General features: G+C 56.0%; 1 protein-coding gene across 1 annotated transcript; it reads right to left on the bottom strand.

Moving 5' to 3' along the window:
* Window positions 1–29085: 29085 nt before the first annotated feature.
* Window positions 29086–124661, bottom strand: FOXO6 (forkhead box O6). The gene is made up of 2 exons (XM_005286247.5): window positions 120887–124661; window positions 29086–36082 (listed from the first exon to the last, which is right to left on the bottom strand). Exons 1-2 carry the CDS (start codon window positions 121739–121741, stop codon window positions 34670–34672), a joined length of 2268 nt encoding a protein of 755 aa, XP_005286304.2. The 5' UTR covers window positions 121742–124661; the 3' UTR covers window positions 29086–34669.
* Between the last annotated feature and the right edge of the window lie 17555 nt (window positions 124662–142216).

The raw sequence follows: 142216 nt of genomic DNA, 5'->3' as shown, positions 1-142216 counted from the left end.
GCGGCCAAGGTACAGCCTCCATGGGAAGGCATGATACCCTCCATCACGCGTGGGTGTCTTCAATCCCTCCCGCAGCCTGGCGCGGCAGCCATGCTCCGGCTCTGCCTGTGCAAGTGAATGGGGCGCTGGCCACACCCCTCCCCCTCTTTCCCCGGCATGGGGGGAGGCAGTGGGGTGGCCAAGATTGGGAAGGGGCTGGGATGCTCCCAGCACAGTCAGCAGCCACCCTGCCACTGCTCGTGGCTCACCCTGCTCCGGCCTCACACGCTGGGTGACCACTAGCCGGAGCCAGGAGCCCACTTTTAACGTTTAGTGCTCCTAGAAGGCCGCTGCCTCTAGGCACATGCCTACTGAGCCTCATGGGAAATCCAGCCCTGGGGCTAACTGAGGCCGTCCTGAGGCTCGCCATGACTCAAGTGACAGGCTTTACATACACGGGTTTGGAATCAAATAGCTTCCAGATTACATATTTCTTCAACTATTTCCTATGTGAACATCGTTTAAGAATTCTGACAACTAGTAGGCTGCTGGCTCTTGGCAGAGACCTCACGTCACCATTTGGTGCACTGTGATGCATATATCTGACCCAGGGCATGCTTTTAAACCTCTGGGCACCCCCTGGCCGTCTGCCACGTGGCATCAAGAGATCCTTGGGCCGCAGCCTGACATTCGGGTTTCAGGCAAGGCCTGTTGCTTTACCCAGAGCTTTGCTTGGGAAAGAATTTGGACAGGTGGTTCCTCATATCCCTGGGACAGTTGGGGATGGCGTACCTGAGCTGCCCCAAATCACGGTGATTGTGGTGGTTAGCCTGAAGATTGCTGGTTGCCAGCTAACAGTGGCTGCATGTGTGTTCATCTAAAAGTCAATGCACCAAATGGTGAATGCACAGCTTATCCGTAGCAGTAACAATACATGACTGGATGGAAAGAGCCTATGTGCTAACAAATCTGCTTCCTTGAACACGTACCAATTGCCGGTTGCTTAGGCGAGAGCCATCTAACTGGATTGCTGGCTGTCCACCAACCAAAGGGCTCAGGATTCATGCTTGTGCATCTAAGTCATCCCATTTTCCACATGCTTAGGCAGCTCAAAAGGTGTCTGTACTTTGGCCATCTCTGGAATCGCCTTCATGCAGGATCGTGTCATGGCTTCCAGCCTCGGGTCTGTCTGGAAATCACTCCGGTCTTGGGAGCTGCACTCAGGGTTACAGTGGTGTTACTTATCTGGGGCAGGAGGGGGGCTCTTTGGTGCTTTCCCAGATGCAGAGAACTCAGCCAGCCCAGGCACACTTGCAAGGAGTGGGGGAGGGGGTCGCAAGGAGTGGGAGAAGCAGTTTATTTCATTGCTTTTCCTGGAAGGGAATCTGTGCTCACCCCCCTCAAGGGTGATTGCTCTGAAATGGTATTTCTGCTCTCTCAGTCTCATTATTACCTAGCAGAGGAGACGGAAGATTCTTGCTGTTGCCTCAGAGCAACTGTACTCTTAAATTTGTTCCAAGCCTCGCACCAGGGCCACTTCTCTGCGTGTGTGGTCTCTTGGACTACACGGTGCTCATAAATAAATAAAGGAAAAAGTTCTTCATCTTCATTCAGAAGCTCCTGGTATCACAATGCTGCTGCACAAAAGCCATCTTATTAGCCCCAAGTGCAAAATGCTGCCTTTTCTTGCAGAAGCTCATTAATTGCAGGTCACCATTCAACAAGAAAGATGAGGCACTTGAGTTCTTCAGGCTCTCATTAGCCACCGAGCTGAACAGTATGTGTGAAATTAACAGTCACCTGAGTACCTCTATAATTTCATAATTATTAGGCCTAATGGGTTAGTCTCTGCCAAATGGCTTTAACTCCTTCCTGGCTGCTTTAGGAAATGACACAAGGCTTCAAAGTTGGTGTATTTCAGGAGGGGCTTTTTTAATCCATTTAATGGATTTGTGCAAAAATAATAATGAGGAAAAAACTCTCCAGTTTCATGTACTGTTTGCATTTTTTAACATATGTTTAGCTTTTAATTATTCATATACAGAGCGCCAAGGAAGCAGATAGCCTCATATCCCAGAGAGTGGGTGAAAGAGCTCTCTCTGGAAAGAGAATTTAATTGGTTTTAAAATGTGTTCTGTGTGTGTGTGTGTTTATATTTGTGTGTGTGTGTGAGTTGTGCCTTTGCTTTCTCTTCTCCTGGATGATTATATTACATTGTTTCCCTGTCTTACATTTTTATTTATCTTAGGTTTAAAAAACAGAAGAGTCACTGAGATACTCTGACTTTGCTTTGAACTCAAGGATCTTGGACATAGCACTGGCTTTAAATGGGGATTTTGGGCTTGGAACAGAAGCCAGAGCGCGAGAGGCAAGGAGGGGGCCTCTCACCTGCTAACTCTTTGTTATAAAGTCCCAGACCCGATCCCAGAGCACGGGTGCTTGTGCCCCAGGGAAATGCACCGGGCACTGAGCTAGCCTGACACCAGCCCATGGCGTCACCTTGTGCAAAAGCTACGGGAGCGGCAAGTAACTCCGCCTAAAACAGGTACAATGGAAGATTCCTCTTTCATAGCAACCTCAGCAAGACATTGCAGGTAGTACAGCCCAGTGCAGACTCTCCTGGTCCGTGTCAGGGGAAGGCAGTAAGGAGACTTGGGTTCCAGGCCTCTCTCTGCCACACACTTCCCAGGTGACCTGGGACAAGTCACTGCCTCGCTCTGTGCCTCAGCTTCCCCATCTGTATATCAAATGCCGACACACCACAGAGAGGGGCTAAGAGACTTCACTCACTAGCGTTTTGCAATGAGTCTTGTACAGAAGGCACCAGAGAAACGCCAAGTGTGAGGGTTACTACTGAAGCCGGGTCTGTTTTCCAACCTTTTTCTGTTCACAAATTGTCTGCATGCTCGTCATGTGCTGATTATTTGTATCTCTGCAACAAATGCTTTCTAGCAGACATACCTGGAGAAGTGAGCTTTCTACGCCTCTTTGCAGTGTGAACTCCTTGGACTATTCGATATTCAGTGTCATCTCCGGCACACGGGAGCGTTTCCGTTCCCTCACTGAATGACCTTCCCCTATAACCGGGAGTGCCCTAGATGTGTTGCATCTTTCTGGGAGAGAAGTGAGGACGGAGCCCTGTATGAGACAAGCAGGCCTGGGAAGTATGAATATTCAACACCATCTCCTCTTAGCCTCTTTTGCACAAGAAAGAGCATTACATCTGGCTGTGGCCATGGATCTCAGATTTAAACAGAGCTGGGATCCTTCCTGCCTGAAGCAAAGACAGAAAGTTAGAGGCTGGTTTTATTAGCTGGAAAGCTAATTGGAGATAGACGGCCTCCAGAACACTGCTGGGCTGAATGTGCTTGTGCACTTGTGACGGTACAGGTATAAAATCTTGTCCCAAAACATTCATGGAGAGAAAATTGGTGGCATAAATGTTTGCAGACATGTCAATAAAACTGGGTGCAACCCTTAATGGAACCACTAGTGAGCTAGATTTAGTGGCATGGTCACAGACGCGTCCTATCTACCTGTCGCAGAGTGTTTCTAGGGTGCTCATCACTAGAGTATCTAAATGCAAAACCCACTGAAACCAATGGGGGTCTTTCCACTGAGGACAATGGGGATTTACTGTATTAGGCCCTCCCCCTGCTCTGTACCCCAGAAATGGACCCGGGGGTTACAGTGGACGAAAAGCTGGATATGAGTCAACAGTGTGCCCTTGTTGCCAAGAAGGCTAATGGCATGTTGGGCTGTATTAGTAGGAGAATTGCCAGCAGATCGAGGGAAGTGATTATTCCCCTCTATTCGGCACTGGTGAGGCCACACCTGGAGTATTGCGTCCAGTTTTGGTCCCCCCACTACGGAAGGGATGTGGACAAATTGGAGAGAGTCCAGCGGAGGGCAATGAAAATGATTAGGGGGCTGGGGCACATGATTTAGGAGGAGAGGCTGAGGGAACTGGGATTATTTAGTCTGCAGAAGAGAAGAGTGGGGGGGGGGGGATTTGATAGCAGCCTTCAACTACCTGAAGGGGGGTTCCAAAGAGGATGGAGCTCGGCTGTTCTCAGTGGTACCAGATGACAGAACAAGGAGCAATGGTCTCAAGTTGCAGTGGGGGAGGTTTAGGTTGGATATTAGGAAAAACCTTTTTCACTAGGAGGGTGGTGAAGCACTGGAATGGGTTACCTAGGGAGGTGGTGGAATCTCCTTCCTTAGAGGTTTTTAAGGCCCGGCTTGACAAAGCCCTGGCTGGGATGATTTAGTTGGTGTTGGTCCTACTTTGAGCAGGGGGTTGGACTAGATGACCTCCTGAGGTCCCTTCCAACCCTAATATTCTATGATTCTATGACTCTGTGGCAGCACTCTGGTCTGTGAATTGCACAAGCTCTAGGTACTGTTGCGTGCCATGCCGTTCTGTTGTATTTTGTTCACTTTTGGATCCATAGAATCATAGAATCATAGATGAGGCCTATCCCATCTCACAGAGTGTTTTCCTCACATGAGCTATAACTAGAGCAGTTTGTAAACAGGAAAAAGGAGCCAGTGTAGGGTGACCAGATGTCCCGATTTTATAGGGACAGTCCCGACTTTTGGGTCTTTTTCTTATATAGGCTCCTATTACCCCCCACCACCACCACCACCTCCTGTTCCGATTTTTCACACTTGCTGTCTGGTCACCCTAAGCCAGCGAGCGGCAGAGTCACAGCCGAAGTCCAGATGAGCACCAACCCCTTCCAGGCTCCTAACAACGATAACTTTCTTCCAGGCTCCAGAGCTGTGGGTCTCCCGGGCCCCTGAGCAAGCACTGGCCGAATGGGCCTGGTAGGTGGGGAGTTAGCAGCAGCGAGAGCCCCAGGAGTCTGGAATACAGACACTCGTTCCCTCACAACAGCCGGCAGGATGGATTTTTTAGACCCCTCCTAAGTGAGGAAAGCAGCTGGGAGATGTGCAGGGGGCTGAGAAACGAGTACGACAGGGCTTTGTGTGAAACTATGCAGAGGGTTTGGATGGATACCTGCATCCAATCATGCGGCACCACCGCCCCCCCCTTGCTGCGTTCATCTTCCTGGGCTGCCTGCGCTGGGAGATCAAGGCTGGGAGAAGGGGAGGGGCTTTCTTCACGTCGGTGCCTGAAAAACGTCTCCTTCAGTGATATTTCACCTTACCTCTCCTTGCCACATCTGTCAACTTCTGCTAATTAACCGAGTTTGCTATCACCCTCTGCACTGATATGAAGGGTAGAAAAAACAGAAAAAAAGAACTTAAGGGAGTCTACAATTATAAATGATGTCTGGCAGGCTAAGGTAACATATAATGCATTATAAGCACTTAAAAAGCTAACCCATTCTGTCTTCCTTCTTTGGCATAAATAATGGCTTTTTTATGAATAAATCATGGAGCCAAGGTCTCTGAAAATAGCTGGAACCTGGAGTATAATGTCTCCATCCTCATTTTTGCTAGGCCAGCAGAGAACTCAGCAATCCACTTCATCACTGCTGATAAACCCGAATGAGTGCAACTTGCAGTAATGAAATAGGGAGATAAAGTTTGGGGCGGGGGGGCGTTTCCTTTGCCAAAGCATTGATTGCACGGACGCTCCAAATGAAACATAATGGGCTCTTAGGAGATAAGCATTTTTTCTGCCCCATGAATAAAGCACGACCTCCTAACTCACTGAGAGGCAAAGCTGCCAGCAACTTAAAAGTGCTTCCTTCTGCTTCTGGTTTGTGTTGCCTTTTAATGAAGGTTCTCGGAGCCGAAGCGGGGCTTGGGAGTTGGGATTGGAAACCAGCTCTGCCTTTTCCTGGGGAGAATTGTACCACTGGGGGAGATCGAAGGAGTTGGGGTTTCTCAGCCCCAGCAATCAGCGTGCCTGAAACAGCTGGTGGTGTGTGGGGGGAGAGACCCATGAGTTTTGGAGAGCAAGCCCTCTCCGGCAGGAAGGGAGGTCTTGGTGGTGTTTGAGTCAGTGGCGAGTGCTGGGGAGAAGTTTGCCCTGCATCTGCCTGCACTCTGCCTGACATGGAAGACCTGCAGAAGCTGTTGCCCTGGAGCTGATGAGCACATAGTAGCGAATTCCCCCATGGCTCCCTCCAAACTCCACTCCCTTCCAGCGAACTGCGCGGCCTTTCTCTCCCCTCTCTTAGGCCTTTCTCAGGAGACAGGGAGCTGAGGGCAGAAACCCATTTACAAAGCCAAACTCCCCTGCAAAGCACCGTGGGCAAAGCAAAGACCATTGCAGCTGGAGCTCCCAGCTTGTTTCTCCCGCAGTTTGGCAGCTTCTGAGACCAGCCAAGCTGGAGCCGTGGCCAAGTGGAATGTGACCCATCTTCTGTCCTTGGTGGGCTGACGGGGACATCCCTGCAGCATGCTGCAATCCACCTGCCTTTCCTGCCCAAGGGCCCCATTCTCCAAAGCCGTGCCAAGCTCTTCTGAGCACCCTGGCCCCGGTCCTAGAAGCTGATCCCTTCCACCCCCAATGACGTCCATGCTCAATGCATGCACTGCAGCCCCCTCTGTTCACACGTTCCTCTCCCAGCAGCGTGTGGGTGGAGACAGTCATGCTGGGAAACTTCATGGCCCAGGTCCAGCCTCAGACCCCTTCCCCTCTGGAGGCACTGCCCCCTACACTGTGCGCTCGGGGATGGCAGCTGGAGAGGGGCTGGAGGGGAAAGGGAGGTTGGTTGGGTTTCATGTCCAGGCCTCTGCCCTGCATCTCCAAATGCAGCACTCTCCCCACAGGGCCATCCCAGGCCATGCGAAGGTCCTGGGAGTTTAACCTGAGTCTGCCATCCAGGCAGGGCTCTGGGGGAGGGCCCAGCTCAGGCCTGGTCCCACCGCCAGGTTCTGTCCAAACATAGGAGTTGAAGGACCAGAGGAACTTGCTCCCCCCAACCTCTTTGTGAACCTCCGGACCTCTGGCGTCTTTAGACCCAGAGCCAGAGCCTCTGGCCGCCCCTCACGGAGCTGGTAGCCAGGTGGTTGATACTGGTCCAACTTTGCGGCTGTGGGTCAGTCCTGCAGGATGCACTTGGCCCCAAGGACCACTGGCTTCCATGGGAGGTTCCATGGCCACCCACAGCCTCTGCCTGGATTGTGTTTCTTTGGCTTTAAAATAGGGTTACCATACGTCTGGATTTTCCCGGACATGTCCGGCTTTTGGGGGCTCAAATCCCCGTCCGGGGGGAAATCCCCAAAAGCCGAACATGTCCGGGAAAATCGGGAGGTCAGCCGGGCCCGCGGGGAGCCAGTCAGCCGGGCCAGCGGGGAGCCGGGGGAGCCGGGCCGGCGGGGAGCCGGGGGAGCCGGGCCGGCGGGGAGCCGGGGGAGCCGGGCCAGCGGGGAGCCGGGGGAGCCGGGGGAGCCGGGCCCGCGGGGAGCCAGGCCGGCGGGGAGCCGGGGGAGCCGGGAGCCGGGCCCGCGGGGAGCCGGGCCGGCGGGGAGCCGGTCAGCTGGGCCCGCGGGGAGACGGGTCAGCCGGGCCCGCGGGGAGCCGGGCCGGCGGGGAGCCGGGAGCCGGGTCCGCGGGGAGCCGGGCCCGCGGGGAGCCGGGTCAGCCGGGCCCGCGGGGAGCCGGGTCAGCCGGGCCCGCGGGGAGCCGGGCCCGCGGGGAGCCGGTCAGCTGGGCCGGCGGGGAGCCGGGCCGGGAGCCGGGGGGTGCGCCGGGCCGCCGGGGGCCGGCAGTGCTGGGCGGGCCGGGGGTGGTCGGCGGGGGCCGGCACCCCAGGGCCCGAGCCGACCCAGGCTGGAAACGCCGGGGGGCCAGCCTGGGCCGCGCCTCCTCCCCCCACACCCCCCTTACCTGCTTCAGGCTTCCCGCGAATCAAATATTCGCGGGAAGCAGGGGAGGGGGCGGAGACTTGGGGGAGGGGGAGGGGTTGGGCGGGGCTGGGGGCGGGGCCGGGGGGCGTGGAGTGTCCTCCATTTGGAGGCACAAAATATGGTAACCCTATTTAAAATCATGCTCCCCCCTCTCTGTAGGGCCAGGGGACCAGGCTGGGGACTGACTGCTGTACCAGAGGGTCTCCCTGTGCCTAGGCGATGGCCTCGGAGACTTTGCTGGGCGTGCTAGAGACAGGGACAAGGCAGCCCTCGGGGGCTTGAGGGAGTGTCAGCCCTTGGCAAGCTTTGCAGTGCTCTGTGTGTGTGTGCGCAAGTGTGAGCTCTTGTGTGGCTGATGGGAGAGGTGGGGGAGTACGGTAAGCGTGAGTGGGGGCTGGGCTGGGGCGGGGGGTTGGAACGGGGGTGTCAGTAATGTTTGGGAGGTGGCTGGTCTGTTCCAGAGCCCCCAGATGCCCGTTATCCAGGTTGGAGGCCAAGGGGGTAAGTGCGCCCTTACGTCGGCTGGGACGTGCTGTGGTCTGAGCCCGCAGGCCGTGTCCTCACTGGCGTCACCGGCCCGAGTATTCAAGCTGTGGCTTCCTTACCAGTATGTGCATGTAACCGCTGCCCCTGCACGAAGCTGAGCGCAGCCTGCTAAGTGCCCAGCACTGTCAGGTCTGCGGGACAGGCTGGGGAGGGGAGTGCCCGGCCAAGAGCCAGCGTCAGTGGGCGGAGGGCTGACTGTGACCATGCTGGGGCTGTGTTGAGGGTGGCTTCTGGGGCACGGCACCCATGGAGGCCCAGCTCCCCTTGCGCTGTTGCCAGTGCCAGTTGCCCCGGGGCTCACATTAGATCACGTGTCATTTTTGCCCTCACGCCCCTGTTTGCCTTCCTGTTATGGGGCAGGTATACCCCGTCACCCTTTGGGGAGAAGGGAGGGGCATTATAGCCCCACAGCTAAGTCCAAATGACCACCCTTTGCCTCGGGGCAGTATGGCCTAATGGTCAGAGTCAGTAAGAATACCTTCCTGCGCAGGACTGCGCGGCCTAGAAGCCAGAGTCAATAAGGCCGCCCTCCTATGCAGAGCTGCGTGAACGGTGGCCACAGGAGAGCGGGCTGGGACCTGGGCCCTCCCTACTCCACCAGGTCCCAGCCTAGGGCCCTATCAGTGGTGAATGTATTCGCCACTGGGTCAGCAGGGATGCATCCAAAACTCGCTGCCTTGGTTCCTGGTGCTACAACCAGAGCAATGTCTAGTTCCCCGGAGCTACTTCTTACCCTGTTTTCCAGCGCTGTCATCCACAGCTCCTCTGCGTCTCTGGGGTCATCACAGCCAACAACTCTGTCCCCTCTTGGACTTCTGCAGGCAGCCAGGTCTCGGCACGCCTGGCCTCTGAGGTCTCGGGTTCCAGCGGCTACCAGGAGAGAGCCTGCACTACACGTCCTCTCTCCTCCGTCAGCCCGGACTGAACTGCTCCCTTTTATACTGTGGCTCCCATTGGAGCATGCCCAACAGAGGCAAGGGGGCGTGGCTTCCTCAGCCCAAGTAAGGGGTTAACCCCTTCCTGTCTGGTGCAGGACAGGTATACCCCGTCACACTTCCCAAGAGGTTGTACCCCTTTCCTGCTCCCACAGGCCACCTCACTCCCTGAGCAGTGGCCTGCGGGACTGGGCACCGAACAGGGACATCTCACACACTCCTGGTTTGCGCTGGGGGGGCACTGAACCCACATGGTTCAGAGAGCAGCACCAGGCTTTGGGGCCCAAATGAAGGGAGAGAGGTTGTCTGAAGGAGACGTGGATCCTAGCTGGTCACTGTGTGCAGAGGGTAGGGCAGGTCAACCTAGTTAGTTGGAAGAGCCCAGAAACACCCAGAGTAGGGTGTGGCAGATACTAGACATGCTCCTTAAGTACATCCAAAGCTGTGTAGGAAGAGAACGGCCACATTGGATCAGACCAATAGTACATCTAGTGCAGTATCTTGTCTTCCGGCAGCGGTTGGTGCCAGATGTTTCAGACGAAGTGAACAGAACAGGGCATGTTTTAGAGTGGTAGCCGTGTTAGTCTGTATCAGCAAAAACAACGAGGAGTCCTTGTGGCACTTTAGAAACTAACAAATTTATTTGGACATAAGCTTTCGTGGGCTAGAACCCACTTCATTGGATGCATGGAGTGGAACATACAGTAGGAAGATATATATAGCAGTACATGAAGAGATGGGAGTCGCCTTACCAAGTGGGGGGTCAGTGCTAACGAGCCAATTCAATTGAAGTTGGAAGTGGGCGATTCTCAACAGTTGACAAGAAGGGGTGGAAATCACTTTTGTGGTGTTAATGAGGCCAATGTAAACAAGGTGGTCCATTTCAAACGGTTGACAAGAAGGTGTGAGTATATAGCAAGGGGAAATTAGTTTTTGTAAAAGCAACGAGGAGTACTTGTGGCAACTTAGAGCCTAACAAATTTATTTGGTTTTTGTAGTGATCCATCCACTCCCAGGCTTTATTCAGGCCTAATTTGACGGTGTTCAGTTTGCAAATTAATTCCAGTTCTGCAGTTTCTCATTGGAGTCTGGTTTTGGTTTTTTTGTTGAAGAATTGCCACTTTTAAGTCTGTTATTGAGTGACCAGCGAGATTGAAGTGTTCTCCTACTGGTTTTTGAATGTTACGATTCCCGATGTCAGATTTGTGTCCATTTATTCTTTTGCGTAGAGACTGTCCGGTTTGGCCAATGTACATGGCAGAGGGGCATTGCTGGCACATGATGGCATATATCACATTGGTAGATGTGCAGGTGAATGAACCCCTGATGGTGTGGCTGATGTGATTAGGTCCTATGATGGTGTCCCTTGAATAGATATGCGGACAGAGTTGGCACCGGGGTTTGTTGTAGGGTTTGGTTCCTGGGTTAGTGTTTTTGTTGTGTGGTGTGTAGTTGCTGGTGAGTATTTGCTTCAGGTTGGGAGGCTGTCTGTAAGCGAGGACTGGCCTGTCTCCCAAGGTCTGTGAGACTGAGGGATCATCTTTCAGGATAGGTTGTAGATCCTCGATGATGTGCTGGAGAGGTTTTAGTTGGGGGCTGTAGGTGATAGCTATGGCATTTGATCAAGTGATCCATCCCCTGTTGCCCAGTCCCAGCTTCTGGTAGTCAGAGGCTTAGGGACACCCTGACCATCTTGGCTAATATCCTCCATGAATCTGTCAAATTCTTTTTTGACCCAGTTATACTTTTGGCCTTCACAACATCCCCTGGCAACAAGTTCCACAGGTCAACTGTGTGTTGGGTGAAGAAATGCTTCCTTATATTTGTTTGAAACCTGCTGCCTATTAAGTTCATTGAGTGATTCCTGGTTCTTGTGTTATGCAAAGGGGGTAAATAACACTTCCCTGTTCACTTTCTCCACAGCGTTCATATCCCTCCTTAGTCGTCTCTTTTCTAAACTGAACAGTCCCAGTCTTTTTAATCTCTGCTCATATGGAAGCTGTTCCATACCCCTAATAAATTTTGTTGCCCTTCTCTGGACTTTTTCCAATTCTAATATATCTTTCTAGAGATGGGGCGACCAGAACTGCACGCAGTATTCAATTTGCAGGCATACCATGGATTTATAGATTGGCATTATGGTATTTTCTGTCTTATTATCTATCCCTTTCCTAATAGTTCCTAACATTATGTTCGCTTTTTTCACTGCTGAGCAGATGTTTTCAGAGAACTATCCACAATGACTCCAAGATCTCTTTCGTGGGTGGTAACAGCTAATTTAGATCCCATCATTTTATATGTATAGTTGGGATTATGTTTTCCAATGTGCATTACTGTGCACTTATCAACATTGAATTTCATCTGCCATTTTGTTGCCCAGTCACCCAGTTTCGTGAGATCTCTCTGTAACTCTTCACATTTTGTTTGGGATTTAACTATCTGGACTAATTTAGTATTATCTGCAAATGTTGCCACCTCACTGTTTATCCCACTTTCCATTTAGGGCAAGCTGTCTACACATTAACCAGCGGAGTGCTGAACCAATCAGGCCGTGGGGTGGGAAGGGAGAAAGGCAGCAGCGTGGGAGGACCAAGAGATGTGTCTGTTGTCAGGGCTGAGTCCTAACACCGTCCTCTACCACTTTATACAGGTGACAGATTTCCTGTCTCACCCGCTAATACAGAGCCCAGCCAGCTCCTAACCAGGGCTGGATGCTGCTAGCCGCAAGGAGCCCGGGCTTCTGTTTGCTGACAAGGCACTGAGGACTCTGGAGAAGGGGTGCTATGCCGCCATTGGTCTCCGGTGCTGAGAGTCCAGGGGATGCACACTGTAGGAGGGCGCGGAGTGGAGACTCAGACATGAGTTCTGCATGAGGGTCACACGGGCTGAGGCTGCGTGTGTGTGCTAAGGACACCAGTGTACATATTATATTGGACATGTCGATCGATGTAACAGCCACAAAGTGGGCAAGTCTGTGTAAGGAGCAGTAGAGTTCCTAGCTTGTAGCTTTTGTTAAGGAGTTATTCAGAGCACTCCAACTATCCCTTACAGCGCTGTGTGTGTCACACGTTACATTGCACAGTGCTGTCCCTGTGACACCACCTGGGAACTGTGCTGAACAGCTCCGGGCCGGGTTTTCCATACAACAGCCCTGAGGTTTGACTGTGAAATGCTGGCCTGTGGCTCAGCTGGGGTGCTGGGCAGAGGGGAGTGCAGCAAGGCAGCAGATAGTGTTCCCGCTGGCACCTACCCTCACCAGCCAGCAGGCCCAAATGGAGGAGGCAGAGCAGCTTCTAGGGCCAGTGGGATTCCCAGACACATCCCGGATGCACCTGTGGTGCCAGGATGCCCAGAAGCCCCACCCAGCTCCTGTGAGTGAGAGCTCCCTCTGGGCAAGGCATTCTCTGGTCTCCCCGCTCCCTGCCCTGCTACCTGGGCGCAGCTCCCAGTGCCCTGGGAATCCTTGGGGGGGGCTGCAGTGTGGGGTGAGGGCACTTTGCGGGTGCACAGCCAAGCAGCAACAAGCTGCCTGTTTGCGTGGCACAGCTGGTCTCACGCCTCGCAGCAGGGCAGGTGGGAAAGTACCCAGTGAAATTTGTGCCCTGGACTTTTGGGGACTTCAGGAGACAGTTGTGCTCAGAGGCAGCCCCTGGGGGGATTCCTGGGCAGGGGCCTTTGCCAGCCCAACCCTGTCTAGCAGCTGCAGCTGGCTTGCACGCTCCTCAGGTTCGCCACAGAACAAGCAGATGGTCCAAGGTCTGAGCAAGCCTCTGGTTTAGAAGCACAAACTCTTTGCAAATAGAGCCCTTAAGTGGTGCCAGGCGCCTCCAAATAGCAGCAATAGATCCATGCCATTGGACATTGGGGGCTCGCTCCCAGCAGAGGCACATGCTGGGGGCAATCAAACTCAATCTGCCTCTGCCTAGCCTGTGTTTGAGACACAGACCAGCTGCGGAGCGTGGGACAGCAAGGGAAAGGAAGACTTACTAGCCTAGAAACACACCCTGCAGCAGCCAGGTCTCCCCACAAATGCTGCCTGTGTTCCCACCCTGGGCACGTCATCTGTAGTGGGGACTGACCCCGGGAGCACACATACCACTCAGGTGGTTGCAGACCCCTAAATCTCTGGTGGGGTCCAGCTGCTAGAGAACCACGCTGTTAGCATGGTTACTCAATAGCTAGCTAGCAGCCGAACTCCAGGAAAGGGGATGAGGCAGCTCAGAAGGCAGCATGGCTGGGACGTTGTGCAGACAAAACCCTCCGATAAGCCGCCATGTGCGGTTACTGGCTCCTCTCTGGGCTGTTTGAATGAGGAGCGTCAGGGGAGGTAGCTACAAACTCGCCCCTCACCTGCCAGCGGGAAATATGCCCCATCTCCTGTAGAGTGGTAGGTGCCCGGCTCCAGTGCCCTCCGTAGCACGGCCTGGGCTGCTGGAGACACCACAGACAGCTATGTCAATGGCCTGAATCCCACCTCCACAACGGAGGGGACAAACCGGCAGGCCCAAAATCTGAGGGTGGTGGGCGAAGGTCGCCGTGGGAACAGGGGCGGCTCTATGTATTTTGCCACCCCAAGCACGGCAGTCAGGCAGCCTTCGGCGGCGTTTCTGCGGGTGATCTGCCGGTCCCGCGCCTTCGGCGTACCCGCCGCCGAATTGCCACTGAAACCGCGGGACCGGCGGACTTGCCACCCCAGGCACGCGCTTGCTGGGCTGGTGCCTGGAGCCGCCCCTGCGTGGGAATGTGAGACGGGGACGGAGGATGCAGACTCCTCAGCCTGACCAGCCGCTGGGGCTCAGGGAGTCTTCCTGCCTGGGAACTGCACCCTGGGTCCAGCTGTCTGACTCGGGGAAGGGCTGGACTGCAGGGAGGGTTTGGAGCTGGGACTTTTCCTTCTCTAGTGAGAGAGGAGGTGGGAATGTGGCCCCGTTTGCCATCCTGTTAGCCACCAGGCATGCTTGGGCCAGATGGTTCGTTCCCTGTAACTCGGAGGGTGGGGGGAATGTAGACACTCCCCAGAGCTGGGGTAAATGGGAAGTGGCCTTAGCAGGTGTCTCCACGGAGTCACCACCCCACCCCACCCCGCTAGTGTAAAGGAACAAAGCAGCTGAGTGCAGAGGAGAGGAGCCCAGTCAGTGCCAGCCTGTCTGGGCCTCACAGCCACCCTCGTGCAGCTGGCCTGCTGTGAACAGCCTGCCGAGGCCCAGGGGAAAGGCAGAGTCAGGAGGTGCCTGGCTCTGAGTGGGTGGGTCAGGGTGTGAAGCGCCCGCAAGGTTGTGCCCCTTGCAACACTGACCTCCCTAGAGTTGCGGGGGTAGAGGCCAGGCCTGGCCGCACTATGCACTAAGCGTGATGTAGTTGGCACACTTCTCTGCCAGGCACTCCACTGGAAATGGGGCATTTCCCCTGTGCGCCTCGCAGAGACAGGCTGCACCAATGTCCAGAGGCCAGGCATTCAGGTGTCCGTGAGCCCGCTAGGAAGGCGTAGCGATGTGGTCAGACCTGGGCAATGGAAGCAGGCTGAGGAGAAGATTGCCCAGTAGGGGCATTGCCAGCAGATCGAGGAACGTGATCGTTCCCCTTTATTCAACATTGGTGAGGCCTCATCTGGAATACTGTGTCCAGTTTTGGGCCCCACACTACAAGAAGGATGTGGAAAAATTGGAAAGAGTCCAGTGGAGGGCAACAAAAATGATTAGGGGTCTGGAGCACATGACTTATGAGGAGAGGCTGAGGGAACTGGGATTGCTTAGTCTCCAGAAGAGAAGAATGAGGGGGGATTTGATAGCAGCCTTCAACTACCTGAAGGGGGGTTCCAAAGAGGATGGAGCTCGGCTGTTCTCAGTGGTGGCAGATGACAGAACAAGGAGCAATGGTCTCAAGTTGCAGTGGGGGAGGTCCAGGTTGGATATCAGGAAAAACTATTTCACTAGGAGGGTGGTGAAACACTGGAATGCGTTACCTAGGGAGGTGGTGGAGTCTCCTTCCTTGGAGGATTTTAAGGCCCGGCTTGACAAAGCCCTGGCTGGGATGATTTAGCTGGGAATTAGTCCTGCTTTGAGCAGGGGGTTGGACTAGATGACCTCTTGAGGTCCCTTCCAACTCTGATATTCCATGATTCTATGATTCTAAGATGGATTCTGGGCTCCCCAGACACCTGCTGGTTCAGTGACTCACCACTGGGGCTGGAGCTCCTCCACCCAAAACACTGAGCCCTGGTGGGGCATCACCCTCGGCACGACATGCACGCCCCATCTCCCAATCCATACACATGCACCCCCCCCACAATCACCTCCCCAGCCATACACATGCACCCCCCCCACAATCACCTCCCCATCCATACACATGCACCCCCCACCACAATCGCCTCCCCATCCATACACATGCACCCCCCCACAATCGCCTCCCCATCCATACACATGCACACCCCCACAATCGCCTCCCCATCCATACACATGCACCCCCCCACAACCACCTCCTCATCCATACACATGCCCGCCCCCACACAACCACCTCCTCATCCATACACATGCACACCCCCACACAACCGTCTCCCCATCCATGCACATGCACACCCCCACACAACCGTCTCCCCATCCATGCACATGCACACCCCCACAACCACTGCCCCATCCAGACACATGCACACCCCCCACACAACCACCTCCCCATCCATACACATGCACACCCCCACACAATCACCTCCCCATCCATACACATGCATACCCCCACAACCCACCTCCCCATCCATACACATGCACCCCCCCAACAATCACCTCCCCATCCATACACATGCACACCCCCACAACCCAGCTCCCCATCCATACACATGCACACCCCCACAACCACCTCCTCATCCATACACATGCACACCCCCACACAATCGCCTCCCCATCCATACACATGCGCACCCCCACACAACCGTCTCCCCATCCATACACATGCACACCCCCACAACCACCTCCTCAGCTATACACATGCACACCCCCACAACCACCGCCCCATCCAGACACATGCACACCCCCCACAACCACCTCCTCATCCATACACATGCACACTCCCACACAATCGCCTCCCCATCCATACACATGCACACCCCCCACACAACCACCTCCCCATCCATACCCATGCACACCCCCACACAACCACCGCCCCATCCATACACATGCACCCCCCCACAATCACCTCCCCATCCATACACATGCACACCCCCACACAATCGCCTCCCCACCCATACACATGCACACCTCCACACAACCGCCTCCCCATCCATACACATGCACACAGAAAATCCCACCCCCATCCACACACACACACACACTGCATAAACACACCCCATCCACACACCACCCCCATCCACACACAATGCATACAAACACAGCCTCATGTGAGAGTGCACATGCACAGAGTGCAAATGCACACATACACACACAATCAGCATAGAGACACACACACAAGGTGCAAACGCACATACACACAGTGTGCTCAACCGCTCCAGTGGAATGCACGCACACACACGCACACACACACACACAGCAGCCCACATGTGGTATTTAGGATTTTCCCAAGGTCGCTGCCTTGGTGCCTCTCCCATACAGAGCTTTTCCTCTTCTTCTTGCCTTTGCTGTGGGTAAACGAAGGTTTCCTGGGGACAACACAACAAGGAAGCTCCTTGTTTCTCCCCCTCCTCCTTCAAGCCTCTCCAGGGATCTCTCTGGTGTGCACAGCACACGGATTATTAGCTGCTGACTCTCCTATGCAGAGGCAGCACCTTTGGCCACACTGTGCCGGGAAGAGCCCGTGCTGCCCTTGTGCCTGGCTTACCTGTCCTGTACTGCACACAGGTCCCCGGGGCAGCCGTTTGGCTCGGCGCCCAGGTTCATTTCAGAGCAAAGCTGCTGGTGATGCGTTCCCTGCTCCCCTGGGGCAGGCTGCTCATTTCTGCCCCATAAGACAATGCCCTCTTTGAAAAACAAAGACATTATAAAGTACATATGAACATATGGTAACATATATTCTAAGCTGCCTATGTGGCCAATTTTCTGTATGTTACCATATGGTGTGGCGTATTTAGCAAAAATATAACTTGACTGTTTCTCTTTCCATATGGGGATTCTTTTGCCTTAATTAATAACATTGAGCAAAAACTCTTTCTAAGGTTTCCAAGATTTCTGCAAGGGAATGGTTTATGACAGAAATATGCTCCTTACGGTCCTCAACTTTCTGTGTCTGTAACATTCTGTCCTTCTTGGCCACAGCCTTGTTGCTATATGGTCCCAGGGCATCTTCCACAAGGGCTGATAGCTGGAGCCAGAAAGCCCCTTTGCCACCCGGAAGGGGGCCTTGGTCTGGCTCCCGCCCACCGTACAGCTGCTGGGAACTGGGAGGCTGCTGACCCTCGGCCAAGACAATACAGCACAGTCCAACCTCCTGCCTGCATCTCTCTGCATCCCTCAGCTGGAGGGTCTAAGGAAGCCAATGAAGGACACATAGGAGTGATGGGGAGGCCGAGTGCACAATCAAGAGTACGCATAGCCACACAGGGACCTGTTTCTTCAAAGGAATACAAAGCAGCCACACCGGCACAGCTCGCCAATTAAGCCTTGCAAGTGCCAGTTAAGGTGTCAGCACATCCTGCAAGCAAAGTGAGTGAGCTGAAGGCAGCCCCAGCCCTGTCCCTGAGCCCCAGCGCAAGGCAGAGGGAAGGGAGGGGGCTGCAGATGGGTCAGGCACTGGCCCAGCTGGGCTCATGCACTGGATGTCCTCAGTTTGCCAAGCCAAGCCCCATAAACAAAGCCAGATCTCCAAGGAGCTACAGTGGTGGCCTGTCACGCAGAGGAGCTGGCTACTGCCTCTCCCACCTCTTTGCCAGCCCAGCAGGCCACGTGGTTGAGTCAGTGTGGTCCTGGGAAGAATCATAGAAGATTAGGGTTGGATGGGACCTCAGAAGGTATCTAGTCCAACCCCCTGCTCAAAGCAGGACCAATCCCCAACTAAATCATCCCAGCCAGGGCTTTGTCAAGCCGGGTCTTAAAAACCTCTAAGGAAGGAGATTCCACCATCTCCCTAGGGAACCCATTCCAGTGCTTCACCACCCTCCTAGTGAAATAGTGTTTCCTAATATCCAACCTAGACCTCCCGCACTGCAACTTGAGACCATTGCTCCTTGTTCTGTCATCTGCCACCACTGAGAACAGTCTAGCTCCATCCTCTTTGGAACCCCCCTTCAGGTAGTTGAAAGCAGCCTATCAAATCCCCCCTCATTCTTCTCTTCTGCAGACTAAACAAGCCCAGTTCCCTCAGCCTCTCCTCATAAGTCATGTGCCCCAGCCCCCTAATCATTTTCATTGCCCTCCGCTGGACTCTCTCCAATTTGTCCACATCCTTTCTGTAGTGGGGGGCCCAAAACTGAACACAACACTCCAGATGTGGCCTCAACAATGCCAAATAGAGGGGAATAATCACTTCCCTCGATCTGCTGGCAATGCTCCTACTAATGCAGCCCAATATGCCGTTAGCCTTCTTGGCAACAAGGGCACACTATTGACTCATATCCAGCTTCTCGTCCACTGTAATCCCCAGGGCCTTTTCTGCAGAACTGCTGCCTAGCCACTCGGTGCCTAGTCTGTAGCAGTGCATGGGATTCTTCCGTCCTAAGTGCAGGACTCTGCACTTGTCCTTGTTGAACCTCATCAGATTTCTTTTGTCCCAAGCCTCCAATTTGTCTAGGTCATGCTGGACCCTATCCCTACCCTCCACCATATCTACCTCTCCCCCCAGCTTAGTGTCATCCGCGAATTTGCTGAGGGTTCAATTCATCCCAACATCCAGATCATTAATGAAGATGTTGAACAAAACTGGCCCCACTGAGATGGGAGTGTGGGCTTGACCCTGGAAAGAGCCCCTGGGCAACCAAATCCTGCAGAAAGTCACTGTCCAGCTGGAGAAATAACCACCCTGAGAGTCAGGCAAATAATGAGTAAGGTCTGTCTGCACTGCCGTTAGACGCCTGTGGCATCCCGGGCCAGCTGACTTGGGCATGGGGAGGTTCGGGGTAAGGAGCTGTTCATCTGTGGTGTAGTGGGAGGGTCCAGGAGCCCAGGCTTCAGCCTGAGCCCAAATGTCTACACTGCAATTAAACAGCCCCTTGGCCCGAGCTGTCTGCCTCGCTGGCTCATGCAGTGTAGTTGTAGCCATGTCGCTCCCAGGATATTGGAGAGACGAGGTGGGGAGGTCATATCTTGTATTGGATCAACTTCTGAAGTCCAATAAAAGATATTACCACAGCCACCTTATCTGTCTGTCTGTCTATATTTTAAGCCATTCCTGCCCACACAGTGCCAGGGAGCATGCCCGCACTGTATAAAACACCCTGACAAGCTGATGTAAAATGCTGTTCCCTGCAATGGAATGGGGCAGAGCAGAAAGCCCGGGCAGAGGATGCCTCTACCACTTGTACTCATCCGCCAGCGGGCCAGGTCCCAGAAGGAAGGTGACCCTGCCTGCCTGACGGCTGAGTCTGATGCCGTGTGGACCCTGCAGTGAGCACATGGGCCAGGAGCAAACTGCACTGACCCCTTTACTGCTTCACTCCAGCGCATTTCTATGTTTCAAATCTTATAACTCAATGAGGCAATCAGCCAGGCCAGGCGCTGCATCCCGGTGCTCCAGGGAAGGGGAGAGGAGGTGGCATCTGGAGACCTCCCAGGGTGTTTCCAGCTTTACTCCTACGACTGTACAGGCCACACCCAGGGCTGGTGACATTTTGCTTTAATGATCAAGGCTTTGACGCTCTCCAAGCCAGCCTTGCTCAGCTCTTCATCTGGGACGGGTCAGTGGCTTGGGCTCAAATGGCCCCACCCACACCCTTAAGCGCAATCCAAACCTCAGGTCCCTCTGCAGTTGGAAAACAGCTGGGTAAGGCCACTCTTTAACAGCACGTGCTGCTGAGCGGAGCGCCCTGCTCTCAGGCAGAAGGGGCACATTGAGCTTCCACACGGGAAGCTGGCCTTGTGCTGGTTCCAGCCTGGCCAAGTCAGACAGCTCAGGGGATTGAACGTGGAACCCTCCCCTTATGAGCTCACCTGCCGGAGTCCCAGGCCAGAGCAGTCGGGGGGCTGCTGGACAGGGGGGTACGTGTCAGAACAGTGCTCCCGAGAGCCGGGGGCTGCAAGGCCCAGCCCACGCCCCTCTCCTGAGTGTGGAAAGTGAGCAGCTCCGGGGGGCTGCTCAGGCCCCAGTCACAGTGCTGGACAGGTACAGCTAAGGCCCCTCCGGCAGCTGCACCTCAGGGCTTGCTGGTGGCTCGGTCTGAGATGGGAGCATGGCAGCTCCTAACCTCAGGGTCCCCTCGGCTTACCCCTGCTCCCCTTCTGCCCACAGCCAGGTGTTTTCCAAGCCTTTGACTCCTTCCACTGTGAGAGCTCTAAGGTCCCTCCCTGCCGCTCCCTCTCTGCTGCTAAAGGGCTTAAACACAGGCCCAGAGCCTCAAAGGTATTTAGGCACCGACTGATTCTAATGGGTGCTAGGATCCTAAATGCCTTTGAGCACTTGGGCCTTCCGGCTTTGATTGTCGTGACCTCTTGCCCCTGCTTTGCCTCGCCACACGCCAGGCTCTCCTCAGCTAAAATTACCTTCCTCGGCTCATGCCCCAGCCACATCCCCCTCTCTCTGCAGATCCGGCCTCCGACGTCCCACATTATTCCACAGGCGGCTGAGTCTCGCCCAGCCTCTCACGCTCTCCTGTGCCTCTTCTCACGCCCCGCACTCCAAATCCCGTCTGTCCCCGCCTCCTGCCCCTACTCCGTGCCCTCCCTGCTCTCAGTGGGCGACCCTGTGGCCTGTCCCCTGTGCGCCTTCACCCCGCTTCCCAAGCCGCTGCACTGTGTGGGGCTTGGCTGAACAAGATGGCGAGCTCTTTGGGCCAGCAACCTCATTGGCTACCTGTCTACAAAGAGCCGCACCCACTGACACGGAACCAGGGGTATGTGGCTCTGGCCCCTCTTCACGCAGCCCTAGGAAATGCTCGCCAATAAACGGCTTCGGCTTGGACTGGCGGGAAGGTGCACCTGATGCTCGTTCCAGCCAAGAGCAATGATTTTCCAATGCTTTCCCCTCCTCCCTGGCATGCTGCCCAGGCCGCGGAGCCGTAGGCTGTGGGCCATGCATGGCGCCTTCACAGCCCAGCCCATGGCTCTTGCCGATGGTGCCGCTGAGTGGTGCATCACAGCTCACGGAGAGGCTGGGAGGATGGCACAGCAGTCTGGTGCCTTCCTCTCTGCCAGCCATGGGGAGCGCTTCGGCATCGGCCAGAACAGCTCGTGGGCAGTGGAGGGAACTCGTGTGCCAGCTGCTGCATGCACGGATATGGGTTCTGCCTGCAAAGTAAAGGGCCTTGACCTGCAGGGCCTGCTCCTCCCCCTCGGCTCTCCGTCCCCAGAGCCAGTCAGCTCTAGGGAGCTGCTCCGAGTCCAGCTCAGCTCTCTCAGCCCAGTCTCTGAGCTCCGCGAAAGGAGTTGTTCAGTCTCAGCCTAGTCCAGAGCAGATCAGCATCCCCCATCCCAAAAGCACCCCAGGGCTGGCTCTGATCCATCAGCTGAGACTGCTGGACAGGTGGTGGAAACTGAACGGGCCCAGAGGCTCAGGGGGCTGTGGCAGCTCATGGTGATTTCAATACCTGCAGCACCTCTCCCCACCACCATTGCGTCCAGTGCCGCGGTTCCCATGTGAGAGCAGCACAGCCATTGACTATTGATCCCGAGAAGCAGCTGCGGAATAGGAACCATGCAGCAAGTGCCCAGCAGTCAACGTTCTACTGTCAGAAGCAAATTTTCGGCCATTGAAATGAGACCCCTTATTCCCAGTGCAGACGCTTGTTTTTAACTGCAGAAAAAATGGCAGTTTATTCACAGGACAGCAGTGAGCGCAGGGGGTGGTAAATACACCTACCTGTGCCGAAAGGCAGAGCCCGGGGCAGTGTGCGGTGCTGGTTGTTTCCTGAGCTAGAGAGCAGGACACACACATCTGGACCAGTGAGTGGTTTGCTACCTGATGCCGTGGGTTAGCGTTACTACAGCCCAGGCAGGGAGGGGGCTGCAGCGCCTCTATAGACAGAAGCGTCTGATCTCAGAGCCACTGAGCATGTCCCTGCAGTGGGGGACAAAGACACAGGACTGGAGGGCGGGGGCCACCCCACAGCTGGCTGGGCAAAACAGTACCCAGTGGTGCTTCCGAGGTGCCTTTGCAGACCTGAGAAGCACAATGAGAGTTTGGGGTCAAGGCGAACAACTGGGCCATGGGGAAGGGCTGAGGAGGCAGCCAAAGATGGAGATGTGGGGGCTGCGAGGGGAGGTGGGGTGCACGTGTGGGAGTAGGCTGCTGAAGGTGGTGATGGGGGTAGGGGCAGATGGGAGGTGAAATAGGGTGTGTTTTCATAGATTTCAAGGCCAGAGGGAACTATTAGATCATGTAGCCTGACTTCCTGCATATCGCAGCTGATAGAATTTCACCCAGTCAACCTGCACTGAGCCCCACGACTTGTGTGTGAATCTGAAGGAGTTTTTAACGTTCAACAGAAACAAAAGGAACCCGCGTCATGGCATTGGTCCAGCCCTAGGTGGAAATGGCAGAACTGTGCATAATAATGCAGAAAAGGCAGACGTGGTCAAGAAACATTTCTGTTCTGTACTTGGGCCAAAGCCAGATGATGTGTTCCTACCATATGACGATGATGAAATACTTTCCATTCCCGCAGTAACTAAGGAGGATGCTAAACAGCAGCTACTGAAGTTAGACATTTTTAAAGCAGCAGTTCTAGCATCCAAGAGTTTTTAAAGGGCTGGCCAAGGAGCTCACTGGACCGTTCATGCTGATTTTCAGTAGGTCTTGGCACACTGGGGAAGTTCCAGAGGACTGGCAGAAAGCAAATGTTGTTTGAATATTTTAAAAGGGTAAACGAGGTGATTATAGCCTGACACTGATTCCAGGCAAAATATGGAACGGGTGATACGGGACCCAATTAACACAGAATGAATGGAGGGTAATGTAATGAATATCAAGCAATGTGGGCTTATGGAAAATAGATCCTGTCAAACTCATTTGCTATCTTGTTTTGAAGAGTTTGCGATTTGGTTGATAAGGGGAATAGTGTTGATGTAATATACCTGACTTCTGCCGGGCATTTGAATTTGTACCCCCGGACATTTTGATTAAGAAACTAGAATGATATCAAATCAACAGGGCCCACATTAAATGGATTAAAAACTGACTAACTGACAGGTCTCCAAATGTAACTGTACATGGGGAATCATCATCGAGTGGGTGTGTTTCTAGTGGGGTCCTGCTGGGATCAGTTCTTGGCCCTACGCTAGTTAACATTTTGATCAATGATCTGGAAGAAAACATAAAATCATCACTGATAAAGTTTCTAGATTACACAAATATTGGGGGAGTGGCAAATAATGGTGACAGGTCATGGAAACAGAGGGATCTGGGTTGCTTGGTCAACTGGGCACAAGCAAACTCTGTGTGGTTTAATATGGTTAAATGTACATGTCTACATCTATGTCAGCCATACTTACAGGATGGGGGACTCTATCCTGGGAAGCAGCGACTCTGAAAAAGATGTGGGGGTCATGGTGAATAATCAGCTGATCAGGAGCTTCTAGTGTGATGCTGTGGCCAAAAGGTGGAACAAAATCCATGGATGTATAAAGAGGGAAAGTTCAAGGCCTTGGCTACACTTACCCGCTAGTTCGGCGGCTGGCAATCGAACTTCTGGGTTCGACTTATCGCGTCTAGTCTGGACGCGATAAGTCGAACCCGGAAGTGCTCGCCGTCGACTGCGGTACTCCAGCTCGGCGAGAGGAGTACCGCGGAGTCGACGGGGGAGCCTGCCTGCCGAGTGTGGACCAAGGTAAGTTCGAACTAAGGTACTTCGACTTCAGCTACGTTATTCACGTAGCTGAAGTTGCGTACCTTAGTTCGAATTAGGGGGGTAGTGTAGACCAAGCCCAAGTAGCAGTAGAGAGGGTATTTGACCTCCATATTTGGCAGTGGTGTGACCATTGCTGGAATACTGTGTCCAGTTCTGATGTCCACAGTTCAAGAAGGCTGTTGATAAATTGGAGAGGGTTCATTGAAGAGCCACAAGAATGATCGGGGGATTGGAAAACAGGACTCATAGCTATAGACTCAAGGAGTTCAATCTATTTAGTTTACCAAAGAGAATCACAGAATCATAGACTCCTAAGGTTAGAATGAACCGCAATGGTAATCTAATCTAACCCTTGTTAAGGGTGATTTGATCACAGTCTATACGTTTCTACATGGGGAACAGAAATTTGATAATAGAGTATCAGAGGGGGAGCCGTGTTAGTCTGGATCTGTAAAAAGCAACAAAGAGTCCTGTGGCACCTTAAAGACTAACAGATGTATTGGAGCATAATGTAATGTCACATGCGTCTGACGAAGTGGGGATTCACCCACGAAAGCTCATGCTCCAATACATCTGTTAGTCTTTAAGGTGCCACAGGACTCTTTGCTGCTTGATAATAGAGGGCTCTTCAGTCTAGCAGACAAAGATATAACATGATCCAATGGTTGGAAGTTGAAGCTAGACAAATTTAGAATAGAAATAAAGTGCAATTTTTAGCTGAGAGGGCGATTTAATCTTTGGAACAACTTATCCAGGTTGTGATGGAGTCTCCATCACTAGAAACATTTGAGATTGGATGATTTGTGAGACCTGCTCTAGTTCCAACCGGAATTAATGTAGGGACGTTCTCTGGCCTGTGCAGGGCGGGAGGTCAAACTAGCTGATCACAATCGTTCCCTTCTGGCCTTGGAATCTAGGAATCTCTCAGAAAGTCATCCAGTCTTGACTTGCAGCTGTAGAGAAATGGAGGCTTCATCAATTCCCTCAGGAGTTAGTTGTGGTGGTTAATCACCCTCAATGGTAAGAACGTGTCTTATTGCTAATTTGAATTTGTCTGCCTTCATCTTCAAGCCATTGGTTCTTGTTCTGCCTTTCCCTGGTAGAGTAAAGAGCCCTCTAGTAGCACCTGGCATTATTTTCCCCAGAAAGGTTCTTACACACTAATCAAATCACCTCTCAGTCTCCTTCCTGATAAACCAAAGTGATTGAGTTATTTGCGTCTGTCACTGAGAGGCATTTTCTCCAGCCCTTGAATCAGTTTGGTGTCTCTTTTCTGTGCCTTTTTCAACGTCCTTTTTAAAATGTGGACACCAGAACTGGACGTAGTATTCCAGTATTCTCCAATGCTGTAGACCAAGGGAAACCACCTCCCTGTCTCTACGTCTGTTCATACACCTTTTTGGCCACAGCATTGCACTGGGAGTTCACGCTGAGTTGTTGAATAGCATTAAGCCAGGTACCCACACCTGTGGAGCCCCACTAGAACACCCCTATTCAATGATGACTCCCACTGACCACTACTTTCTGAGATCTGTCAGTCAGTCAGTCAGTTCTTAAACCACTTACGTGGGCTCTATTGCTATTCTGCAGTGGTGGGTTTTAATCAGAATGTCGTGCAGCACGAAGTCAAATGCCTTACAAACACCACATCAATGCAGTTACCTTTATCGTTCAAATGTGTAATCTCGTCAACAAATACCAGACATATTCCATATAAACCATCTTGATCTACATTCCGATCCTTTCATTCTTTATCAGCCACACCACGTCTCAGCTTTGCCATTGTTTTGCCCAGGATTGCTGTCAGACTAACTGGCCTGTAGTCACCTGAGTCATGCCATGTGCCCTTTTTGAATATCGGCCCAACATTACCAATAGCCCAGTCTTTGGAATCTCCCTGCTATTCCAAGACGTATTAAAACTGAACATCAGTGGGCCAGAGCTCTCCTCAGCCAACTCCCATAGGACTCTGGGCTGCGAGTTATCCAGGCCTGATTTAAAACATTTTATCCCTGGGAATTGTTGGTGTTTGGGGGGTTTGCCCCCTCAGTCTTTCCCCGCAAATTTTCTTTCAGAGAAGCGAGTAACAGTAACCTTCTAAGGGCCTTGGGAGCCTAATTCCCATTTCCAAGAGTGACTCAGGGCCAGCCTTACAAAGGTAGGGAAGCACTGAGTAGGGTTTTCTATTGACTTCAATGGGAGTTAGGCTCAGGCACTTTTGAACCTGTCTGGAGCTTAAATACCTTTGAAATCTGTCTGTCTGGGGCCGAACTCACAGAGAGTCAGTGGGAGTTAGTTGCCTAACTCACTTAGGCACTTTTGAAACTCCCACTACTGCCTCTCTGCATCTCTAGGAGCCTAAATCCCTTGGTAAATCTGCCCCTGAGTTCCTCGTTCACCTATGAGCTTTTGAAAATTTCATCTCAAGACTTGGGCGGGGGGAAATCAGTCCAGAAGGAGGTACATTTCAAAAGCTGAAAGTCACCGTAAGAGCTGGTCAAATGGAAACGTGTAGGTAACTAACCCCCGCTGCCGAGCTGCCCAGCTGCACTACTGGCCAGGGCAGCAGGTGTAGAGACGCAGGAGTTTCTCGCAGTGGGTGGCTGAGCTCAGCGAAGACCCCAGTGGGCAGTGAGAGGCTGGTGACTGCTGTGATAGAGGCCGTCAATCATCGCAGTCATCAGTAAAAGCTAAAGTCCATAAAAAATTATGTCAATAAAAATGTCAAGATAATGTGGGACAATATTTTTGTTTCACTCACTGGCAGATGGTTCCAGCCTCCGTGGAAGGTTAAGACAGACTCCAGTTTTACAGGCTGTTTTTATGACTAGGATGGTGGAGACTTTATAGGAATGGACCTACATGAACAGAAACATCTCTAACTCACCCACAAGTGCTTGGGCCCCAGGCAGCATTCACTCGGTGCCGTTCTACGGGGGATCCGAGTGGCTGATCACAGAGCTCCTTCTGGGCCTTAAAATCGACGTGTTGCACACATCACTCAGTGGATTCATGCTGCCTTTTGCTTTGTGGCCGGTTTTTTGGTGATTAAAAAAATTGGGAGCCCAGCTTGCAAATTGGGCACTGAAGTCAGAGAGCTCAGTCCACGAGTGAGCCTTCAGCTGGCAGGCAGAGGGTCCCTGCCGCCATGCTCAGCGGGGTCGGCTAAGTGCTGAACTGAAGCTTAAAGCATCAAAGGGTGGTGTTTGCTGCAGGGCGGAAGGCCTACCCAAGGCTAGGCACCACTTCAGGCCCACTTCCAGCTATGAGGCGATTGGAGATGGCATAACTAGCTGCAGCTGCACATGAGTGAGTGAGGGCCATGGAAACGACAGTTGGCTGTGAATAGAGAGGTGATGTGTGGGGGTTGCGTTGGCAGGGGAACGTGGCTGTCAATGAGGAGGTGGTGAGGGGGATGGCAAGGGGGATGTGGCTGTGAATGGGGAGGTGGCATGAGGGGGGTGTTGGCCGAGGGGACGTGGCTGTGAATGGGGAGGTGGCATGAGGGGGGTGTTGGCAGAGGGGCCGTGGCTGTGAATGGGGAGGTGGCATGAGGGGGTGTTGGCTGAGGGGCCATGGGTGTGAATGGGGAGGTGGCGTGAGGGGTGGCAGGGGGACCTGTCTGTCAATGGGGATCTGGCGTGAGGGGATGGTAGGGGGACCCATCTGTCAATGGGGAGGTGGCGTGAGGGGCATTGACCTGGCAGAAGGGGCTATGGGAATGGCTGGCTTCCATCTTTTCACAGATGGCAGCAGAATCTCACTGGTGCTCAGAGCCGGCCGAAGTGGAGGGGAAGGATTTATGGCCACATAGTGGGAAAGGGGCCAGAGGTGACACAGGCCAGTGGTGCAGTGATCACTTCTCTGGGCCGACTGGGCCTGCCGCTCACATCCCCTGCCCAGCCCACGGCCCACACACGCAGCCTCTGTCTCACCACGGGGAGCAGGTCCCCACTACACAAATGCTGCAATTTACTGATTTTCGTCTATTGCCCAGTCTTATGATTGGCACACCGACACTCATGAGTCCAGCCCAGCCTCTGGGGTGCTAGAGACCCCATTTTCCTGCCCCACTGCCCTGGCCCAGCAGACAAGTGGCAGATCTGGATCCATTCTGTACTTGTCCTGTGTCCAGTGATTGCACAGCTTCATGCACCTGAACCTCTTGGCAGTAGTGATGGTCACTTGGAGAAGCCATCCCATTGCCCCAGGAGGGTCCAGCAGGGCCACGGACACTTTGGAAGTCCTGCCTTCCTTTAACTTTCAGTTTGGTCTTTAGTTCCAAGTGCCCAAGGGTCAGATGGGCTCCTTGATAGCTGAGGTGTGTTGTAAAATGTGTTAACTTGTAAGCTATCCCTTTACGTTCTAAGGGGGTTCCTGGGTCTGCTTGTAGGCAAGGGAGACCTGGAGAGAAGCAGGGGATCTGGGTCTATCAGAGTCAGTCTGCAGCCAGCCAGCTTAGGGCTAGCAGGGGTGAATTGGGCCTCTCTGTTTTAAAGAGCAGCCTGCTTTCTCTTTCTCTGATTTTGAGTTCCTGTGCTTTATTGTTCTGAATTCTAAGAAATAAAGTTGTGTGATGTTGTAGCCTTCCAGCAAGAGTGTCAATGTTTTTATCCAACATCTCGGTGTGTTTGCCAGGAACAAAACAATATGGCTCACAAGTATTGATTATTATACTTGTCCCCCCCTTTAACCTTCCAACTCCCTCTCTGGTACACTCCCTCTCTGGTCACCACACTGACCCCTCCATCTCTTGCACACACACAAACAGGGGTACGCACATGCGCGCACACACATGTGCGCCTGCAAACACACACACGCACTCATGCACCCACAAGCACGGAAGTCAGCTGGCCATACTTGTAATATTTAAAACAATTTTATTCATGAAAATATGCTGTACAATGCACTATACACAGTTCTTTACATTGCCACATACACAAACTCTAATAGCACAATCAAGAAGGTTACATTGCCTACAATATATGTGCGGTGAGAGATAACAGCCTGTTCGAAACCCTCCCCCCAAGTTTGTACAGTTATAAATACGAGGGAAAGAATGAACTGAAACATCTGTATAAAGCAAACTGCTGGAGCCAGTCCCTCTGAGGAGCCAGCTCCGCTATCGGATTGCTCCTGGCTTGTGTGCCTGTCACTGAGTCACTGAAGCCAGGCCCCACCAGGCCAGATGTGGGAGCCAGGCTGGGAGCATGGGGCAGAGGGGGACAGTGTGCTAGGGAACCGGGTGGGAAGTCCAGAAGAGGAGTCTCCCAGGGGGCTGGGTATGGGCTGTGCTTGGGGACCCATGTCCTGAGGGAGATTTAAAATAACCCCCCTGATTCCTTCAAATCAAAGAACCAGCCTTCTCCTTCCCTGTGCTCCCAGCCATGCTAGGAGCCAAGCGGCTGGTGGCTTGGCACGTGGCCACTGACCTGGAGTCCCAGCGTGGCTGGGCAGGACAGGGCAGCCCGGCCGTCTCTCCAACTCCCTGGACGCGACACCGAAGCTGTGTTTAAACGTGGACTCATGGCCAAGCCACATGACAACAGTCTGTGTAGTGCAGACACCACAGCTGTGTGCTCACAGGCCAGAGAGCCTCGGCCTACCCAGCCTCATGTGCGGCTCCTTGCCGTGGGCCTGCGCAGACTGCACCAGAGCACGGAGTCAGCTCGCAGCGCGCTGGGCCGTCGGGGGCCCCATGCTCCTCAGCTGCAGTGGGGGGTGCTGGCAGCAATTCCACCAGGGAGAGCAGCTCTCCGGCCCCGGTCTCTAGACAGGTGGGGGGCAGGGGACTGTGCCCAGGGCCCAGACCAGACCTGGGCACGTATCATCTGAACCTTGCATACAGGAGACCAGGGCCCAGGGCTGGGATGGAAATGGAGCTGCAAGGGAATGACTGACACCCCCCACCACCACCTAATCCCTCCCCATGTGCTTCACCCCCATCTCCGTCCCGATCTCTGAGCAGCCCTGGCCCACGCGCATGGCCCTCCCCTCCTCTCCCCCCGGCACTGGGGGTGCTGCCCATGCTTCTCCCGCCCTGCACCTAAACTCCCCCGCGTAGGCCCGAGGCTGACCGTGTCCTTGCCTGAGGGCGTGGGTGTCGCTGGGCACCCAGGGTGATGGTTCGCCCTGCCCCGCTCCCTGCCCGCCACCACATCCCTCGCACTGCACAACGACGGCACACACAATGCTTACCAACACAACTCCACCGTACACACGACAACCCCACGGTCACGAACCACAGACAGCTTCGCAAGACGACGTACCCGGGGCTGGCCTCCCAGGTCAAACACACGGCGGGGCGGGGGGAGCAGGCACGGGGGATGCCGGGGGGGGGCTCTTCTCTGACTGAGGCTTCCTGCTGCTTCCTCTAAGTACCAATGGATGCTCAGGGCTGGGCAAGGCCAAGGGGCTCCCTGGGCATCTCTGTCCCTCTTCCCATCTCCTTGTGGGGAGGGATGTAAGCGCAAAGGCCCAGCTAGCACTGAGCTCCGGGGGCAAGGGCAGGTCGAGGCGTCCAGCCTGCGGAGAGCAGGGAGAGTCCCTGAGACTGGCAGAGAGCAGGAGTGGTGACTGGGCCTGATGCCAAGCACTAGGCACCCCAGTGAGCCTGTTCCATCCCCAGGACAGAACCTGGCCTCCCCTGGGCTGGGTTCCCTGTCAGCTGATGGTGTGACTCCCCTCTCCATCCCCTCTCTCCCAAAGCACCCGAGAGGAGCAGAGACTTTGCAGCAGAGCCAAGCCTGGCAAGGACTGTGCCAATGGGGGTGATGCTGGATCCAAAGCCCCAAGCGTGTGGCTGGTGCTGGGAGGGGCGGGCGGGGTGCCCGCCTGATGCCACATGCCAATGGCACATGCCATCCAGTGCCTAACGGCATCATCTTCTATTGTGCTGCTGGAGATGTGCCTGGAAGATCAGGGGTTTGGAAGGAGGTAACTCCCTCCTTTCTCCCACACAGGGCAGCATTGCTCCCCGAACACCCCTGGTGCTAATAGGTGGTCCCAGCCCTGCAGCCCCCAGCCCCACGGTAAGCAAAGCACCCTGCCACACCCCTCCTCTCTACCCCTCCTTAGCGCTCCCAGGCTAGGGCAGGGCGAGGGGCTGGGTATTTCATAGCCACCTGTCATTGGCAATTTATTTCTGCAATGAATTAAATACATCTGAAAACAGAATGGGAGTGTCGAAACTGAATGAATGAATGAACGAATGCTATCAACCAAATAATAATAATTTTTAAAAAAGCCTCTGAGAAAGAATATCTAGAATAGAATATATTAAATTCTGTACATGATTCAACAATGTAAACATAATTAATTAATTGGTAATAATGTCTTTATAAATAGACTACGACCTCTATGTACCTGGAGCAAACATCATCAATGGTACATCAATGGGCTCCTTTGTTATTCCCCACCATAGACACACGCCGGGTACCTGATGGACCCTGCTCGGGTGAGGCGAGAGGACATGGCGTATGCCCACCGCAGGCAAGGAGCAGCTGCTAGGTCTCCTATGGCCTTCATCAGGACATGTTGCCTGGCCCTTGGAAGATGCATTGGCTGTGATGCTGGGGGCTGGGAGAATTGCTGGAGGGGTGAGAGAGAGAGAGAGATGGGGACTTTAACAAACCGACCCCTTTCTCTGAGCCTGACAGTGCTTGGTGCTCCTGGGCCATTCACAGAGAAAGGAGGGGGGCTGCAGGGCAGGGGCATGGACAGCCCGACTGAGGAGAGCAGGGCCCTTCAGGGCTCCACCTTGCGTAGGGATGAGGACCCATCTCCTCCCATTCAGCACCTGGGATCTCCTCTGCCCTTCACATGTGCCTATGCTGGCTGCTCCCGTGAGAAACAAGCCTGAACCCAGACCACAGAGTCAGATGCTCCATGGGCCAACGCGGGGGGCTCCAGGCGCTTTCTAGACCACCTGGCCAGAGAACCCTGGAGCCCCATGGAGCCAGGGAGTCCCCAGTTCCCGACTACGTGGGATTATGCCAGGGGCAGTTCTAGGGTCCCTTTCTTGGTGTGTATGTTGAGGTCCCTAGAGGTTGCTGTTTAAAACACAACCAGCCTTCCAGGAGCCCAGGCCTGGTTAGACCTGGGGAATCTTGGAATTTAAGAATGTAAAATTTGGCTCTGGCATCAGTAGTTTGTCACTGTCACTTCCACTGCTCAGTGCTGGGTCACTCACTACGTAGTTCAGCCTCTCTGACTATACTTTGGGGCCCTGGAAGATCATTTGGGGGGCAAATATCCCTCTCCCTGCTGGGAAGCGCCAGGCCTGTGTCCTGCAGTCAGAGTTCACAGAAACCTCAGTTCCCACCCAGGGGGTTGCGCCCTGGTTGCTCGAGGCTCAGAGTCCAACGGATCGGGGATCCCAGAGCAAAGCGCAGCGGAAGCAATGTGTGTCTTCATTTCAGAGCCGGGAGCCGGGCCCTGGTTAAGGAGGAGCTGGACCCCCAAGGAAAGGCTCCAGCCCCAGAGCTCAGATGGTGTTTGGGCTCGACTTGTTAGAGAGCCAGGGACTGTCTACAAGATCCTGGGCAGTTTGGAGATGCTCTGGGGCTCTGGGTCTGCCTCAGGCCGGTGGTTGCGGAACACAAGTCCGATGTGTGGGGATTCCTGCCCCGATGGGGGCCAGCACAGCCCACTGCCCAGCTGTGCCCGCATTGCAGCTCCCAGCCACTCCTGACTCTTCTGGGCACTACCGCAGAGGCAAGGGGATTGGCTCCCTTCTCACTTACTGGGAAGGATCCTCCGTCCGATTGGCTCGTCCCCAAATGCTGAGCACCTGCTGTGCCCGTTCGTGCTGTCTGCATGGCTGGCACAGCCAGCTCAGAAAGCAGGCTGCCTCCCCGGAAGTCCCTGCTGCTAGACCCGGACAGTTAGCCCCAGTGACTCCCTGCTGTGGGCAGCAATAGCACCTCTCTCTTGCCTGACAGACTGGCAGCCCCCGGGCACCTGCCCAGAGCCTGCATACCAACCCCTGGGGCAGGGGAGGGAAGGGTTTGCTGGTAGTGAAAACGCAGGGGCACAGTGAGCTCTGCAGAGGGAAGCAGGTGTTTGAACCCCAAGTCCCATTGGGAGGTCCAGTGCCCTGGCACTGAGCACCCCAAACTCTGGGGATGTTCCGCATCGCAAGCCAGATTCAGGTTTTGCAATCATCTCCCAGCCCTCCGCATATCCCTGACATTAACTGCCGTCTCCCACGAGCACGCACTGCCTGCAGACTGCCTCCCCAGCTCCCAGCACGGCTCTCCCATTGGCTCTTCTAACAAGGTGATTATTCAATGGCAAGAGAGTGCATAAAATCAAATAAATAACTCCCCCCCACACCCTCTAACCTCCCCCAGCCTACCTCTCCAGCAGGGATCCAGGCTAGCAGCATGCCCCTCCCAACAGGCAGCCCAGAGCCTCACGCAGGCCCCTGGGCCTGCTGCAAAGCCAGCATTTGCACGTGCAGGGCATGCACGCCTGTGCCCCCGCCCACGCACGCACCGACTGTGCATGGCACCATGCATGTTGTATACAGACAGCTGCCAGTCATCGGTGGGTTGGGATTTTTGCAGGCACTGATGATTGAAAACATGGCCATCCCCAAAGTTGGCTGAGATCAAACTGGCTCAGAATCCAGAAGCAAACTCTGGAGAGAGCCCCGTGCGCGTGGGTGCTGCCAGCAGGCGGCCCCAGCTGCTAGCTCCAGAGTTCAGAGGCTTTCCCTGGCTCTCCAGCTACCCCGGGGTTATATCAGGTTCTAGAACAGGCTTAAACAATACACGGAAATCCACTGGTTTGCTGTCGGGTGAGTGGGTGGAAGGGGCTGCAGGCTGACGCTAACGCTGACTGCGGGGGGGAGCCTCCTCTGAGCCAGCCAACTGCTCCTGATGGCTGCAGCTGCCCTGGAAAACAAGGGCCTTTGCAGTCACTGTGCCTCTGCTCCAGGGCTGCCACCCACTGTAGGTAGCGGGGAGAACCAAACCAAACAAGAGCACAAAAGGTGGGGCCAGTCAGAGGGGGGCAATTTGGAAAGCTTATTCTGACAAATGCGAATGCCTTGGGTTCAGACTCTGCACTGCCTCGCCTGGGAACCCCCCTAAGGGCAGAGGAGGGACAGGGCATGGCTGGCTCCAGACTGCCTTTATGCCCACACCTGATGTGCTTTCTCTTTTGTTTTACAGTGCTAGGGAGAGAACTGGAGTGGGCCTGGGGCTCCCCAGCACAGCCTGAGCTAGCTAGTCTGGCGCACACATCAATGCACTGGCTGGTGGGGCTGTGTCCTGCGCCCGGACGGATCTGTCACCCTGCAGCTCGTGGTCTGGGTGGCTCTCAGGTTTAACAGATGCCTCTAGCCCATCAGAACAAATAAAGGCAGAAGAGAAAGGAAAAAAAAGTCTGTTTCACTGTTCCCCATGTGACTCCTTGGTGGGAAGCGTCCGGCTTCGTCTCAGCCAGGCACCCAGCTCTGGTTGGGGGGCTGGGGGGCGCTGGGCAGTGTGGCCATGTTGAGGCCGTTCTGTGGGGGCAGAGCCGAGTCAAAGTTGAAGTCCATCTCGTCGCTGTCCATAAAGTCATTGAGGATAATGGACTCCACGTCGCACTCCAAGCTGCCGTTGAACATGTCCAGGTCAAGGTCTGCTGGGAACCTGTCCTGGCCCAAAACAGGGGGGTGGATCGCCCCTTGGTAAGGGCCCTGGAGGGAATCCAGCAAGCTCATGTGTGCCCCTTGGGTATTGACATAGGGATGGAGATGCCCGTGGTGGGGCATGGCTGCCAGGCTGCAGGAGTCACTAGGCAAGCTCATAAGGCTGATAGGAGTGGGTAAGGCACTGTTGCTGACAGCAGGGTGGTGGCTGGCTGGTGACGGGTGGTACAAAGTGTTGCTCTTCATGAGGGAGGCCGAGTGGGCGGGGTAAGAGGACAAGCCCAGCTCCCCACCTCCGCACATGAGGGTGCTCTGTCTGTGGCTGCGGGACGGTGCCAGGATGCTGGCCTGGGCCATGGGCGGCTCGCCCTGAGCCATGCTCTCCTTGTGCGCATAGGAGATGGAGGAGAGCAGGTCCTGCAGAGAGGCGTTCCGGTAGGAGCCGGCGGCGGTGAAGGTAGCTTGCTTGTTCTCCTGGATGGTCTGCATGGGCAGGCGCCGCAGCAGGTTCATGGCGGGCTGGCTGTAGATGGTCCCACAGTACGTGCTGGTGGCTGCCCCGAGCGTTGAGCACTTGGAGTTGAAGGTGAAGCTGGAGCTCCTCTGCCTGAGGCCGCCTGAGGGCAGCGGCTGGGAAGGGCTCATGTTGTAGTTGTCCTGCAGATCGTCCAGCAGGCTCTCGCCAAGCCCTTCATTCAGGCTGATGGTGCCGGTCAGGTCGGTCAGCCGGGGCAGCTCCACGGAGCACCTGCTGGTTAGGGAGGGAGACATGGTGCTGGAGGGGCTGGGGTACATCAGCGGGGAGGATGGGGTGCCGTCGTCCTCTTCCAGCTCGTCCGGCTCGTGGCTGGACATGATTGGGGAGAGGCGCCCGCCCAGCGTGCTGGCCGAGGAGTTGGCTCGTGTCCGGAAGTCAGCCCAGGCGTCATACTCATCGCTGGCGTGGGAGGCAGGGCTCTCAGACCACTTGGCCTGCTGAGAGGACGGGCTCTCCTCCCCACGCTCCTGAGTCGCCTGCAGCTGCTTCTTCTTGCTGGCTTTCCCTTTGATGCGCAGGAACTTGCTGTTGTTGTCCATGGACACTGAGCGCCGGCGCGGCGGCTTGCCGGTCTTGCCGCCCTCGGGGTTCAGCATCCACCAGGAGCTCTTGCCGGTGCCCTCGTTCTGCACGCGAATGAAGCGGGTGTGCAGAGACAGGTTGTGCCGAATCGAATTCTGCGGAGACAACAAAACAAAGAGCCTCTGTCAGTGAGAGTCCCCAGCACCTCTGCCCCGGGACTAGTGGCTAGCAGGGGGGGCTTCCCTATGGTGTGTGTGGAGTAAGCACTGCACTAGGACCCTTGAGAGCTGGGCTCCATTCCCTGCTCTGCCACTGGCCTGCCGGGTGACCTTGGGCAAGTCACTGCCCCACTATGTGCCTCGGTTTCCCCATTGGTACAATGGGGATAATGATACTGACTCCTTGGTACAAGTGCTTTGAGATCTATGGCTGGGAAGAGTTGGGGGGCTCTCTCCGTCTCCCTTTGATGCACTGCAGGAGCAGCGCACATGTGCTCTGACATGCACTAGCTTGGGCAGCCGGGGATTTATCAAGGCCTCTGACAGCCGGGGTAAAGGAGCCTCCCCCACACAATAGCAGCGGTGCTGCAAGAATCATAGAATATCAGGGTTGGAAGGGACCTCAGGAGGTCATCTAGTCCCACCCCCTGCTCAAAGCAGGACCAATCCCCAACTAAATCATCCCAGCCAGGGCTTTGTCAAGCCTGACCTTAAAAACCTCTAAGGAAGGAGATTCCACCACCTCCCTAGGTAACCCATTCCAGTGCTTCACCACCTTCCTAATGAAAGAGTTTTTCCTAATATCCAACCTAAACCTCCCCCACTGCAACTTGAGACCATTGCTCCTTGTTCTGTCATCTGCCACCACTGAGAACAGCCGAGCTCCATCCTCTTTGGAACCCCCCTTCAGGTAGTTGAAGGCTGCTATCAAATCCCCCCTCATTCTTCTCTTCTGCAGACTAAACAATCCCAGTTCCCTCAGCCTCTCCTCATAAGTCATGTGCTCCAGCCCCCTAATCATTTGTGTTGCCCTCCGCTGGACTCTTTCCAATTTTTCCACATCCTTCTTGTAGTGTGGGGCCCAAAACTGGACACAGTATTCCAGATGAGGCCTCACCAATGTCGAATTGAGGGGAATGATCACATCCCTCGATCTGCTGGCAATGCCCCTACTTATACAGCCCAAAATGCCGTTAGCTTTCTTGGCAACAAGAGCACACTGTCGACTCATATCCAGCTTCTCGTCCACTGTAACCCCTAGGTCCTTTTCTGCAGAACTGCTTCCTAGCCATTCGGTCCCTAGTCTCTAACAGTGAATGGGATTCTTCCGTCCTTCACCCCAGCCCAGCAGTACGCCTCAGCCTGGCCAGGCGCGGGACCACTGGGAGTTCACTCTCCACGGCACCTTCAGTCCTTGGCCTCTCTGCTGTGGCTGCAGCAAGGGGGCCTGTTGGTGCCACAGGGGGGCTGCCCCCCAGCAGCGGCACTGAGACTCCATTTCACAAAGGCTGCTGGACAGGAACAGCTCTCCGGCCCGACTCTGCTCTCACACTGGTGTAAATCAGGAGCAGCTCCGCTGGAGCTGATGGAGTGACACTGATGTCAGAGCGTGACTGGGATCAGAACCAGGCCAACCGTGGCTCCCTGGTCCCACTCCCAACTCCCCTCCCCCCGCACAGACTCCTGGAGCCCTCCTTCAGGGCCCCCTTCCCAGCACAGCCCATGCATAGTCCTCTTCAGACCCAGCATGCCCATCCCGCTTGCCTCACTGACACCAGGCACATGCCCAGTCCCTCACCAGCCTGGCAGACAGGCCCTTTCTCCCAGCCCCCCGGTGGGCACGGACTCCCTGTTCCTGTGCTCGAGCTGGCTTCAAACGCTTCTCCCCAGCCCTGGCCACTATTTCCTGGCGAACGCCGCGCCTCCTTCACACCACGAAGGAAGAAAGAAAACATTTCCAAAGCTCCTGCATCGCTCACCCTGCTGTCCCCTGCGGCCCGGGCAAAGGTGAGCCTCAGGGTTAGGCTGGCACTGGACTCGCTCTATTCTAGACAGCAGCGTGTTAGCCCACTGGCTACACAGCCACCCCCACATGCAGCGGGAGAAGCATGCGCCGTGGCAGGAACGGTCTGGTTTGATAAGTACCCTGGGGCTCTGTGTTTCTGGCAGAGGGGGCAGGGCTGAGACATGGGCCTGGCCCAGGGGCAGTGGTGTGGGCCTTGGCTCTGGGGCGAGTTCAGCCCCCAGCAGCAAGTCGGGCTGCAGAGACCTGCAGGCTCATGGACCTTGCAGCTAGGAGCCTAGTTGTGCTCAATCTATGTGTAATGCTGACAGGCCCCAGTGTCGGCAGGCGGGGTTGAACCGGGGACTTCTGGAGCTTAGTGCATGAGCCTCTCCAGCATGAGCTAAAAGCCATCTGGCGGCTAGTGAAGGCTGTAGAGCCGACTCGTTTTCTCTCTCGCTTTAAGTGGTCTCAGTGCCACTAGCTGGGACAGACCCCCCCCCCCCCAGGAGGTGTGTGGTTACATTTGCATGGCCCGTTAAGGGTGGGTGGGTCCCTCCTGGCCAGTCCTAGGCCAGGGCGGTGGGGACGCTACAGCCCAGGGGGCTCAGTCCCAGCTCTCTCCAATTCCCTCAGCCCATCATCTGTATCAGGAAATCGGGAGCCACCCCCACATGCAGGAAGGGTCAGCCCAGCGCCAGGGCTAGGGCCCGGCTCCACGGCACGAATGGCGGCTCTTCAAAGCAAGTCGGCGGGAAGAGTTGGCCAGCAGCCAAGCGGCTGGGCTCCGCTCACAGCAGGAAGCCGCCTGCTGCCGGCGGATCGGAGCCTGCCCGCGGGCAGGGCGCGCATCCCCCAGCATCACACACCTGGCATGAGGGCTGCTTGCAAACCCTTGCGGGGATCCCCTCCCCAGCATGGCAAATCCTGCCCCCAAATCCTCCCCTGAATACGAGGTGTGGGCCTGACCTGCCCGAAGCCCAGAGCATGTGAGTTCTGGGGCCCATCTCTCCTGCCAACAAATGCAGAGTTTAGCTATTGCGGGGGAGATGCTGCCGGCCTGACTCCCCCTGCAGCCTCCTGAGGTACCTGAGGAGGACAGCCTGGTGCACAGGCATGGGCGTGGTAGTATCCGACCCGGAGTTTTCCTCAGCAGCACCTTTGAATCCTGGTGCCAGGTGCTTCTGCAGCCACCTCAGTGCTGCCTGCTTGCAGCAGAGCCCGTCTGACGCTGGAGCATGTTGGGTTCTGCGTTCACAGCCCACCAGGGCTGGTGTGATTAGACTCCCCCAGGGTGCAGCCAAACCCCGGGCAGAGAACACGCGAGCTTGCCCGACATGCGGGAGACTCCCGCAGCTCCCCCAGCTGTGCCACGCCAGCACTGTCCTCACCCACAGGTGCGTTTCTGGCGCCATTGAAAGCGGGGTTCCGTTCTGAGGGGGAGCCCCAGGCAGGGCCACGCCCCTCTGCTCACCCCCCACGCTTTGATGCTACAGCAGGGAAGTCCAGGCAGGACGCACGCGGGAGGTGGGGACCGTTACTCTGTGACCCGGGGATTATGCCTCGGAGTTCGGGGGAGTTTGCCCATGGAATTCCCAGCAGGCACCCTGCAGCCGCCCATAGCATGTGTCACTTGTGGGGCCGCCACAGAAAGCCAGGCGAGTGGGAGGTGGCATGATGAATGCTCCCCAAGGCTGCCTCGCACCTGACCCCACCAGACAGCTGCGGGCTGCGCTTTGCTCCCTAATGAGCCCCTTTCAGAGATTGGTCCGGGGTGAAGGGGAAGGACCAGGATAGGACTCCTGGGTTCTACGTGCTGCTGTGCCACCAACTCACTGCGTGACCTTGGAGAAAGGCATGTGCCCTGGCTGTGCCTCAGTTTCCCTGTCTGTGAAATGGGAATAAAAGTGGTACCTCTGTAGGCGGCCCAGTGCCCAGCACAATGCCGAGAGCTGAGGGGGAAGAGACCAGGCCTGAGGCCTAGGCAGGGGGCACGCTGCGCCAGCTGGAAGCCAGAGATGGGAACATCAGGGAGTTTGCACAAAGGCTGCCTGGGGCTGAACAGGCTCCTGGGTCCAGGTGTCTGACCCGGCCCTGAGCCCCAGCTGAGTGTGCTGGGGGAGGCAGAAGAGTTTAGCCCCAGCCCAGCTGGGGGAAGGGGCAGGGGAGGGGGAAGGAAGTTGCCGAGGTGCCTGGGAGAAAGTTTGGTGCGGTTGCCAGCCTCGAGTGGCATACTAATGAGGAGCCGTGCGAGCTCCGGGCCCATCCATCATATTATGTAATGGCTTCCTTCTCCGCACTTCATTTATTTGGAGATTGCTCCCAGCCTGGCTCCTCGCCAGCAGCCACCAAATCCAAGTCTACAGAAATCAATCTCGCGCTGACTGATTAAGCCGTGTTTAGAACTAATTGCTCCTTCGTGTGTGGGGAGAATAAATTACGGGCTTTAATTTCACATCTTTAAAATGCAACTGCAGGTATGGGCTGGCCGTTAACCCCTTCCCAGCCTGCCCTCAGCACGGAACAGCCCCAGTGCCACCTGGCCAGGCTCCCCGGAGCCCAGACAGACTCAGGCCAGGGCACCCAGGAGAGAAACACCTGCCACTGCTGGGGGCTTCTGTGGGGCACATGGGCGAGGAGCGCCCTGGCCCTCCGCTCCCTCGCAGCCTGCTGGCTGTCCCCAGGAGCCACACGGCCACTAGCCAGTCCCAGGAGACACGCCCCACCCAGCCCAGAGCACCTAGGGGGCTAGTCGTTGTGCCTCCCTCCAGCTCCACAGCCCACTGCCTCCTGCCCCCCATTCCTCTCTCTGCCTTCTGCCCCCACTCCAGCCTCCCCTCTGCTTGCTGGCACAGTGCCTGGTGCCCGGGCCAGCCATGCCCTCCTGTCCTCACCCGGGCCGGCTCCCAGGCCTGTCAGAGCCGGTCCCACCAGGTGACGTTTCTGTGTTGCTGCTAAGAGCCCGGCCCATCCTGGGGCACAGAAGCGCCTCAGGCTGCGTCAGCAGCCCCTGATGCCCAGCACTGAGCGAGATGCAGGGCGCGCCTGGGGGGCAGCACTGTGTTCTGCAGCCTGGGCCCCACGAGGGACACGGGACAAACTTCTCCCGCTGCTCCCACCTGAGCCAGCCCTGCCGCGGCAACAGTGTGGGGCGTCCTGCTGGGCAGAGAGAGGCTAACCCACGCCCCGACTGCAACGCCAATGACCGTCTGCCCGGGCTCCCCGCGCTGCTCCCACCAGCAGAGCCCCAAAGTGCCCTGGGGTGGGCAAGGCTCCCAGTCCAGGGACCACGTGCCACCCTCTCATCAGGGCATTGGTGCCCAGGGATTGATGGCCTGGAGCTTCAGACAGGAGCTGCCAAGGGGTGGGGGCTTCGTTGTCTAACCCTGGGTTATGGGTCTTATCCCCAGAACTGCTAGAGCCTGGGCAGGGGCAGGACGCAGCGCCCCCTCCGGCAGGGGGATGCCAGGCCAAGCTCTGCCCATAGCCACATCAATGCACTACAGTCTCGAGGGGCGAGAGGGGAGTCCAGTCTCCAGAGCCCGCCCAGCCCTCAGCCTCCCTGCTGATGCTGCCAGCGAGGTGCCTGGCAGTGTTGGTGGTGTGGATGCCTGTCCCCTGAGAATGGCTCTGTGCCCAGGCCGCTGGAGGCAGGCCCTGACCCGCATCAGGTTGCAAGGATGGGCCCTCATGCACCTGTGCCCCGGCTAGCTCCAGCCAGCGCCCCGTACCACCTCCCTGCGTGGCTGGCAAGGCGAGGGCAGAGAGCCTGCACTGCAGGGCCAGGGAGATGGCAGTGCCTGGGAAGAGCCTGGCGCTCCCACAGGCTGAGGGTGCTGGGGGAGAGGGGAGGGATGTGGGCGGGTGGCCCATTGTTCTGACAGCGGCTGCCCAGCTCGCCCTGCTCCGCGGGAGACAGGACGGGCAATGGCAGCTCCAGGGACCAGTACCTCCATGCTGGAGCGGACGCTCATTGCCACTGGTCGCCCAGCTTGCCCTTCCGCCGCCGGGCCAGACCCACGCAGCCACCGGCCCTTCCCCGGGGTCCCAGCAGACGCTGCTAGAGGCTGATGCCAAAGCTGCTCCCAGGTCTCTGCTGAGGCTGCTCGCTCTCCCTGGCCTCACCCCCGGTGCCTCTGGCTGGCTGGATTCTCCAGGGCTGCAGTTACACCCGGGGCAATGCAGCGAGCTGGAGGCACTGATGCCACCCCGCCCCCCACAGCACTGCCAGGCTGGCTCCTTGCCATGCCCCCTGCACTGCCCCGTTTGGCCCCCGGTGCAGCGGGGTCCCTCTTTCGGTGTGCTCGGCAGGGAGGGCTCAGTGCGGCAGCACCTCCCGCAGTACCCCCTGCGCTGTGCAGCACAGCGGCACTGCTGCCCCCACTGCCAGCCATGCCAGACACGAGTGACGGCACCCCTGGCGCAGGGGAGAGGCGCACCAGCAGCCTTTGTGCACTCGCTGCTTTGACGAGAGGGCAGGGTCCCAAGGCGGGCACTGGCGCCCCCACTACTGATCCCTCTCGGGTGCTGCTCTGTTGGGAGCCAGGCATGGGGATGGTCTGACCCAGAGCACAGGGGGCAGCCCCATAGCAGGCACCATCTGGGCCACACAGCTCCAGCCACAACATGCTTCAGGCTGTCAGGGTCCAGCACCCGTGTGGGCAGCTGGCCCTGCACTGGCTCCCCCAGAGATCAGTGGGAGTGGGGAGCGCTGGGGCCCTGCCCCCTACGTGCAGCAAGAATCATAGAATCATAGAATATCAGGGTTGGAAGGGACCTCAGGAGGTCATCTAGTCCAACCCCCTGCTCAAAGCAGGACCAACACCAACTAAATCAGGGATCCTGCCTGAACTGCCATCTCCTTTGGGCCAGGGACTGCCTCAGAAGAGGTGACTGGGACAGGTGTGGCACAATTTATGGGGAATTGCAGACACCTGCTCACCTTGCCAGCACCTAGCAGGAGGTGGGGGGTGCAGAGCCTGGGGTCTGTGAACGGCACCAATGCAACCCCAGGCGACCACATCTCACTCATCTCTGCAAAGCAGTAATGCAGGAGATGCTGGTGCCCCAGGGCATCGGCCAGACAGCAGAATGTGGCATGGGGGTGTGTGACAAGCCACCTCCCGCACGGGGTCAGGGAGTCGCTGCTGGCTGGGTTAGGAGCTTAGCTGCGTGGTTGAAAGGTAACGCTGAGGCCAGATGGAACTGTAGCTTCCCCTGCAGTATTAACGACGGGGCCTTCGCACAAATACCTTCCCGAAACGCTGGCTTCGGAGTTCCACTTCAAGCTGCTGCCTTTCTCCTTTTTTAGGCAATTCCAACAATTGGAGATCTCTTCCCTCCCTGCACTTGGCACCCAAAGCCATCCGCACTTGGCAGCAGGCCCGGGAGGCCGCTGCGCTGGCTGGGACGGGGTGAGACCGAGGGACCAGCCGGGGGGGCAGGAAGGGGAGCAGCTCAGTGCCAATCGGTGCGGGGAGGCTGCTGCCTCCTTCCGCAGAGAAGGTTCATTAAGAGCAAAAAGGAAACAGCAATTAATTGGAGCCGAGCCGGGGACTCGGTGCCGAGCGCGTCCAGGACTCTGCTTCATTAGAGCCCTGAGGCACTTTGCTTGCTGCGTCTGGGTGGGCACTCGTGGCAGGGCAGCTGGGCTCTGCAGGGAGAGCTCGCGGGGGCGGGGACAGGGACACGGAGCTTAATTAATGGACTGGAAGAAGCTCGGTTGCTTCTTGCCCACAGCAGCGTCCTCAGGCTGAGACGTCCGGCCCTTAGCAATGCCTCTGCCACGGACAAACAGCTCTGGCCAGCCCCCAAAGCAGGGAGCGAGGGCAGGCTGTTTGGGGGAGCCGGCGGGGGCGGGGGAGGCCGGGCCACTGGCTGCTGGGGCCAGCACTGCTGCTGCAAGCAAACTCGGCTGAGTGCTAAAGACACACGGCACTGACCAAGCATGTCGCACATGCAGCGAGCCCAGCCAATTAACCATCCAACGACCGTATCCAATGTCTGGCCGTAGGGAAGGGCTCGCCCAAGGCCACATGGCACATCAGGATCGAGCAGCTCCTGGCTCCCAGGCCTGTGCGCTCACCACTAGTCCACACTGCCTCTCACAGCTTCAATCAGTGGGTGCGTCATGAGCCACAAACACAAACCACACCCACCCGAGGAGACACAGCAATGATGCCCTAGGCTCTCCCTGCCGCCTGCCCCGGCCTGCTGCCCCCCTCCTGCCCCCTCACACCCGCACGAGGAGACACAGCAATGACGCCGTAGGCCAGGGGTAGGCAACCTATGACACGCGTGCCGAAGGCGGCACCCAAGCTGATTTTCAGTGGCACTCACACTGCCTGGGTCCTGGTCCACCGCTCCAGGGGCTCTGCATTTTAATTTAATTTTAAATGAAGTTTCTTAAACATTTTTAAAAACCTTATTTACTTTACATACAACAATAGTTTAGTTATATATTATAGTCTTATAGAAAGAGACCTTCTAAAAACGTTAAAATGTATGACTGGCACACGAAACCTTACATTAGAGTGAATAAATGAAGACTCGGCACATCACTTCTGAAAGGTTGCCGACTCTTGCCCTAGGCTCTCCCTGTCGCTGCCGCCTGCCCCAGTCCGCTGCCCCCCTCCTGCCCCCTCACACCCGCTCCCTCTCACTGATGCAGCCCCTCACGGATCTCCAGTCAACCTGAGCCCATTTGACACCAGCCCCTCTCCCATCAGACGCTGCCCCTGCCCCAACTCTCTTGCTAAGGCAGAAATCTCTCCTAGCCAGCTAGGCTGTGAATGAGCCCTGGGCCTTTGGCAGGACCCGGGGGCTCCTGGGGGGTCCTGGGAAATCCCAGAAGTGCAGGCATCTCCCCCACACGGTGAGCACGTCCAAGGAGTCACTTGGTTGCCCTGACGGCCAGGCACACAAAGCTCTTACCAGGCAAGGCACCGCATAGGGTGGCCAGACAGCAAAATCGGGACATCTGGTCACCATAGCACCGCACAGCCACAGGCCCTGGGAGGGAAACGAGGTGTTCCCGGGGGGTCGCTGGCATGGGATTCCCCCAGCACAGCTCCGAGTCGGCTGGGAGAGCCCCGGGGGGCCTGTGCGGCCAGCTCTCCGGCTCGCAGCCAGAACCACAGCAAGATGGCAATGCCCACAGCTCAAAGGGCAGCCTCAGCTTTGACAGGGCATGTCAGGGGCCGCAGCTCAGCCAGCAGGTGGCTCCACACCTGGCCGGAAACGGACACGGCGGAGCAAGCTGCGGCTGGTGACCCAGCAGGGGGCGCTGCTCCCCACATCAGCACCCAGGAAAACTCCAGCGTGGGGCTAGAGGCGCTGGCCAAGTGAAATGTTCAGGGAGCTCCTGCACCTGGGGTCATTACCGACAGCATGGCGCCACTTCCTGTCCTAAACTGCTGAATGGCATTACTGTGCTCTGTTATACAGGTGTGGTGCTCCACCTCGGAGGTGGCTGCCTGCCAGTGGCAGGCGAAATAGCCCTTGGGAGAACTGCCAGGCTAGGCTGTGTTAGCTGACCCAGACAGCAGTGGGCAGGGGTGTTAACGCTTGCAGCAGCAGATGCCTGTACAGCGCTGTGCACAGGTCTAAGCCGGGCAGCCAACTCCTGAGGAGAGGCTCTGGGCCTGGCTAGGAGGGTCCCTGCAGCCAGCAGTGTAGAGGGAGCTGCCCTAGGAGCTGGAGGTTGGAGGGGCACGCAGGCAGGCAGGCCCCTGCAGAAGGCTGCCGGCGGGTTTTCCAGCACAGCAGAGTCCCCAGCTGCCATCCCCTGTGCCTCGCCTCACGCCCGCACCATCAGCCCCACATCCCCAGGGGGCTGGAGAGACACTCCAGAGAGCGGGAAGGCGCTAATCCCAATGGTGCCTCCCCCTCCCCCAGCACAGGGAGACATGCGTGCCAGGGAAACGGCCCCCATTCCCCCCCACCCCCCAGCTGTTCTCCAAGGAGCCTCATTGTCAAGGGAAACAGCCAGTGTGAAATTGGTCTGATTAGCAATTAGTCCCATTGTGAAAGGATTAGCCGGACCCATTGTTCTGATGAGTGGCTTGACTAGCAATTTGCATCTGGAAGGAGCTGTCCATTTTCTCAGCATCCTTCTGACCAGACAGACACTGTCTGGGGCCGTGCTGCCCAGCACCCTGCTGCTGGGACCCGGGCAGGACGCGGGGCCAGAGCCTGGGGGCAGACTCTGCACCTGCCCACCCATCCGTCCACCCTGTGGCACTGTGGGCGTGGGCTGCTTGTCCAGGCTGCCGAGCCCTGCCCCGTTGCAAGGCAGGAGGAGCTGTGGGGCTTAGCACCTCTGGAAAGTTAGTCACTTAGGCTAAGTCTACACTGGCAATTGGGTGACAAAACTTTTGTCATTCAGAGGTGCTACCCTCCCCCCCACACACACACACACCCAAGACAAAAGTTTTGCAGCTGCAAGTGTCAGTGTGAACAGCGTGTTGTTGGCAGGACTCTCCTGTCGACAATGCAAATGCTGCTCATTGCGGGTAGAAGTATTTTGTCTGCAAAAGTGCGGACAAACAGCGGCTACACTGCCTGACTTTTAGCGACATGGCTGTGTGGACACGGCCTTGTTGCTAAAAGCTGTGTAGTGTAGACAAAGCCTTAGTTAGGTACCTCCATTTACATTCCCTTTGCAGGCTCCTGGTTTCAGCCTCGTCTCTTTGCCAAGCACAAGGGCTGGGATTAGCCCAAGCCAGACGAGCTATTGAGAGCTGGGGACAGGTACAAAGCCAGCGACCAGAACTACCCGCAGAACCGCCCGGCCCCTGACCAACGGCCTCTCACTTCCCAGGAGTGGCTCCTTTTGCCTGCTTGTCCTGACAGCCCGAGCGGATGGTCCCCAACGTACCAGGCCAAGGAAACTGCCAATGAAAGGATGACGCAGCCAGCCTGTGCTCCCTCCCCTGGCCATGCCCCTGCCCTCCTCCTGGGGCACTGTCTGCTCCCCCACAGGCAGGCTTCAGGAACCGGGGTCAGGGTGGATTGTGCCTCGGCTGGCAGAGCTGTACCCGGGAGCCCCTGTTCCCGCGGCAGCCAGCAAGGGGGTGGAGAGACCAGCACTGCACTTTGGGGCAAATTTCGGTGCACGGCCCTCCCCTGCACCCTCCCCTTCGCTGTTCCCTGCCCGGAGACGTCACCCTAACGAAACAGCTTCCCCCTGAGAGGCCATGACCGCACACAGCCGGGCTCCTGGCTCGGCCTCACATGTGTCCTGAGATGAACTGGTGGGAGGCAGCTGCTGGTCTAGACAGACGTGGGGCCCTGCCTCCCCTCGCTGCATGGGGATGGGCCAGGCCCTGGAAGGTGGTGGGGAGTTTTCTCTTCAGCCGGGGAGTGCGGGCTACAGCAGCTGGCGTGTGTATGTGGAGTGTGAGCTAGGAGTCACGGGGGGGGGGGGGGGTGACGCATGGAGGTGGAGCTCAGGGGTAGCACAGCAGGAACGCCTGCACACCACAGGCCTCGGGCTCAGCAGAGAGCTGGCAGGGCCTGCATGGAGGGCGGTCCCATGTGTCTGATGGGCAGAGTGCCCCTCAGCTCCGCGAGGAGGGAGGGGTTTGCTCTCGGGACCAAGCTGAGCACTGTGCCAAGCGTGAGACTTCCCTGGCGCTGGCAGGTACTTGCAGCACGTAGGGTCTGGTTCAAATCCAGCTCCCATCGGCAGTGACCAAAATGCATCTCCATCCAGATGCCAATCTGCAAGCTGCTGGGGCACCAGCCCCGACCTCGGCCCAGCGCTATTCAATCACTTTGTCAATGCTCTGGAACAGGCACAACTCGTAAAGTGGCGAGGGCCATATTACTCCAAAGAGAACAGCTGAGGACCGAAACCCCCCGAGCGCCGCCAACCCCCCCCCAGCGCCACCCAGTCCCCCCCCCGAAACACAACATCCCCCCCGAAACACAACACCCCCCCGCGCCACCCGCCCCACAGAAACAACCTCCCCAGCGCTGCCGAAACACCCCCCCCCCCCCAGTGCCACCTGCCCCACGGAAACAAACCCTCCTTCCCCAGCACCACCCCACTGAAACAGCAGTATTGAACCTCGGTAATTTGTTATAGCAGGCCCCTATGGTAGTATAATTAAGGTAAAAGAAAAATGTCTTTTTGCTAGAAGTAGAATAAGATCTTCCCCCCACTTGGTAATCAATTTCCCTGTTGAATGAATGAGGTGTGAATGAGGAAGGCATGGAAGGCAGCACCTCCAGACAGCTGCAACCCTTGGAGAGGGCAGGGCCGGCTCTAGGATTTTTGCCGCCCCAAGCAAAAATTTTTTTGGCCACCCCCCCTTTTTTTTCGTGCCCCTCTGCCCCCGGCCCCACCCCAACTCCACCCCTTCCGAACCCCTTCCCCAAATCCCCAGTCCCGCCTCCTCCCCTGGCGTGCTGCATTTCCCCCCCACCATTGCTTCCTGCAGGCCCCCCGCGACCTTCCGCCCTAGCTCACCTCTGCTCCGCCTGCTCCCCCGGGTGTGTTGCCGCTTTGATTCTTCCCCCTCCCTCTCAGGTGAGGGAGGACGGAGAAGCGGAGCAGCGGCGCGTTCAGGGGAGCAGGCAGAGCAGAGGTGAGCTAGGGTGGCGGGGCACAGGAAGTAACGAGGGGGGTAGAGGAACCGCTCCCCGCTCCAGCTCACCTCCACTCCACCACCGCCGCCTCCCCCGAGCGCCCTGCTGCTCGGCTTGTCCTCCCTCCCAGCCTTGCTGCCTGAAACAGCTGTTTTGCGCGCGGCAAGCCTGGGAGGAAGGGGGGAGAAGCGGAACGGCGGCGGCACGCTCAGGGGAGGAGGCGGAGTGGAGGCGAGCTGGAGCGGCGAGCTGGAGCGGCAAGGGGCACTTTTTCCCCATGGCCCGGAGTCGGCGCCTATGATGGCTGGCACCAGAATGCCGCCCCTAGAAATGTGCCGCCCCAAGCACATGCTTGTTTTGCTGGTGCCTGGAGCTGGCCCTGGGAGAGGGGATGGGAGCCAGACCAGATCAGTAGAACAAGTCAGCCACCGATTCGCCACTCGCCTCCTCCGCCCCCCGCCCCCGGCTCGCCAACTCACTCCCCGCCACTGCCCACCCGCCCGCTCGCCTACTGAGCCCCCCTCCTTCACCCGCCGCTTGCCTACTCACCCCCCCACGGGCCACACAGTGAGCCCACCTACTCAACACCCGCGGGCTGCACAGTGAGCCCACGCGGGCCGTATGCGGCCCCCGGGCCGCATGTTGTGTACGCCTGCTCTGGAAGGATATCTCACAGCAGGGCCGGGAACGTTTGCAGATGACCCAACCACCGATGGCGCGGTAAATAACGATGGCACATAGCGCCCTGGGTCCCTGGTAAGGTGGGCTCAGCAGAACAACGGGTTCTACCAGCCCAAAGCAAGGTGCAAAGAGCACAGGTCACACTTACGAAAGGGGCCACCAGAGAGCAGGACTCTGACAGGGACTCTGGGTCCCAGGAGATAACCAGCTGGCCAGGAGCTGCCAGTGCAATGCAGCAGCTATGAGGCAACACAATCCTTAGCCGTATAAGCAGAGGAGTATTGCATGGAGAAGGGAGGGGCTGTTCCCTCAGCATGTGGCCTGTATCTCATGTCCAGGTCTAGTGTTCACCTACTGCACGACAGGCCCAACAAGAACAATAACAGAATACCACTGGCCATCACATACAGCCCCCAGCTAAAACCTCTCCAGCGCATTATCCACGATCTACAACCTATCCTGGAAAATGATCCCTCACTCTCACAGACCTTGGGAGGCAGCCAGTCCTCGCTTACAGACAACCCCCCAGCCTGAAGCAAATACTCACCAGCAACTACACACCACACCACAGAAACACCAACCCAGGAAACCAATCCCTGTAGCAAACCTCGTTGCCTACTCTGTCCCCATATCTACTCTGGCGACACCATCAGAGGACCCAACCACATCAGCCACACCATCAAGGGCTCATTCACCTGCACATCCACCAATGTTATATATGCCATCATGTGCCAGCAATGCCCCTCTGCCATGTACATTGGCCAAACCGGACAGTCCCTCCGCAAAAGAATAAATCGACACAAATCGGACATCAGGAATGGTAACATACATAAGCCAGTAAGTGAACACTTCAATCTCCTGGTCATTCTATTACAGATTTAAAAGTCACTATCATTGAACAAAAAAACTTCAGAAACAGACTTCAAAGAGAAACAGCAGAACTAAAATTCATTTGCAAATTCAACACCATTAATCTGGGCTTGAATAAGGACTGGGAGTGGCTGGCTCATTACAGAAGCAGCTTTTCCTCTCCTGGAATTGACACCTCCTCATCTATTATTGGGAGTGGACTACATCCACCCTGATTGAATTGGCCCTGTCAACACTGGTTCTCCACTTGCGAAGTAAATCCCTGCTCTCCATGTGTCAGTATATAATGCCTGCGTCTGTAACTTTCACTCTATGCATCCGAAGAAGTGAGGTTTTTACCCACAAAAGCTTATGCCCAAATAAATCTGTTAGTCTTTAAGGTGCCACCAGACTCCTTGTTGTTAGTGTCCCCACGGCAACAATTATGTTGAAAAATTTGAAAGGGTCCTGAAAAGGGCTGTGAGAACAAGCCACGGCCTGGAAACCTGCCTGCCAGGGAGACACTAAAGAAGCTCAATTGATTTAGTTCATTCATGAGAAGGTTAAGAGGTGACTTGATCCCAGTCTGTACGGATCTCCAAAGGGAGGAGATCTGAGACAGCAGACGCCTCTCTAATCCAGCAGGTAAAGGCATATTGAGATCCAGGGACCGAAAGCTAAAGCGAGATGGATTCAGGCTAGAAACCAGGTACACATTTTTAACAGTGATATGAATTAACTATTGGAGCAACGTAGCCCTTGTCTTCACTGCAGAGTTAACTCAAGGTATCTACACACGACAATTCCTCTTAAGTCAACCTAGCTCAGGGGAGAGAAGCTACACTGCAAACAAACCCTTGATTTGCCCAGACTGATTGTGTTACCAACTGACGAGTTGTGCCAGCCAACTTGAGTACCATGCACCACTGCACCCAAGTGAAGAGGGATTGTGGGAAGATGGCAGTCATGTTAGGAGCAATACTCGAGTTATAACTCAAGTGAACTGCAGTGAAGACAAGCCCTTAGCTAGAGACTGTAGTGGATTCTCCATCACCAGAAATCATTGACTCCAGGCTGGATGTCTCTGTCTGAAAGATCTGCTCTAGCTCAGGCAGAAGGGACAGGCCTGATGCAGAAACTACAGGCTGAGGTTCTCTGGCCTGCGCTACGCAGGAAGTCAGACTGGATGATCACAATGGTCCCTGATGACCTTAAAATCTGTTAATCCAGCTCCCAGCGTGTCCACATCTCCAGCCCTACCAGCTCCACTGGTACTGTCAGCCCCTGGCTGGCAGGCCCAGCAGAGACCAAGCCCACCTCCCGCTGCTCAGCAGGAGCACATGGTGGGTAGAGGCAAGCTGGCTTGCTGCGCTACTCCATGCTGGGACTTTCCCGCCAGTGGCATCCAGCTAACACCTCCCCCCTGCACCAAATTCACTTGACCACAAGGGGAAAGAGAGAAACAACCCGGACACCAGGAGCTGCTGGGGAGCAGGCAGGAGAATGGAGCCGTATGGACCCATATGGACCCATATGGACCATCCAGCCAAATCTCCCAAGGGACCAGGAGCAGCCAGAGATGAAACCAGTATGTCCGTGTCCCCGTGTGGTGCCGGGGCACAGCCTAGATACTGCTGAAAGATTCCGCTGCATCCCACCAGGGTTCCCCAAAGACACATTCACACCTCTTACAGCCCCATTCCGGTTAGTAAATAGACATTTACCCCCCCTCCCCCGGTCATGAGTGAGAACAGAACGGGCTCTTCAGCACAGGCCTCCAGCTCCTTTCCCTGCCAGAGCAGGCTGTTATCCTTTCGATGGGCCCAGCCAGCAGAGGGGACCCCATCCCACACAGCCCTGAGAGCTCCGAATGGGGCCGGATTCCCTAGGTGGGGGACCACTCGCCCTTACATTGTAAGCCATTGGCAGGAACCATCTTGGTCTGTGTTTGTGCCATGCCCAGCCCATGACAGGGGCTGCTAGCATTACAGTAATAATATAACTGGGCAGCCTGCTAAGCATGAGTTGCCATGGAGACGGCTGCTGGGCTCTAGCGGCCATTACCCAAGCGTAGCCCTGGGCTCCTGTCCACGTTGCCAGCCTGGCCTGCGTGGGCGCTGCGTGCTGCCGGGGAGGAGGTGAATTGCTGTGGGACGTGCAGCCAAGCTGGTGCTGGGGCTGTCGCTGGCAGCTCTCTGTGCAGGGGGCTCGGCAGCGTCTGCGCTCGGCTCGGGGTGCCCTGCGTGCTACCAGAGACACGGCTACTTATTCAGTTGACAGCTTTGGGAATCTCAGCCCATCTACAGCGTTTGTCGCGGGCGCCTCCTGTTAGACCCCAGGGTCAGAGACGTGCTCCTGCCTCCACAGCTCCCGCCAGCTGCCAAGCGTGCAGCAGCGGGGGAGGGATGGGATTTCGCTCGGGCTGAGGCGCTCCAGGAGCTTGTCTTGGCAATGGGAGCCCTGGATGTGCGCAGAGACAGGCCTGATCCTTCCGGCCGATTCCTCCTCCAGACGACAGCTGTCCAAGCAGCCTGGCCACTGGCAGGGGCCCACCGAGTCTGCACATCTGGCCCAGCTGCTGGTCGTGCCAGCTAATGAGCCTTTTACCTGCTTGTGCTGCTTAACGAGAGAAAGTGGTGACAGGCCGCTAACGAGACTCCCCATCGGAGCCTGGCCAGCCACACCCGGCAGGATAACAGGGGGGTAATGGCTGGTTGATTGCTTTGCACACAGAAGTGGTAGGTGCTGGAGGAAAGGCCTTGCAGCCGGGACTCCGTGCCATGACTACAGCACTTGCCTCCCTGCCCTCAGGGACCATGCTCCCATGTCAGGGCACACGGCACCCAGACAAGCTACTGATGGTGGGGAGACCCACCTCCCCAATCCTCCGACAATGCCTGTTACAGCCCCCCCCCCCCCCCCCCCCATCCACCCCCCGCAGTGCTCCTCACCCCGCTGGAAACTCCTCCAGTGGGGAGTGGATAAGGGCAGCATTATCCAATGGGTATCCATCTCTGAGGTACCCATCACCATGGTCTCTGGGTGCCATCTTCACAGCACAGGATGAGGTACAGTTCTATCCACAAGGTGGTGGGGGAAGGAAGCAGGAGTCCAGTCTGGGCCCCAGAAGGCCCTGAGCATTATTATCTGTATTAGAGTCAGGCCCAGAAGCCCCGCTGCGCTAGGTGCTGTACAGATATGGCTCAATCCAGACTAATATCTCCTAGTTCCACAGTGACAGACCCCTTGGCAGCCTTGGAAATGTGCCCAGAACTCGCATCGAGGGCTGCATGGAGGAAGTTTAATGTTCCATACCCAAAGGCTACCTAGGGCACCTTGGCAGCTACTGAAATGCAGCGGTCTCTAGGGTGGAGCATGGCATAGTGCTCAGCAACCTCGCGCAACAGGTTATGACAGGAAGTGAAGCCAAATCCCATCCCAGTGGTAACTAGAGGGGCATTTGAGACAGGCAGAGTCTGGCCAGGATGCTGGGTTCACACTAGAGCCCCGTTTACACGAAATGGAGTTGCCACTGGAGCTCAGCCCACCCACTCCTCACTCCCACTCTGAGTTCGGGGCTTGCACAGACCTGGTACTGACGGGCCCATGGCCCTGGGCTGCGCACTGGGCGCTGCACCCAGCTCCAATAACAGCCCAGCGTGCTAGGAAGGGCCAGGGCACGTTTCATGGCCCACCAGCAGCGCAGGCCCCGCCATTACTTGCCATCCAAGGCCCAGCCCTGAACCCCGGAGAATCCACCGCTGCCCTTTGTCCATTGTTCCAATAATCACTGTTAAAATGTGCCCATTATTTCTAATCTGAATTTGTCTGGCTTCAGCGTCCAGCCACTGGATCGTGTGAGACCCTGTGCTGCCAGACTGAAGAGCCTTTCTGCTCCCCACCCAGGTCCTTACAGCCTGGGCTCAGTCCCCCCTTAACCAGCTCTTTGTTAAGCTAAATAGATTGAGCAGCGGGAGCCTAGCACTGTAAGACAGGTTTTGTAACCCTTCCACCGTTCTCCTGGCTCTTCTCTGACCCCTCTCCAATTTATCAACAGCCTTCCTGACTTGTGGGCACCAGAACTGGACACAGGATTTCAGCAGCAGTTGCGCCAGTGCCAAATACAGAGGTAAAATAACCTCGCAACCCTAACTCAAGGTTCCCCGGTTTATGTATCATAGAATCGTAGGACTGGAAGGGACCTCGAGAGGTCATCGAGTCCAGTCCCCTGCACTCATGGCAGGACTAAGTATTATCTAGACCAGGGGTTCTCTACCTTTTTCTTTCTGAGGCCCCCCCAACATGCCATAAAAGCTCCGCAGCCCACCCGTGCCTCAATAATTGGTTTTCTGCATATAAAAGCCAGGGCTGGTGTTAGGGGGTAGCAAGCCGGGCAATTGCCTGGGGCCCCAAGCCACAGGGGGTCTCGCGAAGCTAAGCTGCTCAGACTTTGGCTTCAGCCCAGGTGGCTGGGCTTGGGGCCCCGGATTTCAGCCCCATGCGGTGGGGCTTCAGCTTTCTGCCCTAAGCCCCAGTGAGTCTAATGCTGGCTCTGCTTGGCAGCCCCCCTGACACCTGCTCGCGGCCCCCCAGGGGGCTCCGCTCTCCTGGTTGAGAACCACTGATCTAGACCATCCCTGACAGGTGACTATCTAACCTGCTCTTAAAAATCTCCAATGATGGAGATTCCACAACCTCCCTAGGCAATTTATTCCAGTACTTAACCACCCTGACAGTTAGGAACTTTTTCTTGATGTCCAACCATAACCTCCCTTCCTGCAATTTAAGCCCATTGCTTCTTGTCCTATCCTCAGAGGTTAAGGAGAACAATTCTTCTCCCTCCTCCTCGTAACAACCTTGTACATACTTGAAAACTGTTATCATGTCCCCACCCCGCCTCAGCCTTCTCTTCTCCAGACTAAACAAACCCAGTTTTTTCAATCTTCCCTCATAGGTCATGTTTTCTAGACCTTTGACCATTTTTGTTGCTCTTCTCTGGACTTTCTCCAATTTGCCCACATCTTTCCTGAACTATGGTACCCAGAACTGGACACACTACTCCAGTTGAGGCCTAATCAGCGCAGAGTAGAGCGGAAGAATTACTTCTTATGTCTTGCTTACAACACTCCTGCTAATACAGCCCAGAATGATGTTCACTTTTTTGGCAACAGCGTTACACTGTTGAGTCATATTTAGTTTATGGCCCACTATGACCCCCAGATCCCTTTCCGCAGTTCTCCTTCGTAGGCCGTCATTTCCCATTGTGTATGTGTGCAACCGATTGTTCCTTTCAAAGTGGAGTACTTTGCATTTGTCCTTCTTGAATTTCATCCTATTTACTTCAGACCAATTCTCCCGTTTGTCCAGATCATTTTGAATTGTAATCCTATCCTCCAAAGCACTTGCAACCCCTCCCAGCTTGGTATTGTCTGTAAACTTTATCCGTGTATCTCTGTGCCATTATCTAAATCACTGATGAAGATACTGAACAGTACGGGATCCAGAACCGATCCCTGTGGGACCCCACTCATTAGGCCCTTCCAGCACGACTGTGAACCACTGATAACGACTCTCTGGGAACTGTTGTGCATATTGGCCCTTTGGGCCACAGTGTTGCGCTGGGAGCTCATGTTCCGCTGATTCTCCACCATGACTCCCAAATCCATTCCAGAGTCCCTGCTTCCCAGGGGAGCCCCCTCCTGTGCACATGGCTGGCATCCATTAATGATCGTGATTGCAGAGGTGCTGGGAGATCTGTGCAGCAAGCATCTCCCACTCATCCTTCTCGGCTGTGGTAGTCGGGGAGGGGGGGAGGCTTGCAGGGCCCCCAAGAGCCAGATGCAGCCTCCTCCCACTCTCACAGGTGCTATCAAAGGCTCCTGGAGCACAGCCCTGGGCTTGAGGGCTAGCATGGCCACGCTGGGACTGGGGCCGTGGGGAGGGAGAGAGGAGGCACCAGGCTGGGCAGGAGAGAGATGCTGGCCACCAGAGCATATGGCAGGGAGTTAGGAGCTGAGGACGGAGGGTCATCGGGCTGGGGGAGGGGTCAGTTCATCATTGTGGCTGGGAGGGGGCGTATGCATGGGCAGCTTGCATTGATCAGGCAGGTGGGTGGGGGGTGGGAGCTGAGCAGTGCATTTTGACCCTTTGCCCCATACTCTGACTCCTCCAGGGCCAAGCTTGGGGCACGAGGGGGAATGAGAAGAGCGGAGCAGGGGGGTTGGGTCCCATGAGCAGGAATCGGGGGGCAGGGGCGGTATTGTCAAAGGATGGAGGGGGGGTGTAAGAGGCCCTGGGTGTGCTAGCTAGCGCCTCCCTCTGTCTGAGCAGTCTGCCTCCTGCCTTGCCCTATGGCACAGCCAGCCATTCCCCAGGGTGCTTTGCGACGGCCACTGCCACCTGGGCCTGTGGAGATGAGCCCCCGCCCTCACCTTGGCCTGACACACTGAAACCAGACACTACTGGCACCTACTGACCCTGCTAGTCCTGTACAGCACGGGACTCCGGGCCCCTGCACATGTGTGTCTACATGTGTGCGTGTGTGTGAACTCTCTGCAGCCCCCAGGTTTGCTCTGGGGCAGCGCTTTTAAGGCCATGCAGCCTGGTGGTCCCCTCCCCTGACGGTGGATATGTGGATGATGCCGGATCTCAGTGACACTGGTATAAATCCAGCACAACTAGCTCCTGGGGTTTCTCTGGATTTACAATGGCCTCAGAGCCCAGACTTGGCCCTAGACCTCTGCGGCAGGAGACCTGAGGGGCCCGTGTACACCACAGCCCCCCTGAGACTCAATGCGGGAGCTCTGGCCTGGGCTATGCAGCAGGTCAGACTCACTGATCACAACGGACCTTTCTGCCTGAAAACCGCTAGCTCTAGAAACAGCCACCGCCGTCCCCAGCGCACCCACCATGTTCTGTATCTGGTGTGTACTTCCCCCAGGGCCACACGCTTGTCCCCAGCACCTCAGAGGTTTGGGGGTGCACCTGAGCTGCGGAGGGAGCTTTGGGAGTGCGGCACTGTCCCCTGAAGAGCCAGGTGTTTAACCCTCTCCAGGCACCCAGGGCGGCAGGGAATGGGGGAGCAGGAGCTAGTGCAGGGCTTGCTGGGCCTTGCTCGGCTGCCTCCCCAGGCCCTTCGACTGCCACCCGCTCTCCACCCCAATGCTGGCCAGCTGCAGGCTGCCACAGGGCCTCCCACGCAAGGCAGAGCCCCTAAAGCACCAGGGCAGCCCCTGAGCCCTCAGGGAGCTGTGCCCAGCTCCAGGGGAAGGTGAGAGCTTCCTGGCCGGTGAGCCAGGCCCTTCGCCCCACACAGTCCCTGGGGCCGGGCACAGCCAGAGCAAACGCAGACAGGAGGGGAGACAGGCAAGAGCTCCCCTGCTCCAGCCAGGCCTGAGCCAACCCCCTGCTCCAGCCTCCTGAATTTACTCCAGCACCCCAGAAGCGCTGCTCCCTCTGCGCTGAGCTGAGCTGAGCTGAGCTGGCAGCAGAGCAGTGGGAGCTCCCGGGCCCCTGCGCAGTCCTGCCAGTGCAGAGGGGCCTGCGAGAGCTCCGGCGCCACTTCCTCGGGTGCCTGTGCTGAGCTCCCCACGGCTACCCCACCCTGCAGCACCCCCACTGAGCTCCCCACGGCCGCCCCCCCCCGCAACACCACCCCCGCCCCCAGTGAGCTCCCCACGGCCAGCCCCCCCCCGCAACACCACCCCCGCCCCCACTGAGCTCCCCACGGCCGCCCCCCCCGCAAACCCTCCACCCGCTGAGCTCCCCATGGCCGGCCCCCCCCCACTGAGCTCCCCATGGCCGGCCCCCCCCCACTGAGATCCCCACGGCCGCCCCCCCCCACAACACCACCCCCGCCCCCACTGAGCTCCCCATGGCCGGCCCCCCCACACTGAGCTCCCCACGGCTACCCCACCCTGCAGCACCCCCCCCACTGAGCTCCCCACGGCTACCCCACCCTGCAGCACCCCCCCACTGAGCTCCCCCCCGCAACAGCCCGCCCCCCGCTGAGCTCCCCACGGCCGGGGGCCCCCCCATGCTGAGCTTCCCACAGCTACCCCACCCCGCAGCACCCCCCCACACACTAAGCTCCCCACGCCGGGTCCCGGCCCCACCCCGCAGCTCCCCATGGCTACCCCACCCCACAGCACCGCCCCCCCTGCTGAGCTCCCCATGGCCGGGTCCCCGGCCCCACCCCACAGCACCACCCCCCACTGAGCTCCCCACGGCTACCCCACCCCGCAGCACCCCCCCCAAACACTGAGCTCCCCATGCCGGGTCCCGGCCCCACCCCGCAGCTCCCCATGGCTACCCCACCCCGCAGCACCGCCCCCCCTGCTGAGCTCCCCATGGCCGGGGCCCCACCCCACAGCACCTCCCCCCCCCCCGCTGAGCTCCCCACAGCCAGGGCCCAGCCCCACCCCGCAGCACCCCCGCTCAGCTCCCCATGGCCAGCATTCCTGCACCACCTGCTATAGTGCCCCCTGCTAGGTGAGGCCTTGGGACTGCACTTCCCCATAAGCCATGCTCCTGCACCCTCCCGTGCAGCACCTCCCACTGGAGGAAGCTGGGAGTGCTTCCCCACACAGCCAGCACCACAGCCAGCCTCGATTCCTGCCCCCCTTTGGGAGCAGGGTTTGCAAGGCACCAGCCGGAGCACAAAGGCAGCCGGCTGGGCGATGCGAGGCATGATGCTGTCCACAGACGGCTGTGCTCCGCATCTGCACGCAGCCAGCTTTCTGCCTCTAGCCGCGGAGCAGCGGCTACCATGTTCGGGTCAGTGCATCGCCTGATCCCAAGCCAGCCTGACATGTTGATAATTGAACCAAATGCCCATTAGCAGCATGCCGGCCTGTGTCAGTCACACAGCCCGGCAGCACAGGTGGCGGACATGGAGGATCCCAGCTTCTGCTTGAGAGCAGCCCAGTGTGTCAGCAAAGGCCTGCCCAGAGCATTTCTCTGCGTGCCACGCAGTACAGATCGGTGCATGCTCTTGTCAGTCAGGAGCCTGGCTCGCAACTCGATAACCCCTCTAACAGCCCTGCCCGTGCTGCACAGACACACAGAGGAGGGGAGGGAAAGGGCTGGGCCCCAACATGACGGGTGACCCATGCCCAGAGACACAACACACATAGGACACACACAAGGTTTGCTGTGCTGCACAGACCATCGGGCCATCAAGCCTGGGCTGGCTCCTCCAGCCACCCCCGATCAGACCAGTGCTCCATCCCCCACCGGATCCGGCCGGCGGCCGTGCAGCAGGGAAGGGCAGACTGCACCCCAGGGCTGGACCAGCCCTCCCACCTCTCTGTGTTTCGCTTCCCACTCCTGTGGGCTGGGGATGGTCCAGCCTGCCCTCCCGTGGAGCCGGGAGGCTGAACTCATTCCTGGACAGGAGGTGCTGCCGAGCCACCCCATGGTCACTGGAGCCCCTTAGACAGGCCTATAGGAGCTGGGCTGAGCACCTGCGCGACTCAGTCACACGGTGGCGAACCGGCTGCTCGCCTTGCACAGGTTTGGCCGGCTGCTCGCTCCAGCTGGGTCTGTGCTGGCTCCAGAGAGGGGGAAGGTGATTCCTTGGCGATCACCTATGTCATCCTATGGCAGGTCAGGAGCACGTGCACCCCAAGCCACCCAGTCCCCTCCTGCCCCGGCCCATCATCCCACTCTACACCTCTAATCGCACTCGTGCCGGGTCATGCTGGGGTCACAGAGGAAAGCGTCTCCTGGCAGGAGACGACTCAGCCTAGCGGGCCTGCTGAGGTCCCTCAAGCCCCCGAAAGTGGGCGATACTCAAGATGGACACAACACAGAGATCACGTAACCCAGGGCTTAGATGGATACAGGGCCTGATCCAACGCCCACTGCCATCAGGACGAGTGTTTCCATTGATTAGTGGGCTTTGGCTCAAGGCCCCGGCACACAGGGGTGGCTCCAGGCACCAGCGCAGCAAGCGCGTGCCTGGGGTGGCAAGCTGCGGGGGGCGGCCTGCCGGTCGCTGCGAGGGTGGCAGTCAGGCTGCCTTCGGCGGCATCCCATGGATTTGGAGGCAATTAGGGGGCGGGGATGCCAAAGGCGCGGCACTGGCAGACCTCCCGCAGGCGCGCCACCAAAAGCTGCGTGACTGCCGTGCTTGGGGCGGCAAAAACCATACAGCTGTCCCAGCAGATGGATGTCCCCAAGAGCCAGTTGGGTGTCATAGACTCACAGAATACCAGGGTTAGAAGGAACCTCAGGAGGCATCTAGTCCCACCCCTTGACAGATTTTTACCCCAGGTCCCTAAACGGCCCCCTTCGGAATTGAACTCATAACGCTGAGTTTTGCAGGCTAATGCTCAAACCACTGAGCTATCCCTCCCCCCTCAGGTGGTGGTAAGTGTCCACTACCTGCATCAATCCTGCTGGGATGGACCGTGCTGCCCACTGGGCTGGGCTCCCTGACCTGCGCTAGCCAGATCAGCTCTTGGTCCTCGGGGTCAGGAGTCCCCCCAGACTCAAGCAGCCCTAAGTGGCCGTTGGGTAAAACCCTGAGTCTGCCAGAGCAGCAGGGCTCTCGGGAGCCATCCCCACGCCTGTGGACTTGGCACCTGCAGGCTTGTTTCCCGGAGGAGAGAGAAGGGCCCCTCTGCTGAGTGAGTTGTCTGTGGCCAGGTCTCCCTGCCAATGGCCCCTCCCCGGGCAGGTGTCACGATTTGTCACTGCTCCCTCCTCCCGCTCCTGACCACGAGCTCGGCAAGTTATTTCCAAACCAACAGGATAACCAGCTGACGCCAATCAAACCACAGCACCCGCCCACCCCCACCGCCAGCCCTTGCTACAGGGCACAGCCTGGCACCTGCACCACCGCAGGAGACTCCGCAGACTCCGGCTCGTCTGCTTGTGCATTCGCAGTGCTCCAGTCACAGCCATCTCCAGGCTGCAGGTCTCCGGAGAGCCGCCCGTCCCGTCCTCAGCCCCATGCAGCGACACACATGGCAGAGTGACACCATGCTGGGGCGGGGGAGACCTGCCAACAGACACCTCACTCAGCAGAGGGGCCCTCTTCTCCCATCACTGTACCCGAGTGACCGCTGCCCCCCACAGCGGGCAGAGAGGGAACAGAGACCATATCATGCCCCTCCAGGCATGACTAGGCGTGGGAACCTGGCAACTGTCACATGGGCTCAGAGCAGGGTCTGTCCAGCCCAGGATTCTGCCTGTGCGCCAGAGAGAGGGGCAGGAAACTCCTGAAGGGGGCAGAGCTGGAGTCACCTGCCCCAGCAGAGGTCCCTCGCTAACCCCCAGCGTTTAGAGCAGGTGGGTCTCCTGGGCAGATGCTGATCCCAGCTCACCTAGGTGTTGGTGACAGGCGTGGATAGCCAAAGACACTCCACCCACCCTGGTTACCAGCGTGGCCAAACAACTGGTTGCTAAGAAGTTCTGAAATGGGAGTGTATATGTTGCCATGGCAGTGGATTTATTGTAGCCAGTCAGGATCACTCAATGGCCCCTTTGAAAACAGACCAGACAGGGCAGCACCCCGATCACTGGGGATGGGCCATCCCGGGCCGGGGGAGCAAAGCCCTCATGCCCCCCGCAGGGGATCCGGGCCCCACACAGCCAACTATGTCCCTGCAGCTGCAGCCCTGCGCCCCGTCGCTCTCCAGACACTGCCTTCACCTGCTGTCCCAGGAGCATCCCCCCAGCTGGCCACCCCAGACAAGGCGTCTTTATGTGAGCCAGCCTTTCCCCTGAGCCTGCCAGGGAGGAGGAACACAGGGCAGCTTTGTAGCGGAAGGCTCCTTCCCCCTCCCAGCTGTGGCTGGATTCACCCGCTCGGGCTGCGTGACCAGGTCCCGGTGACCCGGCTCTCTGGTCAGGTGATGGCTCTTTCCAGCCGCAGGCATGAGTCACAGCCGGGGAGGTTTGCAATTGGTGCCAGGCGACCCGTGTTAGGGGCACGGCCTCACTGATGATATGCCCGGCATGTGCCACAGGGGAGGAGTGTCACACTGCCAGGCCCATCACCTGGGGACACAGAGGGGGAACGTCCCTCCCTGGCTGGCTGCAGTGCTGCACAGCCAGCACATGGCCCTGACATGGGGGGGAGCGTTACCCGTCTCGGGCAGCGAGCTAACTGCTGCTACGGGCACAGGATGGCGGGGAAGGGAGCAAGCTCACTCGTTCCAAAAGAGCCACAGTCAGGGGGTGTGGAGCTGGCCCCAGGAGGCCCCGATCCCAGCCAGGAGGCTGCTCCACCAGTTCCCACCAGCTGGGTGAGGAAGAGACGCCTCCCAGCAGGGACTGGCTCAGCACCACAGCAGCCTAGCGGAGCCCCATCTGCACACGTTTCACAGTTGCTCGGTCCCTGCCTCTGTCTGGGCCGGGATGGGCACATGGGGCCCTGTGGCATGGCCTGCCCAGCCTAGCCTGCCTTTGCCATGGCCAGCATGTACCCCAGGACTGGCCGCAGGGTTACTGGGGGCATTGCTGCTGCATTTTCATTTGCACTTACAAGGCTGAGTGAGGACAGAAAGGGCTGGGAAAGGGAACCCTCCAGGTGGTCCATGGGGTCGCCCCCCAGCAAGCAGGCCCGCCCAGGGGGTCCATAGCTTACCCCCTGAGGGTCAGTACAGAGTCAGCACTGAGATCTGGTGCTCAGAGTCCCTGCCATTGCTGCCTTGACATGTGTCCCACCAAGCCCGAGGAATCCAGCCATGAGCTGCTGAAGGCTCTGGTCACCCACCCTGCAGGCAGCCAACAGGTTCCTGTCGAAGGCCCCACCAGCTCCCATCCTACATGGAGCCCGACTGGAGTGTCTGCCTCAGGGACTGGGTGGGTCTGATCTCGGGTGCCCAAGCCAGGTGAGCATCTCTGAACCACAGCACAGACACTGCCCCTGCGAGGACAGGGCTTTCCGTGGGCAGTGCCCCTTCCAGATGGGGCCATCTCCTGCCCAATCCTAGCTCAGGGCTGACAGGGGACAGGCATGGGACAGACAGAAGGATGCTGTGGTGCGACACCTTTATGAAGGATAGTTTTAGGATGACGGGTGTATAGCTCGGTGTGTGAGAGCACGGCAGCAGATCATTTCTATGTGTTTGTATGTCTCAAAGTGCACTGCATATGTGACTGCTGCAGGTGTGTCTGTGAGTGCATGTCAGGGGATGCTGCATGTGCAGGTGTGTTTGTGTGTGCATATCAGGGGATGCTGTATGGGTGCAGATGTGTCTGTGTGTGCATGTCAAGGGATGTTGCGTGGTGCAGGTGTGTCTGTGTGTGCGTGTCAGGGGATGTTGTGTGGTGCAGGTGTGTCTGTGTGTGCGTGTCAGGATGTTGCGTGGTGCAGGTGTGTCTGTCTGTGCATGTCAGGGGATGTTGCGTGGTGCTGGTGCATCTGTCTGTGCATGTCAGGGGATGTTGCGTGGCGCAGGTGTGTCTGTGTGTGCATGTCAGGCGATGTTGCATGGCGCAGGTGTGTCTGTGTGTGTGGATGTGACGAACTGGGACTGTTCTTACTGTGGTCTTTGAATGCTGACAGGGGAGTGTGGCTAGGATAGTCTGCACTGGGGGATGGGAGACTGACCGATGGAGAATACCTGAGCATGTAACATGAGAACCCAGGAAGGGGTTAGAGGCCAAGTGACACCTTTGCCCGGGAAACTGAAGAAAGGCTGTGGGAGGGGTTGCTGAAGGCAGAGTTTCAGGAGCTGGCTGGAGAGATGGCTGGGAGGCAGATGGGGCTCTGACCTCCCAAGGGGGCTGGGGCGCCCTGGGAGCCCAAGAGGAACCTAACCAAGGGGGGTCCTGTTGTCTGTGCCTGCAAGACCCATCGTCTAAATAAACCTTCTGCTTTACTGGCCGGCTAAGAGTCATGGTAAATCGCAGGAAGCCGGGGGTGCAGGGCCTTGTGCCCCCCCACACTCGGTGACAGCGTGTCAGGGGATATTGCGTGGTGCAGGTGTGTCTCTGTGTGTGTGTGTGTCAGGGGATGTTGTGTGGTGCAGGTGTGTGTCTGTGCATATCAGGGGATGTTGCGTGGTACAGGTGTGTGTCTGTGTGTTCGTGTCAGGGGATGTTGTGTGGTGTTGGTGTGTCTGTGTGTGCATCAGGGGATGCTGCGTGGCGCAGGGGTGTGTGTGTGTGTGTGTGCATATCAGGGGATGCTGCGTGGTGCTGGTGTCAGGGGATGTTGCGTGGTGCAGATATGAGTGTGCATCAGGGGATGCTGCGTGGTGCAAGTGTGTCTGGGTGTGACTGTCAGGGGAGGTTGTGTAGTACTGGTGTGTCTGTGTGTGCGTCAGGGGATGCTGCATGGTGCTGGTGTGTGTCTGTGTGTGCATGTCAGGGGATGTTGCGTGGTGCAGGTGTGTGTCTGTGTGTGCATATCAGGGGATGCTGTGTGGTGCTGGTGTCAGGGGATGTTGTGTGGTGCAGGTGTGTGTCTGTGTGTGCATGTCAGGGGATGCTGTGTGGTGCAGGTGTGTCTGTGCGTGTCAGGGGATGTTGCGTGGTGCAGATATGAGTGTGCATCAGGGGATGCTGCGTGGTGCAGGTGTGTCTGTGCGTGTCAGGTGATGTTGCGTGGTGCAGGTGTGTGTCTATGTGTGCATATCGGGATGTTGCGTAGTGCTGGTGTCAGGGGATGTTGCGTGGTGCAGATATGAGTGTGCATCAGGGGATGTTGCGTGGTGCAGGTGTGTCTGGGTGTATGTGCGTTATCTGCGGGGGCAGGTGGGGCTGGTGGCTTGTGTAATTGTGTAATCCCTTTGCTCTGCCAGTCCAAGCTCTGTCTCCTGGTTTGCCCCCAGCACCGTCTGTCCCGCCCCACGCTCTCTCCAAAGGGCTCATTAGAGCGAACGATGCACAATTTAGATAATGAATCCAAGCGCTGCCTCTTGGGGACCCGGGTGGGGTGGGGGCGGGGGGCATGTTGCTGGGGTGGGGCGCCGCGGTCGGAGCTGTCTAAGCCTGGAGGCCCCAGGAGAGGCAGCTGCTGGGAAGCTCAGCAGGTGGCGGCCGGTCTCTGTTACGCTCTGTCTTAAGATCCCCCCCACCCCCGCCGCACCCCAGTCCCTGCCTCCCTGGTCGGCTCTGGGCTCTGCTCTCCGCTTCCCAGCCCTGCCCTGAGCCCCCAGAGCCCGGGCACTGCGTAACTTCACCCGGGTCTCTGCCGATTGTAACCAGACTTCTCAGCTGCTCCAGGCAGGCCGTGATGGCAGCACCTGGGGGGGCTCTGGCAGGGCAGGGGCAGCCGAAACACGGGCCTGGCTGCGTGTGTGTGTGAGGATGGGGGCATGTGACAATGGGGGTGTATAAGGATGGAGTGTGGGTCTGTGAGGGAGTATGCGTTGTATGAGGATGGGGGGGAGTAGTGAGAATGGAGGGGTGAGGATGGGGGTGGGGGTGTCAGTGAGAATGGGATGTGAGGATGGGGATGTCTGTGAGAGGATGGGGGTGGGAGTGTGAGGATGGGGGTGAGGATTGGGGCGTAGGTGTCTGTGAGAGGATGGGGTGGGACTGTGAGAGGATGAGGTGGGGTGTGAGTGAGGATGGGGGTGTCTGTGAGAGGATGGGGTGGGGTGTGACTGAGGATAGGGGTGTATAAGGATGGGATGTGGGGGCGGGGGTGTGAGTGAGGATGGGGGTGGGGGTGTGAGTGAGGATGGGGGTGGATAAGGATGGGATGTGTGTGGCTGGGGGTTTTTGCGGAAGGACGGGGCGGGCGTAACGCCCTGCTAGATGTGGGTGTTTGGGGAAGGACGGGGCGTGCGTAACGCCCTGCTAGATGTGGGTGTTTGCGGAAGGACGGGGCGTGCGTAACGCCCTGCTAGATGTGGGTGTTTGGGGAAGGACGGGGCGGGCGTAACGCCCTGCTAGATGTGGGTGTTTGCGGAAGGACGGGGCGGGCGTAACGCCCTGCTAGATGTGGGTGTTTGTGGAAGGACGGGGCGGGCGTAACGCCCTGCTAGATGTGGGTGTTTGTGGAAGGACGGGGCGTGTGTAACGCCCTGCTAGATGTGGGTGTTTGGGGAAGGACGGGGCGGGCGTAACGCCCTGCTAGATGTGGGTGTTTGTGGAAGGACGGGGCAGGTGTAACGCCCTGCTAGATGGGGGTGTTTGCGGAAGGACGGGGCGTGTGTAACGCCCTGCTAGATGTGGGTGTTTGTAGAAGGACGGGGCGTGTGTAACGCCCTGCTAGATGGGGGTGTTTGCGGAAGGACGGGGCGGGCGTAACGCCCTGCTAGATGTGGGTGTTTGTAGAAGGACGGGGCGTGTGTAACGCCCTGCTAGATGTGGGTGTTTGCGGAAGGACGGGGCGTGTGTAACGCCCTGCTAGATGGGGGTGTTTGCGGAAGGACGGGGCGGGTGTAACGCCCTGCTAGATGTGGGTGTTTGGGGAAGGACGGGGCGGGTGTAACGCCCTGCTAGATGTGGGTGTTTGGGGAAGGACGGGGCGTGTGTAACGCCCTGCTAGATGTGGGTGAGCCAAGGACAGTTTGAACCTGGCTCCGGCTCCGTGTCCCTGCAGGAGAAGGAGCCAAGGCCATGCTGAGCCAGTGCCAATCTCCTGGCCTGTGCTTGGAGGTGAGCGCTCCGGCCTGGCCCCCAGGCCCCTCTGGCCTGCTGTGTCCTAGGGGGATTAGGCTTCTCAGCCAGTGTGAGCGGGGGCTGCCCCCAGCCCAGCAGCCTCAGGCCTCGGCTCGTTGCCTGGGGACGCCGCGTCCCCAGCCAGACACTGAGCCCTGGGAGCAGCGAGACTGCGGGTTAACCGCTGATTAGCTGCTGCGGCTGACGAGCAGCTCTTCAGACAGGCGATTGACTGGCGGCTGATTAGCCGCGTGAGCACCGCTCCTCGCAGCTATTTTTAACTCGGCTAGTGGCAGGGCGCTCCTGGCTGACACCCAGACTTGGCTGCTCTGCGATGGCTGCGGAGCACTGGGCCTGCTGACAGGGTCTCTCCGCGGGCTGCAGCAGCGGAGTCAGGCCAGCCCAGGGCGGACGGGATCAGCCCGTGGTCAACCTGTATCTCAAAGCCCCCTTCACTCAGCATCCCAGGGGGGCCCTGCTGCCCTTTGTCCCATGGTATGGACGGAGGTTAGTTGGCGGGGAGCCCTCTCTGCTCTGAGGTCAAGCCAAAGGCACTGGGAAGCGGAGCCGGGGGGCTGTTGTCTCCATTATCCGTCCACGCCAGGCTCCCAGAGTTCCTGTTGGTTGTGGGGTGGGGCTTGTGGGGTTCAGTTTCTGGGGGCGCCTATGAATCCAAAAGGAGATGGCTCTGAATCCCATGGGAGAGCTGGAGCAGACAGGGCAGCGGGAAGCTGCTTTCATTCCTCTTGGAGAATCCTGATGGCCAACAGTTCCTCCCCTCCCTCGGGATCGGCCAGGCCCTGGTGTCTCTGCCCACCTGCTCCACAGCTGTGTGCAGCTCCAGACGATCTGTGCACTCGCAGGTACATCTCCCCCTCAGCAGGCTCACCAGTGCTGGGCCGGGCCGGGCTGGAGAGACATTAGGGCGCACAGGCAACGCACCTGGCTTAGCCCAGGGAAGCCCTAGGTGACACTACGGGGAGAGCTGGCTGGACACACTTACCATCTGCTGAGGCCACCTGGGCCCCACTGTCCAACTGGCACCCGGCCTTGCGGCTCACCGCGGCCCCTGGGCACACCCCTCCCAAGCAGGGCACAGACGAGCTGGCCAGGCAATCGCACTGCTCCTCTCTGGGGAAGGCCTCTCAATGGTGAGCCAGGCTGCTGGGGTCTCCTGGGACCCCGGGTCAAACACATCTCAGCACTCGGCACTCTCCCCTGGCTCGCCGCTCGGCAGGGACTGGCCATGCAACTCCTTCGAGCAGGAATCGTGGTGGCCCCGGCTTTGCCATCCTTCGAGCGTCCTGCAAGACTCCCCTGCCTCCCCCTGGGCTACGACGGTGGGAGAAGGGCCAGGCCATGCTGCCGTGAGTGGGAGATGTGGCTCCAGCAAAGGGCGGGCGAGGGCAGAGTCCTGGGAGCACTGCAATGGGAGCAGCTTGCAGCTGGCTCTGGGGAACTCCTCAGGCTCCTGTCTCCTGGGGGCCCTCAGCAGCGTCACCAGCCCTGGAGGGAACAGCCCGAAAGCCACATTCCCATGGGGCTGCTCTTGTGAGCTCTGCCAAGGATCAGCTCAGAGCCTCCCCTCCCCCATGCCAACCACACCTACCAACGCTCCCACCGAGCCAAGACCATGGGCAAGGGGCCCTGGCCAGGCTGTGAGTGCCGTGCATGGCTCACCATCCAACAGCCCATCTGTGCACCGAGGACTCTGCCTGGGGGCATTTCTGGGATCCGGGCAGAGACTCCACAGTGACAGCCGGGCTGTAGGGAACAGGCTGGGCCAGAGCCATCCCCTGGAAGGTCCTGGGCTCCGTAGGCACGGTGCCGCCTGATGCTCCCCCGCAGTACCAGGGCCGGCCTGTCACGGGCGGGCTCCATGGGGCTCAGCCAAGGGGGGAATCCCAGGATGAAAAGCGAAGCTGCCCAAGGTGATGCCAGACATTCACCCAGCCTAGTGCCGCTCCCCAGCCCCAGGGCCCCACCCTGGTGTGTCCCCGGGAGCATTTTCCTTCCTAAAGCACAAGAACAGGAGGTTTTTGCTCTAGCTGTTCCCCTGGCGGCTGCCTGGGGCAGGAGCACCCGCATGCTGCCACCCATCCGCTGCCCTCTCTGCTCTCTCGGCAGCTGGGAGGCGCACAGAGGCTCGGCAGGCACATCACAGAGCCTTTGCATTTTTAATTGGAAAACATGTTCTCTAACTGCTCCCCCCAGCTCCCCGAGCAGCCGGCTCCTGGGCATTCTGGGAAATCCCAGCCGGGCACTCACCATGACAAAGCTAAAATTGCAAGAGCGTGGCGCTGAGCAGGTTAACAGCAGAGCGTGAGCCCCAGGACACGGCCATAGCCGGTAACACTCCCACCCAGAGATCACCATCCCTACCCCAGGCTGGGCAGCGGCAGGTCCCCCCCATGTTACAGATGGGGAAAGCGAGGCTCAGAGAGCGGCAGGGATCTGCCCCAGTTACAGTGACTTAGGTGTGTCATGCGTCTGATGAAGTGGGGATTCACCCACGAAAGCTGATGCTCCAAAACGTCTGTTAGTCTATAAGGTGCCACAGGACTCTGTCGCTTTTTACAGTGACTTAGGGACGCCTGCAGTGAGTCTCCGAGCCTGCGCCAACACCCTCAGGCTTGCAGGGCTCACGTCTGGGGGTCCAAAGAGCAGCGTAGCCGTTCCTGCTGGGGCTGGAGCCTGGGCTCTGATGGGTGGGGGGGGGGTCTCCGAGCCAGGAACGGCTTCACTGCTGTTTTTAGCCCCGGAGCGCAAGCCCTGTGAGCCTGACTCAGCTGACCGGCGCAGTGTAGATGTACCCAGAGTCTGGGAGAGAACCCAGGCATCCTACCCCCAAGCTCTGTGCTCACTGCTCCAGACCCTCTGCTTCCAGCCAGCCCCCCAGGTGTGCTTGGAGGGGCGCAGAGCCCCACAACAGCCCACCCAAGCATACTGCATCAATCCCCTGCTGTTGGCTGCCACACGGCTCTGCTTGGAAATCACCTGGGGCCAGGAGGGCTGCACAGCCAGAGCCCATGCCAGGTGTATGAGCTGGAACCCCAGGGGTGACACGTTGCCCCCAAATGACCAAGGCAGAGTCCAGCCTGGCCCCTCCCCCGGTACGGAAAGACCCCTCTCCACTCCACTCGCTCCTGCCCCAGGAATACTCTAATTACACCCCAGAGCTGGCCACCAAAATAGCTGCAGTAAATCACACACAGCTGCCATGTAATTTTTGCATGAAATTACAGTATTTTTTCCCCTGGGTTCAATTTCCTCCACACCAAGTTCTTACCGCAGCCAAATAATTAAAGCGGCAGCGCTCCCTTTTCCTTAGGTGCTTGTCTAATGCCCCACTGGCACCCTCCCCCGTGCCTGGGCACGGCGGCTGCAGGGCCAATGGGCCGGGGAAGAGTACACGGGGGGGGGGGAGGGGGCCTCAGGAACCCCAGCCACAGACAGAGATGCGGGAGTGGGGGGTAGGGGAGCCTTCACCCCAAAACTGGAGCTTGTTTGCTGTTACAGGGAGGGGCAGGTTTGAATAGATGCAGCAGGGGAGGGGGTTGAAGGACTCCAAAGGCCAGTGGGGGAGGGGAGCCTGCAACCAGCTCTTCTTAGGAAACTGACCAGAGCTCCAAAGGTCCTGGGCCTGATCTCCAGAGGTGCTGGCGCCCACAGCCCCGAGCAAAGCCAACGGCAGCTGCAGGTGCGCTCACCTCTGGACGCCAGACCCCCCTCCTCGCCTTCTCAGCACCGTTCCCAGGCTGCAGCCTGGAGGAGCCGTCTGCAGAGGACTGGGTCACCTGGCTCTGAGCTCCCCTGGCCTGTCCCAGAGCCTTGGCTGACTTGAAAAGCCCCTGGAGCTTCGGCTGCTTCTTTGTTGTTTGACCTGAGCTGGCAAGTGGAGCCGCCGGATGGCAAAGAGCTGTGCCAACTCGGGGCAGAGCAAAGCTTGGGCACCTGGGGGCTGGCAGCACTGACAGCCGCACGCTCTGAGAACATACCCCCTGCTGCCCAGAAACTCCTCCGCCCCCGATGTCAAATCTGTGCAGCCCAAAGGCTGAGGTGCCAGAGAGGGAGAGCCAAACCCAAGGAACTGAAGGGCCCCCACCACGGCAGCTCAGAGGTCCCCAGGGTGGCACCTTAGAAAGTCGCTGTGCACAAGTGAAGTGTGATGAATGTGCACACCCTGTACTGGCTACTTTAGAGCATCTCGCTTATTCAGTATGGGGAGCCCCCTAAGCTGGGGCTCGAAGCACCCAGCTCTCTCCTCCTTGAGCTAAAGGAGGGTCCCCATTACCTACCGCTAGTCATAGGGTCACACGCTAATACAGCCTCATTTCAGCCAGGAGAGGGTTAGACCATGAAAATGAGAAGCAACTGAGCCACCAGTCAGATTCTTGGGACTTCCCTGGAGCAAGTTGAATTCATTGGTGTTAAAATGTGACAAGAAATGCAGTCTGGCCATGTGAGAGTGAGAGCTGCTGGGCTTCTCCGTCTCTCCAGGGAAAGGATGGAAGCCCCATTGCTCGGGACATTTCCTGCAATGCTGGACAAAGCCCTGGACCATGGACCGTAGGGTCCTAAGGGAGATGGACTACATCTGAAGTGAGAGGGCTTTTCTAGCCCTCATTTCTATGGCTCCACAATGAGCCTCCACCTCAGCCAATGGCAGGGCTCAGAAATGTGTTAACATCAGTTCTGATTGGACGGTGGCACCAAAAGGTTGATCAGACGATTTGCCCTTGGCGGATATTCAACACTTAGAGTGTTCCCCTGGTTGGTGGGGTCCCGTGAAGTTCCCTTAGTCTGGGTTTCCCTTGAGTTGGGTCAGACCCAGCCCGCACCCTCGCACTGACCTGGGACCAGCCCCTGAGTCTGAAAACGACTGAGCGTACAGTTGATGGACCTGCTGCTCTGAACTGGCCGGAGCAGGAGCAGAAATAGTACTACAGGGACCAGTGCTCTTTTCCTGGTCTCTCCCCAGCCCCATGGGGAGGAGGGAGAAGACACCTCCCAAGGAAGCTGTCTCTTGTGGAATTTCCAGCCTGGAGTGGCTTGGAAAAGCATCCCGTCTTTTGGATGCTGATATGAACCAGTTCTTTGTAGGCTGGCCCAGTGCTAGTTTCCAGGCTGTGATCTACATTTGAACTGGACGGTTTCCAAGAATCCACAGAACGCTGGGCACTGGGCCATGCAGTAGGTCACAAAACCCCTTGAGCATGCGCTGCTCGGCTAGTGCCCTTTTCTTCTTACATTGTAAGGCACATGGATACCATGGAGAGGAGCACGGCATAAACACACAGGCAGATGGCCAGTCCCTCTCTCTCCCCTCCTTATTACCCCACACGGCTCCCTGCCCAGCCCCACGCCCAGCTCTCCCTGTGCAGGTTGGCAGCACCAATGCAGCCAGGCTGTCCAATCCCATGGTGATAGAGGGTTGTGACTGCTAGGACTGCGGCCAGCTGCTCGGTGCCCTATACACCTGCCTGCTGCCACCTGGCAACAGGAGCCAAACCTTGCTAAGCATTTGCCAACAGCCCTTGAAAGCATGTCTAAGGGGCAGCAAGCAGAGAGACTCGTTCCCTTCCCCACTTCCTTGCCCCGCAGCACCCCAACAAAAATGATTAGGGGTCTGGAGCACATGACTTATGAGGAGAGGCTGAGGGAACTGGGATTGTTTAGTCTGCAGAAGAGAAGAATGAGGGGGGATTTGATAGCTGCTTTCAACTACCTGAAGGGGGGTTCCAAAGAGGATGGATCTAGACTGTTCTCAGTGGTACCAGATGACAGAACAAGGAGTAATGGTCTCAAGTTGCAGTGGGGGAGGTTTAGGTTGGATATTAGGAAAAACTTTTTCACTAGGAGGGCAGTGAAGCACTGGAATGGGTTCCCTAGGGAGGTGGTGGGATCTCCTTCCTTAGAGGTTTTTAAGGTCAGGCTTGACAAAGCCCTGGCTGGGATGATTTAGTTGGGAATTGGTCCTGCTTTGAGCAGGGGGTTGGACTAGATGACCTCCTGAGGTCCCTTCCAACCCTGAGATTCTATGACTCTATGATTCACTCCGCTCCACACTACAAGGTGCACAGATGGTTTCCAAAGGCCAGGGTTGGCCTCATCTTCGCTCTTCCCCTCCGTGGCCAGGAGGGCTCCAGCCAGTGCCACCTGCTGCCTGGAACACACAGCCGCAGGCTGATGGCAGCCATGGAGCTGCTTTGAAACCCACTAGTGCTGTTTTTGGCAGTGACAGTCCCCAGTCAGGGAACTGGCTGGTTTGGCTGCTGTAGAGCAAGACGCCTCCACACGGAAAGCTGGCTCAGCCCGGCCGGGAAGGAGAGCCTTCCCCCGCTCGGCAACGGGACAGCATCACTGATTTCGGCTTTCCCGCAGAGCAATGTCTCCCACCTGTAGTTTCAAATGCAGCCCAATGGCAGCTGTGGGCACTCAGCCCCTCTGGAATCAGGATGCCTCTGCCCCCGCAGAAGGGCAGGCGCCTTGCTACCTCCTGCTGGCTGGCGCAACATCCATTCCCTCCCGCGAGAGGCACCAGCCTCAAGAGGTGAGTAATCTCAGCTCCAGCTCGACACAGCATGGGTGTCAGCTGGGCAAGCACCTCCCAAGAGCACACAAGGATGTGGGATTCTGGCTGCCTTATGGGGAGCTGACTCAGAAACAGGGACCCGAGCTGGGGAGACGAATTGCAGTTGAAGGAGTTTCCAGCACAATTTCTGGCAAAATGTTTTGGGTGTTTTGTTTTGTTTTTTGCCAAAAATGGAAAAGAAAATGTTGCAGAACATTTTCATTTTGGTCAAAATTTTCCAGTTTTTAACCAAAAAATAGAAACAGATTTTTTTTTATTTTATTTTTTGGTCAAAATTTTCAGCGTTCAGAAAAAAAATGGGGTTTTCAAAGAACATTTTTTTTTCAGTTTTTGAAAAAATGACGTGTCCCCTGTTTTGATTCTAAAAAAGCAAAAGCTTTTCATGAGAAATTTTGCAAAAAATAATTTAAAAAAAAATTGCCTGGGAAAATAATTGACATCTTCCAACCAGCTCAGGTTCCAGTTCAGTTTGGCTTGAGCAAACGCACAGCCTAGGCTACTGTCTCGTCCGCTATTCCCTTCCCTTGCTTGTCCTAGGAGCAGGGCAGGAATCGCCTCCAAACAAGAGATGCTAGACCAGCCGAGGCTTCTGGTTAGTTAGAAATACCTGACGTGAACTAACTCCCTTTCAAAGCAATGGTTTCAATTTAGGGAGGAAATTGCCGGTTGAACTAAACCACATTTTGTGAAGCTGAACAGTCGATTGAAATTAAGGGCTAGAAGTTTCTCAAACCCCACTGGGACCTGTCCCTAAGCCCCAGTTCCTGGATACATTTCCATTTCTGTTGCACCCTTTCAGTCTAATTCACACCTGCAGTTTCGTTTGGATCTGCTGCTGGTCTTCACAGCCCGAGCTAAACTGCTCGGCAGCGTTGCTGTGCACTGCTAGCAGCAGCCATGTTCCACCCCAGAGGAGCCGCTGGATAAAGCCATGCCTGGCGAGTTTGGGTTTCAGGTTGTTATGCTTTGGATGAAAGCTGCTCTCGCCCTGTCCGATTACGTATGATGAGTGTGATTTATTACAGCTTTGCCAAAGCCCCTCAATCCTGAATTAAAAATATAGCCACATCCTTTCTATTCCCGTGCCAGGCTCCCCGCCAGTGCACCTCATTCCTGGCCAGCAGCCCCCCAGCGACCCCAGTCTGACTCTGCCGGGCCGTCTGGATCACAACCCAACGACCCTGGCTGTGTTCTCTCCAGCAGACAGCCCACACAGCAAGACTCAGAATTACATTTTGCCTGCACGCTAAGGTAGGGACGGGACCCAGGCCGCTGGGGCTGGATGGCCTGGCACTTACCCATCACACCCCACAGCCCTACTATGCTATGGGCCTTGGGCATAGGAGCCAGCAGCGTTCCAGGATGCGCAGACTTCCCTCCCTCATACAGACTCATGCCCCACATCCACCCCTCTCCCATCACCTCCTCACAGACTCCCCTCCCCATCAATACCAGATGGGCCCTTCCTCGTCAACCCCCAGACCCTCTGACGTGCCCCCAGCCAGACCCCCCACTCCACCTCCCATGCCCTGGCACTCCCAACGCTCCTCTCTCTGCTGGAAATGGGGCCACGTGTTGCTCCAGTGAGGCCTGAGGGTGACACCCTCCCATCTAGAAGTGGCAGGTTTTACCCTCTGCCCCCCATGGCATGTGCCCTGGGGAGACGGGAACCCTGCCCTGGCGGGTTCTTCACACCGGGATCAGACACTGCAAAGCAGCAATAGCCTGGCGGGGGCCGAGCCAGCTGCCTGCTCCCAGCAGAGCCGCAGGCCATCGCAGCCCAGGGCATGGCTCCAACCACAACACAGGCCGCAGGGGCGCTGGCAGGAGACTGCCTCCCTGGGCCATTCCCCAGAGCCAGGAGGATCCTTGTAGGACCTCAGCGGATGGCAGGGGCAAGGCTGATCATTGCAGGTCACCCTGCAGCCATGGGGATCCCGGAAGGCTGGACACACAGCTGGGGCGCTGGTGTAGAGGGGCGGCAGGGGCCAGTTGGGGAAGGGGGAGCCCTACACCTGGGACTCTGCTCCTCCGCCTCTGGCAGCCTGAGGCCTGCTAGCCCTTCCCACTGGCCCAGTCACAGACCTCGCCCCGTCTGGCAGAGGGTGAAGCCATTAGTGAGCAGAGCCCTGAGCTGGTGTCCTGCCTGGACGGGAACAGGGAGCTGCTTGTGCGAGCCGTCTGCCAGCTCTGGCTCACTCAGCCAGCCCCTTCCTGACCGTCGCATGCACCCGGAGCATGCTGCACCGCTACCTGGCGTCCTGCTGCCCAGAGCACAGGCCAAGGGGCTGGGTCCCCAGTGCTGCCTCCGCAGGCTCCAGGGATGCCAGACACGTTGCCTCTCAGCAAGCCCCATGGCCAAGGCACCACGAAGACGGTGGGGCAAAGATGGGTCAGCCAGAGAGTGGAGAGTGCCGGGGATGGGCCATGGGGAAAAGGGTTGTTGTGCTGTCACATTCCAGGGCCAGGCGATCCTGCTGGGGCCAATGTGGGACGAAATGGCTAGTTAATAGTTCAGTGGCAGAAAACGGCTCCTCCCAAAACTGCTCGAAGGCTAAGAAGTGGCTGTCAATTCCCCACACCCTGACAATACCCGGGGGTGCCAGCTGGGCCTGACCCCTGCCTGGGGAAGAGGCCATGCAATCCCTTGGCACTGCATAGGGGAGGGAGGGGAACGGGAACAGCCTGCTCCCCCCCAACACAGAAGGCTAATACTCTCTCCTGGCAGTGAACACCATCAGGGAGGGGGGAGTAAGGACAGCTCGGGTATTGGAGCAGCACCAGCACCTGGGAGCCAGCCCTGGTCCCCATTGACAGGGTGAGAGGGCTTAGCGCCAGAGACAGCGCCAGGCAAAGCACGATTGTTCGTCCACACAGGGAGAGAGAGCTCAGCTGCCTCCACAGTGCGTGCACACACATAGACACACACACTTACACCCACCCACAAATGTGCGCACGCACACACATACACACAAACGTGCACACGCACACACACACACTTGCACATATACAGATGTGCACACGCATATACACACACAAATGTGCACACATGCACACACATATACACACACATACAAATGTGCACGCACACATGACATATTTCACCCCCAGGCATGCACCTGCGCACAGAGCAGGGTGAGCAGCGGCAGTGTGGCAAATGCCAGCTGCTTGCGCAGAGCAGAGCAGAGCCTGCTGTCCCTTTAAGGGAGCCCGGTTAGCAGCTCCTCGGCTGACAGGTCCTAGTCTCTGCCTGGGGCCAGTACCATCCACAGGCACAACTAGGCACTCCTCAGAGGGGGGGAGGGTCGGCGAGAAGTCCCGGCTCCCCCCAGACATCCAGCAGGGATGAACCGCGCAGGATGTGATTACTCCATCTTGAGACCATGACACCCCGAGCACACGCGCCACAGACCAAAGTCACGCAAGCAAAACAAGGTCATTGTTGGGCTGCAGGATCCCAAAGCCCTGGTGCAGGCGGCTGCTGCAGAGCCCAGAGGAGGCAATGTAATGGGGAGCGGAGGGCCAGCACTCCTGTGTTCAAGCACCACACACACTAATGGAGTAACTGGGGAGGAGGGTCAGGGTCATGGGGAAACCGAGGCACAGAGTGGGGCCATGACCCGATCAGAGTGAGTCAGTGGGAGGCTGGGAACAGAACCCCGCTGTCCCTGTTGGTCCAGGGAGTGCCGACTCTCAGTCACCGCTTAGGCAGAGGGATTTGCCAGTCCGTTAAATCCCCAAGCTCTGCCCGCACACCAGTGCACGCACACACTCACACACACGTGCATCTCCTTTCTCCAGCGTGCGAGAGCCTCCCTGAATGAGATGTCAGGCCTTGTCCCCAGCAGCTTGGCGGGCACAATACACCATGGAAACAGCTCTGCCCCTCCACAAGAAGCAAATGGCGAGTGGAATGAGTTTGACAGTGTTAGCGTGCTTGTGCTTCTGCTTGTGCATGTGAGCGTCCCCGCCCCTCCCCCGCGAGCTGGCAGGGAGGGGAATTTGGAGAGGCCCTTGGTATGCTGGGAGGCTCTTTCACTCCTCTGGCCGGTAAAGCCAGCAACGGTCAGGCTTCCCTGCTCAGCTCCCCGGGCAGGATCCCAGCTGCGCTGCTCCGGGTGCCAGCAGGCTCCTGGCAGGCTCCGAGTCAGGCCCAGGAGAGCCCTGCGGGCGGGGAGGATTTTCCATTTGGTGCTGAAGACAAGCCAAAAAGCAACTGCACCTCCTGACGGGAGGAGGCTGACGCTCCCATCTTCCAAGGATCAGGAGCACGGACCTGCAATGGCCAGCTCACCCTGAGAAGCCAGAGCCCATGGCATCTCCTGGGGCCCACGCCAGCAGGCAACCTTTTATCCCCTTCACTCAGACCTCTGGCACCCAGCAGTTGTGCGTTCAGGCACTCATATGCTCCCACGGCCCTCCCGTATACTCCATGCATTCACACAGTGCACGACCCCCCCCCCCCCCACACACACACACACTTCCCTCACATACACACGTTCTCACACCCACTCACGGCCACAAAACCTGAACGGACACCCCGAGCCCACATACACTGGCCACATGTGCAGACGCACACACAGCCCTGCAGTGACTCAGCTGACCTGATGGGCAGCGGGTTGCTTTGCACCTGTTAATTACCTCCCCCCTCCACCCCCTCAGCCTCTCTCACCAGGGTCTCACCAGCCAGGGCTTACTCATAATTCATAGAGCGGGGAAGGGGGATCCTCCCACACGCACATCAGCTGCCGCGCAGTCAGGCCCAGGTGCCCTGAGGGGGGGGGGCAGGGGGCTGGTGCCATTTATAGCTGCAGAAGATTAACCCTCCAGGCTCCAGCAAGGAACCGCTAGGCAGCTTCAGGACTGCTGCTCTGTAGACCTAGCCCCAGCCCCCCGCCCTGCTCCCACCCTGGCAGCACCAGGAGGGAATGAGACCAACGCCCAGGACCACGACTGCTCCCCAGCTCTGAGAGAGCCTCACAGGTGACCACCAGGCCGCCGGGTGCTGGAAGGTTACAGGCAGTGGTGGTACCTGTCACTCACCTCCTCCCCAGTGTCCCATTGGCCCCGTTCCCTGGGTTCCCATATCGGGCACAGTGCTGAGCCGTGCGTTCTCACTAACCCCTCTGAGCTGCCCGCGAGGGGTTAACGCAGGGACTGAGCCTAATCAAAGGGGCCAGGAGGCACACACAGAGGAAGAGCCAGGCTCAGCATTAGAGCCGGGGGATCTTCCCCAGAGCCTCCACCTCGCCCTGCCCCTCCCCACCACAGAGTCCTGTGCTCAGAGAGGGGCCAGACGGCCTTCCCCTGGCCCCCAGGGACAAGGAGTGCACACAGGGAGCCTGCCCCCCTCACGCAGTGCAAGCGGGGAGTCCCCTCAGCGCCCACACCTATGCCATCACCGCCTGCGAGACCTCGCCCGACAAGGCGGGACACCCGGCAGGCAGCCCAGCACAGCACATCCCTAACTCACTCCACCTGCTGCCCACACACACACACACCCTCAGGAGACTTACACACTCTTACACACAAAGGTGTGCTTAGAAAAGGGAACAGAGTGGGTTGCTGGCTCTCTGCACTGTGTGTGCTCTGTATATACACTGTGCACGCGCAGCTCTTCCCTTGCACACTGGCCCCACACAGATGTGGATACGAACATATGACACAGCCAGTCTCTGACCAAGGGGCGACGCTACAGGGGGACCTAGGACCACTCCTCCCGGGCAGGTGCCACGTGGCAGGCTTGGACTCAGTGAAAGGTGAGGGATTGCCTCTGGAAAAGAGGGACGTCACCGGCTGGTCTTGTCTCCCAGGCTTGGGAAATCCCCTGGAGCACATGATCCATCGGGGAATTCCCAGTGGCTGCACCATGCAGCTCTGGTTTCATCCCAATATAACCTGCCCAGCCCCACCATCGCTGCTGGGGGCCAGGCAGCAAGGCAAGGCTGTCAAATGCTGTCCAAGTAAGGGACTTTCCCAGAGCCCTGATGAGCTGGCAGCATCCCCAGGCGCCCTGATGTCTGGGTGGGTCTGTGTGAATGTGCACCTGGGGCTTGCCTGGGGCTTGCTCCCTCCCTCACGCCCAGGGACAGGAGTGTTTAACCCCAGAGTGCCCTGGCTAAGCAGGATTTCTCCTAGCTTCTCAGAGACAGATCTACCTGGATTAGGAGAGGTGGGATTTGCGACTCAGACCTGGAACACAGCTAAGCCCTTTGAAATGACCAAGAAATCCACTTACATAACAACAGGCACAAAATGGCTGCTGCCCGCAGGCCACTTTCTGTTACCGGCATTTCCTCGGGGAGCTGAGTGGGACCGGGAAAGGAGAGTCAGCCGGGGAAAGGGGCCAGCTCCTCAACTGGAGAGACGCACCCCAGGCGTGAACAACAGAGCAACATCCTGGCAGGGGCTCTACCCCCATCCCACCTCGACGGGCCACCCTTAAAGCCTCCCGAGCCCAGGGATTGAGTGGCAAGGCAAAGGCCACTACAGATCAGGCTGGTGTCTATTTCACTTCTCCTGGACAAAAGCCTCATTTCATTCCTGCTTGTTCTTAACTTCGAAATATCGGGATCATCAAGGCTGGGCCTTGCTGGAGGGCCCAGAGCTTTGGATTCCCTCACCTGAAAGGATGGGGCAACTGAACTCGGACCCAAAGGAGATTCTCCTCCTGCTGTTACTGGAGATGAGAGGTGCTGTCAAAGACATCTCCTAACAGTGGGATGAAAATCACTTTCCTAGACCATTCGTCAGTTTTCACTGCTGGTACAGGAATGCAGCTATAGCTACACTGACAAACCCGCCTCGTGGAGATGCAGCTTATCCTGGCAAAAGAGTTCTTTTGCTGGTAGAGCTTACACCAATTCCCTGCATGGGATACGTTCAGCCGGCAAAAGGACATTTTTGCCAGTATGGTGGTTTGCACTAGGGCTTTTGCTGGCATAGCTCTGTGGGTTAGTGGGATGTTACTTTTATACTTCTAACCAACATAGCTATGCTGGCAAAAGGTTTAAGCATAGACCAGGCCTGAGATCTACCAGTTCTCCTGTCCTCTATTGAGTCTTCCAGGGAAAGCAGGATAGAGCAGGCCTGGCTTTCTAACAAACAGAACCACCCCACCCCTGCACACACACACTTTGTTTTCTTGAACTTTCAGATTTCCTTTATCCATCAGAAAGATGCAAAAAAGGGCACAAGTCCAATTCTTATTTTCCTTATCCAGCTTTACATTCTCCCACTGAGTGTAGAAATAGCAACCTCTCCTCCTCTGGAGACTCAGACATGCGGGGGGCTGCAGCCCTGACCAGACCGTGCATGAAGGGAGGGTGGCAGAGCAGAGAGGGGCAACTGCACAACCACTCCCCATTCATCAGTGAACAGGTCGCAGAACTGATGCATCAACTTTAGAGAAGCAAATACAGCTGCAAAGAAAGGGATGTGAAACTCAGCTCCTCCTCTACCTGCCTGCCAGGACCTGGCTTCCGGATTCTCTGTTACCTGGGAAACAGCTGATGACATCGCAAGCACCTTAAAGCCAGGCAAGGAAATTCTCTGCTTTAGGTGTTAGGGATGCCATCCACTGTTGCCAGGAAACACAGAGCTCTGAGTTAAGATCCCGGCAGGTAAGTGAAGGCGGAGCTGATTTTCAATGTTATTTATTATTTTTATGTTAGTTAATCCTTAAAGGAACTGGCCTTCATGGGGTTTCACAGCACCACTGGGAGGTGCTGTGCTGGGGGAAGGAAGGGATTCAAGTCATTGTCTCAGCCCTCAGGCATGCTCCTGGCTGTTCAGGGCAGTGCAGTGGGTGGGAAGTGTGGAGCTCTCGGCCTGCTGGGCATCATCCCCACATATGAGGGGACACTGGGGTTGCTCTCCTGGGCTGACCTGAAGGGAGGGAAGGGAGACGCAGGGCCAGAGGTTCCCTCTCCAAACAGCTCTCCACTCCATGTGTTCACTGCCTGCCTTGGTGTCTTCTCCTCTTTCCCTGCCTTGTCACTCAGCCTCGCCCATCACTGTGCGGGTCGCTACCACGATACTCAATACAGCTCCTTACCCTGCAGCCTCAGCACCTCTTGGCTCTAATCCCCCCAGCTTCAGGCCTCGTGCTGAGCTACTACTCTACAAGCAAGAAGTGCCCTGGAGTTATCATCGTATCAACGACAGCCTCTGCCCTTCCCTCGGGGGGCTCAGAGTGCATTACCAACGACTGCTCACTCTGCGGAGGTGCCACTCCCCAGATCAGGAAAACGGAGTCATTCATTTCCACAGGCATCCCAAACTCAGGGGACTGCAGGCATGCCAGCATGGCGTCGTCCCCGGGGGGAAGGCATGTGGGACTTGTGGCCATTCATCCTGGCAAGGTGTCACCACTGTACAGAAATGTCTTTCCCCCGGCCAGCCTAGCCCACTGCTTACCCAACCCCACCCGCAAGCCGCAGTAGCAGGTGAGTCCAGCAGACTGCCTTTGTGCAGGGAAATGCAGGATTCTGCATGCACAATGTCCAGCCTGCAGCCACATATAGGGTTCAATGCGGGGGATATTTCCAAAAGAGGTACAAAGACAAGGACGACTAATACTGTGTCTGGGGGCAGCAAGTTGGCGAAGCTATGAATGGAGCCATGCAAGTGTCGCTTGGGAAGCAAAATGAGGTGGGCAGTTCCCATTCCAGCTGAGGAACTTTAGACAAATGAATCCTGGGGTAAAAGTAGCTCAGTTCCAAACACGTGACAGTGGAGCAGCCTCTGGCGTCCCATAGCAGCTGCTCAAATGCCTCGAGGGTCTGGATTAGCAGTAGAGCCTTGATACATCCCAAGAAGGTCCTACATGGGGAAACAGACACACCTAGGGATGCAGCAGCTATTCCAGTTAGGATGTAGCAGAGGAACAGGAACACAACAACCTACACACCTGTCAGCGTCTCAGAGGAGCTCAACAGTTGGCCACACAGGGGACCTGAAGCTTTACCTGTAATGGCAAAAATTACATCATCTTGAACCTCTCTTAGCAGCTGGTTCCTTGCGCAGCACAGGGGCACTGAGATGCTGTTCTAAAAAGAAGCGGAGTCATTCTCTCTGTGTACAGCTGCACAGACGCCCTGCACATGACGTCCCTTCAGTGCTAGGAGCCCTGGAGATCCAGATGTCGGCCTCCAAATGATAAATCCAGCCCCAGTACGAAAATCATTTCACTCCTTCCAAAGTGAACCAAGCTATGACTGGAAATGCCCCAGTGTGGGTGTGGAAACAGGATTGCTAGGACCAGTTAGCCACCATATCCTAATAGCAGGCAGCTAGGCATCAGGCTGTCAGCATTCTAGTCCTACCTCTGCCCGACTCACTGTCTGGCATCAGACACATCCCCACGGCATGAATTATCAAAAGTGACTAGTTTGGGTAGAGAAATCTGATGGTGTCCTAAGAAGGGCCCCCAGAATTGAGGTACCAGACTCAGAGGCTGAAGCTGTCTCGGGATTAATGGACGTGTTTGAGGATTTTAGGAACACAGGAACTGCCAGAGCAGATCAGCCCTGAAGTCCATCTCACACAGATGCTTCAGAGGCAGGTGTAGCAGTCCTCCACCTGGTCTCTCACAGTCAGAGATTGGCTTAAACCTGAAGCACAGGGTTTAATATCCCTGCCAGAATTGTTGTTATAATTAACTTTGAATTTAGCTTCTCTGTGCCTGTAAGAGGGGGATGATACCAAGTCCAACCTCAAAGTGAGGCTTAAGGAACCAACGTCTGTAAAGCGCTGTTTGCTCCCTGGGTGGAATGTACGAGATCAGGGATGAGTCTGTGTCGCAAAGTCTGGATTCAGACTTACTCCAGTACAGGAGTGTTTGGATCCAGGGATCTGGCTTGACCCATTGCAAAGGTAGGGGTCAGGCACAAAGTGTGACTCCAAACTCACACTTCCCAGGTTTGGATCCAGGACTGCTGTTCTTCCTACTGTTAGCACTACATTCAATAGCGCCCAAAGTCTTCAACTGGGATCGATCATACCCCAGGCAAAGCTTTTACCCCAAAAAGGGAGAAGATCCAGAGATGGCGCTAGTGCAATTGATTTCACACAGAAGGTGGCTACAGTGATGGGAAACAGTATAAAACTCTGAGATCGAGCCCATGGTAGGCAATACACAAATACAGCTCAGCATAAAAGCCACATGAACAGACAAAGGGTTGGGGACTGGGAATAACACACAAGCACATGGACGATGGATAAAGTACTGCTAGTTCCATGTTTTGCTATTGTTGGAGGGCAGGGGTATATTCCTTTTGGTTTTAGTTGCGTAGAAATGGGATTTGGTTCAGGCCTATGTCAACTGTAAAGTACTGTCCTAAACTTCCACACAACGTAGCCTCATCTCTGGGATGTCTAGTGCTTCTGTTAGAGGGTGTTTTACACCTGCACCAGGGAGACAGTCTGCATATGGCAGCGACATCCTGGGAAGGAGAATGTGAGTGAGACCTGAAATCCTGTTTATCTAGAACCACTATGCAGATCCACAGCTGCTGTAGAGCTCCACAGACACCTCTCAGAGCCTCCAAACACATTTCCCAGCTGCTAGCTTCTCCCCCAGCAAAGCGGCTAGGTGTGGCTGGCTGATGGAGGCCTCCCTCCATGGTGTTGGTGCTAGCTTCCCACACAAACTGCCCCCACTAACACACCTCTGACCTCTTCGGAGGTGAGAGTTGTGTCTCGTTTCCGAGACCTGTTCAGTCCCTGGCCATTCTGTTGAGTCCAAACTGCCAGGGGGCAATCCCTGGTGCTGGGGGACCTGTGACGTGGGCACTCTGGAGAGCAGACATTTCCCATAAGCCACTGGATGGGAAAAGCCTTCAATCTCTCCTGACCTGCATGTGCACCAGTGAGCCAGAGACAGCGGGGTCCGTCCCACCCCAGGTCCCTGAGCGGTTTCAGATGGCACGCCTCAGGGGATGAATCATAGAATATCAGAGTTGGAAGGGACCTCAGGAGGTCATCTAGTCCAACCCCCTGCTCAAAGCAGGACCAATCCCCAACTAAATCATCCCAGCCAGGGCTTTGTCAAGCCTGACCTTAAAAACCTTTAAGGAAGGAGATTCCATCACCTCCCTAAGTAACCCATTCCAGTGCTTCACCACCCTCCTAGTGACATAGTGTTTCCTAATATCCAACCTGGACCTTCGCCACTGCAACTTGAGACCATTACTCCTTGTTCTGTCATCTGCCATCACTGAGAACAGTCTAGATCCATCCTCTTTGGAACCCCCTTCAGGTAGTTGAAAGCAGCTATCAAATCCCCCCTCAATCTTCTCTTCTGCAGACTAAACAATCCCAGTTCCCTCAGCCTCTCCTCATAAATCATGTGCTCCAGCCCCCTAATCCTGTTTGTTGCCCTCTGCTGGACTCTTTCCAATTTTTTCACATCCTTCTTGTAGCCCAAAACTGGACACAGTACTCCAGATGAGGCCTCAGCAGTGTTGAATAGAGGGGAATGATCACGTCCCTCGATCTGCTGGCAATGCCCCTACTTATACAGCCCAAAATGCTGTTAGCCTTCTTGGCAACAAGGGCACACTGTTAACTCATATCCAGCTTCTTGTCCACTGTAACCCCTAGGTCCTTTTCTGCAGAACTGCTTCCTAGCCATTTGGTCCCTAGTCTGTAACAGTGCATGGGATTCTTCCATCCTAAGTGCAGGACTCTGCACTTCTCCTTGTTGAACCTCATCAGATTTCTTTTGGCCCAATCCTCTAATTTGTCTAGGTCCCTCTGTATCCTATCCCTACCCTCCAGCGTATCTATCACTCCTCCCAGTTTAGTGTCATCTGCAAACTTGCTGAGGGTGCAGTCCACGCCATCCTCCAGATCATTAATGAAGCTATTGAACAAAAACGGCCCCAGAACCGACCCTTGGGGCACTCCGCTTGATATCCAACTAGACATGGAGCCATTGATCACTACCTGTTGAGCCCGACAATCTAGCCAGCTTTCTATCCACCTTATAGTCCATTCATCCAGCCCATACTTCTGAAGTATAAAGTGCCTGGCGCATGAGTGCACAGCACAGGCTGGTGCAGAGATCCTTCCCTATGTCGTTGCCACTTCCCACAAGTGACCCCTCTCACCCTCTGTGGTGTTACTGTCACGGCTGCCTCCCCAAGCCCCAGCTAGGAGGCTGAGGTATTTTGCTTCCTTCAGAGTCAATGTCAAGCGCACTGTGGCTGGTAGGAGGTGCCCGAGTGCCACTGCAGCCTGGTGCCCCATGCCTGAGCCTGCAGCAAGAGCCACAGGACATCATCCTGGCCTGGCTATATGGGACCCACAAATTGTCAAGCCCCTCTTGTGCCAGGGGCATTTCCATTGGCACATCAGGGGAGCTCTGCCTCTTTGCATCAGAGGAGCTCAAACCCTGCACAAAGGGCATTGTCATGGCCTGGTGCTTAGCCAGGGTGTGTGCCCTGAACCCCATGGCCAGAGCCAGATGTGGAACAATGGGAGATGGGAAGACAATACGCTGTTGGCACCAGTGGGCCTGGCACACCCAGAGGCCTGGGAGCTGCTTCGCTGGGGGTTGGGGAGTAACACAAGGGCCAGCAGCTGAATCCTGGCCCAGCTGCAAGGCCTGGAACAGTGACTGAGGGACAAGCAGCCTTCCCTGGAACAGCAGGGGCCGGAAGCAGGCACCTGGCCATGGGGAAGGTGTGGGAGGGGCAATGCGGGAGAGCTGCAGGGGTGGGGGAGGGTTGAAGGATGGGGCTATAGAGATGGGAGGGAAGTAGTGATAGGAATGATGAAGGCATGTATATAAACAATGGGACAGTTGGGGGGCAGGGTGTGGGGGTCGGGGGCAGGAGGAGTAGCAGAGATGGGTGTGTGAGTGGCTGGGGTGAGTGTGTCAGGGTTTGGGGGCAGGGGGAGGGGCGGGCTCACTGTGTGAGGGGCTGGGGTGAGTGTGTCAGGGTTTGGAGGCAGGGGGGAGGGGGAGAGGCAGGTCGGGGTGTGTGGGGGAGAGAGGCATGTGTGTGGAGTGATTCTGGGTCTCTGCTCAGTGCCATTATCTGCCTGAGACCTGCTCCCACCACCCTCTAATGGCCAGGCCCAGCCCGAGCTGGAAGTGGGGAGGATCGCTTAGCGCTCCTCACTGGGCATTGTCTCAGCTGTGTAGTTGGGAGGCTGCTGGGCACCTGTGGCACAGGACTGAGCTGTTCCCCTTGCTGCACCGGCTAGCTGGGTCCCCTGAGGTTCTGCCTACCTGGGGGACTCGGGCTGTGTGTAACAAGGATTGAAGCCGGGACGCTGGCTCTGTATAACAAGGATTGAAGCCGGCTCAGGTGGGTAGAACAAAGGGTAGCTTTAGCATGGACCAGCTTTGCTGACCTGCCTGCAGTGAACCCGTCACTCGGCAGGGCTGACACTGTCCCTGGGCTATCCCCACCTCACCCTGCTGCGTGCCCTTCTCCCACTGCAGCTTGGCACAGGGGATCCTCCAATGGGCAATTTCACCTTCAGAGCCAAAAGCACCGGCCCTGGTGCCAGCCCCTTCAGTGTCTGCCAGGAACAGCGAGGCCAACCAGGCGGTTCTGCAGCTTTCAGCCATGAAGCTGCCACGCAGAGATGCCAGAAGACAGGCTATCCCCGGACCGGACCGCAGGGTGGGGGGCGTTGGGAGCAGCACCAGGAAGGTAACTTGTGGCTTCCCCCCAGAGCTGGCAATCCCCTGCAGGCGCCGCCTGCCCAGGAGGGTCCCACCGGCTCCCCTGTGCTGTGCTCCTTTTGGGCTCTCCAGCTTTAAGACGCTGAGTATTAATTGAATTCGATGCTGCTGCCTGGGCAGAGCAGCCTGCAAACCATCCTCAAATTCCTGGGAAAGGCGCCCAATCTGTCTGCAGTCTGACCCCAGCGCTGACCTAGAACTGACCGGCTTTAGCCCCCCCAGCTGCAGGGTCCTGCTGCCCTGAATGGAGCTCATTACGCAGGCGATTAGGCATGGCAAGCCGAGCAGTCAGAGGGGGCCGGGAGTCTCTCCCAGCCAGGGTCAGATGTGCAGAGCCTCCTCCTCCCGCCAACTTCCTGCACAACAGAATGTACCGAGGGCTGCGCAGCTCCAGCCAGGGACACAGTGTGCTCCCTGCTCCAGGCCTCTTTTTCCTGGCCAGCCTCCGGCTCCGCACAAAGCAGTGCGGCCAAGCTCAGTCACTCAATAGCGCCTTTGTTAGCTTCACCTTCACACCTCTCCCCTTCCCACACTCCCATCATGCTGTCTGCTGGGGGGCACATCTCCTAGCAGTCCCATCTCCCCTCCCCCAGCCTCTCCTTTCTTACCTGCCAGGACCTTCTCCTTTGTGCCTCATTACCCCCCTTCTCAGTGCCCCCCCCGGGCCCTCGCCCCATGCCTGAGCCTGTCCCCACCAGCTGTGATGGCAGCTGTAGTGCCTGGCATGATGAGCTGGTGCCGTGCCCAGCCTCTTGGAGGCAAGGGACCGGTGCCACAGGAAACACCTGTTACCTTCTAGGAAGCCGTCTCCCAACCTGTCCGGCCCAGGTTCGTGCACAAGGATGCAGGGCGCAGCCGTAGCAAGGACTGGTGATGGGTGACAGGCAGTGACACGAGCCGCACAGGAGCCTGGCCACGCACTGTCATGCAGTGTGAGCAACCGCAGCCCACAGCTGCCGTGCCAGAGATTTGTTCCCAGGGCTGGCACCTCGGCTCCATCAGAGCAGCCAGGCAATGCCCCCAGCTATGCCCCATTCCACATGGGGACCTCCTTTACCCCCCACTCCAGGGCACCACGTGGACACCAGCTGTATGCCCCCAAAAGCAAAATGGGGCCATTGAAGAGAGATCCTGGTTCTCAGCCCCCAACCTCTAACCTCAGCATCCTCTGCCAGCATTCACCCAAAAGGAGGAGGGCCATGCCATGCCAGGGAAGGGCGAGGACAGGCCACAGGGCCTGCACAGAGGGAGGGACCGGCCACAGTGCCCACACACGGGGAGGGGTAAGCCACGGAGCCTGTGCCAGGGGAGGGGAGGGGAGGGACAGGCCACAGGAATCATAGGGGAAAGGATAACCCACCAAGCCTGCATTGGAGAAGGGGACGGGAGGGACAGCCACGAAACCAGGCACAAGGGGCAGGCCACAGGGCCTGTGTAGGGGAAAGGAAGGGACAGGCCACCCTGGGCCCACAAGGGGGAAGGACAGATAATGGAACCCCTGTCCAGGTGTATGGAGTCTGGGACCTTTAATCCTGGGGCCCACTTCACACTGTTCCACACTTCTAAAATCTTTCTAGCTTTGAAAACACGGGAGCAAATAAATAAATAAATACCATCCCAGTTCTTTGAACCTGGGGCAGAATCGCAGGCACAGGGCCCTCGACAACAGACAGCAACCAGAAAAATCACAACACACTCCGCAGGGAGCCAGAACTCAAATGCTAGGTCTTCAGCTCAGAAAACACAGGCCTCTGCCACTTGAGCGAAAAGCAGAACTCCCATAAGCAACAGCATTAGCAGGTCCCTTCTCCTCTCTGTGAGGTTCATCAAAGGGCAGCATCACTCTTTACACACAAGCCAAGCACACTCACCTTCCCCTGTACCCATAGGAATTACTACAAGCCCACTTTGCTATTGCAATGCTCATGTACCTCTGAGAGCCTGCCTCTCCCAAGGCTCTGGGCGCCTGAAGGAAGCAGAAATACAGGTTCATCTGAGCATGGCTATTCTGGGCCCATTCACATAGAAACACACCTGCAACCCAGTTCAGGTTCATTCTTTCCCAGCATGACGTCCCTTGTGTTAATGCAGGCCATGCCAGATCTTCCACACACTCTGTGAGGGGTCAGGCAAAGGAGGGGTAGGAGAAGGGGATTTGGGAGGTAGGAGGGGGCAGTAGTTTCATCTACTGATGGGCTCAACTCAGCATTTCATCCCCATACAGATGCAGAGATCCAGCTGTCTCAGGAATGTTCCCAAAGAGAATCCCAAGTCTGCGTTCCTGGAGACTTCAGTCTACCATGGCTTGGGATCAGTGTCTTCCCTCCAGCTTCAATAAACCCTTCTCTGGGGAAATATTTTACACCTCCTGGAAATGGAGACAGCTCTCCTTCTGACCTTGTGCTCCCCTCCTGGAGAAAGATCCCTACTCCCTACAACAAATGGGCTTTTCCATCTTCCCTGATCCCATCCCATAGCAATCCGGTCTCAAGGAGTTTATACATATCACATTCCTCCATCCACATCCTGCAGCAAGATGCAACCGATGGGAGCTCAGAAATGAAGCCTAGACAACAACCAAGGCCTCTCCAATGGGGGCGTAGTAGTTCTTATGTAATCCTACTCCATCAAGCTCTACTCACCCCACCTCCTGTGCAAAACTATCTGAAACCCCCACCGTAGGCCCTGAGGCGGGGGAAGGGACCAGATGAGCAATAAGAGATCCCACTACAATGCCAATGTATAAGCTAGACCCCAAAAGATGTTCCATCATGACCATCTACATTGCCTGTCCCTTGCAATGAGCGCCCAATGGAGCCCTGCATCCTGCCGACTGTCCACCAGAGCTACCCATTGTGAATACCCAATTAAGATTCTCACCATGAGTCCCCAAAAGAACCCCTCAACCTGCAATGATCACCGAATGGGATTCCCCACTGTGACCAATCAATGGAGCTCCCCAATGCAACCACGCAACAAAGGTCCATCTGGGACTGCCCAATGGAGCTCCGCATCATGGCTAAGCTCACCACCATTACCACTCAATTGAGGTTCCCACTGTGACCGCTCAGCTACGACCACCTAATGTAGCTGCCAACTACAACCGGCCCCAAAGAGCTCCCCACTGCAGCCACCCAACAGAACTCCCCATCATGACCGCCCTATGGATTTCTCTGCCATGATGACCCAATGGTGCTCCCGCAATACCACCCAACAGTGCTCCCCACCATGCCTGACCAAGGAAGCTCACATTGTGACCACCCAACAGAGCTCCCTGCCATGACTGCCCAAGGGAGCCCCCTGCCAGGACCACCCAGCAGAGGTTCTTCCAGCAGTAAAACTCCTCGAATTACTGTTCTTTCATTATCTAAAACTACCTGAAAATAGCATCTGGGGATAATTCATTTCTGTTTAATGAATCCCCCTCTCCAAGCTACCCCTCCCAGATGAAACTGCCAGGTGTCTCCAGCTCCAGACACATTTATCCAGGTTTCCAGCACCGCTGGGGTTAAGCCCATGTGGCATCCTCAGTCTGTCACGAAAGAAGACCCCATCTCTCTCTCTCTCTGCTGCTGCTTTATGGCTTGGCAGAGGGAGGGGGCCACGCCTGCATCTGTCTGGCAGCTAAGCCCCTGTCGCCATGGGGGCATTAGCACCATTACTGCAGGGAGCTCCCCAGAGGACAGTAAGTGGATCAAAGGGTTTTAGCAGCAGACGGCTCCCAGACAGGTCTGGATTGTCTTCAAGGCGGCCACTTGAGGCTACAAATGCACTTTCTGACTGCAGCTCCAAAGCTGAAAGTTTCACACGGCTTTATTCCTCTTAACCCCTCACAGCTTGCAGCCTCCGGGATGCTGGGCAAGGAGCAGCGTGCAGACGCTTTGCACCAGGGGCCCTTCTTCCAGCATGTGCTCCTGCTACCCCCTCCCAAAACCCTGCCCACTTCCCCGTCGGAGGATAAACCTCTCGGAGAGCATCACGAGGCAAGTTCAGCCCTGGGGTAATTCCATACATCCAGCCCCACAGCTCGGAGCGCTTTGGTGGAGATTCCTTAGCCAAACCTGGGGCCAAAACCCAGGCCCCTTGTTGCACATTTAGGTGCCTAAATAACTGGCCTAGTTTTCAGAGGGGCTGAGCAGCTCCTATTGAAGTCCCCAAGACTTGAATTATTTGGCCACAGTAACAAATTCAGCCCCCCAGCCAGAAGCATTATTCCCCCTGCACAGGGGAAGCACAGAACAGGGATGGGACTTGGCCAAAGCCACACTGAGTCAGTCGCAGAGTGAGGAACAGAACTCAGGAGTCCCGCTTCCCAGCGCCTTGCAGCACCTTCAGTGGCTGGTGATGAAAGCAGCAGGTGCTGCCCAGGGTGGACACTGCCCGCCCTGTTCTGTGCCTGATCCATTCCTGTGTTTCCCCACAGCCCATCACCGTCACTCTCCCCTCCAAATGGCAGAGGGCACCAGTCCCTGCTGGATGGAAGGAAAGCTGCCTTTGGTGTATCGCATTTTGCCCTAAGGCCTCCCCCATCTCACCCCTTCTGCCCCGGCCACTAGGTGCAACCCAGCCTGCATTAGGCCCTTCAGCCCTCTAGTCTGTGCCTGATGCAGCCCCGAGCATCAGCCAATGCTTCCCAGGCAGAGGCCCCCATGAGCTCAGGAGGGGAGGGCGACTTCGCTGGAGTCATGATGCTATGAATTAGTCAGGGCATAACAGTAATGATAGGAGTCACTGCTGGCTGCCCTCCCCCTGGAGGAGTCAGAGGGGTGCACACGGACTGGGAGCTGCCACCTAACACTCCCATCTCAGTGGGGTAAATCCATCGAAACAGCAGCCTCCAGTTGGCCTCCTGGAGTGCTGGGCCGGCGGTGGGGTGTGTGGGTGCAGCAGGAGCAGTAGGAGGGGGACACACTGAATCAGCGACAAAGCTAGAGGGAGAACTCAAGAGCCCTGCTTCCTAGTCCTAGCGCCGTCTACTAGACTATGCTGCTGCCTTAGGGCCCATCTATGATCATTGTTTAGGCCATGCAGGGCACTTGAGGCAGATCAAAGACAAGGAATGAGATTTTCGAGGCTGTCTAGGAGATTCAGACATGTCTTCCATCAAAGTGAATGCAGGTATGTGCCTAAATCCTCTAGACTGCATGGAAAAACCTCAGCCAAGGCCCCTTCAGTGAGCTTCCAACCTATGAAAGACACTAGGCCGAGGTAGCTGGAGAGAGACGGCACCGAGGATCTCACAGGAATGATGGCTGGTCACCACTGGCTCCATCACTGACAAAGTGTGCAGATGACACAGAAATTGGGAGAGTGGTAAATGATGAAAAGGACAGGTCCCTGATATGAAGTGATCTGCATTGCTTGGTAAACTACATGCAAACAAACAGTATGTGCTTTAATATGGCTAAATGTAAATGTATACGTCTGGAAACAAAGAATACTTACGGGCTGGGGGACTCTATCCTGGGAAGCAGGGACTCTGAGGCGGCTTTGGAGCTCCAAGTGCAATGCTGTGACCAAAAGAGCTAACGTGATCCTAGGATGCATAAACAGGGGAATATCGAGTAGGAGGAGGGAGTTTATTTTACGACTATATTTGGCACTGCTGGCATACTGTATCCGGCTCCCATGGCCACAGTTCAAGAAGGATGTTGATAAATTGGAGAGGGTTCAGCAGAGAGCCACAAGAATTATTAAAGGATTAGAAAACCTGCCTTATAGTGGTAGACTCCAAGAGTTCAATCTATTTAGCTTAACAAAGAGAAAGTTAAGGGGTGACTTGATCAAAGTCTCTAAGTATCTACGTGGGGAGCAAATATTTAAGAACAGGCTCTTCAATCTACCAGAGAAAGGTTAACATGGTCCAATGCCTGGAAATTGAAGTGAAACAAATTCAGACTGGAAATAAGGTGTACATTTTTGACAGTGAGGGTAATTAACCTCGGAACACTTTACCGAGGGTTGTGGTGGATTCTCCATCACCGACAATTTTTTAATCGAGATTGGTGTTTTCTAAAAGCTCTGCTCTAGGAATTATTGTGAGGCAGGTCTCTGGCCTGTGCTGTGCAGGAGGTCAGAGATGATTACAATGGTCCCTTCTGGCCTTGGAATCTGAATCTATGAATCTATGGGCTGGTGGTCAGATCCCAGGTCCTGCTGACGTTTCCGATGTGATGTCAAACAAATCCCTCAATTTTATAACAAGTTAGATGCTCAATTCTGCATGGAAAAATGGGATCCCCTTGTGTGGGACCACTGTGCTTTGCAATCTCAGATATCCAATGAGCATGCAAGTGATCACAATAACGTTACTGTACCTGATCAACACACATTGTCATGTTAGTTGTATGCACAAATCAGGGGAGCAGCTGTGCACACTTGCAGCACATGCAATTGCAGAGCTAACTAGTTTAAAACCCAGATCCTTACGTTTTCTGTGCCTCAATTTCCCCAACTTGGAGATGGGGGGGGGTTGCAAGGCTGGCTCCATGAACACTTGTGATGTGCTTTGAGCAACGAGGATGGCTGGTGCTAGGGAAGGGCAGTGGAATCAGAACATGGTTATGAAGCTGGGAGTGGAATGTTGGGAATTCTCAGGGTCAGGAAGACAAATCTGCTCACTTAGTCCAAACAAGAGGCTGGTGTTCAAAAATTAACCTGAAGCTACCATCATTAACCAAGTGCAGCCTCATCCTGCCATAAATCCTCCAGTCTAACAGCTGGCTAAGAGCTTGGCATGCAGCCTCCCCATACAGCCGCTCCTTGGCTCGCACGCTCAGACTACAGGATGCAGGAAAAAAAGAGAGCAGGTCGGCCAAGAAATACACAGGGAGGTTTGAGTGGCTCCTATTGCTGGGATTCCAGAGCTGCCTAGCTGGCTGTGAACGGGGTGCTGGGAAACCTCTGCCGTATGGTCACTGCTGATGGGCGGGCTCCTGAGGACACGCTGCCATCAAGCCTTTATCTGACTAGCTCTCAGCGGAAGCCTTGATGGCAGCTTTTCAGTGGCCCTGCTCCTCTGCATGTGCAAGGGTTGTGTGCTGCCCATTCACCCACATTTGCACGGAGGTTTTGTGAGTGTGCAACGTACAGGGGCCTGGGCTCGCACACAGGTCCATGATTAAGCAGGCTTGCTGAAAAGGTGCCCGTTATGGCAAACTCAGCAGAAGTTAGCTGGCAGGGCTGGGAGTCCAGAGACCACTTCTGAGCTTCGAATCTGGAGTGTCACTCTCCTGACCCACGGAGGGGAGGGGCTGATACCATAAATCCTGGGTGAGGACGGAAACAGCATCCATCATTTCCTTCCATGGGATAAAGAGACCGCCATACGTCAGTCAGTGTTCCCAGCCCAGGCAGTGATGCACCCCGTCTGGCATTTTCTCATTATACTGAGGGCTTCTGTTTTGCTGTGTGCATTTGCCACAAGGCTTTCAGTGGTGGGAAAACTATTTGCAGAAATGGGCAGCACAGTGTGGGAAAAGCAGCATGAGGAGGGACTCTGGCACTCAGCAACCTACAGCCAGACACAGGCACTGCGGGGCTCAGCCAAGTGCATCTGTGCAGCGTCAGGGAATGGAACCCGCAAACTTTAGCAACAAAACCGGGATGTATTGCTTTGAGGCAGCCTTCCCCAGTTTAGCCACTAGGGGGGCACTGGCATATGCACACGTGTGCTGTGGCATAGTCCACCTTGCAAGGGCTGAAGTGGGCTTGAAGACCCCTTAGCCCTGGAATGAATGGCAGGCAAGAGCTACTCTGTCCAGTAGCTGAGTGAGGTGCCGGCCTCGAGCCGTAATTCATCACTGTGATGTATATGCCCCATGCAGACAGGTGCTCAGAGCGGTACAAGCCACAAATAAAGACAGGATCCCTGCCACAAGGATCTAAATAACCTCACATTGCACCTAACTGAAAACCACCCTCATCCCCTCCACCATGCGAAGAGACCCGGCCACCCGCCCGCAGCACCAGACACCCAGGTGACGTATACATAGCAGCACAGGCACTGATGTCCATGTGTCAGCCCAGGCTGGTTTGCCTGTGTTTTCCCTGGCCCCTCCTGGGCCCGTGGTGCAAACAACAGGGTGGGTGGTGAGTCCCCTTGTACCCGGAGATCACAATCCCCTGGCAGCAGGGAAATGACAATGGCTGCAAATCCTCTGCTGGGGGAGAACGATCCTTATCATGTTTCTGCCAGGGAGCCCAGGGGAGGCTGGGAGATTTCGCAGATGGCGTATCCCCCAATTGCCCACTCCCACATGGGGTAGGGGCAGAAAGGACAGCCAATTTCCCTAGGCTATTCAACACATAATGCCGTATTACACCGAAGGTGTGTAACCCAGCCAGCCCTGGGCTGTCAGGCCTTGGCTACACTTGCAAGTTACAGCACTGTAAAGCCTCCCCCAGCGCTGTAACTCACTCCCCGTCCACACTGGCAGGGCACTTGCAGCGCTGTATCTCCCTGGGTACACCGCCGCAGGTACTCCACATCTCCGAGAGGAAGAACAGCTGCAGCGAAGTGGCTAGGACTCATGGGTGTGAGTAAACGCTTGCAGCGCTGTACTAATCACCTTGTCAAGTGGCCAATCCGGCTGCAGGAATGCGGAAGTGCCGGTTTCAAAGCTCATATCACAGAGAAAAGCAAACAGTTTTCTGTTTGCTTTGCGTGAGTGAATGAATGAGCAGGGGGCCGGGAGTTCAGAACTTGCAAAATAGAGAGCTGACATGCTCCAAAAAGCACTCTCTCTCCCCCCACACTCCTTGTCACAATCCACCCCCCCCCCCCCCCCCCGTTTTGAAAAGCACGTTGCAGCCACATGAATGCTGGGATAGCTGCCCATAATGCACCGCTCCCAACACAGCTGCAAATGTTGCAAGTGTGGCCACACCCCCGCGCTGGCGGCCGTCAGTGTGGACAGACTGCAGCGCTTTTCCCTACTCAGCTGTACGAAGACAGGTTTACCTCGCAGCGCTGTACAGCTGCGAGTGTAGCCAAGGCCTCAGGTGCATTTACCCACATACCCAGCCCAGGGCTGCAGGCAAGGGAGGCGGGAGCCAGGGCAGAGCAATTCGTGCCCGCTGGAACGGCCGTCTCCTTGCACAGTGCACAGGGAAGAGTGAGTTTCTCTCTCCAAATGCTGCATGGGTTTGACAATCCCGTCATGAATTACTGTAGCCCCAAAGCGCGACTCACAACCTGCTCTCAGGCTGGCTAAGATGATGCCTGCCTGGGGTTGCCAACTCTGACTGATGCTATTCCGGGAGATTTTTCCCCCTCAATATGAGGTAATGTCATTTTCTTAAAATATCCTATTCAAATCTCCCAGATTGCTTTCAATCGTCACCGGGAGATCAATGCCAATTCCAGGAGACTCCAGGCCAATCCTGTAGGGTTGGCAACTCTATGCCTGCCCGGGGCTAGGGGAGAAAGAGGGGCTGGTGCTTCCCTTAGCTCATGCAACACATTAACCGGGGGCTGATTTTCCACTGCACCCGGCCCCTTTACACTGCTCCAGTGGCAGCAAGGATTGGAAACCACTGCCAGGGGATCCCTACGGTGTGGCGGGGGGTGGGGAGGCAGAGCAGGGAGGCGATATGGCCTGGGCACACGAGGAGCTGGTAGGTGGCCCCTGGGGGGCTGCTACAGCTAAGTTAGAGCAAAACCCAAGAATATGGTGAGCAGAAAAGGGGCTTAAAGCCACCTTTGTCTCTCCCCCACCTGGCATGTGGACAGCACAATGGAGACCTGAGCCCTGAACCTCAAGGAAAGGGCAGTGCTGCAGCTGGACCACAGTGCAGAGTGTGGGAAATGCACCCTCCCCTTTGGGTTACTGCCAAGCAGTCCCTTGGGCCTGCACCCCCCAGGCTTAGCTCTCTGTGGGGCACTGTGCACCCCATCCCCCTCTCTGCCTGTGCTTGGGGAGGGGAGCTGGAATGGAGCAGCTGGAGCAGAGCTGGGGCTGTGCGATGGAAACGCTCCAACAAGTAGCTGAGTCGGATTAACAGGGTCTCCAAGCACTGGCACTTGAAACTCCAGGAGACAAAAACACGCTGGATTCTTGGAAGGCAGCATCTTGGCAGAGACAGCGACAATGGAGAGAGATGGCTGAGACAACCCAAAGCCACTTTCAGTCCCTGAGGCCTAAGCTGCTTGCTTTCCTTCCATGCTGCACCAATGAGCAGGCCATTTAGGGTTCCCTCAACATCAGCAGCGTGTCCCCTAGCACCCTAGGTTCTGGGTGAGCAGGTTCCTGGTGAGGGGGGGCTAGGTGAGCAGGTTCTAGATGAAGGGTGCTGGATGAGGAAGGTAGGTGATCAAGTTCCGGGTGAGGGGGGCTGGGTGAGCAGGTTCTAGATGAAGGGTGCTGGATGAGGAAGGTAGGTGAGCAGGTTCTGGGTGAAGGGGCTGAGTGAGCAGGTTCTGAGTGAGGGGGGATTGGTGAGGAGGTTCCGGTTGAAGGGTGCTGGGTAAGTAGGCTCCGAGTGTGTGGGGCTAGCTGAGCAGGTTCCGGGGGAGGGGGGCCGGGTGAGGGTTACTGGATGAGCAGGATCTGGGTGATGGGGACTAGTTGAGCAGGTTCCGGGTGAGGGTTACTGGATGAGCAGGTTCCAGGGGAGCGGTGCTGGGTGAGCAGGTTCTGAGTGAGGGGGGCTAGTTGAGCAGGTTCTGCATGAGCGGTGCTGGGTGAGGGGGGCTGGGTGAGCAGATTCCGGGTGATGGGGGCTGGGGGAGGGGGGTTGGGTGAGGAGGTTCCGGGGGAGCAGGTTCTGGGTGATGGGGGCTGGGTGAGCAGGTTCCGGGTGATGGGGGCTGGGGGAGGGGGGTTGGGGGAGGAGGTTCCCGGGGAGCAGGTTCTGGGTGATGGGGGCTGGGTGAGCAGGTTCCGGGGGAGGAGAGCTGGGGGAGGGGGGCTGAGTGAGCAGGTTCTGAGTGAGGGGTGATTGGTGAGGAGGTTCCGGTTGAAGGGTGCTGGGTGAGTAGGCTCCGAGTGAGGGGGGCTGGATGAGCAGGTTCCGGGGGAGGGGGACTGGGTGAGGGTTACTGGATGAGCAGGTGACGGGAGCTGGGTGAACAGGTTCTGAGGGAGCAGGTTCTGGGTGATGGGGGCTGGGTGAGGGGGGCTGGGTGAGCAGGTTCCGGGGGAGGGGGACTGGGTGAGGGTTACTGGATGAGCAGGTTCCGGGTGACGGGAGCTGGGTGAACAGGTTCTGAGGGAGCAGGTTCTGGGTGATGGGGGCTGGGTGAGGGGGGCTGGGTGAGCAGGTTCCGGGGGAGGAGAGCTGGGGGAGGGGGGCTGGGTGAGCAGGTTCTGAGGGAGCAGGTTCTGGGTGAGGGGGGCTGGGTGAGCAGGTTCCGGGGGAGGGTTACTGGGTGAGCAGGTTCCGGGTGATGGGGGCTGGGTGAGGGGGGCTGGGTGAGCAGGTTCCGGGGGAGCGGTGCTGAGTGAGGGAGGCTAGTTGAGCAGGTTCCGGGTGAGGGTTACTGGGTGAGCAGGTTCCGGGTGATGGGGGCTGGGTGAGGGGGGCTGGGTGAGCAGGTTCCGGGGGAGCAGGTTCTGGGTGATGGGGGCTGGGTGAGCAGGTTCCGGGGGAGCGGTGCTGAGTGAGGGAGGCTAGTTGAGCAGGTTCCGGGTGATGGGGGCTGGGTGATGGGGGCTGGGTGAGCAGGTTCCGGGTGATGGGGGCTGGGTGAGCAGGTTCTGGGTGAGGGGGGCTGGGGGAGCAGGTTCCGGGTGACAGGAGCTGGGGGAGCAGGTTCTGGGGAAGGGGTACTGGGGGAGGGGGTGCTGGGAGGCTGTGGTTGGCCGCTGCTGCTGAGATTTCTGACCCTCTCTTGTGATTCCCTGCAGCAGCTCACCATTACCCCCGCTGCATCTTGGCATTTCCCTGAGGCAGGGCTGGCTGGGTCTGTGCAGGCCACTATTGTGCCGTGTATGCGTGTGCCACCCATGTCTCTGCTCCGCACACGGGCCCTGTATGAGCCTCAGCTGCACGGGAACCGGTGCTGCAGGCTGCTCTATGCCACAGGCCGATTCTATGGGCTTGCCCTGCACACATCCCGGTACCATTTCCACCCCCACGCGCGTCTCGGACCGTGGGCCCACCCCAGAAGTGGTCCAGTTCCCCACTTTGTACACGTGGGATGCTGCTAGGCCTGGTACAGAGCACCTAACCCACTTTACCCTTGCCACCCTGGCAGCCTACTGGGAGCTACTCACACACTCACTCGAGGCAGGCCGGAAGCTGCCAAGGAGCAGCCCAGGCAGCGTGGCTGCACTTGAGAGCAGGCGGCCCAGCGCCAGCCCGCTATCTGCGGCAGCCTTGCGTGCGAAGGAATGCTGGCTGCTGGCGGCACAAGAATGAGGTCGTGGGCAGGGCAGGGGACCAGAGGAATCAGCACTCAAGGGAGAGAAAAAGGATCATCTGTCTGTCTGGGGATTGAGCCTGCTTTGAGCAGGGGTTGGACTAGATACCTCCTGAGGTCCCTTCCAACCCTGAGATTCTATGATTCTATGATCACAAAGTAACGGCTGCCCAGCAGTGCTGGAAAAAGAGCAGCGTCCCTCTCCCCTCTATCCCTTCCCTCTGGTTTCAGGGAGAGCCCAGCTCGAGGAGTGAGAGAATGAATTAGCTGAGTTCAAAAGATGCCCCAGCCATATTTCAGTCATACGAATGCTACAGCTTGCTAGGAGCCCCTGGAGCCCAGGAGAGCTAGAGGGAACCTTCTTGCCCCATGTCCTTTGGAAGCAGCATGAAGAAACAGTCAGACGGTGCCTTGGGGAGCTGGAAGGCAGCCTGGCGCTCAGCAGGAGACACAGGCTCACTCCACTTGCCCCTGGAAGGGTCCTAGCTCCCCAAAGGCCACCCACTCAATCACACCACAGCCTGTGCCAAACCTCCGCCTTGGAGACCCAGCACTGATGTCCCCCCGCGCCCTTACTGCAGTGGCAGTGGGGCATAAAGCCACGGGCAGCCACGCAGGAGTCACCCCACTCAGCCCTCAGAGGAGATGCAGCGCCCCGCCCGCCTGCTGGGATTAGTGGGGACAGAGCTGGCCACCCGAACTGCAAAGGAATAACATTTTGATACAAGAGTTCATGGGTTGAGGGCTGCAGTCGTCGGTTTGGAAAGACTCAGACTTGGCCTGGGCTCAGTCACACCCACACTTTGAGCTGAACACCGGCTCAGCACGGTCCCAAACCAGCATGTTCCACTGGGCGGGCTGGAGCAGGCCAACAGGCCATGAGATGGCAGGAGAAGCTGTGGAGTAATCTACTCCTCTTGTCCCCAGCCCTTGGCACAGCCAGGAGGGATCATTCAAATAAAGCTGCCCCTATGCAGACCAAACTTTTGGATGCTTCTCCAAACCAAATGTGACCTCTGACCTTCCTGAGGCCTGCCCTTCACTCCCTGAATCAGCTGGCTTGGAAGCACGTCTGGGAGGGGCTGGCTGCACAGAGAACACAGCTCCCTTTCTAGGGTTGCCAGGCATCTGGTTTTTGACTGGAACGCCCGGTCGAAAAGGGACCCTGGCGGCTACGGTCAGCACCGCTGACCAGGCTGTTAAAAGTCCAGTCAGCGGCGCAGTGGGGCTAAGGCAGGCTCCCTACCCAGCTCCACCCGGGTTCCGGAAGCAGGCACATCCCTCCAGCTCCTAGGGGGCTTCACGCACTGCCCCTGCCCCGAGCACCAGCTCTGCAGTTCCCATTGGCCGGGAACTGCAGCCAATGGGAGCTGTGGGGGCGGTACCTGCGGGATCTGCGGGCCTAGGAGCCAGACAGACATGCCAGCCATTTCCAGGAGCCTCCTGAGGTAAGCGCCGCCAGGACCCCCCACCGCTCACCCCCTCCCTGCACCCCAACCTCCTGCCCCAGCCCTGAGCCCCCTCCCATACCCAAACTCCCTCCTGGAGCTCGCACCCCATACGCCCTCCCGCATCCAGCCCCTTGCCCTGAGCCCCCTCCCACACTCCAAACCCCTTAGTCCCATCCCCCAGCCTGAAGCCCCCTCCTGCACCCCAAACTCCTCATTCCCGGCCCCACCCCAAAGTCCACACCCCCAGCTAGAGCCCACACCCCCTCCCACACCCCAACACCATGCCCCACCCTGGAGCCCCCTCCTGCACTCCCAACCCTCATCCCCGGTCCCAGCCCAGAGCCCACAGCCCCAGATAGAGCCCACCTCCCGCAGCCCAGTGAAAATGAGCAAGTGAGCGAGAGTGGGGGAGAGTGAGTGACAAAGGGAGGGAGGTGGGGCCTCAGAGAAGGCGGGGGGGCCCTCAGGGAAGGACAAGGCTGTTTGGTTTCAAAGTTGGCAACCCAATCCCTTTCGCCAGTCGCGGATAGCCTGGCTTCTTATCCGAAAGGGCCACGCCAGCTCTCTCCACATCTCCATATGGTCCTCCAAAGCTGGCTTCACTGGAGCGGCACCATGGTTCAGAGTCCTTGGATCTGTTCCTGGCTCTGCTACCAATTTGCTGTGGGACCCTGGGTAAGTCACTTCTCTGAGCCTCATCTCCACCTCCCAACCTCGATCTGATCTATTTTGCCTCTAAGCTCCTCAGTCTGTTCCCATGGAGCTGTGCAGTGCCCAGTGAAATGGAGCTCCGATCTCAGCTGGGGCCTGTTATTATTTATTGCCGGAAGCCCCAGTCATAGACAAGGACCCACTGTGCTAGGCACTGTACAAACACAGACCACAAAGAGGAGCCTACAGGGGCTCCTGTAATTCAGATAACACACACGGAGCAAGGGGTCTAGACTTCAATTTTAGAATTTGTTTAAAAAAAGTTCACACCAACCGCAATCTAAAGAGAAACGGCTTTAAAAAAAAAATCTGTGACAGCAGAGTTCTGCTTGGCTGAGCCTTCCCCTCTGCCGTGCTGTGAATTCAGCCTCAGCAGTAGGACAACCAGGCGGTCTACAGCCCCAGCCAGCCTGCTCGCGCTGTCCAAATGCAGTACGATGCAGAAGGAGCCCGAGAGCCGATGCGATAGAAAGCAAAGAAATAAATCTCTCCCTCTGTAATACTCCCTGGGGCTGGTCTCAATCCTGCAATTGGATCGATGTGGGCAGCCCCACACAAGGGTCTGCCAGAGTAGATCCAGCTGCAGCCTCGGGGCCCACATTGGCAGCATGGGAATAGCATAGGGTGACAGACAGCAAGTGTGAAAAATCGGGACGGGGGGTAATAGGAGCCTATATAAGAAAAAGACCCAATAATCGGGACTGTCCCTATAAAATCGGGACATCTGGTCATCCTAGAATAGCATTTTAACAGCAGACATATGGTTTGCGCCTGAGGCCCCTTTCGGTGGGTCTCAGCTTTGCCTACACCGCTGAAAAGTTCACCTCACTGCAATGCACGTGAGCTGTCCGGAGGTAAAAACACAGCGCAGACCAGACACATCCATTTTGGCGCACAGTAGCTAGGCCAGGCCAGGCCAGGCCAGCACCTGGGCTGAGTTTGCCTTTTTTACCTCCTGGTAAAACCAAAGCACCTGGCTTTCGCTGGGCTTTTCGCTCAGGATAGCTCATGGGCGCTAGTTCACCCGAGACAAGAAACTACCTTTTTTCTCAGTGAGGACAAGGCTTCACTTAATAAAAACAAACCACAAAGACACACAATCTCTCCTTTTACTGATTAACATAAAATCATGCTCCACCGTGATTTACACACATTATTAGCCTGGCGTCCCATAGGAAATTTCACCAGTGGGACCTGCAATTAATACCTGTAACATAATAGAGTTGATTATAATAATTGCCATGATAATTATGTGACACCCCGGGAAGGGCACAGGGAGAGAGCCTTGCACAACAGGCTCTTTGTCTTTACTTTTTTGTTTTCTCTCCAGCTTGCAGGTATCAGCCGGCAATGGACAAACCCTTTTTAATGGGCTCTTAATAATGCTGTAATTTCCCTTTGCAGTGAAAGTTTTCCAAACAGTCAAAGCCTCAAAACAAAGCAATGATTGTCCCTATTAGCATTAAATTCTACTCTAGGAGAGAGAATAAATCAAACATGGGGATTCAATTCAAAACAGAACTATAAAAAATCCAATAATGATTTTTTAATATTAATAAGAAAAATATATTGTTATGCACTCTTAGCATTTAAACTTCTAATCCAATCAGTGCAAAGTGCAGAGATAAATCACAGCAGCAGAGGAACCGGGAGCAGCCATCAAGCATGCAGCAATAAAACGCTGTCTCACAGCCCTGGGACAGACATAGGTTTGACAGTCTAAAAAAAAAAAAAGGGGGGGAGAGGTTGGGGGGCTTATCAGCCTGTCACTCCAGAACAAGCTTGTCCATCGCCTCTCTGCAGCTCTCCACGTACACCGCACGCCAGGTACAGAGTATGAAGGGGCTAAAGAGGCAAAGATGCTCCTCTCACCTGGAGACCCCAACCCAACCAAGTCCTATTTGTTAAGCTGCCACATGCAGCTGTTTTTGCTTAGTCTTTAGGATCATAAGACTTGCTGTACAACATCAGACCATGCAACCAACCCGCTTCCAACAGCTGATGGTGTCCAATGATACTTTAATGAGAGGGCAAAACTCCCCTATTATAAGCCACCTAGCATTGAGCGGCACTGTCCGTGTGTGGGGGGGCTCCTCTCCCCTTTGGCATTTAGTTTATGCACTGAAACATGCAGGTTGATATCTAAATACAGAACTGCAGGGATTACTGTTAAAACACACGCACACACACACTAAAGGAGCCTGCATTAGGCAGCCATCCAAGGGCCCAGCAAAAACTGGACACTTAGTACAGGTAGGTCTTAAATACAAAGTCGGTTTCAGTGGTTCTTTTGCTTTCTCCTTCCTGTATCAATTGTTGATTTCTTTGGCTGCCTTATCTTGGATGGCAGCACTGATACCTGGCTAGAATAGCATCTCTCAGGTTCTGTTCTCAGTACACAGGTAAGCACCTGGACTGTGCTCAGCATTTCAGACCTCATGCAGTGTGATTTTACAGCACAGGAGAGAAGCCACTGAATGAGCAGCTATTCTGTACATATATCACTCAAGGCCTAATCAGGTGAGTAGCACCAGCTCCCACTGACTTCCAACCAGAGTTATGGGTGCTCAGCACTTTTGAAAAGAAGGCTCTTCGTGACCACTTTCACACATTGCTATGTGGTTCATTGTAGAGCCATGTTTCCTGATGTTCCCAGGCTGATGCAGGTCTCTTTGAATTAAATGGGGAATGTGACTTCTTATTAGTGGATTCCTATGACATTTTCTCAATTTACATTGCACTGTTGCACAACACATCGAGTAACAATATACTAATACTTGTACAGTTTTAATCACAGGTTGTGAGCTCCCCAGGGCAGGGACCAGGCCTTCTTGCCAGTGTGGAAGCGCCTAGCACATTGTGGGTGCTACCATAAACAAATCATCGCCCTAATCACAGTAACACCTTACTGTAAATCATGGTTTGCTCACCTAGATCCTAGATGAGCTAATAACAGATAATGGTCCACAATTCACCCGTGAATCATCCTGGCGCTTCCCTTTGCTTTATCAACTCAAGCACACCACACCATGGCCTACTGTACACATTCAAGTAGGTCAGCAGGAAAGTTGATGCAAAAAGCAAAGACCTTGATAAAAAAATTGGGCAGATTCAAGGGCTCCCTGTTCAGCATGATGAGAACATGGCAGCACACCTCACAAGGCTCCATTAGGGTCACCAGATGCAGCAACTTGGAAGCAGAGGCTCACAGCCCTTAGTGCTAACGTCTAACAAGCTTCTTGAGTTGAAGGCAATTAACCCCAAAGTAGTTACACGAGTGTGATGCACCAGGAAATGGCAACGGAAGGAATGCCCTGGCAGGAGTGCCAAATGGCTCCCTCCCCTTCAAGGGGGAGAGAAGTAGAATCCAAACAAGAGTGACTGGCACATTTCAAAGGGAATAACTACGCCACCCACACCAGGCAAATCAGCCATGTTGTCCGCACATCATACTCACCCTGAGGATCAGGACCACCTGAAGAAAAGACACCTCAACAAAACTAAGGAGAACCCTGCTTCCTGAGTAGGGTGACCAGATGTCCCGATTTTATAGGGACAGTCCCGATTTTTGGGTCTTTTTCTTATATAGGTTTCTATTACCCCCCCACACACACACACACCACCTGTCCCGATTTTTCACACTTGCTGTCTGGTCACCCTATTCCTGAGTCTGGAGAACATCCAAGATACTGCTGACAATGACCAACCAAGGAGCAGAGAATAGACGGACAGACAGACACTCCCCCTACATCTCAGGATTGTTGTGAGGTGTAATTAACTCATGTTTGTCAAATGTTTCGAGATCCTTGGATAGGAGGCTAATAAAGAGGGAAGGATTATAGTTTACTAATTATTATTATTGCAGGTTTAAAGCCAGTGCATCATAAAGCATTTCTGCTCCAGCTTTCTTTCAGAATATTTTATCAGATGTTCTTGGGGCTGGAGACAGACCTGACAGAGCCTCATTATCACATTCCTGTTCTTGGCACTGATTGGTCAACTATTTAGCCACTTAATAATGCCTTTGATTACATCTCTGTCTCCATAGCGGTGGTTAATTTGAGAGAGACCAAAGAAATTGGCCTAGAAATGAGCCACTCTCATGTCCAGACAGTGATGAGCTTTATGTATTTTAACTTAAAATAAAAAGTGAAAATATTCTGAGCCAGGTTTTCAGAATTGCCTCAGCACACACAGAATGCGCACAAGCTGCTAGTCCACTCCAGTTGCACACATAACTGGGAAGAGAGCACACAGATGATGTCTAACTGGCCATCTCTGCATATGCAGATTCTGCAATCGCACTGCATTTATGTACACTGTGGTTGCATTTGTGTGTGCACACAATTTGTACTGGGCCTAAATCTTTGTAATGGGACAATATGGTCGTTGATCCACTGCATGAGCCAACAGCTCCATAGTATTCCAAGAGGCGCTTGAGGGCTCAGCACATCAAATCTTCAAACTGGCTGAACAACCCAAGTGTAGCAGGGTCTAAATAAGCGTCAGGCTTATAATGCCTAGAGCCACTGGTTCAACTCCTAGCAAGGTTAGCTCAGCCCTCATCACTTGGATATTAATAACCCGAGCTCCGTGCACTTGACCATGTGGGGTCTTTGGGGGTGAGCTTTTGTGCCTTTAAGATACGAGAGCACTTTTTATAGGAGCTGGGTTCCCCAAACTCCCTGTCGCTCTCCCACTGTTGTGAAACCTGCTGTCTGCTGCCCTGCCCCCCAGAGGTGGCTGCATTTCCATATTGCACAAGCACTGCCCGAGCAGGTCCTCAATGGAGATTGCAGCTCCCTGCTGCAGCACACTGAAGAGGGCACAGCCATAAAGTGCACTGGGATGATGATGACCAGGCATCACTCTCTGCACTCAGAAGCTGAGATTTTCTGGGATTAAGGTTCTTTCTCCCCACCAGACAGGGGGAAAAAGGGTGGGGAGAGCACCCTGAACAGTGGGAATCTCCTGGAGGCTGAGGTCTGGTTCTCTGGCCTGCTCTCTGGGGCACCCTGGTACGCAGCCATTCTAAGATGGACATGTTATGGGGCTCTGCGGCTTCAGCTGAATAGGCCTGCTGGCGGGCAGAGGGGAAAGCTCCCCTAACTCAGCTATTCCTCATTCTCAGCCACCCCAGCCGGGTTATTGCTAATGGTGGGGTGGGGGAATGGCCGGCAGCCCAGGACTGTCAGCGTGAAAGACTGGGTGTGGCGTGCAGGCCGAGGCGGGGAAAGCTGTGGGCCACACTGAAGGCAACTCGAGTTGGGCCCCTGAAGTCAGGTGAGAGCAGGAGGCTGAACGGCCAGCTGCCCTTGGATAAAAGTCAGTGTCAGACGTGAGGGAACGAATGAGCCCAGGTGGGGGCCTAGCTACCTGCCTCCCCGGAGAGAGACAATCTGCCCAGAGGTGCAGGCCTGTGCAAGGAGCATTGTCCCCCTCAGGGTGGAGAGAGGGCAAGGGAATTGCATTAGGTCACCCTGGGGTCAGTGTCAAGTTCCTGGCTCCCGGTCACACGCCCTGCACACCGGCCCGCATCCCCCCGACTTGCTCAAGCCCAGCTCCCAACAACCCCCACCCCTTCGGTCTGCTAATAAACCACGAGAACTCTGAGCTCGAATGGCTCCTTAGCACCCTCCATGCCGGGACTGTCCGGCCAGGAGCAGCGCTGACCACAGCTGCAGGCCCCACTCTGCGGGGCAAGCCTCACATGCTCCCATCTCCTCCCGACCCTGGGGGTCCGAGGCTCCTCCCTGGAGTTCAGTTCCCGGAGGGCCTGCTCCTCCCGCCCCACATGAAAGGAGCCAGACTCCCTGGGAGACAACAAAGGCTGCTCAGAAGAGGAACGGGGTGTCTAGAGAAATGCCAGATGAGCCGCTCTGCCCGCGAGGGCGTTGGGGCAAAGGAACACTGCAAGACCAAACCCAGGGAATGCTGGGGGTTGGGTGGGGGGGCTGGGGGCAGTGAACTTTTGAACCTGCAGTCTGGAGATCAGCGCATTACCTTAACACAAGTTAAAAATAAACGTCTCGTCTCTTTGAACGAGTCTGTCTGCAATTACAGCTTGGCATGTCTGCTTCGGCGCGTCTCAATCGCTGGCATCGCGCCAGGTGGCAGGCGGCTTCTAAGAACCCTTTTTTTCTGAGCAAATCAAAGGTGTCTGCTCAGCTTCTCTGTCTCGGCCTCCCCCGAGCTCCCCGAGACACAGCATGTTCTTCAAAAGCACCCCTGAGCTCCAGCCCCTTTGATACCCACAGCTCTACCTTCTTCCTTTCTCAGCCCCCTGAAGAGATGGGGAACTCTCCCCTCCAACCCGCCAAAGAAAGGGTGAGGGGCAGAGGAGGGTGGGGTCAGCCCAGGCGGAGGTTTGGTTAAGGGCCAGACTCCTGAGTTATTCACCCAGTTTGACTGTCACATATTTACCAGTATCTTCTGTGCACACCCACTAAGCAATTCTACAGATAGACAGTGGGTGGGTGTGTAAATGCACAAAGGGGAGGGGTGAGCATGTATATGTGGCAGTCGTGAGCACACAGGGTGAATATACTGGGTGTATGTGTGTGCGCACACAGATGGTGGTGTGTATGTTGTGTGTTGGGGGTGCTCATGTGGGCATGTGAACATGTGGGGAATGTGTAATATGTGCTTGTGTACGCATGGGCATTTCAGTGTGTAATGTGTGTACTTGTGTGTACTAATGAGGGTATTAGTGTTGTGTGTGCACATGGGAGTGCTAGAGGGTATGTCCAAGTGTGTGTGAGCAAAGTGCACATAGGTGAGTGTGTGCACATTCGTGTGTGCAGGTATGACAATGTGTGTGCACAGGAGGCTGCACTAGTGAGCGTGAGGAAGGCACAATCACGTGGGGTGTATTTACTTTGTACTGAATGTGTGTCACACTGATGTGTTGTAACCAGATCTGTGCTGAATGCCCAGAGAGCGTGGTGATGGGCCCTGGAAAAAGCACCTAGTTGTGATAGCAGAAGTGATATTGCCCCTCTCCTGTGAGTGTGTGCGTGCGGCACTGGGGGTGGGGGTGAGTGCTCCCGGGGGCTGGGGCCGCTGAGACCAGGCCTGGGTTTGGCCTGGCACAGGCGTCTCGCCATTGCTTGCTTTGCCACTCAGCCCTGACACCGAGCAGCTCCCTCATTGCTGAATACACATGTTCTGGCCTCCCCTGCTCTCGGATCCACATCAGCAGTGGGACACACCCAGATCTTGGCGTTCCCAGCCCAGTGCCACCTAGGGCCAAGGGGCAGTGACTCCCCTGCCCTTCTCCCCACACCAAAGGAAAACAGGGACCCTGCCATCATCCCCAAGTGCTGCACAATAACCACTACTGTGCTGGCTCCCGGAGGCCTCCCAACCACTTCCCGGGCAGGGCTGCGGGGAACATGCAGGGTCTGGGGGAGCAGTGAGATGAGCCACATCTCCAGGCTGTCCTGCTATAACAACACACCGGAGGCAGTGAGCAGCAGACGCAGAGCCAAGTACTCAACCCGGGAGCAGGGCTGGTCCATTCCCTCGACTCCTCAGCCTTGTCAGGTTCCACGCTAGGAAAGCTCTCCTTGATCCCAGCACACAGCCGGGAGGAGTGCAAGGACAGAGGCGTATGATGAGGCTTCCAGCCAGCAGCACGGGATGCAGCTCTCCAGAACCAGAGAGAGGCTGATGCTGGGGATGAGAACAGGAAGACAGGCTGGCGTGGTGGGTGCTCAGGCAATGGAGTGTGTGAGACAGAGGACTGCAAGAACTCAGCTCTCCCTGCCAGACATTAACCCACCTGGGGAGTTAGAGCAAGGAGCCAACACTCCTGGGGTCTATTCCCCCCTCAGCTAAATGTGGGCTTTGCTGCTCTGTGCCTCAGTTTCCCCTACCTCAGCAAGGGCTTGTGGGGAGGCATTAGCTGCTGCTGTTCCCTGCTCTGGGAAGCTGGGCTCTCCCTGTTTGCAAGGGGAGGGTGCCCATGCCTTCCTCTGTGACTGCATAGCGCCAGCACCATGGAGCCCTGATCCCAACTGCTTCTACAGTGAGCGCCTGTGTTTCCCCTTCCCGGGGTGAGGCAGAGACAAGGAGAGCAGCCTCTCTCCTCTGCCGGGTGAAAGCAATGTCTGTGTCGGGCTTTCGGCTTGCCTTGCTGGCAAGCGGCCAAGCCAACACATAATAATGAACAGATGCCGTCCAAAATGAGCTTCAGCAGCAAGCGGGTAACCTGTTCCAAGTGTCCTTCTGTAACCCAAAGTGCCTTTCACCTCGCACTAGCCAGGCACCTTCAGCAGGAGAGAGGAGCGGACAGGAAGCGTCTGGCTAATTAAAAGTAATGTGAGCAGGGACAGGACAGCCCACTGCCGACAGAGAGGGGGAAATAAACACAGCTGTGTGGGCAACAACTACTTCCTGACAGGGTGCTGCCCTGGGGGGCACAGCAGCAGGGTTGGAAAGGCAGCACCCCCCAATTCCATCACATGGCATCATACTGACATCATGGGTCAGCAGGAAATCCACTGTGCAGACCTCTGCTCTACTGGCCACAGACCCTTCTGCTGCTGGTGTCTCCATGTCTGACCCCTTCCACCCTGGCCAATATCCTGTCTCCCCATCCTAGTCCCAGGCTTTTCCCCTATCCAGTCCTAGTCTCCCTCCAACCTAGGGCCTTGTCTGTTCTTAGTTTTTCCCCACTGGCTCCCAGTCCCAAACTCCACCCAGGCTGCTTCTCCCAACTGACTCCCTCTGCCCCCAGCCCAGCTCATATTCCCTCCCTCCGCAGTCATCACACAGCCTAGCCTAGCGTCCTCCCCCACCTTGCCCCAGAGACAGCAGGACAGCACGAAGAGCACAGAGGACACCTCTCCCTACCCTCATTTCTCGCGCCCAGAGTCGCATCAGTCCCCAACAGCTGGGAGAAGCAATTGCAGGGGAAGTCCTGTTCAGCCACTGCAGCTGGCCTGCAGCATGCCGAGTGCAGGAGGAAGCTACAGAGAATTTAGCTGCCAAGTTCTAACAAGTCTCTACTGAGCATGTGCAAACTGTGATTGCCTTTATAAGTGTATAACTGTGGGTGTTTTTTCCATGAGAACAGTAAAAGACACATCCCTGCCACTAGGCTCAGCCCCCTGATAAACTCCACGTCCTGGGTATAAAGCACGAGGCACTAGCACTTCTATAGAAACAGATGAGTTTTTTTAACGTCAGCAAAACGACACATTTTCCCTCCTTTCATTCTGGAGAGCAGCTGAACCGTTTTCGCTGAAACTTTCCAAAACATTCAGCCTGAGGCAGCCACCCAGAGTGGAAAGCTTCAGCCCAAACGGCTAATGCTTGGTAAAGTTATAAGAAACTGAAAACAGGGTCTGATAATGGAAAGGGCAAACTTAATTAAAGGTGGCAGTACCAGCTCCACTTCGAATAAAAGAATACCAGAACTGGGGGAGAGGTGCAAGTGATGTAAGAGGTAAACGGGGGTGGCTCCTAAAAGCTGACCTTTGATGGGTACTGGGAGAACAGAGCAGCCCACCCTTCCACAGGCAGTAGGGGAGGGAGGATCTGTTGCTTCCTAAGGTATGTGCCCCACCTATTCCGAAGGAATCCACGCTCCTTGCCTTTCTGCCATCACCACTGGCCTGCCAGGAGATGGACCATCCTGCTCCGTGAGAATGTGCTGCGAATCACTCAGGGGATGGGACACTGTCTGTCTGTGAGGCTCTTTGCTGGGGCAGATGACGCACAAGAGCACCGCTGAGACAGAAGGCAGTCCAGTGGTCTAAGCACACCACCCTCATTGTGTGTGGAGGGAGGATGGGGGACCCTGCTTTTTCCTGGTTTCCCTCTTGCTCCCCTCCCTGCCCCCACTGAGGATATCTAAAACTAGAGGCCAGATCCTTGGCTGGAGTAAAATGATGTAGCCCCATGAGCTTCAATGGACTGATGGTGATTTACACCAACTGAGAATGTGGCCCTAGAGCAGTAGGCAGGGTGCACAGACACCATTCCCAGCAGGGAGCGCCACTGGGAAATCACTCTCCAAAGGGCGGCAGCACAGAGCAGATCCTGGGGCCCGTTCCTAGTACCTCAGCACCTTTAATGACCTGGGCCCTTCTGCGTCAGAGCAGCCACCGTGCTGAGCCTGAACTGATCAGAGTCCAGCCAAAATATTTACAAGGCCTTTTAAGTAAAATTCCAAATGCCAGGAAATGCATTTCCCAGCCCAGGAATCTGGCACTTGCCTCCCAGTGTCAGGCTGCAGCGGGCGAGGAGGAGAGACAGCGGGGGAGAGGCGGCAGCAGACTGCTGGAGAGCGACCTCCTGGAAGTGCTCCTTCTAGTCCCCAGCAGCTGAAGTGTAGTTTATATTCCAGTGGTTATTAAAAATAAAGGAAAAAGCGAGCTCAGAGCAGAGCAAGCTGTTCATTTGGAGCCTCTCCCTGGGGGTTAATAAAGCCCCACTCACTGCTGTAGTATCATTTTTATGTTATCATAAAGCTGGACCATTTAGCAGGTTTGTGTTACTTCAGCAGTTAGCGCTGCATGAGAAGCAACTCAGAGGGGAAAACGGCTGAAAACCTCCCCGCGAGCCCAGAGACGCGCTGTGGGGAGGAGGGGAGCCCTGCCAGCGAGGATTTCTTGTGCTCATACCCCAGCTGTCCTGCCCCCGCTAATGGGCTCCCCCACACACAGCTAGACCCCAGGGTTCAGGAAGAGCTGGCTCCATCCCTCCCCGCACTTCGAGAGGCATTGTCACCAACACACAGCTCTGAGGGATGGCCAAGGGATGCGACTAGGGTGCTCAGAACATCCATAGGACAGACTGGGGCAACCGCGCTTCATGGGGACGCCGGGGGGGGTAGTGGGGGTCCTGGTGCCAGCAGCAGCAAGCGACCCAGTCCCAGCCCGCCACGCCCCAATCCCTCCCCGCCCCCATTCCACCTCTTCCCCAAGCCTCCACCCTGCCTCTTTCCAGCTTCTGCCCCCTCCCCTGAGCGACACTGGGAGCTGGCAGGGTGGGCTGGGGCTGGGTCGTTCACTACTGCCAGCACCACGTCCCCTGCTAACCTCCTAGGCCACCCTGGACCCTGCATCCCCCGGAAGCACGGGGCCCCCAAAGCACAGGGTCTGGGGCGGTTGCCCCAGTCTGTCCTATGGATGTTCTGAGCACCACCAAAAAATGATACAAACCCTGGCACTCGCTAACGTCCTGCAGCCCTGGGAAATGATCTCCACATATGGAGAGGAAGGAGAGCAGAGTAAGGGAGGCACGGGGACTCTCAGTGGCCAGCCGTTGCTGCTGAACCGGCTGCCCAGGAGCAAAAGTAACTTTGCTCTCAGCTGCACAGGGGCTAATGGGAAGTTGAAACAACCTGGAGCCTGGTGGATGGCCCGGGGGTTGCAGCATGGGCCCAAGAGAGGCAAGGGCGTTTCCCCAGGGAGGGGGCCAGATGAAGAGAGTATTTGGACTCATGAGGGCTGCCCAGGGACAGGCACCCCAGGCTCAACAGCTCTCCATTAACCCCCTCACTCCCTGCCCCACCTCTCACTTCAGCCATTCCGCCCCTCATTCCAGCCTCTCAGCGGTGCAGACCCTGCCTGCCTACAGGAGATAGCTGCTCCCAATGTGCAATTTTCAGCCCTTTTGCTAACCCCCATGCAGACCTCCAAGGGCTTAATCACTTCCTGACAGATCTAAGTTATACCCACATAAAAGCAGCTGCATAGGAGGTTACAGCAGTTTAACTAAACAGGTTTAAAATCACCCGGGATAATGGCATGCGGCCCAAGCCCCCAAAACACCCTCCTGGCAGGTGTGGGTGCATGGAGATTTCAAAGCAAGCAGAGAAGCGAAGGGCTCCTTCTCTCCACGCTGCGCCAGCTCTTGGTGCTTTGCGCTGGGAGGAGCAGAGAATGGGCGGCAGTGGGCTGCTACCCGTCATTCCTCCACCCTCCTGGGAGGGGGCGCTGTGTTCTAGAAATGCATCCATCACATTATAAGGCCCACTGCATTACTCACCTCGCTCTTGCCCTGCAGCGGGGTAGGAGGGGCCACACTTTACTCAGCCCAAGCTGAAATGTCCCACGCAATTGTCCCTGCCCCTATGCAAGCCACCCACTTGCCTACGGCTGCAGTGCTGTTCGGCTGAGGGCAAAGTGCACCATGGGACAGGGAGGGCTCAGAAAGGAAGGCAGTCGGCACTGTCAGCTGGTGGATGGCTGCTTGATGTAGCTCTGATTGCTTGAGTGTTATATTTTGGACGTCAAACTTAGAATCAGAGCTGCTGCCTTTTGACGGAGGGTGTTGGTTTCCCATTAACAAGTGGAAAGCGTGAGCTGGAGCAGAAAACTTCAAGCGCTTTGGAATTGATAAAATAACTCCCTAATTAAGCAGAACTGTCAGTCAGAGGCCCTGGCTGCCCCGCACTGGGAAAAAGCAGCAGTTTCCGGCACACGTGCCTGGCATAACTGCACAGGGGGGGTGCTGCCACTCACATCACACACTGGGGGTCCCCAGGACATGCCCCTGAGCGGGACTCCAGGGCAGAGCTCCCTTTTAACCCCTGGAAGCAGCACAGCCTAGCGGGCTGAATACAATGGAGACGAGGAGCCAAGACTCCTCTGTCCCATTCCAAACTCTGACTGTGAGCAAGTCATTTAAATACTATGCCTCAGTTTCCCCAAATGTGAGGCAGGGCTACTGCCACCCACTCCATAGGAGGGGATGTTAATGATTGCAAAGTGCTGTGTGAGACACTGGATGAAAGGGGCTCCCAGGAGGTGAGAGGAAATGTGCTCTCATTATTTGGCTGCTCGAGCAGCTCTTCCCGCCCTTAGGCTCGGGCAGGGGCAGAACACGGCTTCTGAGCAGTCTCATCTCCCCCGCAGGCTCCCAGACCGACCAGCTGAACTCAGATCCCTGTGCACTGGGCTTGCACTCTCTCATTGCAGAGGCAAAGTCCACTCAGCCAGAGCCCAAGGACACTGAAACGATCATCTTGCGCAGGGGAAGGCTGTGCACAGGTGTGTATCAGGCCCAGATCTGGGGCAGGAGGAAACGGCAGTGAATGCTAAAGAATGCCCGAAGGTCGACCAAAGAGCAGCGTGCATGCAGGAGAGATTCCCAAAGACACCCACCTTCCCTTTAGTCGCCATACGCAGCAGGTTAGCCCTGAAAGACGTATTCAAATCCTGGAGAGCCCCCTTCCGAACAATAGCTCTGCCGAGCTCCAGGCATGGCTCTGTGTGGTGGTGGGGAGGAGAAATGCTGCATGTCTAGTGGTTAGAGCAGGGTAGGCGTCAGGACTGCTGTGCTCTGTTCCCAGCTCCAAAAGGGGTTAAAGCTGGAGCTCCTGGTTCGGTTTTTGGCTCTGAAAGGAAGCCCAGTCTAGTGGTTAGAGCAGGAGCCCTGCACTTCTATTCCTGGCTCAGGGTGTCAAGTGGGCAGAGAAGGTCAGGAGTCAGGATTTAACTCCCAGTTCTAGCACCGCGCAGCCTGGGGCAAGTCACCCAGGAAATGAGGCTAGAGTTACCCCTTTCTCAGCAGCCTCGCCCTTGTTCAGGGCAATGCACAGGGATCATGACACTTGCACAGGGAGCTAATTAAAGGCAAAGCCCTGTTATCTGAGACCCCCGTCCCACACTGCTGTCGGTAATGAAACGCTTTAGAGCCAGGATGCCTCTCCCAGGCTTGGGGCAGGAGGGGGAAGAGCAGCCTCTGCAATAAGCAGGAACAGCTCATCACTGCACGCTTGTCTGGCCGCTACTCCAGGTGCGCCCGCCGCCAGCACTGGTGCCAGGAGACGGGGCATTCAGGGGAGCGTAGCCCCATTAGCACGGTGGAGGGGGCTGTGTGTCGAGGGGAGGGCATTCCCGGGGAGCCAGGCTTGGCTCTGCTGGGGCAGGAGGGGGAGGAAGGCAGCTGTGCTGCAGGCTCGGGTTAGGGACCTGACAGGACAGTGTCCGGGGCAAGGCCTGGGAAACAGGGTGCAGACAGAGGCTGGCACTGTGGGGGGTGTGCTTCAGCCTTTCACCAGCTCCTTCCCAGCCCCCGCTCGCAGCCGCAGATTAAAGGAGCAGAACCGGTCTTTATTTCAGGGAGAGGGTGGAAAGAAACGCTGTGCCAGCTCCGAGCAGGCCAGGCTCTCTGACACGCTACATGGGGTGCTGCATGGGAGACAGCAGGTCTGCCATTGAACCCTTGGCACACTGGCACGTCACAGGATCACAAACCAACACCCTCCGACCCCCAGTTCAGGTGTGGCTGCTGCTGGACACGCAGGACTCATTGACCCCGGCCAAGAGAGCCCAGTGGCCTGGCTTAGCACAGCTCCATAGCAGCCTTGCTTCTTCGGCTGCTGGAGAAAAGGAGAAAGCGGTCTCCCCCGGTGCATGCAGGGCTCACTGCGGGAGCACAGGACCAAGAGGTTCAGCAACCACCACGAGAAGGACAAGGAGACCAAAGGGGTATTTAGCACATTGATCCAAAGCACACAGGGGCTGCTACAGCCCCCCCAACAGCAAGCACAGGCAGGGAATGTGGGTCCAGAGTGCCCGGATACAGACAGGGAGAGAGCCATGTACCCTCCCAGGGCTCCTGGCTCGGGGGGGTATTGGAAACCCTGCTCTTCCCAAATTCAAAGGGCCACGTGCACCAGGGAATGCTGCTGTCAGGTGTTCTGCTGCATTCGTGCTCACTATGGGGCCTTCCCGCTAACTGCAACACGAGGAACTGGGCAGGCGGCTTGCCGACAGCTGTTCTTGTGTGGGAGGTGTCAGACACGGTCTGAATGTCACCACGAGGCTGCAGATGAGTCGTTACTTACTGCAGCTGTGCCACACTGCAGACAAACCCTCCTGCTCTCAGCCCGGGCAAAAGGCACAGAAACGCCACGAGCCATGGCGGGAACTATCTGCCACCTACAGGGACAGGTCAAACGGCACTCACCCCCAATCCCTTTACCAAATCCTCTGGGTCATGGAACGCACCCGGCTGCCTGGGATCCCTTTGCCAAGCAGGGCGGATAGGTCTGCCCAGACAAACGGCCCACTAATGCCCAAAAATGGCTGAGCACATGATGGATCCTTTGTTCCTGCCTGTCCTGAGCAGGAGTCCACAGGCCTGCCCTATGCTCCTCAGAGCAGAGCTGGGAGAGGCCCCAGAACTTCGGCTCTCCGAGTGAACCATCCTCTCTTCTCCCTCAAGGCAGGTGCTGGGGCTCTAGACCCCATCCTGGCTCCAACCATGCTCCCCGCTTCGCTGCAGCATTGTGGGTTCCACTGGCTCCTTGCTGGGGTTATTCCCCCCCTCATCTCTGTGGCTATAGCATCCACCTCAAACGGGGGGGGGGGCAGTGTGGGGGGAGGGGGTGTCCAGCAGCCACATCTGGCCAGGTGAGTCACTCTTTCCCAGATTGCATGCCTGTCTCAGGGTGTCATTCCCCAGGGAGAACATGCTCCCACAAGGAGGCCATGCTCCAGATGAAGCCCCTTTCATGCAAACGCTTGATTAAATCAGTGATTCCCTCGGGGCTGGCAGCAACACAACAGGGTCTTTGCTCACTGGCTCCACATGCTGCTAGAAGGTGCACGCGGCGCTGTGAGGGTATGTGGGTATACCTCTCCAGAAGGTAGGGGAGACCCTCCCTGCCCCAAAGGGCAGATAAGGAGATGCTCTCCCGTCTCTGGGTGGGGAACGGAAGCAGCAGAGCAAGCTGCATCATGCACAAGTGCTCCCTAGTGGATGCTTTAGAGAGCACCAGCCCATCATGCTACGAAGTTGTCTGGCCTCTTAGCCGTGGGCTGCAGGGGGCCGTGACGTACAGACAGCGAGGTACATTGGAGGGAATGCTGGGGATGGTTCCCGATTCTGACACCTGCTCTCCAGACAGGAAGCCCCTTAGTCCTCACCCTGTCCAAGGTTGGGCTGCAAAAGCAAGAGTCACATTCAAGCCCTTACTGCTGCAAGGCCAAAATCGCTGCTCATCCCGACGTTTGCACGATTGCAAGCCCAAACCTGTTACCAGCTCCACCCTAGTGGTTTGCGCAGTGCCCCACTGTGCTGGTCTGAATCCTCCCACGTCCCACAGGGACCCCCTTTGGTCGTTCCTCCTGCTTGCAAGCTGTAGGCAGCTCAACCCCTGGTGCTAGCATGTTCCAAGGAAAGGCTTTGTGCCCCGCTCCAAACCTGGCTCTCAGCCCACACACCACCCTCGGCCAGCGCTCTTACCAGCTGGGATAAAAGCTTCCGCTCATGGGCAATTTCCACCTCCCATATGCCACATCAGTGCCAGCACCATGCGACTAGAGACACAACCTTCAACCCTCTCAGTCTCCTTCTAGCGAGCTCATCGTTTGCAAACTTGACAACTCCTCACTACTGCTCCCACCCTCCCACCATAGCAAGAAGAAGAATCCTTTATCCTTCCAGGAGCCTGTACATCTGGAGATCATACAGCATTTTTTACACTTGTTAAATAACACAAACATCCCAGAGAGCTGACAAAGGGATAGGAAGGGAATCTCTTTATCCATTACTGAAATGCAACCACCTCTGGGGTGGAACATGGCAGCTGCCTAGGAGCACCCAATAACATTTCAGTTCCCCAAGGAAGCCCAGCGCTCACATCCTCCAGTGATGGAGTTTTGTGGCTCTCTAATGACTACCACTCAGACACCTTTCCAGTATGGGACACATTTCCCCAGCCACCTTGTGCTGTCTCTGGCCCTTCACTGGGAATTCCCTTGATACTTCAGTGGGTGTGTCTGCCACCAGTCCCTAAGCACTGATTTCATGTGCTCTTTGGTCAGAGTTCCCCACATACTCATCACCCTACAATTTTCTCCTTTACAGTGGAAGCTTCTCCTGGGCACATATCTGTAAAACAGTCTCATTCTCCTCTGTTCTATTTAGGCTCCTTCTCCATCAGGATGGGCTTAAGGTTAAAGCACTGGACTGGGACTCAGGAGATCTAAGTTTGATTCCTGGCTCTGCTACACATTCCATGTGTCAGTGTGAGCAAGTCACTGCCTCTCTCTGTTCCACCATCTGAAGAGTGGGGATAACAATCCTTCTTTTGTCTGTCACGGCTACATAAAGCATAAGCTTTACGGGGCAGAGCCCATCTACACAACCCCTAGCACAATGGAGCCTGTTCTCAGTGGGGACCTCAGGGACTATGCTAATATAAGTGACCACCAGGATATCTGCACACCTGAGCTACTGGAGTTAGTTCTTCACAAAGGTCTCAGAGCAGCCAGGGACATGGCTCAATGGTCTCAAGTTGCAGTGGGGGAGGTCTAGGTTGGATATTAGGAAACACTTTTTCACTAGGAGGGCGATGAAGCACTGGAATGGGTTCCCTAGGGAGGTGGTGGAGTCTCCTTCCTTGGAGGTTTTTAAGGCCCGGCTTGACAAAGCCCTGGCTGGGATGATTTAGTTGGGGATTGGTCCTGCTTTGAGCAGGGGGTTGGACTAGATGACCTCCTGAGGTCCCTTCCAACCCTGATATTCTATGACATCCCCCGGAGCCAGAGCAGCCCAGCCTACAAGTTATTAGGAGGAGGTGGGGGTAGGCTCAGCAAGGACAGAAATGGGCCCAACTCCTCCTGACCCCAATGGGAGCTGGGTTTGCTAATGCCAGGACAGAGTTTGGCCCATCTCCCACAGCAGCCCTGGTATTAATGAACACACTGCTTGTTATCCATAATCACACTGGAGGTGACAGGGTTTAGGGGAGGGGTAAAGCGAAACCACCTACTAGTTTACTGACACCATCTAGACACAAGGCAATCTCTCCGCTCTGCCAAGTGTTGCTAACACGAGGTGTGTCTCCAAGTGCCCGTCATTGTGTAAGTGCCCTTTCCTACTGGGCAGGGTATTGTGACAGACAACACCTCAGCCGGCAGGTGCGACTGAGCTCAGCACAGCCTCTCCCCCCACCGCTTGGCTCCAGGAGTGTCAGCGTAACACAGCTCCACAGGAAAACACAGTAAGAGGGGATCGATGGTTGCTGACAGAAATATTTAACAAACCAAAGGCAACTGCTTGGAGTGCTGCCAATGAAACCAAATCCAGAGACCAGAGGGTTGTGTGCGCGCACATGAGGGAAGGGAAGCACAGCACCTTCTGCGGGGAAAGACCTCAGTGCCTGCTCCCTCTCACAGCGCTGCAAGACTTAAACCCTGCTCTCTACATGTACAGTGAAAGGCGCCTCACAAAGCCATTTCTACGGAGCACACCTGTTTGTGAAGAGCCTTCTGCCTCGCTGTCGTCAGACACTTAGCAATGCTACAGCCGCTCTGGGCAAAGCAGGCATATTTAGCTCTACGACTGTAGGACAGGACTCCCCTGATCTCACCTTACTGATCACGCAACAGAAGCACATTATGCTGCTGGGCAAATCCCGATTGTCCATGTAACCCCCCCCACACACACAGCGCTGGGGATTGGCAGCGCTGTAATTAATAATGCTCTAATGCTCACATATGGCAGGCAAAGACGGCTTCTAGCACAGCACCAATTTTTATCCTGACAGACCCGGAGCCAAGACCGCTGTCACATGTCTAATTCCAGCTCTGCTGGCCACTAGCCCTGCCAGCATCTGACAGAGGTGAGCCAGTCACTTCTCATGTGATAAAGTAGACATGGATTTCTCCCCTCTCTCCCAGACCTTGTTCTCAGACTCCTTCCTCTAAAATGCAACCCAAGAACAAAGATTTATAACATAACCACATGGAAAAAAGGGAGGGAAGGGGCAAGTCTCTGGTGTCATTCATTTGAATCAGGTTTCAATTCACACCAACAGGAGACAGAGTCATGCACACACAAGCACCTCCCTGCTTCTGCTGCCCAGGGTCCTTTCCAGATGGGCAGGTGCATGGGCAGTTATAACACAAGGGCAGCAAGAACTCAGGGCCAGAATGACCCCTCCTCCAGGCCATTCAGAATGGGTGAATGGGAGCTGCTGTGGCCAAGTTAACCCGGTAGGGATCTCCCTGCTAACACACACAAGGCAACAAGAACCTTTTCTCTTTTCTCACGCTAGAGAAACTGGGAAAACTTGCTGCTCCCCTATATGCAGATGCACAAATGTAGATAAGAAATTTCTCCAACACCGGCTCTAGATGAAAACGAGAGCTCTGATCACACAGAGAAATCAAGCTGCCTGTCCCCTAGTCCCCTAGCCACACATGCACCGATATGGCCCCCACATCACATGTGTCGCCTTAATGAAACTCTGGTCACAAGCAGGGACCGAACAGGTTTTTCTGATGGCACAGACAGAGAAACTTGTCCGATCCCTGCATGGAAATAGGCAGCTGCAGGCGCAGCCCCTGACCACACAGATTAATTCAACACAGCCTCCCTGGTCGCACACATGGATTTAAATTAAACTTGGCTGGCGCCTGCGGGCAGGGAGGCGCGGGCACAGCTCTGGCCCCAGGCGGGGGCTGTACGTACCTTCCAGCCGGCAGAGCTGTTGCTGTCTCCTTTATCCTTAAAGTAGGGGACGTATCTGACCATCCAGTCGTAGATCTGGGACAAGGTGAGCCGCTTCTCCGGGGAGCTCTCGATGGCCTTGGTGATGAGATCCGCGTAGGACAGGTTGCCCCAGGCATTGCGCCGCGAGTTTTTCGCCTTGCGGAGCTGTCCAACATCCGCCCCCAGCGAAGGCAGCGCCGAAGCGGCTTTGCGATCCGCCACGGCTCCCGTGTTCTCCGAGCCCTCTGCCGCTCCGCCGGCCGCGGGGGCTCGGGAGCCACCGGCTGCCGCCGCGCCTCCGTCCTCCTCCTCCCCGGGGAAGTCGGGGTGAGGCAGCGGCCAGGTGCAGGAACGGGGCCGGCTCTGGGGTTCAAAATCCGGGTCGATTTCAACCTGATGCGCCTGCCGCTTCTCTTCCATGTTCCCCCCGCTCCGCCTCCCCCGCGGAGTCACGGCAGGTTTCCGCACGGCCGGGGAGCGGGAGAGACGGCGGGGAGCGGACCGGGACGAGCGCTCACGGCAGAGGCAGGGGGCGGGAGAGGACGGCAACCCCCGGGGTCGACCCTGGAGTGCAGCGGGGAGGGGAGAAGAGGCCCCGGCAGCGGGGAGAGGAGGCACAGCAGTCCGAAGCCGAGCGCCGACACCTAGGAGGCAGATGGCCCCAGCCCCATGGCAGCCAGCAGCAGTGTAACGCGAGAGCTCAGATGGGGGGCTGCGCGATGGGGGCTCCCGAGGCAGGGACGGGCGCGGAGCTCCCCCGTAAGGAACGGCCCCAGTGCCGGGGGGCTCAGCCAGAAGGGCATGGCTGGCGGGGGCTGGAGAGGGCGGCTGCATCCATCGGGGCCAGGCTGGGAAGCGGGGGGAGGCTGTTCAGTCAGCAACAGATGTTCCGGAGCCCGGGCGGCGTGCGGGAGAGGAGCCCTCCCGGGCAGGCTGCGGGCAAGTGCGGGGATCCCAGCTGGTCACCTGGGCAAGTACCCTGGCAGCCTGTGGCGCGCTGAGCCCGGCTCTCTCACGCCGGCCCCCTCGGGAACACGGAGAGGAGGCGAGATCAGGTCATCGGGGGCTGGGAGGGCAGGGCTCCGGCGGCAGGCAGGGCTGCCCCCTCCTTACGGCTGGGCTGGGCGCTCCCCGGCAGGTGGGTGGCAGGGCGGCGGAGCCGAGGCGGACATGCTCACGGCCGCACGCACCTGGCAGCGGCCGGCTCCCGGCCCGGGACTGGCGGATCCCGCCGCCTGCTTCGCCGTCTGTGCAAAAGTGGCATCCACCGCAGCCGAACCCGAGAGCGGCCAGACAGCGCGGCTCGGGCGGGCACACGTCCCGCACCTAGCACCTGCCGGCGCCGCGGGCCCCCGCTCCGCGCTGCGCCTGCCCCGCTGCCGCCGCCCTGGGCTGACGCCGCCTCTCTCCCGGGACCGGGCTGGACGGCACCATGCTGAGGCGGCGGCTGCCCCTGTCCTCTGCGCCGTGCCCCGCGCCGCCAACGCACCAGCAGCGCCCGCCACCGCAGCCGGCGGCACCTCCGGGAGGGGCGGGGCGCGGGGCGGGGCCAGCGGCCGGGCTGTCCCCGCCCGCCTCGGCCCCTCCCCAGGGCTAGCGCCGGAGCGGGGCGGGGCGGGCGACTCCCACCTCCAGCAGCGACCCCGCCCCCCACAACTTCCCCTGCCCCCCCCACTGCCCCACCCCCCACGCCAACCGCCTGCCCCCTTCCCCCCCCCAATTGCTCCACCCCCCACGCCAAGCACCTGCCCCCTTCCCCCCCACTGCCCCACCCCCCACGCCAACCGCCTGCCCCCCCCCACAACTGCCCCACCCCCCACGCCAAGCACCTGCCCCCTTCCCCCCACAATTGCCCCACCCCCCCACACACAACTACCCCATCCCCCTCCCCATGCCACCCCAGCACCAACTGCCCCTCTCCAACGTCCAGCTCCCCGCCCCCCGCGGCTGCCTGGGCTCCCCCGGGCAGGCCTCAGTGGGCCAGAGGGCGCGTGCTGCTGCCCCCCCGTTACAGCGGCCCGAACCGACCGCCCCCTTCTCATTGGAAGAACGCAGCACAGGCCCGGCCCATCGCGCTTTCCCATTGGGCCGATGGGAAGCCTCCTAACGGGGCGGGCAGACAAGCCTCGCTCGCAAAGGGTTTCCGCCCACCAATGACGTCAGGCTACCAGCTGTATCGGTGAGTAACCCAGGGCAACGGAGTTTCGGAGCCAGTCAGAACGAGGCCACAGCCACCGCCACTCCCTTCCGCTACGGTCCCGCCCAGTGTCCCGCCCCTTCGCGTTAGATCCTGCCCCCATAGTCTCCCGCCTACTGACTACAGAGTCACGCCCCTCACATAACCCCCGAGCCCTGCGCTCCACAGACCCCGCCCACACACAAACCCTGCCCACTTGTCATTAAGCTCCGCCCATATATACAAAGCTCCGCCCACTCACCGAAAAGCCACGTTTCCCAACGAACATATAGCACCGCCCCCACAAGCCCCCCCTTCCCTGCGCCAAGGGCCCCGACATTGTGCAGAGCCACACACAGTCCTGTCCATATTCGAGAGCCCCCCTGCCCCCCCCACAAAGCCTCCCCACATCTGAGAGCCCCGCCCTCCCTCAGGCACACACAGTCCCGCCCATATTTGACAGCCCCCCCCCGCCCCACACACAAAGCCCCCCCACATCTGAGAGCCCCACCTTCTCCCCCAGGTACACACAGTCCCGCCCACACACAAGAGCCCCACCATCCCCAGCACACAGAGCTCAGCCCCTGAACCAGCTGGGGTCAGCGGGAGGTGGAGTTTAGCTCAGGCCCTGCCTGTGCGTACAGACCCCCAGAGGCCCACAGCAGGCTCAGAGCCCTGTCCAAAGGGGGTCATGAGGGTGAGGGGTCAATTGGTGGGTACCTGGGTGCACGTGACAGGCACAGTGGCAATCCCTAGATAGGACAGACTGGCCAAGCTACATGAGACATGATCCGCTGCTTGTACCTACTGAATTTCCAGGAGGGCCCGTCCGCCTCAGGAGGCCCCTCACCCAGCCTAAGGGGAGGAGTCACTAGACCCAGGGTTCAAATAAAGTTGCGGGACAACAAATGACAAAGCAGGAACAGGAGTGAGGGTTATAGGGTCAAAAGCAGGGAGCCAGAGGGTGACACCAAGCAGAGAACCCCAGACAGTGCCCACTGCTCCTCGAAAGCATCCAGGGAGCCAATGGAGGAGCTCTGCCAAGATACACAATCTGAGAGGAGCAGAAATAGGTCCCACAGTGGCAGAGCACCTCCCCATCCTACAACCTCCTGCTGGTATGGTGGATGGCCACCTTGGTCAGTGCCAGGAGGAGGTCTTGCGACTTCATGGGGCCATTGATATTGTCTGTGTAAATCAGGAAGTGTGTGGAAAAGTGCAATCAGAATCTAAGGAGAAGGTTCTGAAGGAGTCAGAAAAGGGGTTGTAGCCTGATGCACTCAAGATAGATGTGTGCCACGGTCTCCTCACACCACAGAAGGGGCAAGTGTCAGGGAATGGGGTGAACTGTGCCAAGTACACTCCCATAGAATATCAGGGTTGGAAGGGACCTCAGGAGGTCATCTAGTCCAACCCACTGCTCAAAGCCCCCAACAGATTTTTACCCCAGTTCCCTAAATGGGCCCCTCAAGAGTTTAACTCACAACCTTGGGTTTAGCAGGCTAATGCTCAAACCACTGAGCTATCCCTCCGCCCATCCTCATGGTTCTGTGAAGGAACTGCCAACTAATATCCCCAGAGGGCCGTGGGATCAAGGTGGAGTACAGGCTGACCCACCAGGGTTCCTCACCTCCACAGATGGTAGTACATCCCGCCGCTTGGTGTCTGGGCAGGATACAAGGGTGAGGAATTGAAAGGTGTGGCGCATGAGCATGTACAGCTGTTTCCTAGGCACAGTTTGAAAATGGACTGGCTGCATGTCACGCAGCCAGATCAGGTTATGTAGAGGGGGCAGCCGGGGCTTGTGGGGCCCACTTACAAGGTCCGGAGGGCCAGGGCTGAGGGGCGGGCAGGGAGCACCCTCCTGCAGGACCCGCTCAAGGAAGGCCCAAGAGGCTGGTGATAAAGCTGCTCTCACCTCCTGGAATATGTGCTGTGGGGTGCGAGGGGTGGAGAACTATGTTCTGGTCAACCCCCCGACCCCCACCCTGGGTTCCACCCAGTCCCCCCGGTTGTAGTCCAGGAGGTCTCCAATCCTGGTGGTACCTGCCAGGACCAACCTCTGGCACACCAGCATCAAATCAATTGTTTGCCTTTTTCCTGTACCCATGAGGCTAGCTCAGCGCCCTTAGCCGAAAGGCCTGGCCATGCAGCAGGTGGCTGCATTTCACTGCAGCTGAACGAGCGTAGTTTGTAATGTGCCGTAGCATCTTCTGGGATGAAAGACCCTCTATACTGGGACCTGCCAATGAAAGTGCTCTGTAAGAGCTCGATGTTATTATTACACAGATGCTCATTATAAATTATTATTATAAGAATAATCGCTTGTGATATTTTTTGTTGTCTGAAATGTAAAATTAAATGTTTTCTCTCTCAGAATCTTAGAACTAGAGACTGAAAAGTCCTTTAGGCAGACAGAGATCCATGCCTCCAGGGACCAGGGCAGGATCGATTTCTGGAGCATATTCCTCATGACACTGTCCAACATCCGAAGAAGTGGGCTGTAGTCCACGAAAGCTTATGCTCTAATAAATTTGTTAGTCTCTAAGGTGCCACAAGTACTCCTGTTCTTTTTGCGGATACAGACTAACACGGCTGCTACTTTGAAACCTGTCCAACCTAGTTTTAAATGGCCCAAACAATGGAGTTTCCACCACTTCCGTCCGGCAGACGATTCCACCTAGTGCACTGCAGTGTTAAGAAGGTTTCTTGATATTCAACATAAATTTTCCCTTCGTCTCTGTTACTGGTTCTACCCCTCAGAGCCCCCTACACAATATCTGCTCCCTCCACTTTGAATTGCTGAGGGAATGATCCTACGTTTGTTTAACAGCATGTGGAATTTGTAAGCTGTCTGTTTATACCTCAGCTCAGAGTACTGCCCAGCATTTGTGTCTGTATTAGAGATCAGCCCAAAGGAAACACCCCTGAACTTTGGGCATGTTTGAAACCTGGCCTCAGAGCCACATTGTGTAAACAACCCCATATTTTTATAATGGGCTGAACTAAACCCCCAGACCTGAATGCCCTGGGGTGGTGGAACCCAGATCTGGATTCAAATCGTGCAGCTTCGATGCCTCTCTCATCTGGGCTTGTATTTTTGTAGGGTCACACGACTGATTACGTAATGCTTCTAGGGCAGGACAATACGTGGCTAAATGCATTTTTCAGTTCCGACGGAGCTCCTGGGAAGTTTTGATCTTATTATTTTGGCTGCATAAATGAGAAGTGTCTGTGAGGCCTGGTCTACATTAGAAAATTAAAACAGCTTAACTATCACACAGGGGTATGAAAAATCCACCCCTCCTGAGCAGCATAGTTAAGCAGACCTAACCCCAGCATAGGCAGCGCTAGGTCAATGGAAGAATTCTTCCGTCCACCTACTACCTTCCCGGGATGTGGATTGCCTATGCTGATGGGAGAACACCTCCTGTCGGGGTAGACAGTGTCTAAACCAAAGTGCTTGCTACAGCGGTGCAGCTCTTTTGCTGTAGCATTTAAAGTGTAGATAAGCCCTGAGTAACATAACCCCAAATAAAATAAAGTATCCCACCTGCCTTATCGCTCTAATATCCTGGGACCAACACGACTAAACACCACTGCATGTAACCCCAAATACTAAGATATTCTGGTCAGTCTGGCTTCTTGTGGCATCCAAATGCAGCCATTCAGAAATCATGAGCATTCAAAAATCATTGGTCAGATCCTCAAAATGAAGAGATTGGCTTAAAAATTAATACATTTGGGGTCTGTTTATTTGCTTTCTGGTTCTGGAGCCAATAGGTCACACTGGGTCAAGTTTTCAAGTTTTTCTCTGCAACCAGAAGAGCTGGAAACGTACTTGTCTTTCAGATGGAAGCTGAGAGTCTCAGGTAGTCATGGAGCTGAGACTTTAAGACAAACATTGCAAGAGTTGCAATGCTGGGGAGGCCTGATTTTAGTCTCAAAAACTCCATTGCCTTCAATGGGGTTTCTACTCATTTTCACCAGTGTGCATGACAGTGTGCATGGTTTATCTTTGGGGATTGTGGGGGAGGTACATTTATTTCCCCATTGCTTCCTCCCCCAGCCCAAGAAGAAGCTGGATGCAGCTCCTTCCAGCTCCTTTCCTGTATCATCAGCTGAGCATGTGCTCCCAGGGGCCCGGATCCAAGCTGGGCACCCAGGTGTTTGAGGTGCTGGGAGGCTCTGCTCAGCCGCTTGCTGCAGGCTGGCCTTTTGCCAGCACAGCTGGAGGGCTGACCCCAGCCAGGTGTGAAAGGTGTGCGCTCTGCACATGCAATCATGCCTGTTCACAGCGATCCATCTCCAGATCCTTTGTGCTGCCAAGCAGGGGTGGGTTGAGGACACAGGGGGAGTGGCAGCCCTTTTGAATGCCAAGCACCTGCACTGGAGAAGGGCCAAACTCCCAGCAGAGCCAGGGCCTCTAAGAAGCCAGGCAAGCACGAACAGAGACATGTGGAACTGCCAAAAGCCAAGCTGAGTTGGACCTTGCAAAAGAAATTAAAACCACTAGTAAAAGGCTCTTTAGCCATATAAATAAAAAGAAAACAAGGAAAGACGAAGTGGGACTGCTCAGCACTGAGGATGGGGTGGAGATTAAAGAAAATCTAGGCATGGCCCAACATCTAAACAGATACTTTGTCTCAGTTTTTAGTAAGGGTAATGAAGAACGTAGGGATAGTGGCCGGGTGGCTAATGGGAACTAGGATATGGAAGTAGAAATTACCACATCTGAGGTAGAAGCCAAACTCTAATAGTTTAATGGGACCAAATCGGGGGACACAGATAATCTCCATCCAAGAATATTAAGGGAACTGGCTCAAGAAATTGCAAGTCCAATAGCAAGGATTTTTAATTAATCCGTAAACTCGGTGGTCATGCCATATGACTGGAGAATTGCAAATACTGTAACTATCCAAGAAAGGTGGGGGGGAGGAGGGAAGTGATCCAGGAAACTACAGGCCTGTTTAGTTTGACCTCAGTTGTATGCAAGATCTTAGAATAAATTTGAGAAGGAGTAGTTAAGAACATAGAGGTAAATGGTAATTGGAGTAAAACACAAGATTATTTTACAAAATGTGGATTGTGCCAGACCAGAGAAGATAATTGATTTTCTAGACAAAGGAAATGCAGTAGATCTAATCTACCTGGATTTCAATAAAGCATTTGATACAGTTCCACATGGAAAAATATTACTTAAATTGGAGAAGATGGGGATTAATATGAGAATTGAAAGTTGGGTAAGGAACTGGTTAAAGGGGAGACTACAACAGGTCATGGTGAAAGGCCAGGCTGGAGGGAGGTTATTAGTGATGTTCCTCAGGGATCGGTCTTGGGACTAATCTTATTAACATTTTCATTAATAACCTTGACTCAAAAATTGGGTGTGAGCTAATCAAATTTGCATATGACACAAAGTTGGGAGGTACTGCCAATACAGAGGCGGACCGGAATATCGTACAAGAAGATTTGATTGACCTTGAAAACTGGAGTAATAGAAATTGGATGAAATTTAATAGTGCAAAGTGCAAGGTCATGCACTTAGGGATTAACCATAACATTTTTTGTTATAATCTGGGGATGTATCAGTTGGAAGCGACAGAGGAGGAGAAAGATCTTAGTGTTTTGGTCGATCACAAAATGACTACAAGCCGCCAGTGTGATGCAAAAGGCTAATAGAATTCTAGGATGCATCAGGTGAGGTATATCCAGTAGATACAGGGAAATGTTATTGCCATTATACAAGGCACTGGAACACATGCAGAGAAGGGCTACTAGACTGATCAGAGGAATGGAAAACCTACCACATGAGAGGAGACTTAAGGAGTTTCGCTTGTTTAGTTTAACAGAATGAAGGCTGAGGGGAGATACTACTGTTCTCAATAAATATATCAGAGGGATAAACACCAGGGGGAGGAGTAATTTAAGTTAAGGGCAAATGTTGGCACCAGAACAAATGGATATAAACGGACCATCAACAAGTATAAGTTTGAAATTAGATGGATGGTGAAGTTCTGGAACAGCTTTCTAAGGGGGAGTAGTGGGGGGCAAAAAATCTAATTTGTTTAAGACTGAGCTTGATAAGTTTATGGCTGGGATGGTATGATGAGATTGCTGACAGTGGCATATGGCCCATCCACGACTGCTATTAGCAGATATTTGAATGGCCAGTGATGGGGAGGGCTCTGAGTTACTACAGAAAATTCTTTCCCAGGTGTCTGGCTGGTGAGTCTTGCCCCCATGTTCAGCCTCTAAATGATCACCATATTTGGGAGTGGAAAGGAATTTTGCCCCAGATCAGATTGACTGAGACCCTGGGATGTTTCCGCCTTCCTCTACAGCGAGGGGCATGGGTTATTTGCTGGTTTGAACTAGAGTAAATGGTGGAGTCTCTGTAACTTGACATCTTTAAATCATGATTTTAGGACGTCAGTAACTCAGCCAGCAGTTCTGGGCCTACTGGAGCAGCGGGTGAGTGAGGTTCTGTGCCCTGCAATGTGCAGGAGGTCGGACTAGACAACCACGATGGTCCTTTCTGGCCTTAAAGTCTGTGTGTCTATGAACCCTCACTCCATGCTCACAGGAGCTGCCATGGTGCTGGTGTCTGTTCGGGGGAATGGGCCAAATCCCCAACCTCCCCAGACAAGGGGAAAACAAGGATCAGAATCTGCTGCTCAGGGCCCAGCTGTGCTCACGAAGCCTATTTGTGATTAGCTTCTGAGATGGGTCTCAATAGCTCTTTCTTTGAGTTGTGAGCACTAAACTTCCCACATATGTGGACAAGGCAGGAACGATGCACACGGCAGAGGATTTGAGCCAGCTGCAGCTTTCAGCACCTGCCCCACTCAGGATCGGCGTGTAGGCGTTGGGTGATGATGATTTCCTGATTTACTTGCTCTCCCTGCTCCAGGGAAGCAGATTCCAAAGGCTGGATGGTTTTCTTCCTTCTCCATTTCCCTCCTGGCAAGAGCGCACACAGGTCTGCCTGGGCTCCCGGGGTGGCATTGCATGCTCCTCAGGGTAACTGGGCTGGTGAGCTCACTGGAATGATACGCTGCTGGAATTCAGTCAGACACCTGCAATCCAGGCCAAGCCCTGCTTAAGGAGAGTGGAGATGCCACAGAATACTGGGAAAGGCTGGAGCACGTACTCCAGGTGTCTGTGTACTTGTTCCTCTACTAGATCAATACATGATCCACACGGAGCATGGCAGGCCCTCAGATTCCCTGCCAGGAGCTCCATTCTGGGGTTGAGGTGGGCCAGGGGAGTCAGAGAAACCACCGCAGCCCAGCACCGCGTTCCCCTCTGCAGCCACGCACTCCCCTCTGCAGCCACGCACTCCCCTCCCCAGACCGGCACCGCATTCCCCCTCTGCAGCCACGCACTCCCCTCCCCAGCTCTGCGCCGCACTCTCCTCTGCAGCCACGCACTCCCCTCCCCAGCCCGGCACCATGTTCCCCTCTGCAGCCATGTGCTCCCCTCCCCAGCCCTCCACCACACTCCCCTCTGCAGCCAAACGTTCCCTTCCCCAGCCTGGCACTGTGTTCCCCTCTGCAGCCACGCACTCCCCTCCCCAGCCCGGCACCGTGTTCACCTCTGCAGCCACGCGCTCCCCTCCCCAGCCCACCACCACACTCCCCTCTGCAGCCACGCACTCCCCTCCCCAGACCGGCACCGCATTCCCCCTCTGCAGCCATGCACTCCCCTCCCCACCTCTGCACTGCAGGCCCCTCTACAGCCACGTGCTCCCCTCCCCAGCTCTCCACCATGCTCCCCTCTGCAGCCAAACATTCCCTTCCCCAGCCCTGCGCCGCACTCCCCTCTGCAGCCACGCACTCCCCTCCCCAGCCCGGCACCGTGTTCCCCTCTGCAGCCATGTGCTCCCCTCCCCAGCCCTCCACCACGCTCCCCTCTTTAGCCACGTGCGCCCCTCCCCAGCCCAGCGCCATGTTCCCCTCTGCAGCCATGTGCTCCCCTCCGCAGCCCTCCACCACACTCCCCTCTGCAGCCATGTGCTCCCCTCCGCAGCCCTCCACCACACTCCCCTCTGCAGCCAAATGCTCCCTTCTCCAACCCTGCGCCGCACTCCCCTCTGCTGCCAAACACTCCCCTCCCCAACCCTGCGCCACGCTCCCCTCTGCAGCCACGCGCTCCCCTCCCCAGTGATTGGTTCTGGTGCATTTGCGCATGTAATGAACATTCACTGCACTAAATACAAACCAATACAGATTCTGGGGAAAAGCAGCATTAAGGTGAGGAAATCAAATGTGGTATAGTCAGGAAATGCCAAAAGCTTAACCTTAACACTGCCCCTTTTGTTGATGCCATTCTCTTTCTATCATTACTCATGGACTATTAGGCACTACGGTAACACAAATAACAATCTGCATTCAATGATACCCCAGATTGCTGCTCGGATTGAACCTAAGATATCTGAACATAGGCACCTACACCTTGAGCTAGAGGCTTGGCTCTCTTTGTAGGGTTATCAATGCATACACTTCACTCTGTGATCCACTTGACCCACTCACAGACCCTTCCTCTGCTTGCATGAGTAATATCAGTGGACGAGAAGCTGGATATGAGTCAGCAATGTGCCCTTCTAGCCAAGAAGGCTAATGGCATGTTGGGCTGCATTAGTAGGAGCATTGCCAGCAGATCGAGGGAAGTGATTATTCCCCTCTATTTGGCAGTGGTGAGGCTACACCTGGAGTATTGCATCCTGTTTTGGTCCCCCCACTACAGAAGGGATGTGGACAAATTGGAGAGTCCAGCGGAGGGCAACAAAAATGATTAGGGGTCTGGGGCACATGACTTACGAGGAGAGGCTGAGGGAACTGGGGTTATTTAGTCTGCAGAAGAGAAGAGTGAGGGGGGATTTGATAGCAGCCTTCAACTACCTGAAGGGGGATTCCAAAGGGGATGGAGCTCGGCTGTTCTCAATGGTGGCAGATGACAGAACAAGGACTAATGGTCTCAAGTTGCAGTGGGGGAGATCTAGGTTGGCTATTAGGAAACACTATTTCACTAGGAGGGTGATGAAGCACTGGAATGGGTTCCTAGGGAGGTGGTGGAATCTCCATCCTTAGAGGTTTTTAAGGTCAGGCTTGACAAAGCCCTGGCTGGGATGATTTAGTTGGGGTTGGTTCTGCTTTGAGCAGAGGGTTAGCGTAGATGACCTCCTGAGGTCTCTTCCAACCCTCATCTTCTATGATTCTATTATATCATCAGGGGAGCTGACAGACCCCCTACATTTAGGTTGCTTAACATTTGCCATTATACAGGATTCTTGAAATCTTTCTTTTGCAAAACTTTCACACTTCCATTATTTGCAGCAGGCCTTTGTGAGGGGCAAAGCAAGTGCCTTTTCTTTATCCCCTTATATTCCCTTTGGCTTTTGCTGAGCTATAAAGTACTAACCATCACAATTTCCCTTCCCTTGCTTGTATTCCTGAGGGGCATTTTGTTATCCTGCCAAAGTAATAACTGAACAGGAACATTCTGATGCCAAAGCAGCTGCAGACACTATATGGGAAACACACCTGGGAGACGCCAGAGCAGCTACTGGCTGGTGAAAAGATTCCAGCTAGGCTCCCCCCATCAGACTCAACACATGGCCCTCTCTGGAGCCACCACATAGAGGAGGAAACTCCCCCTCCCCCACTCCCACCCCCTCCAGCTTGCAGAGTCGGAGTGAGAGACAGCAGGTCTTCCTCCCACTGGAGCCAGCACCTGGTAGCTGGCCCTCCCCGTTCTAGGATAATAGTCTTCTCCTGCTAGCAGCTGATATAGTTAGTCTTGTGTGGTAGCAATGTGTTCTGAGATGCTGAAAATTCAGGAGTCAAATCCTGCCAAAGGGTCTTGTACAGTTGTACATAATAGAAAATGTGTTTCTTTAAAAAAAAAAAAACCTAGGAAATTACATGCCAAAATCTCTAACAGCCCATTATTTTAATATACCAAGCTGGGAGGAGTTACAAGTGCTTTGGGGAACAGGATTAGAATTCAAACTGATCTTGGCAAACTGGGGAAATGGTCTAAAATAAATGGAGTGAAATTCAATACGGACAAATGCTAAGTACTGCACTTAGAAGGAACAATCAGTTGCACACATATGAAATGGGAATGACTGCCTAGGAAGGAGAACTGCGGAAAGGGATCTGGGGGTCATAGTGGATAACAAGTTAAAAATGAGTCAACAGTGTAGCTCTGTTGCAAAAAAAGCAAACATCATTCTGGGCTGTATTAGCAGAAGTGTCGTAAGCAAGACACGAGAAGTAATTCTTCCATTCTCCTCAGCATTGATGAAGCCTCAACTGGAGTATTGTGTCCAGTTCTGGGCACCACATTTTGGGAAAGATGTGGACAAACTGGAGAAAGTCCAGAGGAGAGCAACAAAAATGATTGTTGAATTCTCCCATCACTTTGTTGGATGAGTATTCAGCTTGTGTTGTCTTGAGTTCTGGGTTTATTTGTTTTTATGGAAAGCGAATCTGATCCTGGATTTGCAAATGTGGCTGCCTGTCTTGCAAGTGTAGTCATTGTTGGCGGGTAGGTTTGAGGCATTGACCTTCTGACATGCTCTCTTCTCCTGCAAGAAAGCTCACATGCCACTCCTTAAAAGTGGACACGGCCTCATGGCACTGACCTCTCTCCATCTGGGTCTGTCCAGGGCAACAAGTTCCCAGGTTTTAATGTCTATCGTGCATGCTTTGAAGTTGCTCCTCGAGGTATTTTGATATCTGAGGACGGGCCGACCCTTAGAGCAGGTTCCTGTGCTCAGCTGGCTGTAGAACACTGCTATCGGCATACGGGAAACCTCCATGCAACCCCGTGTCCAACCCAGTGAAGCTCAGCCCTGATGAGGATGCTGTCGACATCAGGGATTTGGCACCTGTCAAGGATTTCAGTGTTGGGGATCCGGTCCTGTCACTTGATGCTGCGGCTGGATGTTGGGCGGTGAGGGTGGGAGCTCGCCTGCTGATTGATGTGGTGCTGGGAAAGCGTCCGTGTCTCACAGCCGTAGAGGAGTGAGATGAGTACAACAGCCTGGTAGGTTGTTTCTCTTGGTTCTGAGGCAGACTCCACGCTCCCTCCAGAGCCCGTGGGTGAGCCTGCCAAGTGCCAAGCTGGCCTGCGCCTGGCGCTGAGCGATCTCCTCACCCAGCGTGGCGTTGCTGGGAAGTGTGCTACACAGGCAGCCAGATTTCCCACCTGACTTGAGGGGTGTGTTGTCAGCTGTGACGATGGGATCAGGTGCTTGTGATGCCAGTGGTCTGGGGCTGGCTGGGACGTGACCTGCGTCTTTGTCAGGCCGAGTGTGGAACCGAAGCATTTTGAGGCCTAGGCAAAGCGCCCACGATAAGATGAATGTCCTCGAGTGTGCGCACAATGAGGGCACAGTCATCAGCACACAGGAGCTCTTCCAATGGCTCGTCGATCGCCCTGGCACAGAACCCGAGTCGCTAGAGCCCAGCCAATCTGAACCGATGTGTGCGCCTCTGTCAAGTCCTGGGATGCAAACGAGCATGGCTGGAAAGACAATGGCAAAGAGAACTGGAGCCATTTCGCATCCTTGTTTGGTGCCCTTGGTGACGGGGAAGGCTTCTGATGAGTCACCACCCTCCACCACCCTGGCCATCATGCCGTCATGAAATGGGCAGATGACAGCAATCAGCTTCTCTGGGCAGCCAGATTTACGAAGGAGTTTCCATAGGCCCTCACAATTCACCGTGTCAAAGGCCTTGGGCAGGTCAACAAACACCATGTTCAGGTCTCTGTTGTGTTCACGAACCTTCTCTTGTGTTTGTTGGCTTGCAAAAATCATGTCCTTGGTGCCACGGCCAGCATGAAAAACCCACAGTGACTCTGGACACACCAAATCCACTAGATGAGAGATGAGGCTGTTGAGGGAAACCCGTGCAAGGTCATTTTCTGCCTTTAATCATTTTTGTTTTCTGTCCTCAACAAAAATATTAAAGGTCCAGAAAACAGACCTACAGGGAAAGACTGAAAAATGTGGGTTTGTTTAGTTTGGAGAAGAGAAGACTGAACAATCTTCAAGTATGTAAAAGGCTGTTATAAGAGGAAGGTGATAAATTGTTCTCCTTAATCACCGAGGACAGGATTAGAAATCAGAGGGTTAAATTGCAGCAAAGGAGATTCAGGTTAGACATTAAGAAAAACTTCCTAATTGTAAAGATAGTTAAGCAAATTACCTAGGGAGGTTCTGGAATTTCCATCATTGGAGGTTTCTAAGCAGGGCCGGCTCTAACTTTTTTGCCGCCCCAGGCAAAAAAGAAGAGAGCTGCCCTGCCGTACCCGCCCCCCGTGAGCGCCACCGAAATCCCCGCCCCCCCAGCGCTGCGCCACCCGAAGCCCCCGCCCCCCCTCCGAGCGCTGCACCACTCCAGCCCCCGCCCCCCAAGACCCCGCCCCCGAGCACCACGCCACCCAAAGCCCCGCCCCCCCCAAGCACCACGCCACCTGAAGCCCCCGCCACCCCCGCAAGCACCACGCCGCCCGAAGCCCCGCCCCCCGAGCACTGCCCGAAGCCCCCGCCCCCTCCGAGCTCCACGACGCCCGAAGCCCCCGCCCCCCCTCCGAGCACCGCGCCGCCGGAAGCCCCAACCCCCCGAACACCGCCGGAAGCCCCCGCCCCCCCTCTGAGCACCACGCTGCCCGAAGCCCCGCCCCCCCAGCACCACACCACCCGAAGCCAAAAAAAATAATAAAAAATAAAAAATCGAGTGCCGCCCTGCCCCAAGGTGCCGCCCCGCCCCAAGGTGCCGCCCCGCCCCAAGGTGCCGCCCCAAGCATGTGCTTGGTCGGCTGGTGCCTGGAGCTGGCCCTGTTTCTAAAAATAGGTTAGACAAACAGGGATGGTCTAGATCAGTGGTTCTCAAACTTTTCTTTTCGCTGACCAATTGAAAATTGCTGAGGGTCTCGGCGGACCACTTAATGATCTTTCCAAATGTTTGTATGATTAGCTAACTATTGTAAAGCACTTTGGATAAAAATGCTATATAAAAAAATTAATAATAATTAATGATTTTTTGTTCTACAATAAAAGCACACAACTCATATTTTAATATTAGTAGTCTTACCTTTCTAATGCGATGGATGTGCCCTCTCTCCCCCACCGTGGCAGCCACCGAACTGGATTGGGAAGGAGGGGGCGTCTCTCCCTTTCTCCCCCACTGTGACAGCCCCAGAGTTGGGGCTGGGGAGGAGGGGTGTCTCTCCCCCACCACAGCAGCCCCTGAGCTGGGGCTGGGAATTGGGGGGGTCTCTCCCCTGCCACAGCAGCCATAGAGCTGAGACTGGGAAGGAGGCCATCTCTCCCTGGCAGTCGCAGCTCTGGAGCAGGGGAAAGTCGCCTCTTTCTCTGGCCGCCACAGCCCTGCACGTCCCAAATTCCCCCCACCCCCTCTTCTCACCCCACTTCCTCCTCCCACCTACCCCTATTTCCCCAAGGCCACCCCCTCACCTTACATGTGCGTCTTCTCCAGGGTCCAGGCACCTGGGCAGCTCCACTAATTAGGTGGGTGGCCCGTCATTCTCTTGTGTGCAGCCACCCAGGCACACACCTTAGAGGAAACTATCCGTGGACTATCTGAATAGAGTTTGGGGGGGAGGGTTTGCAGGGGCTCAGGGCTGGGGCAGGGGATTGGGGTGCGGGAGGGGGTCAAGGCTCTGGGCTGGGGGTGCAGGCTCTGGGCTGGGGTTGGGGATGAGGAGTTTGGGGTGCAGGAAGGGGCTCTGGGTTTGGGGGGGCTCAGGGCTGGGGCAGGGGATTGGGGCACGGGCTTACCTGGGGCGGCTCTCAGTCAGCAGCGCAGCAGAGGTGCTAAGGCAGGCTGCCGGCCAGTCCTGGCACCGCGGACCGCGCTGCGCCCTGGAAGCGGCCAGTAGCAGGTCTGGCTCCTAGGCGGAAGCGCACAAGCGGCTCCGCACGGCTCTTGGCCACAGGCACCGACCTCCTCCCCCAGCTCCCATTGGCTGGGAACCAGTGCAGAGCTGGTGCTTGGGGTGGGGGAAGCATGCAGAGCTTTGTGGCCCCCGCACCTAGGAGCTGGACCTGCTGCTGGCTGCTTCCAGGGCACAGCGCGGTGTCAGAACAGGTAGGAACTAGCCTGCCTTAGCCGGGCAGCACCAACGGGACTTTTACCGGCCCGGTCGGTGGTGCTGACCAGAGCCGCCGCGACCCAGTGCCTTACGTTCTGCAACCCACTACTGGGTCACGACCTGCAGTTTGAAAACCACTGGACTAGATAACCTATTGAGATCCCTTCCAGTCCTACATTGCTATGATTCTATTTAGGTTGACAAGTCAAGCACTTTAAAGTTATATAACAGATTTACATTTGTCTGTGTACCCTGAATTCAGCCCCCTTGTATGTATACACTCTGATAGTCATTAACTGCACACCAGTTCTTCCACTGCCCCCCCCCCCCCACCACCACCACACACACACACTCAGTGCACAGGGGGAAGAATTAAGATTGCACGGGCAACTGTGAAACTGGAATCTCCTAACTTTTGAGTGCTTGGATTTTTGACCTAAATAATGTGTTCAGTAGATATAATTAATAAATAATAACATATGTTTAGAATTTCATATAAAACCACCCCACACTCAGCAAGATCCAAGCTGCCAGGAGTTAATAATACCGTCATCAAACACAATACAATAAAGTCATTAAATTTGCCTTGATTTTCAAGTCTCAGTAAGAGCTCTACAATAAGCGCCAGCTTGAGAAAATTGGTTTAGAAGCTCTGAAGTTATGAGCATTGACGATTGGCTAGACCAGTATGGGAGCTAGATTGCATTTCCCCATGCTATGCACATTTAGGGCTGCACTAGATTTTGTGTGGTTGGGAACTGGTGTAACTTTAATACTTTCAGGTTGCTTTTGCTGGAGTTTTGGTAGCTTGTTATTTTGACTAATAAATTCTATGGAGAGACCAGACGAGATTACACTGGTAACTCCATAATTGTAATAGGCTCTAACACCTGAGACCCATCGAAGCACTTGCCCTCTTTGTGCCTCGGTTTCCCCGTCTGTAAAATGAGGATCATGATCCTCATCCCCTTTGGTAAGGAGCTTTAAGATCCACCAAACAAGGGGCTATCTGCATTCTCAGGATTGTTGTCTAAGGAGCTGGGCAGCCCAGTGAGCAGGTGTCTCTCAGCTCCATGGCCCCTTCTTCAAGCTGTCTTTTGAAAGCCATGGAAGGCTGCAGCAGGATAGCCTCCCTCCTCCCCACACCAGGACAGGCTGGAAAGTGCCTGCTCTGTGTCCCAGAAGGGCTGAGTGTCTGGCAGGGAAGGCTAGGAACCCCTTAGGGGGGTTGCAAGAGAATGGCTCCAAAGCCACATTTGTTCACTTAGCAACTTGTCCATTGAAAGACAAGGGGTGTGATTCTGCTGTTCAGAAGGCACAGCCTGGGGGGAGGGGAGGTACCCAGAATCGGGGGCGGGGGGCAATATAGTGCCTCCAACAACTCAGACAGCCCTGGAAGTTGCTGTGACCCATGGCAGCCTTACCAAGGCAGAGTATGGGCTTCTTGGCAGCCCGGAATTGATTGCCAGCAACCAGAGCCTTCCATCTGCTCCCTCTCTGCCCCAGCACATCCTGGTGCTACATCTGGCATGCCCCTATTCAGAGAATACAAGGCCAGAAGGGACCACTGTGATCATCTAGTCTGACCCTCTGCATAGCACAGGCTGCGACCTGCCCCACAGTCATTCCTAGAGCCGAGCTTTTAGTCAAACATCCCGTTGTCATTTAAAACTGGTCAGGGATGGAAAATCCACCACAACCCTTGGTAAATTGTTTGCACGACTAACTGCCCTCACTGCTACAAAATTACACCTTATTCCCAGGCTGGATTTGTCTAGTTTCAACTTCCAGCCATGGGATCATGTTACACCTTTCTCTGCTAGACTGAAGAGCCCCTCTCAAATATTTATTCCCCAAGTGGTACCTACAGACCATGGTCAAGTCACCCCTTAGCCTTCTCTTTGTTAATCGAATTGGGTTGAGCTCCTTGAGTCTATCACAATATGGCATCCTTTCTAATCCTCTAATCATACCAGTGGCTCTTCTCTGAACCCACTCCAATTTCTCAGCATCCTTCTTGCATTGTGGACACCAGAACTGGACACAATATTCCCACAACAGATGCTCCAGTGCCAAATACAGAGGAAAAATAACATCTCTACTCCTATTCGAGATTCCCTTATTTGTGCATCCAAGGATTGCGTTAGCCCTTTTGGCCACAGCGTCGCCCTGGGAGCTCATGTTCAGCTGATTATCCACTCCCACCCCAAAGCTTTTCAGAGTCGCTGCTTCCCAGGGCGCAGACGAACAATATGTGTTTTAATATAGCCACATGGCAATGCTCAGAGGATGAGGGACTCTGAAAAGGACTTGGGGGCTATAGGGGCTAATCAGCTGGATGTGAGCTGAATGCGAAGCTGTGGCCACAAGAGCTAGGGCGTCCTTTAGCTCAGTGCTTAGTGTGCTTGCCTGGGATCTGCACCTTTGAATCTTTACTCCGACCGGAGCAGGGACTTAAACTGCCCAGGAGAGCGGCCTAACCCGCAGACTATGCTGCGTGGGCTGCTCTCTGCAGCGTCTCTTGAAGCCGCTCTGCTTTGTATGAAGACTTCAATACTTGTTGAGGTGGAGCGAGAGAATGACTGTCACCTGTGAGCAGGGCACTCGCCTGGGAAGCGGCAGACATAGCCGGAGTCAGAGGAGGGTTCTGACGCCACCTCTCCGCCGAGTGCCTCGTTCACCAGGCGGCAGAGTCATTCCCTCTCTTGGGCCAGGCAAACATTTCAGAATCTATACGGAGGGGAGCAGCTCCAAGAGGAGAGACTGAGAGCAGCCCACTGCAGACCAGCCTATAGCAGGGGGGTAGAGTGCTGATGGGGGGACAGGGAGAGTTGAATTCAAGTCCCTGCTCCAGGGCAGTGATTCCAGGGTGACTCTCCCACACCCCTAACTTGGGGCAGGACAGCAAGTAACATCCTGAGGTGAGCTCCTTTCCCCCTGACTTCAGGGGGCTGCACGAGATGGATCTCAGCAAATGATTTGCTCCAGCACGTTTGGGTTGAAAGTTAGAACTTAAGTTAAAGGGGGGAAAGAAAAAAGCAGGTGAAATGATACAATGGCAGCTGTGGGGCCAGCAGCCCAGTGTGATGAAGTGGGAATGTTCTTAATGTTTTCTCTGAGTGCTGTATGGGTGCCTCAGTTTCTCCTATGCATTTCTCGAGTGTCTAGGGGTGTGTGATTGTTGCAGAGCCCTAGAGGGCCAGTGTGATGCTGCCTGCACAGAGAATAGCCAACACCCTGTCTCCTGGCAACTGATGGCCTGGGCCCCTCCTTTGCAAAGGTGCCAACTGAAGGTGTTGGAGAACAAAGAGATCAGGTGACCTCCTGGCCTGGGAAAGAGACAAAGGCAGAGGAGGGGCTGGAGAGTTTTCAGTTTGGATCTGGCTGGGAAAATGGAGGGGAGCCCAGGTGCGGCTCTGGCCTCCCTGTCCTCCTCCCAAGATTGAACTGACTGGGGGGGTCCTGTTGTCTGTACCTGCAAGACCTGTCTTGGACTGTGTTCCTGTCGTCTAAAGAAATCTTCTGTTTTACTGGCTGGCTGAGAGTCATGGTGAATCACAGGAAGCCGTGAGTGCAGGGCCCTGTCTCCCCCAAACTCCGCGACACCCAGTGACGGAGCAGTGCTGTGGACTAGTAGGCAGTGCGGCTGCTTACCCTGTGGGGGCGGGGAGTGCAGGGCTGAGCAGAAGGCCTCCCTGGGGCAGGGAAGGGTAAATACCCAGGGCAGGCCTTTCCTTGCCAGCTGAAAATCTAGTGCTTGTTATGATTCATTGTTTGTGTTGGGGCAGCGCCTGGGGGCCCCAGGGACAGACCAAGACCCCAGAGTGCTTGGAGCTGTACAAACACAGCATGCAGTCCCACATGGATTACAGAGAGTGGCCAGGGTGAAATGTTGCCAGTGAAGAGCCCAGGGCAGTTTGGGGGGTGATGAAGGTGTTAGCCCAGTTTCTGAGATTTTCATTTGGGGACAGAAATCAGATGGGGGGAAGGGGGAAGAGAGATTAACTCTTAAAATGCAAGGCCTGATTCTCCTCTCCTTTGCATAGCTCTGACTCCATTGGCTTCAGTGGAGTTACTGCTGATTTATCCCCGTGTCAGTGAGAGCGGATCCGGCCCATGGTCACTGTGGCGGTGGGGGGTTGGCTCTGTCCTGTTGAGAGGCTGCTCCGACAACATGGGGCTGGGGGCCAAAACTCCACTTCTTGGTGCCAGCCTCGCTCTGTTTCCACTGGTAAAACTCACTGGGTCTCTGGGAGCAGTTAGGCCACCCCCGCGTTCCTGTGCACCAGGCTCCCGTGGGCGTCGCAGGGGTCTCTTGACACCCACATTCCAGCAGCAGCAGCTCCTGGAGACCTTCGGAGACAGCGCCCTGCGGTGACAGCCTGAACCGGCTCCATGTTCGCCTCCCATCTTGCCCCTGGATTCCCGCCTGCCTCTCCTCCCTGGGGCTTGCGATTTCCATTCTTCAGACTTAGCTCCATGCTTCACATTTCAATGCGGGGAAAAAATCTCTGCTGGAATGTTCTGTAACATCCTCCTCCCCCTCCACTCCACACCCAGGCTTGGCCTCTTCCCAGCATCTTTCTTCAAGCTGGGGTGTGTGGCTGCCTTCCCAGTAGCACATACTGAATACGTTGTTTCATGAGCCTGCCTTGGATCAGGATCAGGAATCAAGAGCAAAACCCCAGTTTGCATGGCCAACATGCTCGAGAAGGGCCATCTGGTTGAGTTCACTGTCCAAGCCGAATTTGCTGGACATTTTTGAAGGTCATTGAACAGGGAGTCAACACATTCCCATATTTTCACACATAAACACCCCACATATATAAGGAGCAGTTAGCAGGCATGCAGCCGAGGCACCCGTGGCTTCACACGCGCACACAGACACACACACTCTCTCTCTCCTTACAGGCGTATGCAGACACACACTCACAATCTGAGCAGTGTGAGTAGGAACATGCACACACACGCACAGCACAGGTACTGTTGGCAGAAGCTCCTTT

This window comes from Chrysemys picta, chromosome 23 (assembly GCF_011386835.1).
Source record: "Chrysemys picta bellii isolate R12L10 chromosome 23, ASM1138683v2, whole genome shotgun sequence".
NCBI lineage: Eukaryota > Metazoa > Chordata > Testudines > Emydidae > Chrysemys > Chrysemys picta.
The sequence above is the reverse complement of the archived record's forward strand: the minus strand, read 5'-3'. Positions and strand labels throughout refer to the sequence as shown.

Excerpts from the sequence above, each read along its gene's own strand:
- FOXO6 (XM_005286247.5), bottom strand. The coding sequence starts at position 121,741 with ATGCAGCCGCCCTCTCCAGCCCCCGCCAGCCATGCCCTTCTGGCTGAG. Across the intron at positions 36,083-120,886 it reads ACAGCTCTGCCGGCTGGAAG|AATTCGATTCGGCACAACCT; the intron begins GTACGTACAGCC and ends TTGTCTCCGCAG.